This window comes from Echeneis naucrates, chromosome 7 (assembly GCF_900963305.1).
Source record: "Echeneis naucrates chromosome 7, fEcheNa1.1, whole genome shotgun sequence".
NCBI classification, from domain to species: domain Eukaryota; kingdom Metazoa; phylum Chordata; class Actinopteri; order Carangiformes; family Echeneidae; genus Echeneis; species Echeneis naucrates.
The window spans coordinates 5,073,921-5,218,099 of NC_042517.1; the positions used below are offsets into that span (position 1 = coordinate 5,073,921).

The 144,179-nt window shown below is 44.6% G+C and overlaps 1 protein-coding gene across 1 annotated transcript; it reads right to left on the minus strand.

The window, feature by feature from the left end:
- Window positions 1-682: 682 nt before the first annotated feature.
- On the minus strand, window positions 683-114,853 carry camta1a (calmodulin binding transcription activator 1a). Its single transcript, XM_029506279.1, has 22 exons — window positions 114,809-114,853; window positions 54,320-54,391; window positions 31,476-31,629; window positions 26,827-26,967; window positions 24,524-26,205; window positions 23,891-24,436; window positions 21,307-21,433; window positions 20,426-20,560; window positions 7,875-7,961; window positions 7,765-7,841; window positions 7,403-7,599; window positions 7,218-7,296; window positions 6,721-7,069; window positions 6,109-6,584; window positions 5,310-5,488; window positions 4,823-5,066; window positions 3,876-3,947; window positions 3,727-3,747; window positions 3,392-3,591; window positions 3,202-3,276; window positions 2,809-2,839; window positions 683-715 (listed from the first exon to the last, which is right to left on the minus strand). Exons 1-22 carry the CDS (start codon window positions 114,833-114,835, stop codon window positions 683-685), a joined length of 5,004 nt encoding a protein of 1,667 aa, XP_029362139.1. The 5' UTR covers window positions 114,836-114,853.
- Window positions 114,854-144,179: the final 29,326 nt, after the last annotated feature.

Consider the following 144,179-nt stretch of genomic DNA (forward strand, 5'->3'; position numbering starts at 1 on the left):
CCATGTGGGCAGACTGGTGGGGTAGACCACAGTGGAACAGGAGGAGCTTTTAAGCTAAATTGAATATTATATAATCTACAGCAGTGGAGAGAAGTGAGTGTGTGGGTTGCCAATATATTTGGTTAAAAAAAAAAAAAAAAAAAACTTTCTTCAGATGAATTGATTGGTCACTTAAAAAATTATGAAACACAATTAGAGCCCAGAGTGTTTCTGCATGTTCTCCCTATCCTCTGAGATCTTCTGCAGCAGCCTTAATGTACGTCTCTTCAGGTCCTCACGTGTGAATGACCTCCTCGGAGATGTCCTGTGTTCACTTCCTTGATCACCCAAAAACCTTTTCATATCCAAAAAAGACAAAGCAATCCATGAAAAAGTGCAAAAAATGCCATGAAGCAAATGTTCTGCACCCCCCCACCCCGACCCTCAGAGTTTATAATCCCGTAGAAGTTGCCACTCTCCGAACAAAATCAAGTCAGTGGAAAGAATAGATATGTGAAAAAATGCTGTTGTACATGTAATAGTAGTTGAACCTGTGACACTGCAGATGTAGTAATAATTGCAGTGCTTGCATTGATGTTTTTTTTTTCCCATTTCTCTTGTAAAATATCTCGGGTACAAACGAAAAAGAAAAGAGGAGTCAGGAGAGTGATGTCACATCGCGAGGGGGCTCTTCTGAGGGGTTTCATGTTCCCTGGCCCTTTTCAATTCTTTCACCCTGGAACACAGGAAAAGACGGGTGTCCGTGAGTACGGCAGCCGTGACTCACAAGCTCATCAAGACACACACACAGGCTTAACAGCATCACACTGCTCAGCCAGAACCATCAGAACAACAACAAGTCAGCCCAGATCATCAGGAACTACAGCTGGTCTGTGAAAGAAAATGTTGGTCAGGGTTGAGCTGAACTGGCACTTTGGAATGAACAAAATAGGATAATTATGGCACAATTACAATATCATTACTATATCAATAATTAATTACATTTGTGCACTTCTGTGACAAAATAAGTACAAGAAATCTCATTTTAAATGTTAAATGTTCCAAAACAATATGGTAATGATATAGCCATTATACTTCATTACCCTAAATTGATATAACTAATTTCAAAATGACACTTAGCCTGAAACCACGGCCCTGAAAAATGCAGCTGTATGACATTAACGCGCTGTCGTCTGATTATCTTCTAAATTTTTCAGTCTAGTTTGTGAATGAAGGAAGGAATCATTGGACTAAGTTTATTCTTCTAGAGGAGGCCACTTTGTCAACTAAAAACTAAAAGAACAAACTGGTGTCCAGAAATGCGTTGTCTGCTCTGCCACGAAGTAATACAGCCAGAGACTGGCGGTGTGTGTGAGCAACATGTGGTCAGCTTGTTGAGTACACAACAATTCTGACCTAAAAATTGATTTTAACACATCAACTACCATCCGTGTACTGAGTCCTACTCTAGCAGATCTTAGCAGAAGGTAAATACTGCACCATTTATGTATTGAAGAGAGGCACACGGAGGGGGGATGCATGGTTAGATATGGTGCGCGCATGTGTGTGTGTGTGTTTTTGTGAGTGCGCCGCATCCTCTTGTGCTGAGCTGGTGTACTCCCTGGAGGCATGAAACCATTAAAGCTCTGTGCTGTCGTCCCAGTGGGTGAATGAAGCTATTGTTTGTTTTTTCGCTGTGACCTATATGCCATCACAGCTTCTTAAACTATTATCACAGTGTAGCAGAGGAGCCTGCAACGGGCGCCGGATACATCGGCAATCGCCTGCTCTGAGAACAGGCGCCCTAATTTAGGACAGTATACAGCAAATAAGGAGCGGTTAAAGACATGTAACATGAATGTCAACAGCAAGGAGTTTTCAAAATTTGTGAAAAGAATCAAATGCTCAGACTTGTATACATGCTCTATGGTGTTCATAACCCCCCCCCACCCCCACTCAGCTGTTTCTTTTCGCACTGTATTTTTCTGTTTTGTTTTGATGAACCAATGGGAATATTCCATTAATCAGTTTGACACCGTTTTAATGAAGTGGAAATTAGACAGAATAAGTTCTCCTCTCAGTCTGTTGAGTGGCTAGAAACAGGACACACAGCCAATCAGAAAGACAGACAACTACTTGAGAAACAGCAGGCCCATAGCATGCCTGAAGGTAGAAGAGCAAGGCCCATAGTAGTCACCACTTGACATGCAGCAGAAGAAAACATGATTGAGTAAAAGCCTCCGGCTCTCTCAAACTGGCTATCTGCATAACCACACAAAACCAAAAATGACTTGGAAAAAAAAAAAAAAAACAAAAAAACTAAAACAAAACAAAAACCCAACAATAAAAAGGATAAAATAAAATAAAAAATCAAAACAATCATGAAACAAAAATTAATTTCCGAGGAGAGAAAGACAGAGATAAACAGAGTCAGAGAAGTGCCTGTTAAGTGTTGCGGTGACATTGTCATTCATAAGCACTTTGTTAGTTTAAGATAGGTTCTGCTCTAAATCTGAGCTTCTCAGTCCACCTGTGGCTCCAGTTGGCAGCCTTCATGCAAGCAGGCATCAAGCAACAGTGATGGAGAAGGAGGCAGAGTGGGTGGAGGGGTGGGAGAGAGAGAGCAAGAGCAAAAGAGAAAATCAGACTGAAGGGAGGAAGGAGAGAATGTGAAGGCTGAGACCTCAGGAGGAGATAATTGTATTATTAAAGAGTGAGAGTAAGAGATAGACTGGGAGATAAGAAGGGGGGAGAGGCATACAGAATAAACAGGGAAGGAGGGAGAGAGAGTGAGAGAGGCACGAACTGAGTTGCTGAGGCTGCACTCACCCGCTTGAACAGTCTATGGTCCATCAAGGGGCTTGGCATAAACAGCAAAACAATACCAGACAGCTATTAGCACACAGTAGGCACTGTGAAGGAGGGGGCGAGGACAGGTGGGGGCCAAATACAGTGAGAGAGGGGGAGGGGGGTGGGGCTTAGGTGTTGGAGACATTTCTAACCACCCAATTTTTCCAACAAAGGTATATCAAAAACATCAAACCGAGTCAAGAGAATAATCGAGAGATGGACAAAAATCATGAAATCAGTGGTAGTCTCTAGCATGTCTTACCAATTAGCTCAGACCACGAACCAACCACAAGTGATGTTTCACTTATGGAAAATGTTGTGCGTGTTTATATGTGTATGCTGGTATGTGCGTTTGTCAGTGTTGGGGTCTACCTGTGGCGACAACGACGTAGGAACCTCATGATCTTCCTGGCAGCTTGATCCTGCCTCTTTGTGAGAAGACTACCTCTGTAAAACACCATATAGACATCTATGTCATGTGTTTGTGGAGCAGCACTGGAGGATGCCACACAGGACTGTGAATATTCCGGTATTTGGCCTTAAGATATAGCTGGGAATCTACCTCAGTTTGTGCTGCACCAGCGCTGCAGCCGCCCCGCGGTGGTGGGGCTTCAGCCTGCCAAACTCCTTGTAGCTGCGGTAGTATTGCTGAATGAGCACAGCGGCTCTCCTGCTCTGCTGGAACTTCTTCTGCTCATGGTAGCTGCGAAATTTACTCTGGATAAGGATGGCGGCCTGCGTCATCTTCTTATAAAGTGCATACTGTTGACAAGAACAAAGCTATATGTCATGCCGTGTTTGCGTGTGAATGCTCCAGTGGCGCTATGGGATCACACTGTCGTAGAGGAGTGCAATCTGAAGTTCGGCAATGATTTCAGCTCAGTGAAAATGTTTTACCTTCAAGGCTATCCATGTTAGCTTGCAAAGAAAAGGAGAAAGATTGTGAATGACGTATTAACGTCAAAAAACGCTGAAAAGCTTGAGTAATGAGACAAATCTATAGTCCCGCCTTTAAAAAGATGCAACCAACATTTTGCGGCTCCTACCTGTTTGTATTTCTTGTAACAACGTTGAATAACGGCAGCAGCTACTTCCTGTTGTTCTCGGAGCGGCCGTCCCTGTTGGAGAGTAGAGTGGGATAGGTCAGAGGTGACAGTAGTACCTGCATTTCTCTACACAGGAAACTAGTTGATCTGTCAAGTCTCCCTGACGTCTCCTGGTGGCTGGCATCTGAATGCCACCCTGGCATGAATCCACCCATGGTGGACTGGCCTCCCATGAGGAGGTAAGCTGTGGAGCAACAGAGAGCCAAAGGTCCACCTTAGTATCAGCTGGTGCAACAGATGACTGTAAACAACAGGGGAAAACAGTTTGTCATAGGAAAACTCATATAGTTGGGAGGTAGGGTAGGAAGTTGGGGAGTGGGATCGGGCAGGGTGCTTGGGGGGGGGCGTTGGGGGCTGGTGTGTGGAGAGCTAGGTTAAAACAGGCAGTAGCAGGCTCCAAACACCTCACTGACAGAGAGAGAGAGAGAGAGGAGAACATAAACTTAATCATGTCTAATTGGAGTAGGGAATAAGAGGACAATGCATCGTTCCTCTATGCAAGGCCATGCTCTGCTCAAGCTACCTTGCCATGCTGAAACCACAGGGACATATTTGTTTATTTCTTTGTTTATGTTGTCATGTGCAGATGAGCAGAGAAACACAGGATGAGACAGAAACAGAAATACAGAATGTGAATAATGTTAAGGGTGATTAAAAAAACAGAGTATCTCCAGTTAAAAGATGTCTATAGGAAACACATCACAACCATGAACTTTACTGCAACAATCAGAGCTCTGGAGCTTGGAACCAAATAAACTTGTCAACATCTCCCCAAAAGCCCAAAACGAAGCTGTCTAATTACTCCAGTTCTAAGAGCACAGCCCTGCCACTGTGGGCCGCAGTACACACAGCACACAGCACACGGCACCTGAGAGCCAGGCCTGTACCTTGTACTTGCGGAAAGCAGTTTGGACTAGGCGGGCAGCCTCATAGAGCTCTCTCTGCTCTGGATCTGACAGAGTCAGCTGGGCCAGGTCTCGCTCCACCTTGCTGTTGGAAGCATTGATGAACTCGCTCCAGTCAGCTGGGGAGGGAAGGGTGGACCTCTCCAGGGACCCCTCTCTCAGCGGAGACCCACCAGGACTGAGGCTGGGGTTGGACGATGGGGTCAGGGGCTCGTTATAAAGAGATCTGTAGAAAGAATATGAGGTCCACTTCCTTATTATTGGCTTATTAAAATTGGTTAAAAAAAAAAACAAAAACATTTTTATGCACAGTCTATGCATTGCCAGAAACTGAAGTGTTTCAGACAATAATACAGTGAAAGGATTTTAAAAAAAAAGCAGTTAGCAGGACATGTATATGCTACATATACTCACATGTTGGCTATTTAAAATGCATCTCTGCTGTTTCCTGCCTGACAGCACTCCTTACCGTAAGTGTATGATGCTCGGCAGCTGTTCCACGTCTCCCAAGTAGTTGGCCAGCCAGTTCATGGTGTTGCTGACCCCTGATGTGTCCAAGGGGACCGAGTCGGCAGCAGTGAAGTTTTCCCTCTTGATTCTCTCTGGCGTTGCTTCGATGATGTGCTCTGCCAGAGTCATCATGTTGACCTGTTTTGTTCAGACAAACAGAGATGACCTTACCACGAAATGCATACATGTAATTCAGTGACTATACATGATCATGTATGTTCATGTTCATGTATGACTGTTTCCTTCTATTGCAAAAAAGTTGGACCTGATATCAATTTGAGTGATACTGCAATTTGCTAAAATGAATCCAGCATTTCCATCAGGGTTGGAAGAGTGCTTAGACACAGATGGATGGTTAGAAGGCTCTCATAACTGTAGAAGTAGATCAATAGAGAGAATTTATTATGCAGCGCTGGTCATTAACAGAGTGCCAGATTAGGCTGGTGAATATTGCCAAACAAATGGAGAGGGCAGGCATAAAAGAGGTTGTGTGGTACCGTTATGACCCGTTTAAATGCCATCTTGCTTTTTTCACTGGTGACTGCGTAGCTCTGTGTGGCATGGTACTTTAACAGGAAGCTTGACTATCCATCCTTCCATATCTGCTTAGTACATGTATTTGCATGAAGGCTTCATCTTTTGCAAAAAAATGTTTTAAAAATAGATTCGTTCGATGTAGTTGTCATTTCTGCTGTTCACGTGCCAGGTTCGGCACAGTTAGCAGACCTAGTTAGCGCTTGTTTATTTTTTAAAATCACCTGCAGGTCATCCATCTGTGTGAGGCAGTCCTGATTCTCCAGATCGTCCCGATAGGTTAGCAGCTCTGCATCAGCCATCTCTCTATCTGCCATGACGAGCATCCCTAGCTGTTCTCGCTGACGCAACCGGTTGACCAGTTTCTCCTTCCCCAAGCTGCCGCCTCCACTGACCCCCAGCGTTTTCCTTCCCAGGCCACTGCTGGAGAACATCTCTCTTGAGGTCCATCTGGCTGTCCCTGTGCTGCCTCCAGAAGACAGGCCCTTCTCTGAGCTGAGGCCTTCTGAGGACAGGCTCTTGGGGCTAGAGGACAGCTTGTGGAGCTGTTGCTGCTCCAGGCTCAGAGGAACAGACATGGCCTTGTCGGGCCGAGTCTGAAAGAGTTCTGGGTTGGGTTTGTGTTTTTTAGCTAGTGGGAGGTCTCTTTGGCCCTCGCTGCTGTAGTAGTTGGAGGGCTCTGATCTGGGCCGTCTCAAGTCTGCAAAAAAACAGAAAATGTAAGAATTGGCTCTCTAATACACTGACAGTTGCAGCCTAACAGAAGATACAGGCTATTTTTATTACTGATTTATCTTCCAAATGTAAGAGCCATGTGAGAACTGAACCTTCCTGACCTGGATTGAGGCTGGTGGTGGTGGATGTGGTTGTGGTGGTGGCAGGACCTCCTTTCTTGCCACTGGGTGCGACTACACTGTCGTTTGCCCAGCTGACCATCCAGCTGTCTGTGGTGGGGGCATCCGGACCTGGGGAGAAAGACATGCGAGTTGTGGGTGGTAGAGGGGCCGGTGGCTGCTGCTCTTCTCTCTGTAGCTGTTCCAGACATTCAGCCAGTTTGGTATGGCCACGAGAGCGGGCAATCGACAGGGGTAAGCGGCCTAGAGAATCTGGGATGGCTAGAGCACGTCTGTCCCATTTGTACAGCACCACCGCCGCTTCCAGGTGACCCAGAGCACACGCCCACATCTGGAGAGAGAGCAGATTTAAAGATGTTGAATCACGCGGCATCATTTCAACAGACTGTTTAATCTACATCAGCTACAGGTTTCTCTCACAACAGATCACACAAACTAGGATTTATTCCATTAGTGCTCATTAAGATGTTCATTCTTACCAGAGGTGTGCAGGAGAAGTGATCCACATTGAGAGGGTCCACTTCCAACTCCAAATCAATACTATCAGCATGTTTGGTGCTAAATGGAAGACAGAAAACAATCAACAACTGGCTGTCACTTAGCGTGGCGTACATCAATTACAAACCAAAGCAGCATTACAGTATCTTGAGTATTTTGTTCTCACCGCCACTTGATGAGTGTTTGGATGAGAGTGGCATAGCCCTGGCCTGCAGCCAGGTGAAGGAGTGTCATCCCTCTGAATGTCTTGGAGTGAATTAAATGTTTGGATTTAGCCCAGCAAGCTCTGCTCATCATCTTCTCACAGACCACCACAACCCGGCTCTCAAAGGAGCTGCTCGCTTGCATCTGGCCAGATACACACTCACATAAACAAAAGAGCAAGTCGTTATTTGTTGTTCTAAGCAACCAAACCAAAAGGGCTAATTTCTCAAGCAATTATCAAACAACGCTTTGCTTGCTCTGTACTGTCACATGCACACATATCTTAATGCACGGCGTATGAGTAGGGGGGATGTGGCCTTTTACCTGTGACTGGCTGTTGTTGCCGCCCCCTCCACCTCCTCCGCCTCCTCCGCCTCCCCCTCCTCCACCCCCAGTCCCCCCTGTTCCTCCCCCAGCTCCGCCACTCCCTGTACTGCTCGGCTGCTGGTGGCTGGCCATCTCTGCCATCCTCCTCTCCATCTGCTCCAAGCGCTCCAGGATAGACATTCTGAACTGGTTATCTGGGCAAAACAATGGGACACAGAAGAAGAACACTTCAGCACATAAGTAGAAGGGAAAAAAAAGTAAAGAAAAGCAAAGATGCTTGTCTTTGCTGTTAGCGACACAAACAACCCTGAGCCCTGACAAGACAAATTATCTCACAATTTGCACCACAAGCCACACTAAATATGTTGCTCTGAGCAGCATTAAGGCTGTCGCAGTGACTTTGGGGCTTAACATCATAAGGCGTACAAATCAAGACTCACGCAAATGTATCAAAGTCATTTCTGAGCTGCTGCAGCGCTGATGGTGAGTAAATTTCCTACTTTCACCTGTAAGACACAAACTCATGCTAATCATTATTAATCTCCCAAAAATGGTAGTTAAAATATATCAACCAACTTCATCAAAACAATTGGCTTCACTGAAATAATCTTTAAGGTCCATCAATCATCTGCTAATGGCTCCCATCAATTAACTCCTGCCGCCATCTTTCCTTCACCACTTGAACACGGCCACATCAGGCTATAATACAGCCTGAGTGATTAGCTGGTGAGTGGGTGCATGTTAAATGTGTCCATGCTTCTATACAGGGCTTCAGACACGCTCTGGGGGAGTGAGCAGCAGAGGCACTCTTCAGCTGATTAAGTACAGCCTATAATGGCCAAGGAGTCCCAGCCCACCTCCATTCCATGAGCCTGTTCGTTAGGAGGACCACAAAGCTGACAGTACTGAATCAATCACGTTAAACCTACCCAGAGTCCTTGAAATCCCAGATGGCTGCAGGTGCACAAGACTGGAGGTATTTTACGTACAGCTTAGGAGGCAACTACTGCATTGTAGCCAGTGTCAACGAAGTTTTATGGGTTGTCTCTGGTCACATTATCAACCTTGCAACAAGACAATCTATTTTCCATGTCAGAAATATAGAACATGCTGCATAATGCAAGACCTTAGTGAGCAGAGGGCAGAACAGTAAACATGTTTAAATTTAAATCAGCGCAAAATATAACTGGAGTCCAACTGGAAAATTAAGCAGACTGTGAAATTGCCAGCTTTTGCTCCTCGTACAAAATGTATCTGAGTGGCTAATATTAAAAAGTCCTAACACATATAAACCCTCCAATTTAAATAATGCAAAATTGTAAGACACAAGGCACACTGAGACCCCCTCGGCCCCCCACTTTCTCCAACCGCACACGGAAAAAACACTCACTTTCATGTTAAAAAGCAATACATGTGTGAGTATGTGTGGGTCCGCACACACACATTTACACATAAACACAAAGTATTCCGTGCACAGACAGTGGAATGGGATGGGCACAGAGAGCCCACTGCAGCAGGGAGTATAGAAGACTGCATTAGCATTCCCCATTTAGCCACTATGAGGCCGTTTCTGTGGCAACCTGCTGCCGAGCGGTAACTAGGCGACAGGAACATGGCTGTGTGTGTATGGTCTGCCTGCGTACTATTGGCTTATTGATGAAGGGGAGGAGAAGGACTCGGTACACCAGCAAAAAAAAAAAAAAAAAAAATTGTGAGCGAAAGGCAAACAATGAAAAAATGGAGTCCATAAATCTTCTTGGCTGTTCTTTTGTGTACTTTGCCCGCTCTTTTTTCTCAGTGTTGACGCCGTAGGTGAGGACCTAATGACTCTAAGTGGGGAACCTTCACAGCACGATCTGGTGACATTTGCGCCTTACGGTATCTTGACAGTCGGGGCTCAGGGCTCCGTGGAGAGCTAATGTCACAGTAAAACCTGCCATAAGCCACCATAAAAGAGGTCAAATAACTGCTATGATTGTAAAGGAAAACATAATGTCGCTGGCTGGTACGATGCTGCTGTCTGTGGCAACATGCTGCACTGTTTATATCGGAGACCTTTCAAACGAGGTCTCTGCCTTCCGTCCCCGTGTGAGCATGCTCTCAAATGAAGTAGGCTGAAATGTCTCTTCTGGTTCCTATCTATGTGGGAACCATCTTGAGACAGGTGTGGTGAGGAGTGGAGAGCCTGCTCCAGACTGTGTGCTCATGTCAAGAGGGGAGTCATGGGGTTGAGAAAGGTCACAAGACTACAGACTGCTGGGGTACAAGGCTGTGCTCTTCCTCTCCCTGCGGCTTACAGGTGGGGAAAGACGTAGACAGAGAGATGAGGAGAGAGAGAGAGGGAAGAGTTAGCGGTAGGCTGACATGTCTTTGTTCAGACCCAGTGCTGCAGTGTGCTGCAGTGCAGATGATGTCATCTCCACCTGCTGCCTGCTGCTCCAAATGCGATGCACGTCCACTGCAGAGGGAGGATGGGGGTAGAGACGAGTGGGAGGAGAGAGGGAGGAGACAGGAAAGGTGAGCAACCAAACAGAACCGGAACAACTTGGTGACGTTGTGAACGCCCTCCCACTCTCTGGTTTACTCCCTTGTGACGGTGTGTGGCAGCAGACGTGGTCACTCTCACACATTTAGAGTAGACTGTGATAAGCTATTTTAAACAAGGGTGCAAAAAACAGCACCGCCCATTGTGTTTTGAATCCTTGAACGAAAGGTGATTAGTTGAAAACGTTGAAATTACAGCTGCCATGACACAAGTGCGCCTTCTGAAGCCAGGCTAAGTGTGGATGAGCTAGATTCCCTCTTCAGTGGTGATTTAATAAAGATCCTCCTCATGCTTTTGTTATTGCATTCATCTGCAGGATCTGGACTCTTGCTAACTTCCAAATTGAATATGAAGAACAGAAAATTAGAGAGGATTTTTCCCTCTCCGGTAAAAAGACCTACCCTGATTTGAATGCTTTATTAATGCTCTCACGTCTATCTATCTGAAGTAATCTCTGGTGTGCGTTATCCTGTGGAGTGCAGAGTAGTGTCTACTTTGGGTTATTTTAATGAGCGCAGCAAACAGTTAAGAGTGAAGGATTTTTTTGGTACAGTCTGTTACATAACAATTATGTGCACCTTTTGAAAAAGCACCGACTATGTTGCTAAACGGTTTGTCTCTCCACAGAAGTGGGACCACCACCTCTCACTTTTGGCAAAATACTTAACAGTGTTTTAACACAGACCGATGAATACTATACATCGTGAAGAACTAAAACACTCCATATAACACTTTGTGACGAAGGTCTTGAACTTTTGGAACTGCTAACCCAAATGAGTAATTCTGTCATTTGCCTTGGGACCCAGGCTCATTACAGTAAATTTCTGCCGTTGTAATTGTGAAGCCACCAGACGCTGGTCGATGACCTGGTCATGTAAGATAGATGTAGAAGCTGCGCTCCGTAGGAAAAGTCATGAGCCATAGCAGAATACTGCAACTGTCTGCATGATGAAGCTGGTGCCTGATCTCCACAGAGTCAGTTGTGTGATTTCCCGTGCGATGACTCTCAGGTGTCACTATGGCACTGCTGCTGCTTAAAACTAGCTTCTGTCAAAGCACATGGGTGTCCTCCAGATTATAAGAAAGCAAAGAATCTGCAAGATGTGCACTGGGGTTCAACCCAGACAGCGTCACGGACCTGACCTGTGTGATCTACCTCATCTCTGGGACATGGCAGCACTTCTTCGTGCGACAGGTTGACATACAGAAGGATAAGGGGAGGAAGGACAGGGCTGTTTATTGACACACAGTGGAGCACAGTGGGAGTGAGAACAGGCTGAAGGGAGGAAGAAGACAGCAGGAGAGATTACAGGTAAGGACAGGACAAGGATGAGTTGAGATGAGACGAGAGGACAGGATGGAGGTGATGTAGAGGGGGAGAAAAAGGGAGCAGAAGAAAAAGGGCAGTCGAGAGAGGACATGTCGAGGCAGGAGTTGTTACTGAGACAGGTTGAAGAATTCAGTGGCTGGGTCAGGTTAGTGGGCAGAAAAAGGCAGCTTGTCTGTCCCTGCTTGAAAATGTCAAGGATGAGAGCAAGAGGAAAACTATTAATGGCGCCCTCTTATATTGGAAACATGTGGGCTCTGTGGGTACATAAAAATTCATTTTATTTTCATCCTTGGACCAGTCAAATACTGAGTTAAAGTAGCATTGTACATAATAGCAACACGAGACAGCAGTCTAGGTTTGAGCCAAACAGCAGAGACTGAGAGTTAGTTGTGTTAGAATCATTGTCTATGTTTCTGTCAGTTCCCCGGCCCTTAATCATCACACACTGCCTTCCTTATTGAAAAAGGCACGCTCATTTTATTCCAGTATGTTTTATAAACATATTCATAGAGTCAGCTCTCCAAGGATGTCGGAGGAAGAATTGAATCCTCACTTCTGAACCTATGGTTGTATTCATGCCAATCAATTTAGTGCCGGACGTCATTATCTCTCTGCTGCCAGTCAACTTCTCACATGCAGCCCAGCAGAAAGACCTAAGGCCAGCTTCTCTCTCGGTCTGTGTCTCGGTGTGTGAGCCGACTGACAGGGGCTGGTATTTGTGACCATGCCGAGGAAGGGGCCAGGCCATCTGGCAGCAGCTGGAACACATGGGCGTCTGTTGATTGGGCCAACTTTACTTGACCGTGTGTAATGACTGGCTGAGGTTTATTCTTGGTTCTCCCTTCCTCCTTATTCATGTAGGGAGAGTGGTAACAGCACAAAACAACAATATTGTACAAGATAAAGACATATTTGCTTTGTGATCTGTTCTTATGGCATCAAATCTATTTGAGGATTCTATCCATCCATTTGTCTTACTGCTTTTACTGTTCTGGGTTTCAGGGGGTGGCGCCGGAGGCAGGGTACACTCTGGACAAGTCGTCGGTCCATCACAAGGCAAAAACACACAAACACGCAAATTCATTGAACAACGGCTAAATGAGAGATCCTGTGCACTTATGCTAAGAGGCTCTGAAATGTCAGAGGAAATTGGTTCACCTGCAGGAAACTCCTTAGACACAGAAAAGCCATGCAAACCCCCTATATTTTTTAAAAAAGAAGAAAAAAAAAAAAAGGTTGATAAAACTACAGATTTTTTTGTTATAAAACATCGTGCCGACATCTCTGTCAGATGTTCAGGATGAGAATCACTTCATTAATCCCTGGAGGGAAACTGTGTTCTACCTTACACTGACTTTACTCGTGCTGCTTAGAAGAATTTGCCAACAGAAACTACAGAAATCCTTCCCATTAAAGAGCTGTGATGTGCTGTCAACATTTAGAATTTCAAGACTACCAACCAAAACCTAACAAGTTAAAGCAGCCACATGCCTGGAGCACAAATTTGCCCTACGTTCTTCTCAACAGCAACAGTTTATGCACCCTACGTGTTCCACAGGGAAATTATTTACTGTCAACCATATATTGAAGTTCAATAAGCACGAACAAAGGTCACAGTGCTTGAATGATACTCTTCTGTTCTGTCACGAAGGTGCAGCAGCTCTTAACCTACTGGCATTTGCCCAGATATATAGGTCAATATGAGCAGTCTGAACGCTGAATAGATACACATTGTGACGTTGTAGGTAAAATGCCAAGAGTGCACACTATTGGGATTTACTGTCATCTACTATCGCACTAATAGAGTGATGCAGTATTGGCTTTTTGTCTCAGAAAGCAGGACAGTTTGATTTTTTTTTTTTAAATAGGTGTTCAATTGATGCAGTAACAAGTACATATCATTAGCGTCCTGTTTGCATAAACAACTATATACTGCTTGACACATGAGCTACAGCCAAGAGTGCAAATGAGGGATGAGTAGAGAAATTATTTCAAAGATGAATCAATCTGATATAAAACGCCACGGCCCAAGGGACAGGATGTCTCCAAAGCTTTCCATTAATAGTAAGACAACACAGTTAGGTTGAAATGCATTCACAGGAATCTCAGCCTGTTCTGCTTTTTGCTTTTTGTCCTTTTTAATATGGTCCTTACATTCACATTTCAGTCTTTTACTCATGTGTTTGAATGCTATTTACAGAACACTGAAGAAAAAATTGTGATCTCCACCTGAAGAACGAGACAGAGACCTCAGACTCACATCCATCTGATCTCAAATGTAATATAAGTAATGTACATTATCCCTGCCCCTCTTCTTGAATTTGTTTTTATCTCATGACAAATGAGGGGAATACAACTGCACAGCATGAACGGGGCTCAGGCTGAATTTGATAAGCGTGTTAGCTGACTGTCCCACAAATGTAAAGCTAACTGGCACAACAAACGCACGTTCCCCAGATTATTGTTATGAATTTATGGCACAATTAGCTGATATAATGGAAAAACGCATTATCCCCCTATGTTTCACAGCAGACTGGGTCTTATTAGGAAAGAGGTGGGCAGCTAAATTCACATTTCAAATTACAGTGTGGGCATATTTTGATTGATGCGTAACATAATGGGACCAAACCACCGTTGACAGCTTCAAAACTGACCACAGGCTGAGCCAAACACCTCTTTGACAGTAGGTCCGACACTGCACACAACGGGATGCACAAAAGTAGCATCCATCGCAGTGACTATCACATGGGACGTGGTCTTTTTCTGTTCTCATCCATATCTCGGACTTAAATCAACTGTTACAGTGAGAAATGGATTGAATAAATAAATCAGTCACTTACAGTCGTGGATCTCGATTGAGGTCATTTGAACTTTAACGGGAATGAGGGACAGACACAGCAAGAAATGATGGGCTCCCTCCAGATGACTGTTTTGTTGTTTTGCAAATGCATCTGTCTCTTTAAAAGCTCTAGTGTGGGGTGATCCACCATGTCCAGGTGTAGGCATTCCCACATTGGTGCTGCTGCTGCTCCAACTACTACTATTGATATTTCTCCTGCTGTCAATATTATTGCCAAAGCAGCAACCTTGTATTAGAACAAGAGATTGCAATGCTGTTATTTTTTATTTTGGATATTATGAGAAGACTACATCTGCGATAATATAACCTCTCATATTAGTGACAACATCTCCACAGATGGTAAGATAGACATGAGATAAACTGTCTTTCTTGTCCCAGGAGGAAAATTAGTTTTCACAGCCACATGCTCCTGCTTATATCCTTCAATAAACTCAGATGGTACATATCCACAGATCTGTGTGCTCAGTGGGGTTTCTTTTATTTAGGGCTAAAGCAAAAGTGTTGCCACAAGTGAAAATATCAGTACAGGCACTGCTACCACACAACTACAAGTGCAACTGTAGAGCTGAAGACAACCACACAACGATTTTGTGAAGTTCAGCCAAGACTTAAAATGTTGCTATCAGCTGTTAGACATGCGGGTAGAGAGCTTTGTATGAAAGGGGCTTCAAAACAGCCTGACTTGGTCCTGCTGCGATGAATGCATGTGCGTTACACCTGTGTACAGCAAGCAAACGGAGTGTCGTGATTCAGCCAACGTTTGCAAAACACATCCTGGAGACTTTTGCAACTTTGGTGGGTTGAACTGGATCTCTCGCAGTAACGGCGATGCGTCTCCTTCTATGTTTGAATATAGGGAATCTCTAAACTTCACAAACGAGCAACAGGTAGACAAATGCATTGCCTTTCTGCAGCCGTCTGGCTTTAAATATTCTGGAAAGATCTGAACTAAAGCAACGTTGGAGGGCTGAACGAGGCTTTTTCATAAGATCCGTGCAGCTGGAAGCTGTCGGCGGCGGCAGGACTCTCAGGTCTGCTCTCATTTCTTTCATTGCGTCCTACAGTAATTGCTCCACGTTGTTGGCGAGTTCAGCCCCCCCAACCCCCCCATTCCCTGGTGCAAAACCCAACTATGAAACAACAGCACAAGTGGCCCCGATAACCCGATCAGCTCTCAGGGCTGCGACAGCCCTCTGAATGCGCTAAACAGGAACAACTAAACCGCACTTTGAACTACACGTGAAGCAGCGCTTACAGTTTAAAGGCAGCAGCCTGAGTAGACACATGAGCGTACAGTACAGACACACACACACAAAAAAAACTGTCAAGGAACAGCCACAAGTCCTTGAGCTGTGGAGTTAACTTCCTTCATCGATGAAAATGTCACGGAAAGCAAATATCATGTCCCTGAAGGCATCTTGAGGAGTCCCCAATTAGCCCGGGCGCCAGTCGTGAGTTAGGAGTTGGCTACTATCAGCTCCAAGTCTCCACTGTTCTGCAACGAGGCAGAATCACATGAAACACTCTGAGGAAGCATGTGGCCAAAACAGACTATTTATTTCTAACTCCTCTCCAGCACACACACACACACACACACACACACACACACAGCGTGATCACATTAAACCACAAGTATCACTCAGCATGCGGGCTATTCCAAGAAACGTGGCACTTAAAACTTCTTGTGGCACAAGAAAGGTACAAAACATATCCAGAAAAAAACAACAACAACAAAAAAAAACCCATACACAGACAAAAAACAAACAAACAAACAAACCCAAGAACAAAACAACACAAAACACAAACACAGCACTACAGCCATAGGTTGAACTTAACACTTCTAACCTTCTATTTTATTTTCCATTGGTAGAGTCCACCTCAAAGCCCAAAAATACTGCCTCTTTTGTCTTTTAGGAAATGCAGGTATCATTCACTGGCATCCTGACCCAGAGGAGTCCAACCAAAGCTGCATTTCACTCTATTTGCAGTTTAGCCCCCCTCAGTCTGACGGTAAGGCTACAGCATAGTCTTAAACGGAGAAGGGGGGTGGGGGTGGGGAATAATAACAATAATAATAATAATAAAAAAAAAATAGATATCCTTGGTGTAGAATGAATCTCAGTCTCAACAGAGCTACTCGTCAACAATAGAACAAAGTGAGGGAAGAGAGCGACGTGTGGAGAGGGAGAGAGAGAGAGAGAGAGAGGGAGAGAGGGAGAGAGAGAGCGAGAGAGAGAGAGAGAGAGGGAGAGAGAGGAAGAGCGCTCACTACTCTTCTTCCTCTAATAGCCCCCTCCTCCTCTTCACTTGTTTCACCTCACAAACATACACACTACTTTCCCAGTGTTTTCTAGTAGTCGCTGCTGTAACAGCCTGCAGTAAAATGACAAATACCGCTGCTAGGAGACGTTGTGCGCACGTGCCGCCGGTAAACAGACGCCCTAATTCCCGTTTGACGCCTCCTCCGCGAGCCGTGGTCCCGCTCCTTCTGTTGTTGTTATCACTATTATTATTATTATTATTATTATTATTATTGATTATTTGGCCTGGAACAATAAGTAGCCGATCGTGACTGTAATAGGTCGACTCGACGCGGCAGGCTGTTGATTCGGTTCACCGTGCGTCTCCCTCAGACCGGAGAAAGTCGGTGCAATCATTGAAAAAAAAAAAAAAAACAAAACAAAACAAACAAACAAACAAAAGAAAATACTACGACTGGATTCGCCTTCCCCTCGACCGTGTGAAACTAAATCTTTGCTCTGTTTGCGGTAGTTTACCGTGTTTACCCAAACACGCCCACTCCTCCGCTCCTGCATTGTGTGTACACGGGCTGCCGTTTGTCACGCCGGGCTGACTGCCTGGGCTCAGTCAGTACTGATCTCTATCATTCAGTGTTGCCGCTATGCGGGGCTGTAATGTGCCAGATCCCGGAGAACCTCTCCGGGCTCAGGTCGTGGGATTTGAGCTGGGGGACTTATTGGGGCGGACGGTGAGCGCTCTGCAGCTCCGACAGCTTTTCTGTCCTGCCCATGGCTCCGTACCTGCAGTGCTGCAGAGAAAAGCGCCCCTTCCCCCACTCTGCATTATGACAAATCAAGGCAGGCAGGCAGCTGTGCCATTAGCACATCATAGCACAGCGAGGCTTCCATTGGAGAACAAACTCACAGAGCTGTAGGCTGTAGCACACCGCTGCGGACTCACACAAAACAGCCCATCGCACGTATGCCACGTTATTATCGGCAGTTTATAGTTAATCGGGTGGCTGACTGTGGGGTTAGATGGAGTGAGGCGTCCAGCCGGGGTCTTTCCACACTCGTGATTTGGAGGTGGACGACTAGAGGGCTGACAGTTATTAGTAAAACTCTCTTTGCTCTTTGCTTCTTCAGGACCGTGGACGTTATAGACACATCAGTGGGACACGTCCTGTCCCACTTTTGAAATAAGTTGTAAGATCTAGATTCCACAGGGGAAATCTCACGTGTCACTGATTTCAAGGAGTAAACAATGTCACAAAAACAAATGTTTATTTTCCCCAGGAATAGAAATCCACCCATAATCCTTCACGGGTTTTTCACTGCGCCTTGCGCCTTTGTCGCTGTCCACTGAGCGCTGGTGCTGAAGCTGCACACGCGTGAGCGCGCACTCTTTAGCTACCAGTGACCCATCAGCTAAATCCTATTTTCTTTGTAGTGCTGTGTACGTGATTGGCACGCCTAAATATTTGAAAGCAAACAGTTGTTTCCCATTTCCACTCTCTCACAAGTACACACAGAAACTCACCTGGGCCCACATCAGCCTGATAAAATGTTACATCACTGGGACAAAGCAAACACACACAGACATTTAACGCCATATTTCTTTAAAGCATCGGCCAATCTCTGCTTTATGTTGTCTTCAACTTGTTAAAGTAAATGCCTTTTTTTTTCTCCATCACGTGTCAGACTGTGGATGTCCCTCTCTAATAAGTCATGAAACAACTGAATTAGCGGTAGCAACAGCGCTAAATGAAGCTGAAGTGGAAACACCAATGCAATCTAAAGGATCACTTCTGGTCCTTTAGCATCCTCAAACACAAGACTGCAGATTACCACAAAACAAATTGTGAAATAGCAGGCAAGGGGTTAATATAAGTAAGGTAATAGGGTGGGCTGTGTTCTCCCTGAGACAGTGAGCTCCTCCTTAACTGGTTCTGTGAATGGGCCAGTGAGGCAGTAGGGTATGAATGGCGGAGGGATCCACTGGTGCTGCCGTGTATGGGAGCCGCCAGCTCTCGATTACTCACTCCCACTCCCTCAAGGGCCGTCTGCAATGCAGCTGTCCTGTGAGCCTGTGCTTCACCGTGCCCTACTTTATCCTGTCAATGCTCAAGCACTGCAGCACCGCTTCTCCGGCTGCACAAACACGCGCATGCATAAACATTCAAAGCCTTACATACTCATTACATTCTGCTGAACATGTCTACAGTCGGTCTCCTGACTTGCAGACTTTACTTAAATTGAAGCAGAATGGATATTTGCCAGCCCTGCAGCATCTATTATTATCTGTAGAAGACCTCTAAAATGCTGATCCATAAAAGCTTTCGTACCCTGAAGTGGGGGGAAGGGGGTTTTCACAATACAAATATCCACAGACACCAAATGTCCAAATCTGCCATTGCATTTTCACCGCTGTATACACAAATATCAATTTATTGTCCGATCATAACAAAGACGAGGTAAGACAATGACCATTTCATTTTCTTAACTAATCTATGGAAAATTCCAATTTGAGTGTAAAACACTGATGTTGAAAATTACATACTTAACATATTAGCTCTCACATCAGTTTCTCTTGGTAAAAACCAAGTAGCATCGTTGAAATCTCTTTCAAAGTTTTATTAAGAAAATTGTTCTCATCATTGTGCTGTAGAATGTGGCAACAGTATGGAAAGTTAAATTTGTGATAGTTTGAATTCAGATGATATAGCAATCATACAGATAATAATTTTCAAAATCTATATTTATCTAGATAGACCCAGTAATGTTTTGTCTTCGGTCTCTACCCTTACTGCACAGAAGGAACTAATTAAAGACCCAGTCTAGTTCTATGACCTTTAAAACCCAAAGCCCAATACAACTCACTGCACAGATTTCTGTTGCTGTTCTTCACTCCTTTCTATCTGACATAAAAGATTAAATAACATCAATCCAAAACAACTGCCAATCCAATGGACAGCATTTAGTAGTGACCATGACTATACAATGTGCAAGTCTACAAAACATTATGTTCTTGCTATGTATGTGCATAATGTAGGTGTGAAAAATGAAAGATTGCAGGTTTTTCTTTGGCACTTTTTTAAACATTTAACATGCTGCAGACTTTGTTAGCCCCAGGGAGAGGTCATGCAGATGACTGCTTTGCAAAAGTTATTAAAAAAAATGGTTTCAAGCAAAGCAAGACAGAATTTACAGCATGTGGTGATTCAGCAGCTTGCCAATCAAAAATAAGAAAAGATACAACAGGTGATTACTTATTTACTTATTTGATTATTTACCAAAGTTGTGTTTTGTTTTACAGGCATGAACTTCTGTGTTTATGTATGCAAATTAGGAACTGTCAAATTAAATATGTGCTCATTTCACATTTCCAGGTCAAGAATCAAAACAGTGGTTGAAGCCAGCTTCAATTTCTAGTCAAAAAAATTGTGTGCACAGACGTGGGGGGGGGGGAGAAAATCTTTCCAGGCATAAAATTCTGTAAAAATAAGACAAATCCTTGTTCCCTTACTAGTCCGAAAGGAGACGATGGCGGCAAAATAATAGACGTCTCAAAATTGAGGAGTGCGTGAAAAAACAATGCAGCAACAGGAGATTTAAAGGGCAAAACAATGACAGATATCAGATCGAAGGAGTCAAGCCAATATAAAAGTGAGGAGCAGACGTACCATCCAGCGAGAGCCAGTCGTGCTGAGATGATGGCAGTGAAGGAAGAGCGCGAGCCTTGTACTCAAACACCACAGAGTTCGAGATGATCTGGTTACTGACAGCCACCTGCAGCGTCACCAGACCTGTGTCATGAGCTGGAATGAGGAAGGATAATGAGGATTTAGTGCATGTACCGTGCACACAATGTCACCGCTTTGTGGTAAGATTAATCTATCAGTGATAACGGCATTGATTTTAGACACACAGTTCTCAGTGTGACAGAAATACGATTCGGGGTATAACTGAGATAATTACATTTGAATTGAAATATTAGAAATAAAGTGGCTTGTCAGGTTTGAGCTGCTTTATTTCATAAGTGATTTCAGTAAAAGTACTTTTTTGATGATATGTAAATATTGTAAAGATTAATTTGTCAGAACCTTTCAAATTTATGTGCATAAATCCATCCACGACAAATCTCTCTGACCAAATCAGCTGCATATTATCTGTTTTTTTTCTTCCATAAGTTTGTATTTACTTTTGTTAGTCTCTGTTAAACATCTTTGAGTGTCTTGAAAAGCGCTATATAAATACAATTATATCAATTATATACAATTCTTATTCTAATTCTTCTTATCTCATTATTCTTAGTATCAGCCTCGACACTAAGAATTCAAAGGAATTAATTAAAGCTAATTATCTGTATGGCAGCTAGAAACATTTTACTAATAAACTAAAACTTAGAAACACATCCATCCACCCAAAACGCCGTAAAAGGTTATAAATGTATGCAAATTTTCAAAAACAGAAGCCCCAGTGAAAAATTGAACATGCTCAGCACGCCTCTTCATTAATGTCCCTGTCCTCTTTGATGCATTGTGTGAAATCTTTCCTGTTTTACCTGGGCAGTAGCAGCGCAGCACCCCAGGTTGGATGAGAGAGGCCGGGACGGAGATCTGGTCAAACAGGCAGCTGTAGTTTGAGCTGGCCTCTTGCCAGGGGCCAGTGATCAGGACCTTTACGCCACCCTGCAGAAACAGGACAAATGGATGAAACTAACTCAAACACACCTGCCAAGTCAGGTTTCACTGCCCCTGATTACGACTGACTTCACCACCACGCCATCTGGAGCTCGAAGATACGAATAGCACCAAGGTAAGAAAAACAACTCTCTTGTTCTGATCTCTGCTGCCATCAAGTGGACAACCACTGCTATTTTACTACACCGACATCACAGTCAACAAACGCTGACATTAAATTATCATACTTCCATCCAGTGTCTGAACGGGGGTATTACAACTGACAATTTTCAGTTATCACAGCTGTTAGACTGTTCATTTATCTTAAAGCGGAGCACTAAATCTACTCAATACACACTAAATCACTTATTTTCTGCCAAGCACAAATTTTATGTTTTCTTTACATTTCAAACATGCATTTAATACAAGACTAGCCCTGACGTTAACCCATCATGCTTCCCTCCAGTGACTGAATGGGAGTATTACAACTCACAGTAGTCAGTTAAATTTGTTGGAATTCATCTTTATGCAGAGCACTAAATCTACTCTTCTCTACAAGCACAAATCTTATGTTATTTTTACATTTCAAACATGGATTTAATACCAAATGTTCCCCCGTCACTACTAGCTGACTTAGTGACTGGTGGTATGTATTTTTAAAATGACAGTGGCTCTGCAGTAATGAGGATCCTTTCATCACAGCCATGACTGCAGAACCTTGACCTTAAAATTAATCTCATTTCACATATAAAGCTTCCCTCCACTTTTCAATTCCTATTTAATTTATGACCACTCCTTTAATTATTAACAATCATTATCGCACAGACATCATTATTGTCACTCTTGTGCTCATTATTCGCTACTTCCAATTTTGGGGATACATGAATTTACAGCCATAATCTATCTTTGCAGTATCACACTCTCACTCCACTCAGGCCTGATCGGCGACTCTAAACTGTATCAATCATTTGCTATCAAATTTCCTTTTTTTTTTTTTTTTTCCAAACTCTCTATTGGACCAAAAAGAGAAGAGTGCAGGTGGAGGGACACGATAAAACCAGCAACACATGAATAACATTGCCTGAATGTGCATTGATTTAGTACTAAATTAAATCTAATGATGAAATTGGCTGCCATGCTATAATTATGGTCTAAAAAAAGCGCAGTGCTAATCGCTGTGTTATTAATGCATTAACCCTAAATCCTATTTAGTTTCATGGACAGGACATATGCTTTATGCTAATCTTCTATTTGCATCCTTACTAGAAGGAGCAGCGCTCTTGACCACCTTATCTGTGGAGTAGTCAATATGATTTAGGAGAATCCTGCCAGTAATGATAACTAGTGTTAGAAAAATCAGTAGAGGCTAGAGAGAAACTATTTTTTCAAGGAGAGGCTCATGGCAGAGAATTCAGACCTGCATGTCTAACAAGCTGGCCTTAAGAAGCAAAAGCTGTTGCGAAAAACATCAAAGGCCACCTTCAACTATTGCCATGTGCAGTATGAGTTACTAACATTTTGTTAAGACATAGAGAAGGAAAAAAATTGTGAGGAAGTTATGTCATGACATCCTTGGTGGATATTATCCTCTATGACAGAGCTGTAGTTAAAAAGCAAAGTACAAAATGTTTGAAGCATCAATATAAAGTTATAACCAAAGAATATATTGATTAACCTTTGTATGTAACATTTTTAACACAACATTAGTTTTTTTTTTTTTTTCTTTTACATCAATGAAGATAGTAAATAGTTTTTCACTTGTGTGTGTACGTGTTTTATTTTGTCCTCAGCATCACCATGATTTCATGGGTCAAAGTTAATACAGAAATAATAATTTTTGTTCTATTAGGAGTACATCTAGACTGACAAAAGGAAGAAAAACGTCTCTAATTTTCACTTCATTTTCAAATTTTTAATCAAAACATTTTCAGAGCAAGCCCATAAAAGTAAAATGTTACACCAGCTAAAGCCTGGCTGTCATAGATCTGGGATAAGATAAGACAAGACTTTATCGCACTTACAGGAAATTCTGTCGTTACAGCAGCAACCACAGGTAAGGAATACAAAGTGCACAAAGTGCAAGAGATATAAAGTGGCAGAGGTAATAATGAAGTGACAAATTTAATAATGCAACATAAAATATAAAAAGTAGAAAAGAGGTTCAAAAACGATGTTAAAGAGTGCAGCACAGTACAGTGCAGTGCATGTGGATGAGTAGTGAAGAGAAAGCTGGATGATCATTATCAAAACCACTGTGGTGTGAAGTGAAAATGGTGATGATGGCTGAGTTTTTCATTAAACTTGAGAATTAAATTAATATTTACATTATTTAAAAACCATTAGACTGCTCTGGTTTAAAAATGAACAATGGACTCTTATCTTCTGAGTAGAGTCCCTGTGAGCAACATCTAAGCAAATAGGTTGCTACTTAAATGTTATAAACAAAAAGAGTGTCCTGTCACTCACCTCGGGGTAGGACCACTCTGGAGAGTAGTCAGTGACCATGAAGAGCCGGCCCGTGGCCTGAAGCATCCCCAGAGCCCCCTGGGCCACAGCTGCAGAAACCACCTCTGCTACATTCATGTAGGACAATGAGCTCGCCTCTCCTGTGTTGCCTCCTGCTCCGGCCCCTCCGCTCAGAGACTGGGGGCTGCAGCAGGGCTGAAGACAGAGCTCTGAGCTGCTGTAGCCCGAGCCCCGGGCCGCTCCATCTTCTTGGCCTTGCTGGGGGGGCCCACCAGCTGTGTTCTGACTATCTGAGCTGTGAGACGTGACCAGCTGGTGAGCATATAGCGCTCCCCCAGCTGACATAGCGGTTCCACTGCCGTCCACTGAGATGAAGTCGTTGATGAGGTCAGAGAACTGGTTTCCAAACGAGATGTCAAAGTGATCCAGGCTGATCTCCATGCCGGTTCCCCCTGCTCCTCCATTACTGGCTCCTCCACCGAGGCCTTGGTGGGTACTGACAGTGTTATAGAGTCCCTGGACCATGCTTGTGCCTTGAAGTAGAGGCTGCAGCTGCTGCTGCTGCTGGGAGCGGTTGCCACCATCACTGTTGTTGGTTCCATTATGAATTGCTACCCCTTCTGCTGTGCCCGCAGTCCCTCCTCCTCCACCATCTGCAGCCTGTTGCATGTAGTGTTCTGCGCCCGCTCCCTCTCCATTTCCGGCTCCACAGGCTTGAATGTGGTCTCCTGGCTTGAGTAGATTATCAGCTCCATTCTCCGTGGCTCCATTCTGAGCTGAATTCACGCTGCCTGGCTGCTCTAGACCCACCACCTCCTCGTGCTCAGCGCCAAGCCCAGGAAAGGTCCCCTGGTACTGCAGCAGCTGGAGAGAGCCAGCTTGGCCAGTTGCCTCTGTGGGTGAGCCCCCATTACAGTTGGCCCTGTGCTGGGTCTGGTGGGCCTGATGATGGTGGTGGAGGTGGCCGTTACTGCCAGGGGAGTCTGTCTTCACCACCTGTAGTCCCATAAAAGCTCCAGAGTCGTGGGAGTTGTGCTCCATCATGTGTGTTTTCTGGCCAATGTTGGGCCTCCCCTGCTGAGCCTGACCGGTCTGAGAGGCGTCCTGGAGGAAGAAGCTGGGTGAACGACTCTGGTGTTGCATGTGGGGGCTGGACATGGCCTGACCATAGTTTACTGCGGTTGCATTGGAAGTATAGTCCTGCTTGGCATCAATGGCACTGAAATCCATCTGCTCCAGGGTGGTGCTGGGACTCAGGCCCCCACCAGATGGAAGCAGGGAGCCTGCTGGGGTCAAGGTAAGGCTGCCCTGGCCTGAACCAGCACCAGATGAGGCAGACACCCCAGTGCCACAGTTTACTACTGCCCCCACCTGGTATCCGCTCTCCTTGGCCAGCTGCTGCTCAAATGATGTGTCCTCTGTCTTGATATTCTTTACCAAAGCTGAGCTGAAGGTATAACCATTGTCTGACATGGTCGGGGAGCGCTGCAGATTTCCATTGGTGCTACTGCTGCCACCGGAGGAAGATGAGGTCGAGGAAGAGTTGCCCTCTGTCTTCAGGGCGCTGCCTCCATAGGTTTGGCCTTGCTTGGGGTTGTTCAAGAAGCAGTCAGGGTCAAAGTTCATATTGGTCTCTGGGATCTTGATGGTTCCAGAGTCTAGACTGCTAGAGAGCACCAGTTCCTCAGCCACCCCTGCTGTAGACAACATGGACAGACTGTCTCCTGCTGCGGTGGTCCCGGGTTCCCCTACTCCGCCGCTGGGGAAGGCAAATTTGTGACGATCAGAGGTCACAGACAGCACCAAGCCCTGTGAGGTGGCATCTGCACCCATCAGGTGAGTGTTGGGACCCCCAGTAGGAGACATGCTGTAGACAGGGTCTCCTGTGACTTCCGACATAAAGACACTCTGGGACAGACCAGACATGACAGAGGCCACGTGGCTCATCCCCGTCACCACAGGGCTGTCAGCCATGTCTGGATCGCTGTTGAGGCCGCTGCTGATGGAGACGGGGGAGTTTTGCGTGGTGTCAGGAACCTCAACCTGGTTGGTGGATGACACCTCTGTGCTGTTCTGGTGCAGCAGGACAGGCTTGTGGACTTTGCCATTGCGTTTCTCCCTGGCACTGCCCCCTCCTCCTCCTCCAGAGCTTTTGCCTCCACCATGGGCACTGTGCTCAGTCTTCCCTTCCGATACGTCATTGTTTTGTACCTCAGAATGGGCGCTGCTGTAGCCGCCTGAGCGAGGATCCACTTTAGGGGAGATGATGCGGTGTTTGGCGCTGTTGCATTTGTGGTGCACACTGCTCCCTGCACCTATATGAGCACAAACAGAGCACACAGCATTGGCCATTTGGATACATGAGAAGAGCACAGGAAGTGGAAAAAAGACCAGGCCATGATGACTCAATCAATGACTTGTACTGCTGCTTAAGAAGAGGAAAGTCTATTTATTTTTATATTTAACACTATGTGAACAAAGACTTACGTGTCTTTATTGTTCATATGCAGGGATTGACCCATAAGGGAAGTTTTGCATGGCTTTTTACTTTTACTTATCAGCAATAAAAATGTAAATGGTCTTCACCAGAGCAATTGGGGTCATAAATCCGTACACACCTACTGTACATTGTTTTCCTGAGTTACAGCCTTGTGAAATTACGCAGATTACAACATTTGATTGACTAGCATGACATTCGAGAACAGCTGGGCTATTTCAGATATGGCCCTGACATGGTTATCAGGAGAGAAAGAATAACAAAGAGGCAATAACCGTGAAACTCAATTTCAGTATGAATCGCCCACCAATAAAGACCTCGACCACCTTGTCTGGACCGCCATATAACAAACAGTATCTTTATGGCCGTTTTTGCTTATCTTACTGGATTTTCAAATTCCCTCTTTAGAACAAACGCCATCCCACCCGCTAGCCCTTACCCAGGGTGCCCGTGCAGAGGCAGTTGTGAGTCCGGGGAGGTGGCTTAGTTTGGTGGCTGTCCAGAATCTGTTGCACTAGCTGCTCCACTGAGAAGCCAGAGCTGCTGTTCCCATTGCTGCAAGTCCACTTGATGCCATGAACTGCCGGGAGAGAGGAGGAGACAGAGATGTCAGCCAGCCCAACAGACCACCAGCCACGCCAACCCCCCGCCCCACCCACTGTCCTCTCTGTCTACCTGCCAGTATGCCTGCACACCTTAAAATGGTACAAAAATAACAAACAAAAAGCAGAGAACTCAAAACAAAGAACCCGCTCAGTAGAGTTTAAATGGCATTACCTGACTATTCTTTATGGCCATCCTTTCTACCCCGTCTTCTCCATCATATTGAAATAACTCTAAACTCCAATATGTGTCAGGTTTTCTTGGTCCAGAATCGAACAGCAGTCTCTCCTTGAGATGATGTCAAGTCTTTTGTAGTGCACAGTTGATTCTCCTTTGTGTCTCTTTACCTCCCACGTGTCAGTGTCTGTTGCTACTCTGTGGCCTCCTCTCTGTGAGTGCTGATGAAGGTGACAGCAAGCTCAATTCCTCCACCCTCTACTCTCACCCCGACCTATGACTCTGTTCTGACAGGGAAAGCCTCTCGGGAGGAACGTCACCCAGTCGCAGCCGGATCTGCTGCTTGCACCAAAGGAAAAAAGAGAGGCTCTCTCCAGCAAAGCTCCACTCCCTGCTTCAGTCACACCTCGCTAGCACCTAATACTTTTCTTCGCTCCACTTGCCAACCTGCCACCACTTCTGATGAGACAGATAGTGGTTTTAGTGGCTGTAAGGTGGTAGGAGACACAACTGAGTGCTGGCAGTGCTCAGGCTCTCAACCGGGAAAGAAGGTAATATTTCAGAAGTGAAGCATATTTAGACTATCAAACAAAATCAAGCCAGCTTTAATTCAAGCTCCCTATACTATACAGCACCTCCTCTGGTTAAATATTCAAGAGCAAGAGTTTTTACAGCATGTATGAAAAACACGAGGAACTTCTTTCGTGCATATCTGTTTGCATATGAGATAAAAGGAAATAGAAACAGCGTAAGAGGGTGAGCGTATTGCAGATTAAAGACAGAGCCGGTTAAAGCAAAGTGGAAAAAAACCCCAAATAACTAGGGAACATGATTGGATGACTGTGGACTGTGGATTGGGTTACAGGTTGGTCACCAGCAGATGTCAGCATCTGCTGCAGTCACGCTCAAGATCATATGAGCCACTGACAGATCACTGTGGGAGGTTACAGAAGCATAAGCAGAATTTATTTTGATGTATTGTAAACTCAGATTTATTCATCCATTAATCTAGAGTGGGGTAAAAAAAAAAAAAAAAAAAAAGCTTGGACACCAAGTGTGACAGGGAAGTTTCTACTAATGTCGTTATAATTACTGCACAAATAAGCAAATCATTCTGTCTGTCTGGAGATCTCATCAGACAGCACGGCTCGAAACACCATTCACCTCCTGACAGTGTGCAATGCAAACAATACAAATGAGATGACGCTAGTATTACTAATGCAAAGATGATAAGGCCAATGCAAAAGTAAAAACATCGTCACGATCTCCTTCCATGACAAATTCATTAGGGAAGCTACGTGTCAGATAAGGGTCTGCTCTACTTATCGCAACCAGGTAGAGTATTAAAGCACAAGCAAATAAAAAATCTTGTGCCTAATCTTTAAGATTTATCTATTAATCCCATTCGATTTATTGGTATGATCTAATTTATGTTTGACTAATGAACAAGAATGGCATTACATTTATTTGTTTGCTCATATAAATGGCTATCATCTTGTATAAATCTTAAATATCGGGCTGTATATTTATTTGAGGGAAAGAGGGAGAGTCTAATGTGACAGTTTAAAGCCACCATGCAGGGCCATATTCCTCTTTGTCCAAACAATCTCTGCTTCACCCTGATCCCTTATGCCAGAATTGCCATAGCTCTCTTCATCCAGATGGACATCACCCCCGGAGACTCTGGGCTGTTGACGTACAGTTACCACCGTGTCTGCCTGTCTGCTTTTCTCATTGAAGGTTATGTTCCAAAGCAGACATGACAGGAGCAGTGCCACTAGGCTTAATCCCAATGGCAGGGACAGCAGAGGCACCAAACAGTAACCCAGTCACATCATCACCCTGATGACTGCATCCTGTCATGAGCAGCCTCACATAGCCCTAATGACAAATACAGCTGATCTGTGGGACACACGCACACCCCATCTGGTTGTCCCTGCACCGCTGGGCGATATATGGGACAGTGGAATACAACCGTTTTCAGGATGGCCTGGCCTGTCTGTCTTGCCTTGGTCTTTTCTTATGCAGCTCTGTCTGTCCAGCCTAGAGACAGGCCTTCTGTCTATCTGAGTGTTTGTTAGAGCCACTCATGCACTATCTGTCAGCAGGCTTGGGGCATAGCTAGGGAGAGTGCTGCGTGTTTATAGCATTAGACCAAAGGAGTGAATCAAGCTGGCTGCCTTGTCTTTGGAACTGTAGCGTGACTGAGCAGTGATGCCACTCTCTTATCCCCCTTCTCACCCCTTTGCTTCTTCTCCTTCTCATCAAACACTGTGGTGTGTTAAAGAGGACAAGGTCAGACAAGGCCATGTTGCGCAGGGCTTAGATTTAAACTGCTGTGTGTGAGCATCCGTGCATGTGAAGGTTTGTGTGACTGAGAGCACGAGTGCATGTGTATATTTTTGTCATGGGGAGCCAGAATAAGCTCTACTGATCCATGAAATCCACATTTTTCCTTTGTTGTTTTTTCTTTTTTTTTTTTTTTTGTATAATAAGAGATGTCAAATGGCTTGTGTGCTGAAATGTTGTGAGGAGAATAACAAAAAGGAAGAGCAGGAAGGAAAAGGGCAATTATACTGCAAAAGTTGACACTGTTCAAGAAAAATATCAACTTGACATGAATCTAAGGGCTCGTTTGATGACAAAAATCGGCTTGAGGGATGGGATTATAAAAGAGAAATTCACTGAGACAGAGCCACACACATACCATGTACGACCCTGCGCCACACACGGTATGAGTTTTGTACTTTATACTTATGCATCCTTGCAACCTGCACTCAATACTCAGACAATGAAGTTTGACTTTTGGAATACCTTGCCTGCTGACTTAACTATACCTCTGAGGAATCGTGCTGCATACATATAATATTCCTGTGCAGTGCAAAAACATATCTACTAATAGATGCAAGTTGTATGGTAAGAGCTAATATATAATTTAACATTAAATAATGCATAGATAATACAGCATGACTTTATCAAGTCTTTGCTTCCTACATTCAGATGCTATTTTCGATCTTACAAGACCACTAGATGGCAATGTTGCTCTATCACAGAGGTTGTGTTGACATGCTGGCTGTTCCAAGAAAAAGAGACAGGGATAGAGAGGAAAGGAAAGATAGAAAGCAAAGACAGAAAGCACGAGAGTTTTTTTTTTTTCTTCTCTTTATGTAGCCCCCTTATGTAGCCTGGCAGCTAGAAGGCATCTCACATTCTCCCTCTTTGTCCCAACAACTCCCAAAGTTAATGACTTTACGCATTACTGCAAATTGTTCTTGGTTTTTACATTAAGCCACAGATGTAATGAATACAGTAGGCCGTTGTTGCTCAGTTGCTGTCCTGAGGTAAGACTTTATGTTAAATTATGTCTTGAAACTGATGGCAAGCAAAGCAGCGAGGAGGATCACAAAATGGCTAAGATCTCAGTGATGATGGTCTGTACTGCCTTGTCAGTATGCAGCCAGCATGCTTGTGTGCTTGTAAAGCTGCTGACACGTTCCTCTTTACCTGGCCACATCACGAATAATTGGCCATTGGAATATCAGTCACAGCCCTGCTGGCCCCTGCCAGACACACCCGAATCACAGGCTGGTTGTTAAAGCTATCTTAAGAGCTCTCTCAAAGATTCTCAATGCCCCACAAGCACCGTTTGGCTATTATCATCATCAGACAAACCCTGACTTTTTCCAAAACATTGCCTCATCCTTTGGGCAGGTCTAGAGACTCATAAAGAACACATAGTGCATTTCACAGAGCATTAGTAAAGCTGATAACAACAGGGATCAATCCATTGATGGGGTATAGAGACAAGGAGAGCTACAGAGAAGGTGGAGGGGGGATTTCTGGTGAGTCAAACATTCTTGCTCCCACGCACTAACATGAATCAATAACCAGCTTGCCGCCCTCCTCTGCAATGACTTCCTTCACGGGCCAGAGAGGAGATGCACTCTCAGCCGGGCCAGCAGTGCCAGAGGTCGGGGGGACAAGCTGAACTTTGACCCATAACTCAGAGATAGCTCCAGGAGGACACAGACTCATATAACAAAATGGAAACACTGAGCAAAGCTGCTCTCTGACTGAGGTGCTGAGGGCATTTAGTGCACCAGCTATCAGCTAATAGGACTGGACATTAAATCAAAAACAAACAGCCACTATATTTAATCTTTTTATGCATTAGACTTGTAAAAACTATTAAAGCCTCTAAAAAGGGGACAGGAACTGTTTATATTTAAGGCTATGAATAAACATTGGGAGTGCGATGGCTACAACTGGTGAATGCACAGTTCTGAATGGGATTATTCAAATACTCACACATGGGCTTGAGCTGGCCAATCAGCTCCTCCTTGGTCCACTTGGCCCACTCCTTCTTGTCTGTATTGATGGAGCAAAGGATCGGACCACATGGTTTCCCACAATCCTCAATGGCTGGAACATTCAAATAGTGGACGAGCACAATATCAGGGTTCTGTGGGTGGAAAAGAGAGAGGGAAGATGGGGGAGGTGGGGATTAGAGGATATCTTACACTGCATATGGTTTAAATAGGGAGGAGTTTTTTTTTTATATACATATATACATATATATATATATATATATATATATAATAGTTGAGTGGTAGTGACATTGAGATACTGTGGTTCAGCTGGAAGGACTCTTATGTGGAACATGCCAGCTGGTCAGAGAGAAGTTTAAAAAAAAAATAAATGTTGCTGGAGTGAAGATAACCCTCACACAGACAACAGAGCCTGAGAACAGGAGAGGAAATGCACAACTCAAAATACAACCAGGGAGCAGAACAAATCTGGGATCAGAAATCTGTAATAATCTCGCTCATTACTTGACTATCTGTATCTCCAAATGTGCGCGTGCACACTTGGGTGTGTGTATTTGTGTGTGCACATGTGTGATAATTACAATGTGTGCTCATGTAACACACTTATGGCATTTTGTCAAGTCCTCCCACATGGTGAGCTGATGCCCTCAATTAACTCTTCCTGTATTTACCAAGTCAAATCTCAACAATTTGCTGCCTGCAAATCGTTACTAGGTTACCTTCTACAAATTCCCTAAATTGACAGTTTACGGATAATAGGTAGCATTTAAAGGAGTGTTGGTGCCTCTATGAATAACAACAATCCACTTCTGCAATTATGGAAAGCTTTGATTAAGTAGCACGGCAAAAACTCACACAAGGAATGTTCCTGTTTTAGGTCTTATCGGTTCCAATTTATCATAAACATCCAACTGCCACTAAACTAGCACAAATGCAACACACAAATATAGCACAATATCCCCACAGTGACAAGTAGGGGAACAAGCAAACACTGCACCGATGACAACAGACCTGGAGGCATCCAAACATAAGCAGGTATACGCGGGTGTATGTACACGGTATATGGAAGAAAAATTGTAAGCAGATGGATGACTAAAGGAAGCGCAGGCACGCACACACATGCACACTTACACTTGCACACGTGCATAGACTTGCAGCTAATCAAGACACAGGAATCGACAAACCAACAAAGACCTTGATAGAGAAAAATGCTGTGACAACATGTGTGTGTGACTGCAGTTTGAAGCTTCATCAGTGCTAAGTGGCATATAAATCAAGGTGCTGCTACTGTAGGTCTGTGCTCCCTCTCAGTGTGTACCATTAATCTGGGAGAACACCCCCCCCCCCACCTCCTCCTCCTCCTCTCACTTTCTCCCCCTCTCTCCTCCTCCCCTTTCATCAGACAGGGGTGTGGTTAGGGGCAAACACATCCACATAAACAATTACTTCTCTTTAAAAAAAAAAAAGACAACATCCCCACATCTTCCAGCTTCTACAGTGTGACGTGTCTGGGCAGTCAGAGCTTTAATGGAGCAGCAGGAATGAGGAGGAGGCAGATCTTCTTCCAGGAGCTGGAGCCGGACTATCTCACTATCTTCCTTGTCCCCCGTCATTGGTATGGACGCTAGGTGATGACTGCCACACTGTTGTGGATGGAGAAGGCACGGGGCGGTGTGTGATACACCCAGATGGCACCACCAGCTGTGTCAATAACTAGGAGATGCCCTCAGTCTTCACCAGAAGAGCGCAGCATGTCGACCGCTTCATTCAATTATGAGCGTACATGAATGTGTGTGGATGTGCGGGCACAGTTGGGAGTGAATATGCATGCGCACGCGTGCAGTGGGTGCAAACACACAGGCACAGACACAAACATAAACAGACTTGGCATAGACAAACTCATTAGAATAATATAGCAGACACATACTGTATCAAACTACGTACATTGATAAAAGGTTGGTAGGCGAACACGCGTGGTAACAAACAGTCTCCTTCAGACATCCAGACGCCCAGCTGTGTCCTAGCTTTTCACATTTACTGTAGCTATTCAAAAAATGCACACACATATGTGCTAAACATAAAAGAAGAGACGATGTGGGATCCAACCAGTACCTCTGTGCTTTACTGTTAGGAATCTGCTTTCTGTTGCAAATCAAAGAAGGAACCAGAAGCATCTGAGGCTCTTGCTCCTGTTTTGCCTCTTTCTCTTGTCTCACTTTACAACATGTTTAACGGTTTTCTCCCAACTCAGGCTCGCCTCCACTTTGGGAGGGAAACAAAACAATGAAAATGTAAAGTGTCACATAAATCTATCAGGATGGTAATTTAATTTAATTTCCTGCTGGCTGCTTTCTTTTTCGACTGTGTAATATCAGGAGTTGGTTCTCCAGGAGCAGGGGAAAAAGGCTGAGGGGGAACTTTTTGCCTGGATACTATTTTCCCGAGAAAATGGGGTCTCATTAACTTATTGATTAATTGTGTAATGTACTCTTTTGGTTTGTTTTTTTCACTGGCTCCCCATGTGGGTCTTAGGGCAGTTTTCCAGACTCCCTTCCGCAGTGGGGGGTGGGGGATACAGCTGCAGGAGCCAGTGGTGAGCGTGAGCATGAGGATGAGCTGTTTATATCTACGTGTCTGTGTTTGCATGTCAGTAAGCTTAATTCTGTATGTGAGCTTGAGCCTATTAATACATGTCTGTATTACAGCATGTTACATGTAAGCATGTGCATGTGCGGTATTAACATACCGCGTGTGCATGAAGAAAATGTACAGCCAACATTTTGATGTTGCTGTGTTGTGTTAATGTTTACTGCGCCTCCCTAGAACAGATGGATAGATGTTGAGCTAATTACTAGCAGAGTCTTGGGGAGTCAGCCATGGGGGCGGAAGGCCTGCTGAGTGGGTGGTGGAGCGCCTTCCTGCCCCTCCTTTCACCACTCTCTAACAACCACACACACAAATACATCAGTACACAAAACCATGCATACGAATGGAAGAAGAGAACATCATGCAACACACACACACACACACACTCACAGTCTACACAGTGCAGGAGACATGCATGAAAAAGTTGGCGTGCCAGCACTCACACATACACACACGCACGCAGACATTTGCACACACATGCAAATGCGATATCCAAGACATCGCCATCGCAACCGGAGGATAAAGGTGCTGTTGTAGCCAGGCAACAGGTTTCTCTGGCACCCACGCACTTAGAGGCGGCCAGTGCTCCAACGATCTCTCAGTGACTGCCTACCTCATCCTGAAGTCATACACCCTGTTCTACTCCTAAAGACAAGGAGGGAGAGAAAGTGAGAGAGGCTCTAATGGAGCTCAAGACACACAAGGAGTTGGATGTCGATGGAGACAGTTACAATGACCTTCTATTGTGCGCTGAGTGTGAGGCAGTGAATGTGTATGTTGAGCTAGAGTCGAGATATAACTAACTGAGACTTCAGTACAAAGCACATATATTGATGGAATCTGGTATGAGTGGTCTAGTAATGTGTCCGCTGTCTTGTTAAGCCTCCGTGACCTCTGTCACTTTCTTGGAACACCTCCATACAGCTACAAAAGACACTTTTATATAGCCTGTTTGAGGTGAGAAACTCTGCCTCCCTATTCTGTATAAAAGGCACAAACCCTGAATGGGGGTGGGAAATAGTTGTTTTGCCATTAAGCCGACAGCGGAGGTTATCATAGAGCCGGATCAACGTCTGTGTGAAAGGCAACCGTTAACGTGGGACAGATGCTGACGTTATCCTGTTAAATGCCACCTAGATTGCACACTAGGGCAGCATTTGGTTTGGTGTGCAGACGCAGGACCAGTATAACGAGGGATCTTCTTAACGACAATTTAGTACAGTAGGATGTTTCTCTAAGAAAGACTAAACAGATCGAGGGAAAGGTAGAGAGATATGTGGAACAACAGAGAGGCAGTGGTGGTAAGAAAAGTGAGAGTAGCAGCTCTTATATTGTCAGGCAGCCAGCTCTGCTCGATGGTTGTACTCTAACATAGTAGGCCTCGCTTTCACAACCCGTGCACAAGAGCGATAAGAACACCATTAACATGAAAGGATCTTAATTGAGAGGGGATGCTTCATGGAACGTGGATGAGCCGAGGAGTGCAGGGGGAAACCTTCTTTCTTTCTGATAAAATAACCCCCACCAAGGAATGGGGGCTTCAAAGTCTGTCAAATGAAGGAAAGAGAAGAGCAGGCAGGGGCTCAGGTATGGGAAAAGCCCCCCTCCCCATTTCCGCTTTCGCTCTGAGGAAGGAATGGGGAAAATAAGCAGGGGAGGAAAAGAATGAGACAGCTCTTCATGGGAGAACTGAACTAGCACGCTACAGGGATATCCATTTCAATACAAAATATCATGAAAGCAGAAGCAGTCAATTGTTTTGTCACAAACATTCAGCATCAAGGCATAAATACAGAGGGGAGGTGCATGTGTTGGTATATTTTTGTTTGTGAATCTATCTGTGCCTTTGTATATTTGTGTCTGCCTACATTAAATTATAAATAGCGAGTGAATGAGTGTCTAGAGGCAGATTTCTGTATGTTGGTTGGCGTACATACATCAGTATGCATGCAGAATGAGTGCAATGAGCTGTGAGTGTGAGTCTGAGTGCATCTGCTATTGTGACTGCATATTCATGCTATTTGCGCGTGCAATGCATTTTAGAATTTATGGTGTGCATCTCTACAGACATCGATGCAGATTTGTATGCACATGCAATACCTTTGTGTCTGTGTGTGTGTGTGTGTGTGTGTGTATCATGTTGTGTGTTCTTGTCCACTCGATGGGTACGAGGCCCTGCTCTCGCGGCTATGCGGGGTCAGTCGCCCTGGCAGTGGCATGGTGATGGATGGCATGGGGTGCCAGTCATTAGGCAGCCTCCTGGCCTCTGGCACTGAGGTTGCACTGTTAAACACCGCCCTCCCCCGCCTGTCCCTAAACACCACTGCTCATTTCAAGGTCAGCTGCCTCTGTGGTGCTGTAAGTTCACCTCCACAAGGCAGAAGACTTCTTCCCTTTGTTTGGAACCTTTATCGCTCACTGCCAACGGGTGTGTTTTAGAGTGTGGGGGTGGCTGGCTGGTGCCTTGCCTCGTGCAGACACACAGAGGCACAGACACACACATTTAGTACATGAACACACACAGAGGTAAACAAAACTCTACGTCAAAACCTGCCCGAAAAGGCAGCAAGCAGCCTGAAGCTCCCGTCTAGGTGGCAGAGTAATCCCCTATCTGCACCCATTTCCCCCCCGCTCTTTCTCCGGGTCTTCTATGACGAACTCTTTGTTTAAATGTTCCCACTTTAGAATAAAGACATCTTAATTGAGATGTCTGGAGTTAATGCTCAACCCCACCTGCTACAGTTCACCCTCTGCTGCACCAGGTTCTCCACCAGCTACATCACCGCCTCAGCGCCAAGCTAAAATGTTTCCTGGGATGGTGCCAATCCAGGGATACAACTCAGTTTACGTGGGGTTTCTCATGGTGAACTGCCTCTGTCCAAACTCTGAGAGAGGGGTGGAAAGCATAGCAGGAGATCCTGATTCAGGCAAGATTCACGCTGCACCTCTTTACCTCCACTACCAAGTGCACAGACTGAGAGATATGAAAGGCATAACTTGGAACTTTTGAGGAACAGGAAGAGGCCAGCATGTTTGAGCGTGTTTCAGAGGAAGCCAGGGGCTGAGGCCTGTGATGTTTAATTCAGTAGCACATAATCACTCCGATGGAGTTGAGAGCGGGGCTTTAAATAACTCAGCTTAGAGGGGCAGAACTGCTTCACTCTGGGTGGGGGAATGCAAGACTGTGTGCGAGTGTGTGTGTGTGCACGTGCACTTTTGTGTGTAATTGTGCAGATACGTGAGTGCTTTGCACATTTCTACATGTTTGTGAGCGAGAATGCGAGAGAGTGCTCCTCTATTTTTGTGCGTGGCTCCTCCCTGCTTTGAAATATTTTATTTGTGCAGTGCACCACAGTAAAAAGGTGGAGTGTGTTTGTTGCTGTGCTAAGCGTCTGCATGCATTACAATAAAAGTGCAAAAGGCCAGTATTCACAGCCTGAATATGGAGGAGCGTTCTGGATGCCAAGCAGGCAGGCAGTAAGTCAGGCGGTAAGCCGGGCAGTGAGGCATTGAAGCCCCTTTAGCTGCCACAACTCAACTCACAGTTTACAGCCCACTTATTCTTCCTAAAGCCCTTACAGAGCACACTACCCTCTCCATTAGTTGTGGTGGTCCCAAGTGAGAGGCCACGCTGCCCAGGGGCAAACTGAGAAAGGGCCATCAGGAGCCCATCCGGCTGCCATAATGGCCTTGGCTGAGCCCATGGCACTGATCCTAATATTCAGTGGCCATCCAGGTGACACCGAGTCACGCTGGAATAAAGGAAGCGAGAGGAAGTTACTGAGCCCCCTCAGATGGAGGGAGGATTTAACCTTGTGCTCTCCCTTCATGGTTCTTTTCTTTTGTTTCCGCCTCACAATACCTTTCAACCTCTGGCTTTCTCTCAGTCTTTTCCACTTGCTTGCTCTCTCATTTTCATCTCTTTCTCTTGGACATTTGGAGGAGGAAAACACAGCTAATGCCATCTCTCCCTCTATTCTGCTCTCGTTTCCTTTCATATCACTGTTGAGTCTGATTTGTTTGTGTGCGTTGCCTTTCTCCCTGTGCCAGCCGACAAGGCGTGCTATTTATGTGTCTCTGCCCATGTCTGTAAGCGAATCAGGACTTCATAGGAGCAGCCAGGGGAAAGAGATGTGCTGGTGCATTTCTAAACAGGGAGTCACAGTGAGGACTGATGTTCGTCCAGCAGCAAGACAGTCCAACCTGGCCTCTATCTGCCTTTGCAATAGCCCACTGAACAATAATAGATAACATCGGTTGTCAGCATCGGAAACAACTGTTGATGTTGTGACAGCAAACAGACCCAGTCGAGCGCAATCTCTAAAAGCACAAATGCACATGTATGTAGATGTGTATTCACAACAGAGACAGATCAAGAGTCTTGCACACAATGACAGCAGCAACGGCTACAGGAGCACTGAAGTTGTACGCTCTGTCAGACATGGCGAGGGGCTCATTATTATTACTGGGCTGGATACTGGAGCGGCCCCAGAGCTGAGCTTGGCAAGACCTCTCTCTGGAGACATACACACCAGCCCTTTACACACAAGCAAGTACGTGCACACACAGACACGCACATTAACACACACACACATCCACACCATACAAATGGGTAATCAAACGTCTACCCCTGGGAAAAAAAATGCTCAAATGGTTTCCTAGCAACCAGTGGTGTGTATTGGGTCCACATGAAAAATGAAAAATAAAGACAGTGTGCGAGTGTGTGGTTGTGTGGTTGTGAGACAGAATGAAAGAATGACGTTCAGATAAACAGTGCATATTAGAGAGAGATAGAGGGGTTTATGGGGTGAAGTACGGAGTGGTCAGAGATAAGAAGTGGTGAATGGGATATGGAAAGGTAATGAAGAGAGAGAGAGAGAAAAGGCGCCATCAGAAGTCTGCCAATCTGATCCACAAACAAAAGCATTTCCCCTGCCTCTCCACGGGGGCAGTGTTGACTGCAAGTTGAGCAGGTTTACAGACAGTTACGGTCATGGAAATGTGTTATCAAACGGCTGAGCGAGAGATCATCATGGGAATAAATCAGTATCTTACACACTGTTACAAATGTGTACCAGCGCTGCAGGGCAAAGGATTACGCAAGAATCAAGAGCACAGGCTCTCATAAACGGCCCAAAAATGCAACACTGCATATCACGCCAGGTTCAAATGCAAATCAAAGGGGTTGTGCTGTACCGAAGTCACACAATCAGGTGAGAGTGGTGGTTTGTAGCATCACTGCAGAGCTGAAACTCTGGGGCTCTGGAGAGGATTTTGATCCTTGCTGAACATTATAACCAAAAACACCCACTTCCCTTTAAACATGATTTGACAAAAAGTTGCATTTTATTTGTTTATCTTTATGCAAGTGTTTGAAATGTGAGAAGCAAAACACCATGTAATAGGGTCAGTGTGTGCTTCCAGAGTATACTAGTATGTGTATAATTTTGTGTGTGCGCGTGCATGAAAGCGTGCATACTTGGTACTTTTGTCTGCAAAATTGTGTGCGTGAAGTAGTGAGAAGCATACTATCTCCATCCAGCAGCTGCCATAAAGAGGCTTCCCAAAACAAGCGCAGGGCCGTGACAGAGACAGAGCGACCGCAGCCTTCTGGTGGTGTAATAGGAAATTAATTGAGACCATCAATATGGTATTAATCATTAAAGCACAGGTGCTGAGGTGGCACTTTGCTGACTGCTCCACTGTTGGCAGCACTCGCACCCACACAAAGTTAAAGTTTGACCTGCTGTTGCAAAAATGGAGGTGGGGACATAAAGACAGAAGCAGAGACAAAGGAAAACGGGAAAAACAGGGAATTCTGGCTCCTCCATTTAGACGCATAGAGACAGTTTTAATACACAGTCATCCAAGGTCAATCAGGCTTTGCCCTGGAAGGTGTTAAGTATTCACCTTTTTTTTTTTTGAGCCCCGTGACAGTGACTAAATGGTGAGACAGAAATTGAATTAGATGCCGTAATTTGAGAGATGTTCAAATTGGAACACGTCAGGTAAATTCAGGAAAACGTCTCCAACAGAGCCGATGCTTCTCATAACAGCAATGCTGTGCTGAAGCAGTGTGCAGTGAGGACAGGAGTATTGGTCTTAATCAGCTGGTGCTGGGGCTGGTGTTAGCCAGCCTTAACTACATTAAGCTGTTAAGCACAAAGCATCTCCAAATTGTTGAAGGGGTCTACTGAGATGAATTCTTCTTCTTATGAATAATACATCACACACTGGCATACACACAGACAAAAGCAGACACATCCCTCAAATATGTGCATATGTGACTGCACATGATCACAAATGCAGGTACGACTGTGTGTGTGTGTGTGTGTGTGTGTGTGTCTGGGAGAGAGAGAGAGACAGCTGTGCATAATGGAGTTTGTAGCGCGGTGCTGCCGAGCTCGACGGGCCACTATTTTCAGCGCTTTCTTCGGACCCTGTGAAGTTCAGCATTAACTAGTCTCCACAGGCACTTTACACCGAATCCTCACCACCTCGTGTCTGTCAGTGTCAAGGCTGAGCCTATGAAATGTTTATGATTCAGGAGCTGTAGATAAGATGGAGATTGATCTGGATCGAAAGGCAAATAAGATTGCCAAAGCTCAGAGTCAGCTGAAAAGGAGGCAGAGGGAGAGGGGAGGCAAAAAAAAAAAAAAGAGTACGAGGAGAAAATGCATTAACACAGGTCTGGGCCAGAGAGAAGAGAGAGGGAAGGTGGAGTAATGAGTACTTCCTCTTCACGCACAAAATACTGGGGAGAGATATGGACACACCATCACCAGTTGAGGGATGCTGTATGTCTCTGTTTGGACTGTTTGATTGCTCTCATGGCTTGAGACTTGCAGCTCTTGAATACCTACATTATCTGCGTCTAAAGAACTGGGCACACTGAGTGGATCAAAAAAAAAATATAAATAAATAAATAAAAAAAACTGCAGCTACAATCAGACTGTTTGCTAGCAAAGATTTAAAATTCATAGCTTATGGAAGTTTTAAAGGTGAAAGCATGTTACAGAAAATGACACACTGACATCATTAAAAATCACTTACACTGTGAAAACCATCAAATGCGGCTTCATGGGTGAACAGAGAGCCCCGACTCTCTTTAACACGTTGGTGATAGCACATCAGCTTTGATTTACAATGTCTAACTGTGGAACAAAAGGGAAAATGATGTAATCAAATACAGCATTTTTCAAAGGCCAGAGGAAGGCGCGTGCTCGCATCAGTGTGTGTGTGTGTGTGTGTGTGTGTGTGTGTGTGTGTGCGAATGGGACGAATGGAAGGCTAAGACCCTTTGATGTATCTCGTGACAGCCAGAGCCAAATTGCTGGAGGAGTACAGAGCGGAGGCCACCAGAGAGTTGGGGCCCGAGCCCTGGGGCCTGCACCCCCACCCCCCTCCCCCTCAGCCTGCCTTCCCCTCCCCTCTTCTGATCAATACTGGGTGCTAATCACTGAGGACAGCGTGGTAGCCCTTGCTCACTCTCATCTCCTCGCTCACTTTTTCTTCTCGTCTTCTTCTACAACGACCACCACTTCCATTATACTTTTAGCTGGCTCGCACAAATCACGCACACTTGCTCGGTCTGCGTGTGTGTGTTCCTATGTGTTTGGATCCACATGTGTCCACACCTTTGTGTATGGTGCCCACACACATTCTGCCACTGTTCCTATGCATATTTGTGAAAGGGAGTCAGTTTGAGTCTCTGTAAATATGGGAATAGGCTTATACAAGGCTGTTAAAATGTGTGCATGTGTCTGTGTACAACAAGATAAGAGAATATCCTTGAAAAAGCAACAGCAACATAAACCCCAGTGAATTATGAGTAGCATACATAAACTTGAATAACAACACATCCCCTCATTTTGGTGGCTTTATCCAAGCTATCTAATTGCCCATGTCTTATTTTTCTTTAATAAACTAATGAATGTGGCTGGGCTGAGGCCTAGAATCATATAGGCTGCAATAAGTAGCACTGCTTTAAACCCCAAACTGCATCAGAACAGCTGAATAATTTGTAGAAGAAATAATTACGGGGCAGAAGAGCAGACATCAATCCTGGAACAACGACAGTGCCCTCGCTGGAAACTACCTCACCCATAAGCCAAGGCTCCATTAGGTATTGTCTGGGGCCTACAGGCTAATTTGTTTGCATCAATAATACATTCAAAGGATTTATCTAACTTGCAAATGAGTGTTCATTTACTGGCCCAGGAGGCAGGGAGGAGAGTAGGCAGCAGGAGAGAAGGTGCGAAAGGCTGAAACAGCTGTTTGGGGCTATCTGGGCCACAGTTAACCCTTTGCTTTGCAGACAGCGGACAGTGGTTCATATCTACCATTTAGTTAATGGTATCGAGAAATGGTTGCTTCTGACATGCTTGGACATCAGCCAGTGTTTATGTAGGGCAGAGATGGGCCAGGGTGCAGGTGACCAACCTTTGGAATGGCATCAAAAATAGAGAGCAGAGAGCCCCCTCGCTGCCACAACACATTACCTGCTGCATCACATATTCTCTGATCGTACGCCAAATGACAAAATGACAAAAGAGGAGAGAGTGTGTGCGTCTGTGACTGAGGGGTGGGGGGGGGGCGTGACAGTAGTGAGACATGGAGGGCTGTCCTTGGGGGACACCAGGGTCCCTGATGTCTCTTTGATCTCTGTACGAGCCTGTCTCCCACAGGTGATATGAGGACACTCTAAACCAAAAGAAGTGGAAATAAAATGAGGGGGGAGAGCAGACAAGGCTCATAAGGAGGGAGCTGGAGTGAGAGAGGGAGAGAGAAGGGGGGAGATGGGAGAGAGAGAAAGATGGGAGAGGAGGAAGGAAGCTGGCCATGAACATATGCTGCCTCTCTGTGCCAAGCCCCACTGGCTCAAGCAACCCACGCATACGCTGCACTGCTGCTGCTGTTGCCACTCCAGCCCTCTCCAACACCAACACCATGGCACTACTTAGTCAAACAAAGCTGGAGAGATGGAAAGAGAGGGGGTCTCCCCAGTCTCTGCACTGCCAGGTTAGGACTGCTTGGCCTGTGCAACACAGTCTGATTATAAATACACATGCATGCGCGCGCGCGCACACACACACACACACACACACACACACACACAGTGACGTTCAGCTGTTTTGCTGGCCAACCTCATAAATTGTGATACCAGATAGATTGTATAATCTTTTCATGGGCTAGAGTACTATTCACTTTGATTAATTATTGGTAGAAGCTGCAAAATATTAATTTATTAATGCCAGGCTTTTCAAACCAAACCACGGAGTGGCAGATGAAAAAAACATCTTTAGTATATTCTTAATAAATTAGAAGCACTTCCTTTCTAGGATTCAGGAGGTCCTAAATGTTCACATTGTTAACCAGCGGTTGATAGAAGTTAACAACGTGGCACGACACATGGTGGGTGTTTGGTCTTGGTCTCAACCTGCAGGACATACATGTCTTTCTTCAGTCTGCGCTGGTCTTGCTCATTACACATGATACATCAGAAGTGAAAAAATAAATAAATAAATGAATAAAAAATAAAAAAGTTATGTTGACTGAGGGGGTGTTGGCGAGGAAAAGTGAAACTGTAGCACAGAGTTTAATGGTTAGCAAAGCTGCATGTGTGTGTACGTCATGTGTCAGACAAGGACAAAGTACTGTGGTACAGGGATGTTTGATGAACTGTGCACCTAAAGGTATCATTAACTCTGACAGTCCACAGGGTTCAATTCCATTTTCATTGCTTATACATTTTATAAGCACCAGCTTTAAAATTCACAAAAAGGTCACACTAATATTTTTATAATATTCGTAATAAGATTTTTAAGTTATATCATTGACTTATGAATTTTATTTTTTTTTTTTAATGAGGTTCTTACATGACTTGACTGCTGCAGCGTTGCTGGGGTTCGGGGTGGGACTCCTCAAAAATGTTACACATAATGACTGACCATGTACTTGATTTTATCATGTTAAAGGGAAGGAGGGTGCGAGTGAAGGCAGAGAGTGGTGGGAGTGCTGAATCTGAACAGCTTTGGAACTGTACTGAATGCGGCTCCCCACTGGGATTCAAACCAAAGGCAAAAAAAAAAAATAAAGAATAAAGAGAAATAAAGAGAAAAAAAATCTGGCAAAGTTAAACTTGATTCAAATTTTCCAGCACGCACAGACACACACAAGTGAATGCCTCCACACGCACGCCTACAGTCTCATAAATCTATGCAATCCTCCACATGTAATAGGCCCACAGGAGAATGTAGACACAAACACCCTTTGACATCCAGAAATATAAAAACAAATGCTTGTATAACAGAGAAATCAAATTCAGGGTTCATCTTGCAATCTGAGCTTGGCAAATTCAATTCCCCTCCGCTGTCTAGCCACCTTACGCTCCACGCCTTTTCCATGTGAACGAATGGGGTCAGTATCGTCACATAAACATTATCCTCTGCTCTCCCCACCCCCCTCTCCCCTTTCTCAGTGAATGGATGCTGAGCGCTGGTGCATATCTACGCAGGGATAGCAAGGGCACCAAGGAGAGAAAATCAATACTATATCTCACCTCTAAGCACAATCCCAACCAAAAGCAGCTGGAGTTTGCAGGTTGCTCCATAAACTGGACGGCTTCATCTGGCTGGCCGCTGTGTCGGTGTATTGCTACAGTAATGCACTACAGCACAATGGCCTAAACCAGAGCCTGCCAGACACAGAGGTATACACACAAACACACAAAAACACACCTACACTGAGACAAACTGCACACTCCCGGGGGCTTGGGAATAGCAACAGCAATGAGAAAAACTCTCATGAGGCAGGAACAGGGTTGACAAACACACTTTCCCCTCCTTCACAAGCGAAGAAAAGTACCACCAGACCATTTAGTCCACCTTAACACAAGCACATGCACTCACACACACAAACATACACATATGCACACTTGCACAGAGGAGGGCCCTAAAAATACCCGCTCTAAAAATAGCAGGCGGGAAGCGGGAAACGGGACTGAGGCTATTATTATTGCGCACACGTTCTGCCTGGTCCCACCAAGGAAAGGGAAGAGACTAATGATTTTCCTGGTGCAAGCAATTAAAAAACTATTTGTCACCTGCCAGGCCGCATATGACGTTAGGGGCCTTGGCAGAGGACCACAGAGTAAATCCACATATTCAAACTGTACACACACAAAGTGGATAACACCATAGAAATTGGTCCAAAGGCAGAAATGGTGCATAAAAAGCAGATGAAGCTGTGGGGCACAAGAAAAAAAAATAAAAGAAAAAAAAAAGGGGGGGGGGGGGAACTAGGAAAATGAGGTAAGAAGGGAGGAAATGGTACTTTGGATAGAGGAGCAGAGTTGAGTAAACGGCTGATTTATCTGGACAGGTTAATACCAGGCCAGACAGCACCTCAGACAGCACACTGCCATCAGGAAGTCATGTAATATTTAGAATCCCGCCAATGAAAGTCATTCTCCTGCTGCTGGGCTTCTGGCTAAAATAGAAATGTATATTTCCCCCTTCTATCCCCACACCACCCAACCCCCACCTCCACCCCCCACGCCCCGAGAGCACAAGAATCGAGAGAGTCCAACTTTCCACCATCCATATCCCTGACTCTGTCTGTCTACCCCCCCTCGCTTGGGCTGCCTCCCCTGGAGAACAGTATGAAACATTCAGGTTTATACGCAGGCTCATTTCAGCTGAACTGCTGCAATCCCTGCTGAATTTGTCTAAATGGTTTAAGGAATTTAGGTAGAAGGAAAAAAGAAAAAGTAAAATCGCATTTCATTGAAAAAAAATAAAAATAAAAATTCAACATCTTAATATAATTTAATGACTCACTGTTCCTGCAGTTTCTGTATCCGGAGGTAAACACTGTAAACACTGCAGGGAGATGAGGACCAGCCTGTCAAATCTAGAGCTATCCAGGAGGGTCACTGGCAGGTCACTTTTTTTTTTTTTTTTAAATCCAGCTTTCCCCTGTTGGGATAACAGAGGGAGGGAAGTATCATTTGCAGATAGTATGAGGGTTAGGATACAGCATGGGGGAATTAATAAATAAAATCTCCAGCTATTTATAAGGAAACATCCTCAGATGCTGCCACAGGAGGCCAATTTTGGGCTCTGGGGCAATGGGAGAAACTATAACTATATAAATTGGGACGGGGTGGTAAATAACATCAAGACAAGCGTTATGCCTCCCTTGCACTACGTAGCTCTACCCAGATCCAGCTCCAAGCACACACTCGGCTGCAGTAATTTACGAGGCAGCTCGTTAATGTCGGGTGATTTGCACTGCTCGTTTGCTCCTGCTCATCTCTACCAAATGATATCATCTTCTACCTCTAATCATCTAACTCTAATCCCCCATTCTCAAAGCACCTCCACCCCACCCACCTCTTGTTTCCTCGACTCCTGCCATTCCTCCTCTCCTACCCATTCACATTTTGCTTTTCTCTCTCCTCCGCGTCTGCCCTCCTCCACTCAATCTCGGTGTCTTGTCAGGTTTGCGTGGGTGCATTTTGAGATGGGTGGGGTTGGGCGGATGGGGGGGGGGGTGGGCAGACATAGATATGAGAAGAGCCGTCCTTCAGAGGGTTGTGCATGTGATGCGCGTGTGTTCAATATGACGTCTATCCAGATTTAAAAAAAAAAAAAAAAAAAAAAAGACTAAAAGAAGTATGGTTTGACTCTGAAGGCTTTATGTGCCCTTGCAGTTACTTTTCCACTGCCCCCTACTGAGAGAGAATGAGAGCAAGCCAAAAAAAGAGAGAAAGATTTTCTCTCAAACCTTGCAGAGGGGAGAAACTCAGCAATCCTGGGGAGACACATTGGCAGAGAAAAATAAAGACAGAACGGTGTGATGGGAGGTGGGGGTTGAGACCATAACAGTAGGAATAGGGAAAGAAAGAAAAAGAGGACATGAGGGAAGACACAGATGAAAACAATGTTCATAACAGAGATTGTTATTGACAATTAAGGAAACAAATGGCATTGTTTTTATCCATAATGAAATACCTCTGAGGCTCCCACTACTTCACTATTCATGTCAACTACTAAACTGTTTCGACCACACTGGCCCAATACTTTATCTTTCTCTTATAACTCCTCCACCAATAGAGCAGTCCATAGTCTTTTCATCCCCAACCCACAGAGAAATCAAGCCCGTCTCAGACCAGATGCAGCTAACACCCTCAGATAGACAGATTTTCACAACGAAAATTGCCAATTATAGAAACTGCAATCAGAGCTGTTGTGTTGTATGTTGATGAGTGGTAGCTGGTTAAAGGGGAATTGAGATCAATATCTGAATGAATGCAGAGCGAATGACTCTGGCCTTATATTACTGGGGCTTTCATACTCATTCCCCTTTGCTCCCATCCTCTCTGTGTAGAGCGCATACTCTTCCTGTCTTTCCTCTCTCACCTCTATCCTTTCCCGCCCTGTCTCATCTTTCCCTCTATGACACGTCCAAGTGATCGTGTCGGGATGTCAGCCCTCATCCACGGCTAATTGGGGCTCAGAGGAGTAATCAGGGCAGGACAAATCGGACAGTTCTGGTCATTAGCTGTGACCAGTGTTCTCTGGGAAGCTGGGAGATGTGTGCACTCTTCTGCCATCACGCCTGAGCCTGCATAGCGACACAGGCAGAACCGTGCCTCAACATGAGCGGAGACGTGGAGAATGGCACAGCATAGCACAGACATAGTCTGAAGCCACTGATATCCTCCACTTTCTAAGACACAAAGCAAATACAAATGAGTCTGGCTGCTGACACTGTACACAAGGAGACTCTCTTATTATCTAATACGGGAGATGCAGCAAAATGCTGCTGGAAAAAAAAAAACAAAAGCTCATCCAGTACAACAAAGAGGGTGAAATCAAATCAAGATCATGGCTTTTTGCAATACTCCTCAACAGGCTTGTACTGTACACTATTTAAATACACAATATTTGCTTAGCATTACCTTTTATTTGACCAGAGGAAAGATAGCAGGAAGAGTAGAGTAACATGTAAAAAAAAAAAAAATATTGGTGTCAATAACAATCTTGGAAGCCACTAAAAAAGTAAACATATCGATAGCTGCTGGTTCTGAAAGTGGGGCGCCTGACTCCGGAGCACGATGAATGTCAATTTGTCGTACTGGCAGAGCCTTAACCTTTCAGGATAGCTGAATTATTTAAGCACCACATACCTGTTGTGGGCCTCTGTTTCTCCATTTGGGTTCAGGCCGGTTAGGAGGCTGCAGGAGTCTATGTCCACGCACGGCTTTTTGGCCGCAGAGTGAAAATGGCAAGACAAATGCGGCAGGGGATTTGTGATAATTGGCCGTGCTGGTGGGCTAGGCGACGGGCCTGGAGAAAAGGTCGCAAGCATTGAGGAGCAGATCAGTGTGCCAGAAGGAGAGGAGGCTCTGTGTGTCTCCGGGGGTTTAGGTTGACTTCTCTCTCTTTCATTGTATGGGGCGAGAGCGCCCCAGCAAGGGCCATTAATTAAGCACAAGAGTAACTTTCAATTTGTTTAGAGGTCAGGAGCCCCAGTGTCACTGTCTTTGGCACAGACCAAGTTCGAACTAAGTCTAAGAGAAGTGATAGAAGGCGGAGAGACATATGGGAATGTTTAGGAGAAGGGAGAATGGAGAGGCTTAATAGCAGATGCACTGTCTGTGTGACTGTGTGCACGGAGGAGATGTGAAGGAGATGAGGGGAGCCACAGGGACATGGCTCACACCCCAACATGCTCGTGAAGCAGCTGTTCTCCTCATGGCAGAGAGAGCGGGGGCCTGCCAGCAGCAGCATGCTGCCGAGAGCACCGTGGTCTCCCGCCATAGCACAGAAACAGAACGGCACGTTTACGCACCTGTACACAACGACAACCAGCTGCACACACTAGCAGACATTCAGACGTGCTCGTCAATGCATATACTGTCACCCATTCTCCAGCCAGTCCAGCGTTGAGATTTTCAAGTTGAACAGTAATGTCAGGTGTTACAGAGTCAAATTCATGTGCTACAAATCTGATCTCAGACTCCGCTGAGGTGCATTTCCATTTGATACAAACAACAGCCTGCATAGCTAAAGGCAATTATATTTCTACTGCCTCCGTTTGCCCTCAGGTTGTAGACAGCCAGTCAAAGCCTCACCAGGTTTTCCTGCCTCTCTACCCTCGCAGTGAAATCAACAGAACAGTGCCGAGACTCATCCATGATTTATCTCAGTGAAATATTCATTATGTAGCCTTACATAGTCTGGACGTATCTGATGTGAATCTGGACCTGACAGCTCTGCTCCGTCATCACACATCACCTGAGCCACTCTGAATCCGGCACCTGTCTCCCTGCTTGCAACACAGAGGCAACTAAACTGATCCGAATGAATAGAAGACTATGGTAGATATAAAGAATCCATCTGTCTGCCTTTTGCCTGCAGGCATGTCCAGTCTGGGTCTGTAGCTACTGTATTCTGCTTGCACACAGACCTGTGACGGATCACTACAGCAAAAGGAGCTACTCAACTTTTCCCATTCAATTAGCTAGAGGGAGAAAGGGAGAGAGAGAGGGAGAGGAGAGGAGGTCTTCCTGAGGAGTGAGTCATGATGAGTACATGTGTTGGGCCCTTCACATGAGCGGCTGACAGCATTGGTCAGATGTATTGATCTTTGGAGATTGGTGAGCTTGCTATGAGAGGTGAATAGCATGGGAGTTCAAAGCTACTGGGTGGTGTTTGATACGTCAACACAGCCGTCCAAAGAAATTTGAACATTTAGAAAAGGTTAGTGGGAAAAGTAGGTTTTCAGCAGCATGAACAGATTTCTTTTTAATCGAAGAGTTATCACTCTGCCTTTCCAATTAAGTTACATTTGAATTATTCCATAAATTCCATTATATTCCATAAAATTGCTGAAATACTGTTTAATAGCACTGGAATGATCACAGCGACAACAGTTACTACTCATTTTCCTATATAACCCTAATTCAAGCGGTTCCAAAGTCATTATACTCTGAAGGACTAATGTTATAAGAAAAATGTAACTGCAGTGAATGGTGATATTAATAATGTATTCATGTGAGACAGAGACTGTCGCACGGTGGCCCAGGCTGAGGAAGGTAAGAGGGAGAAAGTGATAGCTGTGAAGAAACAAGGTCGTCAGCATTCCCTCCTGCCTTACCAGTCATTTCATTATCTCATCCCTCTCTCTCGCCCTTTAAAGTAGGAAAAGCGGGAGAAGCTATTGACCCCTCTCTGTGTTTCGTGGCAGGCAGTGGGACAAATGAAGTTTCCCCTCAGACCCCCTCCGTATTAATATCATAATTATCCCCACCTCTGTGACACCGCCGGCCAGCACAAACTCCACTGTCTGATTTGATGGAGAGGCGCAAGCGGGGAATTACATTCGATTAGCACTAAACAAGAGAAGGGGACACGAAGAGATAGAATCAATCAGTGCCACCAGGACCGACGAGATCCTTCGTCTATCTGCGTGATGTGGTAGCTTGTGGCTGGAAAGACTGTGCCTAGTACCTACATAAGTCATACAGGTAAGCCTCTATGTATGAGGTTTGCAAACTCCAGATGTAATTTATGTTATGCAGAGGGGAGATACATGAAGTTAAGATGTTTGTGATGGCTTGGGGACTGTGAATATTAATATATCATACTAGGCCCTCCTCATTTTTTTCCTGGATATTCTGAATTGGGGCCTTTTTTTTTTTTTTTTTTGAGTGACAAACCACACAGTCTGCTCTGGGCAGCTCTCTGTCTCAGCAGCAATTTGGATTCATTGTTTGCAACCCCAGATAACTGCGGTGGTACTTTTCTTCAGTCTCAGCCATTTGCGGGGATGGGCCAGACATTTTAAAGCGGTCTAATGCCATAGAGAGGTGGAGGTAGTGTGGCGGGGAGGAGCAGATTGAGAGTGAGAGGTGAAAAGAACAAAGGAAAATGAATGGAGTGAGAGAGGACCCCCCTCACAGGTCTTCATTCCTGTCCCCTGTCTCATTACCCAGGCTTTGACTCAATAAAGAGTGGATAAAGAGTGGATAAAGAGGCACACACCCACAGGCTAACCACCCCACCCTTTCCCTAAAATACCTTTCACCAACCCCAATCTGTCTTTCTTTCTCACTTCTTGCTTTCCTTGCAGTGTCACACACATCCAAAACACACACACACACACACCTCTTCCTACCTATTCTGCTGTGTTTTTTTTTCTTCAAACCTTTAAATCTATCTTTCTTTCCAGCTCTGCTTTCACTTTTTTTTTTTTAGCCTAACTTTTTAAAAGTTGTGTCCATCGCATGCTTTCTCTCTCTCTCTCTCATTCACAGTCTGTCTCTACCCCTCTACCATCTCCGTCCTCTATGTTCCCTCCCTGTCAGTGCTGTGTAATAGGAGTTATTTTCATCCCTGTCTCTCCGTGACTGTGGCCGCTGGATGGCTGAATATTTACATTTTTCACTCACTGGTGACCTTTCCCTGTTGCCGCTCTGGGAGCTCCAGTCTCCTTGCTGCTCTGCTGTTGACAGACTACTGCCTGCAAATCTCATATGGACACAGCAAACGGTACACAGGGAGTCAGGGACAGAGGGTTCAGAGACTGGAAAAAGGTGGGAAGAGAGAGCGAGAGGGAGAGAACGGGAGAGAGACTGCTACAATAACTGACTGACTGGTTTGAAGGGACAGAAGTAGTGAAGGTCTATCTGCATCTGGTGCAGTACGGGCAGAAGTGGTGTAATCTTTTACCTCCAGTGTCATCGTGATTGTGGTTTCCTGTCACCACAGATGGTCTGCAATAAACAGCCTGAAAAGAGATGTAAATCTCGGGGCTCAGGAATGTTCATTGCCAAAGAAAATACTTGGTTGTAAACATTTTTTTTTTTTTTTTTGGCAGCAGAAGGTTTTTTTTTTTGAATGAGTGGATGTATTAGCTGCACACCAGGGCCTGTGAGTCATGCAAAGGGGATATCCTGAGTAGAGTGAGAGGAAGAGAGGTGAGGGCCAAGGACTCAGTAACCGGCTGTTCTTAGCTGATGGTCTGCAGCAACAGGAGTGGAAAGTTGAGTCACTAAACTTCTCAAAGTTTGATCAGTGTTTATGGGCATGAATCCTAAAACCGACAGAGACCTAGAGGGGGAGGTTTAGAAAGGTTTAAGATGAAGGCTGTGCTATGATTTTAAAAAGGAAGTGACCCAGTCCGACCCAACTGTGCTATTCTCTGGGCGGTGTGTACACATGTTTCTGAATGTCAGCATGTGTCTTTATGTTATCGTGTGTGTGTGTGTGTGTGGCTTGGCTCTCCTGAGAACTCTGGCTATGTTTCATCCACCAGCCGTGCTCCTTTTGGCCTGAATTCAACTTCAAGGATAAAGTCACATTTTTTAAAGTCTTTCTTAAAACAATACCCACAGGCCCAAAGTGTATGGTAAAATAGTTGTCACTCACTGAAAAATTTCTCCCTCTCACCACTGGTTCTGAAGAAACCCCTTCTCATTTCTTGAGACGTACTATAACTTTAGTTGACTCCCACTTGATCTGACTCATATTAATTCCAGCTGGAAACTGTTAGGATTTTGCGGAGCTAATTTCCTGACAGATGGAATAACTACAGCTACCGTTAACTATTTCAATGTATACATTTAACTGTGGGTGTTTATATTGAGAAGCGGTGCAGAGATTAAAACCAATATATAAATGTCTTGAGTCTTGCATAAATGATGACAGGAGAGCTGCAATTGAATATGCCATACGATTATTTTGGTAATCAAGTCTGTGACAAAAGTTAGCCCACTTTATGGTCATAATCTTAACAGGGTTAACAACCCACATACTACCCCCCCCCACCACCACCACCACCACCACCACCCCCCCCACTCCAGGCACATTTGAACTAATGGCGCCGCACAATGACTCCAGAAAATTAGCACTGACAGTTTGCAAAGGGGAGCAAACCAGGGACTATATCAATCCTTAGCAAACACAACAGCTTCTGTGTCTTGTGTTATTTCCAGAATCAGATTGATATATTCTATAAACAATTATTTCATTGTTTTGCTTGCCCTCATTGCTTAGGAATTCTGTTAATGTGCCATGCCTCTAATCATTTGGAAAATATATTTAAGTGAAAATAACCTGAGTGGCTTGGCTGATTGAGCTCAGAGGAGACAGGAGGAGACATGCTTTTAGTCTGCTGGTGTTGTCATTACTGCCTGTGACACACACAGTGCCAACAGAGAGCAAGCGTGAAATAAACAATTGTTGTTTGAAAGCTTTTGTTTGCTGTGGGAACACTCTAATTATTTTGATTAGTATTTAAGCATTGTTGAGGCCAGTTTTTCCTCTTTTGTCTTTTCCCTACCGGTCTGCTCTTCTCTTGTGCTAACAGACGTTGCAATGTGGTGGTTGGTTAGACTACAAATGGATTTGTCTTGTGGGTCTATTCAGCACTATAGAGATTTTGTGAATCGACAAATCTCCTGTTCAGAAAATACAACACAGAGAAACTGAACTTGCAGCACAGTATCCAAAATATATTTTTTCTTCATCTATTTTATAGACTGACAGACAGGTAGACAGACAACAATGGCAGCAGCTCCACACACACCTGTTCCCTGTGTGCTTTATGCTCCCTTAAAAATGTGAGTATGAATGGTTGGACATATCAGGCACCTTCCAACAATAATGGCAGCCACGCTAAACGAGAATGATGAGATGTATTGGGGAGGTGATCAAAGGACTACTATTTACAACCACTCTCAGCATGCGGACTTGATGACCCACTGTAAGCGCAATATACTGTACGGGGAACCTCTTCCATCATGCTTTTACTGCCCATCACTGCAGCTGTTAGACAGGGGAGATGGCAAAGCTTTTAGCGGACTGAGATACCGTCCTCTTGCTGGACGGCGTGTATGGGCTATGCCATCAGAAAAGTGAATGACTGAGAAAGATAAGGGAAATGGAGGCTGCGGAGAGAAAAGAGTAGAAAGAAAGAGAGGTGGCAGGAGGAGGTGGTTAGGGAGGGGAGGGGATAGGTTGATGTCTGCCTGCCGGCTGTCAAAGGAAAATGCTTTGGTTAAATGGAAACTGATATCATGCAACTCATTCAAGTTCTTTTGGATAGGCTGGGGGAGTTGGAGGGGAGTCTGGTGCACTGTAGAGGAGGAAAGAAAGGAGCTCTTACCTGGAGCAGCCAGTAGCACCTACGGTGGAAGGTGGGGATGATGGAGGAGTGGACGTAGCAGCCATACAGACACTGGAAGGAAGTGAGATAGTAGAGAAAGAGAGAAAAGGGGACAGGAAGAAGGAGCATTACTCTACAGTTCAGTACAGACAGTAGGCTGCCCTCTCTATTGACCATGACAGCTGTGACCTTGGAACCTCTGCCCTCATCCCTCCTTATGATAACTTCCACATGAACCTGCTGGCAGATGGTCAGACTGTTGTTTCCTGACACAGAGATGGTGACCTGGGGGGGGGAGGGGGCAGAGTGGGTGAGGTTAACCAGTGAACAGCTCAGCACTGTTTCAGTATGACCATATGAAATCCTCCTTTCTCTCTCCCACTTTCCCCCTGTCCTGTCTGGAGAGAGCCCCTAACAGACCCTAACGATTCAGGTGATCCGTACTCTACCAGACCCCCCACCCCCTGCCGCTCGCACCACACAGGACACCCCAGCACATAACTAGAGCACAATGTTATTAATATCCTTATCGTAAACAGATAATACTGTGCCTGGGGGCTTGTTACCGTGGAGAGAGCTAGGCAGGACTGATAACGCCTCCTGGTATCTGGCAAAGGGGCCAGGAGACATTTTTCACCTGTCGGCAGCAGAGGAAAAAAAAAAAAAATAAATAAAAAAAATCAGCAGAGAAAGGTGCAGGGAGGACCCTACTTAAGGCAGAACCTATCCTCCTCACATGCTCCCTCCTCCCCCAATCCTTCTCTGGAAGATCCACAGCCCTGGCTCCCAGGTCACCCAGGGGGATGGCTAGCCTGCTTTTGCTTGTTTAAACAAAACAACAAGAGCCAACAACACTCTTACACCCACCCATCCCTTTTCACCAGCTGGGAAATGTTCTGAAAAAGAAAATGCTCTTAAGTCATGAAACTTGGCTTTTACAGGAATAAATCAAACAAGCTGGTCAAGAGGGTTGAGCTTCACTCTGCTTTCACTTTGGCATAACTGTTTAGAAATCTGAAGAAAACACAGCTGGTGTGATACATAAACTCTGAACACACATGCAGATACACACACACACACACACACACAGATACAAACACATGCATGCACGCGCGCACACACAAAACGACACAGCATCAGTATTCAGGAGCTGTGTTCAATAAGTTAAGGCTGGGTTCCTTGGGCAGTGTAGAAGTAAAAGAAAAGTGAGGGTGATGGGTAAGGGGGCAGGAGCGAAGGAAGGGGACGGGGAAAGGGTGGGTCAGGCACAGGGGTGTTGGGTTCCATTGCTTGGAGGACCATGTGATAGACAGGCTCCTTGAAGTATGTTACCTTAAGTGCTCATCTACTTTAAGTAAAAGCTGGTTAAAAAAAGAGCAGGCTCTGCAGAAGAAGCCAGTCTGCATGAACACAAACTGTCTAATTAATTACACTAGAATAGCACAGCAAAGTACATTCTTGGGCGCATAGCAAGAGACGCATTACGTAGCTTAAAAAAAAAAAAAAAAAAGTCAAACATCACATGAATGAACAAACACCAGAATGTGGCTGTGTGCGCGACCCAACACATTCACATGCAGACACAGAGTTCCTATGACCGATTCACAAGCAACAAAAGTCACATCAGCCTCGACCACTTCTCCAGGTGTTCCATTGTTCCAATCTCATCTATTGTGGACTGATTTCAATACTACCGAACTCTGCCCGTGAGAGTTTGAGATAGTGAAGGCATGCAGACTTCCTTCTCTTATTTTCTGCTGTATGCTCATCCATTACAGCTGTCTGAAATAGGACGTGCGCCTCCTCCCACTCCCATAGCTCTGTTATCCATTACTCCACGCTGGCAACAGACAGACATTTCCTTCCACTCCCACAGTGCATTGAACATCACATTACTACAGTTGACTACAACCGCTAGCTTGCACATTTCTGCTGTACAGTTTTGTGAGTATTTATGTCATGAACATTATTTTGTGCTCTTTTCAGGGATTATACGGTCATGATGCAATCCGTCGCGTCGGCCTATAAGGCACTAAACTATGCATTTCATTACAGTCATGTGTTACAACACTTGTGCGAAAGGTGCTTACAAGCAGAAATGCTGGTATTCAGTCTGTTCAATATTTGACTTTGAATGTGAACACCAAACAGACTTTTTTTTAAAGCAGCTTGCACAAAAAAAATCCAAATAATAAAAAAAGAGAGAAGGAAAATAAAAACCTTGCTGTCTTGTTAATTCTGATTACGGAGAGTTTATTGATATATCATGTTTAATACTGCACTAGCCTAAAGCCAGTTGGCCAACTGACAGTGGGCTGTGGTGTGGCTGCATGCACTTGGATGAGGCTATGGCATGCCTCTCGCGATTGACAGGTGGGCTGGTGCAACAGGCCTCTGTGACTAAGGCGACTGGGGAGTGAATAAATTAGCCCCCAGGCTGCTTTCCTCTCCCTCTGTTTACTCCATTTCTCAACCACACAAAGCAGTGTGCCAGACAAACAAGCAGCTTAAAGCATAACACAACTGTTGCACCTGTCCGTGCCAATATACAGTAGGCTTCAAACACATCGCATAGCACTCCCACTAACCCAGTCTCATGCAGACACGCACAAATATACACCTGCAGAATCGGAAAATAAACACAGAGCTACACTGGCTCATAAATGCAGGCGTACACACATGCTGCTGCGCACATCGTTATGCACACTTACACAGACAATCACAAAGGACCACCGTTGAAAGGCAGGCCAAGATATTTTTGAGAGCGCAAGCACGCCCACATACACAAAGCTCATCATACTTGAGCGCTTATCAGTAATTCAAGACGCATATCAGTTACTGGTGTTTCTGCTGCTCTCTGCATGCTGAGCGTCTGGGTGACAAAGTGATGGCAGCACAACCATTATTTGCTGTCTTTGGGCTGTGACAGATGACAGCGCATCACAGGGAAAGCAATTAAACCATAATTATACACACATACACACACATCCTCTCATAAAAAGTGGAGTTTCCGAATGTGTAATTTTGAAGAGCGCTTTCCGCACTGACACAAACACTGTTAAGCAAACATGCAGGTACAGGTACACACACATTAACACGTGTTAATGTGCTATCGGCACACTGTTGTGTTAGGACGGGGAGGGGGTTGTGTTTGAGACACAATGGAAGAATGATACACAACAGTTAATAGAAGTATTCACAAGCAGGGTGTCCATAATGTATTCATGTGCTGTCACCGCGGACAGCAGGAATAAAGAGTTACAGCGACGTGTGTCCTCCAAAGTCAGACACTAATGCAGCAAATTCATTTGGAGGTGTCACTCAAGCAAGTGGCCAAGGCGATGAAACATTGGCATGGCCCAATGAGATGGTGTTATTGTCTGCCCCAAACCACCCGCCCCCCCCCACCCCTCTTGGGTTGCTTAACCGGGCCCGGGTTGAGCAGGATCGTGGTTCACGGAGGGCAAGCAGGCCAGACATCCAAGTGATAAACAGTTCGGCCTGAATAAAGCCTTCAGATATAAAGGCAGGGCCACCAGTGGTTACCTGTCCTGCCTCTGGAGGCTACCGCTGCCCGTGGCCTGCCTGTTGCCCTGGCGACACCTCACTTACATTCATCCATCAAGGCTGACAGGTGTCAGGCACAGCACGGGATGTGCTAGTAAAATGCAAAGTCTGTGTGGACAACACCGACAAGCAAACACAGTTATAGTGAGACTGAGAGAGAGGAGACTCTCATTACACCATAATAATGTGTGAAGACAGTCCTAATCAGAGCGTGGCACCTTATTTATGTTGGCAATTTGCTGTTTTCCTGCAGTGATGCAAACATCTTACTTTTATAGGCTATCTATCTGGTGGACGGTGGAAGCGCACACATGCACACTCACTCACAGTATCAAACCCAGAAATGGGCGCATCCATGAGCAACATGCTTGGCATTTTGTTGAAATCTGACTTTTTAAATTTGCACTCTCTTCTCTCCCCATCAATCACGGACGGCCAACTCTTTCAAGGATAGTTTTCCCGCTGACTTGTCTGTCCTCGATTACTCTCTTAGCTAACACTTGTTCACACACATCATCACTCTGGATGTGAATAATTTGCAGCTACAGCATATGAAGTATCTCAAGTCCGGCAGTATTCAGTGACTTGCTACACACACTATTATACATTTGTTGACATGGACATCCACCTGGTAAAGTCACTGCTTCATTAGGAGGAATGTATCATTTTGTGCGTGTGTACTTCTGTTTGTGTGCATCTTTGTTTATGTCTATTCACATGGATGCCTGGGGCAGGTGCCTCAGCCTTGGGCACAGCAGCAAACATAGAGCGCACGTAGCAGCCAATCAGGCAGTACTATCAAACCCCATCCGTGGAGGGAACGCAAAAATCCATACTCAATAGAGATTCATGGACCATGCAAGATTCAAGCTACCCCACCCATTGACAGCATCCATGATGAGTATTGATCAGCCAACGATTTCTGGCTCTATATAGACGTGATTAGATGACTTGCGGCTGAAAAGTGCCACTTCCAGTTTGGAGGATGAGCTCATTTTCAACTGATACCGTAATGCTCTGCATTTCACCTGCTGTCTTTACAGTCAGCTGCTCAGCTTTGCTCTCTCCCAATCGTTCAGCGGGAATCAAATTATCTGTAGTGTCTGTTAGGGTGGCATCATGCCCAGAATTCCCATAATATACAGTATCTCTTTTGCATTTTGAATTCAAGAGAGAAATACACATCTCCTGTATGTTACTGGCACAATGACTGTGCCTTTTATCTCAGCTACTGCTTTTTCTATTACGATTCCTCTCCTTCGTGATACGCCCTTAAATAAGTCAGTACTTGTAAAGTTGTAGCAGTATAATTCTTCAATGCATCTGAAGACTTAAGCAACGGTTGATGAGGCATTATACATAATAAATCAAACGAGGCTTAGATTTATCTCCCCGGTCCTCTCTGTTGGACCAGCTGTAGCCTCTAAATCAGTCAAAACTGAGCGGGCTACAAAATGAATTGGCAGGCTGCGCCCGAGTTGAAGGAAAAAGAAAGAAACAAACCTAAATTCCGCAACAAAGCAAAACAAATGATGCTGTGGAAAAATGCATGTGTTATGGAAATGATCGACTCTAAAAATAGCATACTCATTGTAAAATAAACACAAAGAGTTGATAAACAGGCCCCGAAGAGGAGAATTAATTAGCCACGCTGGACGCGTAAACACAGCTATACATCAAGTTCAAGAGGAAAACAATAACAGAGCTGAGGCAGTTAGCGAGAACCTTCTGACCACTTGCCACACTGAAAGCCCCGACTGTCTCTGGCCTCATTCCTCAAGCCGAAGAAGACCAGAACAAATTTGAGACAAAAGAAAGGACAGACATTTTAGGGAGGAAAACTTTGGTGATAAAGCTGCGTATAAGAAGTATACAAATGAGAGTGCGATAGAAGACAGACGGAATAGAGCAAGAAAAGAGAGACAGAGAGATAGACAAGGGAATTTAAGGTTTACAGCTGCACTTTTATATCTGCCAGAGGAAGCTCATGCACATGCCCATGCACGTCTGTCTCCCTGACTGAAGACACGGTGTCTGGCGATGCTAATGCTAGCCAGCTGGGCTCACCGCCAAAGGCATTAAGTAGAATCGAATTCCACCAAACTAGCTTTAATCAGCAGGTTTTTAAGGTTAGAATTACTCTCCCTCTCCTCCAGCCCCCTGGCCAAGGTCAAAGCAGACACAGGCAGAGGCTGGGCTCAGCTAATGGGATGGAAGGGTGGCACGGGGCCTACAGCATGCCACTATACAGCAACACATACACACCCAAACCAAACACAGCTCAGCACAAACACAGCCGTGCATGTTTAGAGTATGCCAAGTCACACCTGCAGATAACAATAATGTGCATACGCCTATGGAAAGAGAAGTACAGCTTTACCTATGTGTGTGCAGAGTGTGCACAGAACCATAAGTGCAGCGGCTTACAGTGACACATAAGCTGCATAAAAATTCTCAACAGGATAGGGACAGAGAGAGACCCCATGTAAAATTCATCATCATCATAGTTGGACAAGGAACGTCATTTTAATATGGCTTGGGGGAAATAAAATCTAAAATCAATCTGCTTATCGGATATTAATGCAGCCAACAAGCCTCGATCATTTATCCAACTGTAGCTACATGTGTCCTGAATGTAGCACTGCATAACGACCCATTCACTTGAAGCAATCCTAAGAAGAATATTGAAAATCTTAACACAAAAAGAATGGGGTGAGACATCTGGGCCAGTGAATAGACCAGGCTGTATTTTTATACTTTGCAAAGAGCTCGCGGAGGCCTTGCCTTGACCTCTGCCTACCACAGCAGCCAATGAATTGATGCCTGTCAACAAAGGAAAGCTCAGTAAACCTTGCAATGCTTCTGTCAAGTACCCACACTATTAGAAAAGCCCGACACAGCCATGCCAGCAAATGTTTTCTTTTCACTGTTTCACTCCCGCTTTTGTTTTCTTCCTCTTTCTCCTCCCCTTGACTCACTTAGCTTCACATATGAGAAAGTGGCCTCATATCGGAGATGTACCACAGATTAAATGAGCTCAAGTCAAGTCTTTGTTTCTGATATGCTAATAGGCTGACTTGCAAATTTGTGTTTGAACTCTCTGCATCTTGATAGAGCCAAAAAAGCTTTAGTGAAATGTCTATGTGAGGAGATCAGCGTATTATACTAATGTGATGGATGACAGGTTACAAATGGATGTTAAGTGTATGTGTAAGAGGTAAAATAGCAAATGGAAAGCAGTCATTATCTCAAGATGCCACTTCCTTATCAGCTAACCTTTGAGCTGACCTCCAGATTGGCTGTCGCGAACAGACATGTAAAATATGTCCTGCAGCAAAAAGAGTAATGAGCATCTGTTTGCATTACGACCCTGGAGCTGTCAAGTATGACAGGCACTTCATTCTATTAAAAATGGAGTAATGGATACGGCAATCATACTGCGCCACAGTTTAAAGGCACCATGTCAGAGGTCAGATTTCAGCCGCCACTTCCATTGGGTGGGAAACAGCTGAGTCAAAGAGGACTTTCCTCTACCTGGTCTTTCCATCACGCTCAACCAACCTGAATGCCTGAGCTGGAAAGGTGCCGATGGGATGTGGAGACTCAACATGGATACGTGATCACTTGTACATCCGATTGAGAGGGAATTCACAGGGTAGATGCTTGGTAGTAGGCAAGCACTTAGAGAAAAACACAGAACCCAAAAAAATAAAAACTTGCCTTTGGATTTTTTTTTTTTTTTCCCTGACATTGTCCTCAAAAGCTGTGTACATATGCAACCCTAAAGGCATGTCCTGTATTTGAAATTTAATAATTAATTAATAAAATTATCACACGGTGAAACTGCTGCTGCTTAATAAACATAGATGGCATTGTATGAGTCTGTACAACCGCCCATTAACCTTCCCTCGTGTTAGCTGAGGTAAGGATAAAAGTGCCACTGTGTGGAGAGGGGGAGCATGTCCTTTGCATTAATGAAGGCAAACCATCCAACTCTCTGTTTCCCCCCTAAAACACACACACACACACACACACACACACACACAGCGGAAACCTGCTGAAAATGACATCACAGGCTCAGCCTCCCTGCCATGGGTTATGCCAGGCAGACATGATGTCTAATTGTAAGAGAGAGCTCAGATTTGTAATGCTGCACAGTTCTGTTAAGGCTGATTAGCAGAAGCTCACGCCTTCTCCCCCTCCCATGATCTATAGGCACTCCAAATTTCCAATATCTCCGGTGTGAGCAAGGAAGAGCTGAGAGAGACTGTAAATCATGACAAGTCCCACTGAGCAGAGGAGAGAAAAAAGGATAGATGGATGGAGTGAGAGGCAGTGAACGACAGGGAGAGATATTCAGCTTGTATGGAAACATGAAGGAGGAGAGGAATGGTGAAAATTATTGAGGGAACGAGGTGATGGGGAGAGGGAGTAGTGCACATATAGAGCAGAGAGGAACACACATCAGGGAGACATGTGAGAGTTAGGGAGGAAAGAAGAGAGGAAGAGAGGAGAGGAGATATGATTACCAAGGAAACAGCATGAAAAAAATATTCCTGCCGGGGAGGAAGAGACAGAGAGTGTGGAGCAGACAAAGAGGAGAAAGAGCATGGGGGGAAGAAAGGGAGTGGGAGGACAGAGAGACACAGAGAGAGAGACAGAGGGAGGAGAGGATAGAATGAATGCTAACAGGGAGCCCAAACCCAGTACTGAGGCTTTATCCTTCACAGGCGGAGGAGCAACAATCGCAAACACATTTTCTCTCGCCCTGGCCCTAAGAGAGATAAAAAAGCAATTTGTATTCTATTCCTATTCAGCGTCGCTTGGCCTGTTTCTCTGCCTGCATATTTGTAAACACAGCTTTGTCAGAGCAGCTTAATCTTCCCAACACAAACACAGACTACAGGAAGGAGGGGCGAGAAAGGGTGTGGAGGGGGAGAACGGTGATGAGGGGGAGAGGAGAGCAAAGGATGGGTAAGAGAGAGAAAGAAAGAGGGGTGAGGAAGGGCAGGACGAGGGTTTGAGGAGCAACAGAGGTTCATATGAGAAGCCTGGCAGTCCATCAGGGGTCAGCAACTTTTCCCGTCTCTGCCGCGGGATGCTCCAATGTCAGACTGTAACCGCAACGCATAAACACAGACACACACGTTAACTTTACTGACCAAGTGACTGCCGTCATCTCAGACCGCTCGCTAAAAGTCCAACAGGGCCACTAACTGACAGAAGCAAAGGATCGTGCATCAAATCCTTCCTCAACATACGACCTGGACAAGACAGATGAAAGAGGTGGGCTCCTGTGCGTCCTTAGCTGTCACCGTGCCTCTGTTTCGTGCTTATTATGCACATTTAGTCTGTCATGGAGCTCACAGACATGCCTCTCCAGCTCTCAGGGAAACAGGCCAGATTCCTACAGCCATGTGAAAGCACCTACACATCACAATCACTGACTACACATTAAAGCAGAGGGAGTGAAAGAGAAGACTTGGAAGTGGCAATCGTCAGGGCACACATTCGCTCACAGGAGCGTGAAATTTGGCATAGCGACACCTGCCAATACGCATTGCATTAGAGCGCACAAGGTTCAACCAGCTCTCTGGCCTTCTGCATCGCTCTGTATCTCTCTTTCTGCTCCTTCGTACTCTGACATCTCTTCATTATGGCCCACAGTGCCCAATTAAAGACTGATAGTAGCGGCGAAGATGGTCCTCCACTTCATAGTGTGGCAGAAGCCTTCATCAGCTTCTGTGTACTTCTTTTCTACCAACCCTCAACCCTCCTTAGCCCCAGCAGCACCCAGCACACCCAATTTGGGCAGTCAGGCTCAGCGACAGGATTAGCAGGATTGAGAGCAATGAGAGTAATGACATTGATCATGTAGGTACTAGGGAAAAAGCAGCAATCTCCCCAGGACTGTATACGTTTCCTCCTTTCTCATATCTCCTGTGCAGAGCTGAGACCTCCAGCAACAAAAAAAAAAAACAGCGTTTCAAATAATAGCAGTCCTGGCCATGAAGTTGTTAACACGCACCCCTGTGGATGGGCCAATCAGCAAGTACAGGGCATCAGCATACCCTGAAAACTGTGCTGTGGGGCTGTCAGATAGATAGATTACCAGGCTGCACTACAATATTGTAAAAATGCTGCCAAACTAACTTTTATTTCTCATTTTCTGCTGCCATGGTACCAACAAGTGTTGACCCAAGACAGCATTTCCTTAGTGGAATATTAAGCTCTCTGTTTTCCACTTTAAACAAGCATATAGTCAACAAACTTTAACTTTCCTAATGCTCATACTTCTGACTGTCTGTGTGTGGGGAGACAGAGAGCCCTGCAGACAGACACGCAGCCAAACACACAAAAGAAAGATTTGGAGAGACGGGGATTGCCACAAACAGACAGCGAGACAAGCAAAGAAAGACAGGGAGAGCTGCAGACACACAGCAGGCAGATGGAGGAGCCTGAGAGCCCCCGGGCAGCCCTGTGATGAAGACAGTGGGGAAGGCAACTGAAGGAGTCCATGTTATGTTCAGATTGTGATGAAGGAAAGAAGGGGGGTGGTTTTTTTTTTTTTTAATGGGGGAGGGGTAGGCAGACAAGAGAAAGGGAGTACGAAAGAAAAAGAGAGGGGAGGAGGGAAAAAAAAAAAAATAAAAAAATCAGCTGGCGAGCCAAAAAGGGGGAAAGGAAAGCAAATGAAAAGTGACACTTTAATTCAGAGGGCTTCTTCTGCCTGAGTTATTATGAGATGTTTGTAAGCTGGCTTGTTCATGCATCTCCCCTGGCCTCATGCCTGGCTCCCTCTCACTGAGGAGACCTGTGGCGCTAACCTGTCTTTATCTGAGCCGCACAGCAGGGGACAGCACTCTGCCACCATCCTCTGCTTTGATCCTCCTACCACTACCATCGCTGCCTTGCTGTCTTCCTTCGTCTCCTTCCTCCCTTGTTCCCTCCTCCATGATCGCTCATATGTGAAGCGTCTCACTCTGTCCTGTTGCTTCTTTGACACGGTCAAAATCTTGCATACTCCTCCACTCTTCATTAATTGCAAATTCTCTAATATGCTAGGCGAAGCTTAGCTTTGGCTTCAAAGAAACACTTCTGCCGCTGAGAGGAGAGAGAGAGAGAGAGAGACAGACAGAGAAAAATGCATTAAACAGAGCGAACATGTGTGGAGGAGAAAGAGATGCACACAGAAACGAGGAATAGCAACAGAAAGACAGGGTGAGAGGTCTATAGAAATAAACACAAGGAGAAAGAAAAATGGGACTGAGGCTGAGATGATTTGACATTCTCGCTGGGCAAAGCTTGGTGTTACAAGATGGGAGCCTGACCAGGGTATGATATTTCAACTGTAGAAGAAGGAAGGCCATGAGGGCTGTTTTCGGCTAGCAGCTAGGGAGCAGACAGATAAAGGAGACGAACAGATAAAGAAGGCAGACAAATAGAGGAAGGGAATTATAGGCGCGCACAGATACATGGGCTGAGGTACCAGACAGGTACAACCTGACAACCAAAACAGACAAGTGCGGAGGAGAAAGGGAAAGGGCTGAATGTAACAAATTCAATCAGGTAGAGAGATGCGCGCACACACACACACACATACAAATACAAGTACAGCCAGACAGACAAGAACATGGATAGAAATGCTGTATGAATCTACAAAGGGGGTGTGATGAGAAATGTAACAGTCGAGCAGAAAGGGTAAAAGGACCCAGAGCAAAGTCAAAGTGAGAATAAGAGAGAGAGAGAGAGAGTAAGGAGGAGAGACAAAGACAGACACAGACGTGGTGCGGGGTGTGTGGAGGGGGGGCTAGTAAGTTGGAGACAGGCCTCCAGAGGTTGTAATATATAGCATCGTTTCAATCTCTCTACAGCAACTACAGCCCTCCTTTTTCATATCCTTCCACAGACTGAGGACAGAGAGATACTTCTGTCCTTCGGAGCCAAATCGGCATTCAAGATGATATAATGTGCTCATTTTTTGACATTATATCCGAAAATCTGGATGGTTATTTGTGGCAAGATGTGCCTGCGTTCCCGTCCTCTCCTGAAATTTCAAGGTTACTAATGGAAAAGGATGGATACAAAATGGTAGCGTCAAACACATTTCTATGTTTGTCTTGTAATGTTTCCCCTCTCCTGCAGAAGTTCGAGACCAGCGCTTGATTTATCTGCTGCACGCACCATTAATCCTGCGACCATGCATGCCTCAGCCGAATAATTGATCTCTGTGCTACTGTAACTAAATCCGTCAAAACAATGACAGCCCACCTCCTTTTCTATCCTCCAGCTTCCTCTTTATGCCTCCCCATACCTCCTTAAACCTCAGGTTGTTCTTAAAAAAATAAATCTGCTCTCGTCTCTTCAGTTTTCTGCCCAGCAGTCCTGGGGAAGGGAATGTTTTGTGTTAGTTGGAGTGGTATGTGACACCGGCGTTCAACCACCAGAGGGAGTTTCCTGCTGAGTCTGTGTACGACGATCCAGGGAGGGAGCCCGGCCGCTTGCCCAAATACACAAAACAAAATATAAAGATGTAGCTGACAGGGTACTCTGACAATGCCAACACTTCCACACTAGAATCCTGGCAGCCAAGTGAGTCAGGGCAGAGAGCAGCGGTGACCTCCTAAGGTGAGCAGCTCTCAGCACTCTGTCTAGACCTCAACAAACAGCTGCTCGGTCTGGAGCAGAAGGAGAACAATGACCCTTAATTTATGTCCACACCCCTCCCCTCCCCACTGCTTCTGCCCGTCTCTTTGACTTGTTTTTGCATACTGCATTTAAAGTAATAAGTACAGTATCTCCTTGAATGCCACAGTGCTATAAATCAGAGGAAAATAGACCTGTCATCTTAGTAAACAATGCATGGAACCAGTTATCATTAAAAACAAAAGACTTCTGCAAGAGGCAGGGCCGTGCATACAGATGAGGAGTGGACCAATCTACCAATCTCCTTGGTTTGCCCTGAGCTTCTGGCCTGCACAGTAGGTACACATACACATGTATGTGCACAAACACACCTGAGAAAACATTAAGAAGAGAGCACAACTGTCTGATTTTCTGTTGCCTTTGTTGCTTATACACAGCTATTTCAGAGGCTGCTGTGGATGAAGTCTTTGCTCAATGGTGGATGTGGACATGTGCTTACTGATCCGCACATTAAAAAAAAAACCAAACAAACAAACAACAAAAAAAAAAAACATATATCATTAAAAGCAACTGAAAATGAGCTGCTGTAACATACAACCTACTCCACAGAATACATTTACTTTTGGAAGGCAAGGAGAGAATTGTGTAATTGACTTTCCAAAGTGTAATACAATGTGCAGTTGTGCAGCAAAAACCGGATCCTGAAGACTGAAAGAAGTTGATTTCCTCAGACCTCAATGCACGGATAACGGCTTCACAAATAACAGTTTGATTATGATATTTACGCCACATAATGACTTCTTATGACAAATAGCGCACAATCACGTAGTCATTCAATCATAACATGTTTGTCGAAGTGACATTACTAAGATTTAGGTCAGTGCTTGGAAAATGAGCTCCGGATTCGATTGCAGAGACGACATTGTTCAATGTCACAACAGTGCCGTGAAAATTTTGCATCATTTGTTATGTAGTGCCATCAATGTTTATGACAGTCAATCCATCGTCAAGTAAGCTGTATGTCAACCTTTATGTCAGCTTTATGACACATGGATCGCATGAAATGTCATGGAATGTCATCACTATGTTCCCAGACGCCAGAGTACATGTGATGGATACAACGCACAGAAAGAAAATCGCAGTCTTTAACACGTGTTTGCAGAGCAGATTCGATACCCTTCATGTTAATCAGGCGCCAATGTTTCTGTGCCCCTGTGTAAAGTGGCGGGCGGATGGCTCCTGGCAGTGATTTGCATGCAAAGCTGCGTATCCTCCTTCCATAGCAGGGGCCCCTCAGGTGTAACCGAGTGGAGGTTCCTGGTGGCTCTCTGCCCTCTCCCTGCCTAAATGAGATTGGGCTGGAGTCCCCCACATCTCTGTGTGCACACCACCCCCTTGCTTTTCCAAGGGGAGCACAGACACAGACGCTGGAGCGAAATATAGAGGTCAGCAACACAGAGAGCGGAGAAAAGAACGACAGAAAAAGAAAGAGAGGGAGGGAGACAGATTGTCTAGTCTTTAGTCAAGAGACTAGACTAACATTTACCCAACTGCTGATTTCGTGGCTGAAGATGAACACTGCAGCCAGAGTTTTCTCGCTGCTGACGACAATAATGGAGACGGTCACCTCCTAGAGCAAGAAGTTGCTCTAAAGATACCATAATTTGAAAGCAATTGCTGCAGCCCATTAGCACTTTGAAAACAAGGTGTATCCCTAAGTGATACTTGATGAGAATGAAGATGGCCATACATCTGTCTGTACTGTACCTACAAACAGGCCTCTAGCGCTAGTTGTTCTGTACAGTAATGGGCTTCGGTCAGGCCTGCAAAATGCTGCGACTGCATTTTTAGAGTGCGCGAGAATTGCAGTGCTACAGAGTTTGTAAAGGGGGCTCTTTGAGGAGATGGGAAAAAAAAAAATCTGTGCAAAGTAGTCTCTGTCTCAAGTCTTCTTTAAGTCTACCACAGGTTGTTATCAGTCAGGGAAAGCTGAGAGATGCTCTCTTATCAACACACACACACAGACTATAGGCACATACAGACTTAATTAAAGTTCCGTTTCCATCTGATGAACATGGTTAGGCTGTGTTGTCTGTCTCTGCCTTCTGATAAATTCATTCTGCCTGCCAGATATGAACCAGTTGAGCTGTGTGTGTCGGCCTCAGTCTGCAGCTGCCATCCTTCAGATACACTCGGTGACAGAGGGGTCCAGCACGTCCTCTCTGGGCAACATGAGGACTGACATGTTGGAAATCTTCCTCCCGCCGACAGACCCCCCCCCCCCCCCCCCTTCTCCTCTCCTCAATAGGCCCTGGTGCTCCTGCCCTATCTCATTATGTGGGCGAGATGTTTGGGGGGGTCTCTCAGTGCCATCCTGTTGCACTGTCAGCAGCATAATGCCTCTCAGTGGGCGCCCGGCTACTGCAGCATGCAATTTGTTTGTTTCTTTTTGTGTGTCTGTCAGTGTGTGTGGATGGTCTGCTCATCCACAGAATTCCTTTTCTCTCACGGTGGATTAATTTTTATTTTTTATTTTTTCACAAAGCCCAAGAACAACAGAGGGAAGGGGATGGGGGGCTTTCATAGTCCAGAGTGTGTCCACACTAATGCAAAACTCAAATGCCACTCAATTTTCAGCTGACCGATGTAAACACAATACATAGATTTGTCTATGTGTCTTTTCAATTTGTGCCCACTCTGGAGGGTAAAATTTAATTTAGTAGGAATATTTACACAGATGACAGTGGGGCGGCGGGGAGCGCTAGTGAGAGTTGCCATCCCGCATGAAGATTATTAAAAGACTGTGCAAAAATCTGCAGGATGACAAACAGCGACAACCAGACGACAAAAAACAAAAGCAAAACAATCAACTTCCTGAAAAGGCTTAAATGACATTTAATATATTTACTGGCAAACATAAACATAAATTGACACCGAGAGGCTGAGGGGAGTGAATACAATATCTCTCATTGCTATTACTGGCATAAGCAATGACAACGTGCACTGGATTGGAGTGGTATATTGAATTTCATGTACTTTGAAATGGAGTCTGAAATGTGAGATTTGTCTTTTGCCTCTGAATAGCGCTCGCCATACACCCCCCTCATTCTCTCTCATTTGGAGACTGGCACATTCAGTTAACTAATGTGCAGTATATGGCAATGCTATACTATTACCCTGTTCTCTCAACTGCCTGTCGAAAAGGATGGAACATCAGATGTGATTTGGAGATGCTTTCTTCTTGTTTCCGTTTCACATCAGAAACATACCTGCTGGGAAGATTTTCTCTATATAAATTTCCCCTATCTGCTGCTGAAATGCTATTCATCTCATTATGGTTGATTGGGATCCTCATTACATTAGAGAGTGTGCACAGGCATGTGCGTGCATGTGTGTTTTCATGCATGTAAATAAAGACAAGAGATAATGAGCATAGAGAATGGGAGCGGGAGAGAGCTAGAGAAAGGGAGAGAGAGAAAGAGAATGAGGGAGGGAGGAGTGTGTTAATGAGTGTGAGATGTGCTGAGGTCGCTGTGTTTGTTCTGTAATAGTGTGTTGCCGCAGAGCACTGCCACCTCAGGTGGGTGATTAGCAGTAATTATATAATTACACAAAATGTGATAATAAACAGCACAGAGGGAATCAGTTCCATCATCTACTTTGCTACACCTCATATATACACATATATTTATTCTACCATGTACAAACAAGTAAATATAAAAATGCAGTTTTTGCTTTTTAACAAATTCGCACACTCTCCATTAACACATACTGACTACTGCGCCAACAGGGAGAGAGGGAAGGAGGGAGAGCGACAGACCCTTTCGTATCCAGATAATTCTAACCTGATACAAAAAGTAATGGAACACTCACACTTGTCCTCCACTCACACCTGTGAGCAAAAACCGATTTGCTCCCTGACACACAGTAACAGCCAATAAAACAAGCGCTGACTTGCTCCCAACGGCAGCCGAGGGGAGCGGGGGGACAAATGAACACAAACTGGGAGTAAAAAGCTGCTCCCAGGAGGATTTTTCCTTTTCTGTAGTCCTCATGCTCCTTCCTGCTTGAGTGAGAAACACTATCCGAAAGAGTCCACAATTGTCCATCTCATCTGAGCCAGCTGCAAAAGAAACAAGCGTGTAAAAAAAGAAAGAAAGATGGGAGATTGTCTGAATCATCTCTCAGCTCTAGAGAAACTGAAGTGGCCTTTTTATCCTTTGGTCCACTAAGAGTAAAAGTAAAGTGCATGTGTGTGTGTTTTGGCATGCGTGAGCTTCAGCAGCAACATCTGGGTTTAACTGTAGGTGCCGGTCAGAGAAAAAAGTGCAGAAAATATAAGCAATGGGTTAACCATTCAGACAGTTTGGGGGTGGGATGACAGTGATAATGCCAGTAGGGAAAGGCAAAAAAATAAAAAAATAAATAAAAAACAGCTGAAGTGGATGGAGGAAGGAGAGGGCAATGTCAGGATCCTGAGGAAAAATAAAGGATAAGGCAGTGAGAGAACAGTATGGGGTGGAAGCAGGGGATAATTACTGCTAATAAAGCCTAATGGAATTCAGGCCTCACGTCAGGTGCAAGATGATCTGATTACTGCTGGGCGGCTGGGGGAAATTGGGAACTGATCCGTTAATCCAGCCATCCCCTTTAGTTTCTCATTCAATGTGGGGATGTGTGCATCTGTGTGTGTGTGTGTGTTCGCAAAATATTGGAGAAGTATGCAAAGTTAGTTTAACTTAGCCATGTAAAACTGATGCACGCAGCACGGCAGAGCAATTCAAGTATTTGACATTCATAGTTTCAATTTCAAGACACAGTTACAACTCTACAGCGTAACTACAAATTGTATTGGAGCTCATAGTAGATTTGGTCATAATATGAATGTGTGCGTTGTTCAATCATTGAGAGTGAGTCACACAGCGTGCTCTTTGACAGCCACTCGTTGTGACCTGTAGTGTCCCTGATTCACAGCGCAGCCCATTATGCTCTCTGCCGAAGTGCATGGCAGCGTGTGAGCATGCCCATTACGTCTGTGTGTGTTTACGTGCTTGCTGTTTGAACTTTTCAACTGCCCCTTCCTCCCCAAGCATCCTGCTGATGACTGCTGACCTTGGCTGAGTATCACAGTCTGGTGACACAGAGGTCAATGGAAAACGCTGCCTTTCCACATTACGGCGCGGTACAGTGTGTATGTTATATGTCCATTAGTGTAGTGAGTGAGGGAGAGAATGGAATGGAGCGATACTGTACATATAAGAGTACCTCATATACACACACACACACACACACACACATATATATATGCATAAATATATATCTGTATGCCAGCAGAGTTGAGATGTGGGTGACAAGACAGGAGTCTGTGTTGGCAAATTATAAAGCCGATGACTTGGGAGATATGAGTACATACACACACGCACCTCTAGATCAGTGTGTGTATATACGTGGATTTGAGGGCAAGCATCTTATTATGGGAGTGCACACACTCGAAACAATCTCTTCCTCATCTGCAGGAGACCATCGCCAGTCCGCCTCGACTTGTGTGATGTTTCCCGCTCTCATCTGGCTTCAGGCCGGCTGCTGCAGAGAAACTGTTTCAGCAGAGTGAGCTCAGAAAGGAGCAGGCATCATTAGCCTGGGTGGAGATGCCTTTCTCAGCCTTCCTCTATCTCGCCATAGCACCTGCTCCGTCTCCAGATGAGATCAGGAAGGTGGGGCAGTGGAGGGCAAAGGAAGGGTGCAACACAGGCATGCTCGAAGCGGGAAGAGAGGCAGATGAGGGTGTAGAAGAGAGATGGGAAGGAGGAAGGCTGTGCATGGAAGATATCAGCCCAAGCCTTCAACCAGGCTTGAGGCACTTGTAATCATGGTTTGATTTCTTGCTATGCTGCTCCACATACTCAACTCATTGTAATGGCTGCTGGGTGTGAACATGGACGTGGCAGCTGCAAGTCAAAGAGATTAGCCATTTAAAGAAGGGGAGATGTTTATTTTCAAGTGCAGGGCTTTTAGCTTATTTATCAAAATGAACATCCAAGGCAACCAAGAAATAATATCAATCTAAGCCCTGGGAGAAAATCCACTTCCTATGTTAAAAAAAAAAAAAAAATGTAGGCACCGTATGGCCAAGTGCAGAGAAGCCTCTGCATGATGCATGTAAAGCCGCAGCCTCCACAACACGAAAAGCCACAATCAGTAAATCTGTAATTTAAACATTTTGAACAGCACGGATAATAACAGGAGTCATACAACTAGGCCTTTTCTTTAACCAAATACTGTTGCCTTTAAGTAGATAAATGAAGAAAGAACATTTTGTAGCTCCACCAATAAAATGAAAAGCCTCTATGAATCATTATGTTAAACAAAAACACATACTGACCTTGTGAGAGGGGAAAAGGGAAACAACTCATACCAGAGAATATGTATGAGAATGGTCTTTTTATTGCTGTTTATTTTCTGCATAGACGGCTGCTGTTCTTCTGAACCACCTATACTATAAGCTTTGTATTAGTTTTATCTCATTCTAACACAATAATGCTTGCTTGAATCAGTTTCCCACACAAGCTCTCACCTTCCTGATGGCTCTTTTTCCCACTGCAGCCCAATATTACCCTTAACACCTGGGGTCCCTATACAGCCGGTCAGGCTGTGTCTGCCATGCAAGATCTTTACAGGTTTACATAGTGTGTAAAAATGTTTTTATTGTCAGCCAATCTGAGGGCTTGTTGTGTTTTTACAGAGTATCATCTCTGTTTGTTGTGTGAGGGTGGGATAACATATTGGATGTTTATTAGACCTGGAGTCAATGCCCAGACCGGAGCACTGCTATAAAACTCGCCGCTATAGCTGGCCAGTAGAGGCAGTCAACTGGGCTGCTAGCCTGCTCAAGCCAGATGCCACTGGGCTGCTAGAAGCACTTCACTCCCTTAATCCCCATTACCACCAGGTTGTCCTGGAAAGTTCTACAAGTCATGCACATGGAAGGGATGTGTGCTTTGTTTGCTGTAGTATGTGACCTCTAACAGTACACACTAACAGCTCACTGAATGCTCGTACTGCAGCGCATATTATCAGAACATCTGTGCACACGTTACACAGCAAACAAAAGAATTTGGGCTTTTTGCTGCATCCACATTCAGAAGCACCCTACGGCGACAGTCCCCTTGCCTGGCAGTGTCAGGCTGAATCGTGGTGTCCTCTTGCCCATTTATTTTAAGCTTCTTCAATTTTTAAAAGGGAACCAAAGCACAGGCCAGAAGATCCCTGCAGCGACATGAAGGATGGGCCTGGCTCAAACACTCGTAAATGCAATTGTGCACACATGTCACGTCAAGACCTGGGCAGTGAGGTGAATTGCCGGGTGCTTAGGTTCTGATGGACGCAGCCAGTCCCTTTCTCATCAAGTTGTTTCCTCAGACCATTTAGCACCTCTGCCACTCTGAGGGAGGGAGGGGGGCGGGGGCAGGCCGCAGCTGTGTCTGTGTGGTCCTTCAGTACTAGCTTTAGCCTGGCATGCCTGGTGGGAGGATCATGAAAGACAAAATATCAGTCTGCATTTGAGCAGCGTCTGAGGCACTTTCAGGGAATTGTGGCAGCGTTATGGAGCCGAAGGGAACCAGCACCGTCTTTATTGCTCTTTAATCAAAGCGGTGCAGGCTGGGTAAAGATCAATGATCTCTGAGTGTTAGCATTGACTTGGGCCTACAGCTCCCAATCAAGGGCCCCTCTCCCACCTAATGTTACATTTAATGAGCCAATTAGTCCACAATGGCGTGGCCGGCATCTTAAACTGTTGTTTACTCGGCATTCATTATTAATATCTCATAGTTAGGTATGAATAAAATTAAAAGGAGCGGCGAGACCATTAGCTCCCCATGGTGGATGCTTATTAAGATAGGATGCTTTGTTATCTAAGCAAGGGGTGGGGTGGTAATAGTTCGTGGTGGGCAGGATATGCTGGTTCAGTAGCAAGAGCGGTGTGATTTATGCAACCTTGGAGATGTTGCATGCGTGTATGAGAGATGGAGTAGTGTGGTTTGTTGTAATGCCTTTGAGAGAAGAACAACAGCCTGCATCCAGTAGTGTCAGATGCTGCTTCAGCCCCTTGGAAACACTTTCTGTTCTGTCCCCCTTCTTCTCCTCTTCTCCTTCCCTTTAACAGGCGGGTGTATGCAAATTTGTTTTATCGCCACCTTTTCTCTTTCCATCTCTACTCTTAATTGTTTTGTTTGTTTAAGCTGTTCATATATATATATATATATGTATATATTTATATATATATATATATATATATATATGTATATATTTTTTTTTATTTAAATCTTTCCACTACTTCTCCAGTTCATGCAAAATGGGTAGTGAAAAGCTGCAAAGGGTGGGCTAGGGCAGGTGCACTTTAGACACCTGTTGTAATGTGGAGGCGGGCTCATTGATCATTGAAACTAGAGGTGAGTCAAAATCCCCTCCAGCTATCATCATTAGCACTCTTGTCCTGCACCGTTGTTTTTGGCAAAGCTGGATGTGGATACTCAGGGAGCAAGACCGAAACCTGCAAGACTTTTTTTTTTGTTTGTTTGTTTGTTTGTTTCCCCTCCCATTTTTGCCTGTTTGGCTGTTTCTCGTGACGAAGATAGAGTGAGAGTGTGTATATGGAGGCTGGAGAAGAAAAAAAAAAATAAATCAAAAAATCAATAAAACATTAAAATCGCTTCAGTCAACAGAGCAAGACCCAGCTGCATCCAGCAGCTCTTTCGCCCAGAAAGATTCTCTGCTGCTTCTGTTGATGGGAGTGACTCCACATATTCAGCAGGCAAAGCTTGGTGCACACCTCAGAGGATCTCATTTAGTGGAGAGGAGACAATATGCAATATGATCAGTAAGAGACAAATTACACACATTTTTTTAGATATAATGTAGAAGTTACTGGCCTGAGGCACAGCACTAATGACCAATCAGTACAATTCTTTGTAAGAATTCATGAAATTAAATGTTCAGCAGCCAATTTCAAAGTCCTTTTTACTGTCCCCCATGCAAGTGGGTTGACAGATACTGGCAGAAAGGAGTAGTCAGTAAATTATAGCAGAATCTGCTGTAAGGCTACATTATAAAGACTAACAAATGGCAACATTTGTGTTAAAGTCTCCTTCTTTCATTCTTCTCTTCATCTATGGGCTTCAGTCAGAAAGCAACAGGGTAAGCCTTTTTGGTTCCACTGCTCCTCGTCACTGAAGCAGTGCATAATAACTCATAGCCAACATCGTACTGGAGTGAGGCAGCAATTGCTTTCAAGCTCCCACTTAAAGTAGTCCCTGTGACAAGCCTGCTGCTTTAAATAAGCGCCTCAGCCTGTCTGGAGAGGCTCCTTAATCCCAGTGGTGAGAGACACTCCAACAGGAAGACACTGGGGTGAAAAAACACTCCTGCACCAGAGAGACTGGAACAATTTACAGCAGGTGACTATGGGAAGCAGGATTCACCGGCAGGTTGAGATAGAGGGAGCAGAGAGCATGTGGGGGCTGTGAAGATGTGGAAAAGGAATATACATGGGATGGAAATGAGACAGCTTAACTACAAATACCTCAGTGCCCGCACCCCCGAAAATACTTATTTTTGGCCACTCCGGCACAAATTTACATTTTGAAAATGGAGCTCGTCAACATGGGCATAGGCTGAAAATACCAGCCCCCAAAAATAAAATATACAAGTCCAGGAGGCAGCGTCGAGGCCTAAATATCAACAGCCAGTGCTATCTGCTCAGTTTCTGGACACCATTTGTACTCTCTGGCCCCAGTATCTCAGAAAGGCTGTGCTGTGAGCCAGGCTTATTCTCAGATTGGTGATGTAATCTTAGGCCAGAGAGGGAGACAAGGGGGCTATGATGTCACCAAGCACCTAACGGCACCTTGCTAACATCCACCCCCCCCCCCCCCCCCCCCCCCCCCACACACACACACGCAAGCTCTCCTCTGAGAACAGTGTGTCCAGCACACAGAGGAGCTCGTCCTCCCTCGCTCACACTTTCTTCCCCCCTCTCCTCACTCATCGCCTCAGTGTCCCAGCCTCTCACTCTTTTCCACACCCAGCTTGTGTTCCTTTTCTCCCCCAGTTTTCTCCCCCCTTTCTCTCTCTCTGCCACCCTATCACTTCCGTCCTCCTTCCCTCCCCTCCTCACACTGCTACCCTCACTCCCTCTATACCTGAGGCTCTTGTTCTTTTATAGCAAATTGAACCTTTCACTCTGAAAGAAATAATTACTCTCTGGAGAGAAAGGGGACTGCCGTGGAATGCTGATATGACACACAATGTCACCTTGCCACTCAGGAGCTGCCTGCACAACCGGCTCACAGAGAGAGGGGGTGGTGGGAGGGAAGGAGAGTGCGGGTCAGGGAGTAGGAAGGGTGAGGAGGGTTACAGAATAAAAGTAAGAGAAAAGTAACAGAGAGAAGAAAAAGCATGGGTGAAGGAAAGGTAGAGTGAGAGGAAACTGCCTGCCTCAGTAAAAGAAAACAGGAGATAGAGAGAGTGAAAGCACAAAGAGGACAGGAAGGTACAGCCAGTAATAAGTCTCAGGCAACGAGGGAGGGATTGACCAAAAAATATAATAGAGATGAAAATGAGAGGGAGGGGACTGACTGGGAGGACTGACAGTGCTATGTGAAACTGTAAAGTAAAAGTGAAAGAAGGCAGGAGATGATACGTGATAAGAAAGAGATAAGTAAGGTTACAGGGCAAAAGGAGGAGAGGGAACGAGGTGGTGGTTCAGGGTGAGAATAAGAGAGCGAGCAGTAAGAGATAAAGAGCGACAGACAGGGTCTGACAGCAAGACCCCTTAACCCGGGGAGGGATCCATCTTCATCCACTGGCATTTGTGATCAAGGGGAGGGTTGGGGGGCGGTGGAGCAGCAAGAGCCGTGAGCCGGATCACTGCCATTTCCACTCATTACCCATCATGCCTTTCAGCAGAGTGGCCATGCGGTTATGCTCTGGCCCTTGGGAAGCTAAACGGCCCTCTGTGGGCTGAAGGGCAGAGGGACAGAGCAGGAGGATGAAAGGAATGGAATGGGGACAAGCATAAGGGGTTCGGACCCTGCAGTGTTTCCAGAGGCTCTCATAATAAGCCACAGTTTGGATCCAGACTTATTGTGGGTAAGTCCTGCATGGATCAACTGCCAGAACATTCTGCCAATTTTAATTTTGTCGGCGAGAAATATCACAGAAATGTAGCTGCCAATAATATTTTCATTAGAATATGTATAATGATTTCAATCATCTCCCTTGGGAGGAAAAATTGAATAGACTGAACACTTGCCACATTTTCAATAAAGCACAGTAACAGGGATGAGAACAGTCTTTCATTAGGAGTCTCCTCCCTGGAAACCTATACGTTAATTATTCACTCTCTTTTAGCTCTTTTTATGGTCTCCACCAAATATCCAGATAAATATTTGGATATTCGGCTGCTAAATGTGTCACTTGGTTCACCAGCTGGTCACCAACTGTTCCTCTCTGCAGTTTGGTGCCGCTATGAAGTTTTGATAAGTTGAGCACAGCTGCAGATCCGTGTGGTATTTCTCTGTAAGTTCATCACCGCGAGCAACACCTTCACATTGTCACAGTATCATTTGATATGTGGCTATTATAAAATATCAATTATACCTGCTTTAAAGATAGATGGCCTTCAGTTGGTTTGACATTGCACGCACTCGCATATAAATGATTCAGTGTTCCTGGATATCACTGTATTATTAACTGTGCTGTCACATTTTGCTGGGGAAATTTTATATGAGTTTTTTTTTTTTTTTTAGGGTGATTTCCTTTTGAATTAAATGATATTCTAGACTTTACAGATAATAGTGTTGTGCAATTTGACAGCAAAGTGGTATTCCACAGATTTTAACATAAGGTCAGAAGAGCTTTGCTGTACGTCTTCTGAGGCCCCGGAGAGGGCTTTATAAGGCCAAGATGGTGTGATTATTTTAGGCTTAAGGCTTAAAAATATTTTTAGCTCAACTGTTTTGGATGTGTTTTAATTGATTGAATTTCGATTGAATATGATGCAATATTTACCTAGCACAACTAGAGTGGAGTCATCAATTAAAACTAGGATAAAGCTTGAAGCTAAAATGCCACAGAAGCTAATATGTCACTCACACTACTATTTTCCTGTATACAGACAAATTCTATGTTCAGAATCTCAAATAATTGGCTGATTGGCTCCACATTATCGTCAGTGGTATAGTAGGTGACTTTTGATAATACCTTTGCCGTATGGGAGTGTGATTGTTGCCTGCCTGCATGGTTTCTTCCGTCACTTAACTAAATTGGATGTTTCGCTTTCCTGTGCGCCCCCTGTGTCATGTGACGTGGAAATTACCACCATGTCCTCCTTCCTCAGTCATCATTTTCTCAAGTTTGAAAATGCATTGGTGTTCCCTCCCCTTCCACTATGTAGCTATACAGCGGAGCACTTAATAAACTCGGAGCAACATCCTTCCTTCTGCCTGATAGTGACATTGGATTTAGCTGGACTGGTACAGGCTTGCTAAAAGACCTTGGTTAATGGTGAATGGGAAAAAAATGCCTGCTAGGCATGTTACAGGATATATGGAAATGCAAATTTTGGCTGATATACAGAAACACCAAGCTGTATGTGAATAATTCAAATCATATTATATTGCTTTTGTAGTGGCTGTATGATATGCAGGAAATCAGTTTATAGAAACAAGAGGACAATTAATCCCATGAAAATTTATCTGTACATGTGGTTTTCTAAAATGCACAAAATGCAGCATATCTTTCAAGAACGGAAAAACAACATGTACATGTATATATACACAGCATATACCTGTGTGCAACTTTGATAATGGCCAACCTCCAGCACCTCTTCCACTATGGCTTGTGAAATGAGGGTTATTTTTAATATCTGCTCGGGTGCCTGCTGAATAATGGGCAAATATTACTCAAGGTCACAACTCATTTGTCAGACTGTGAGTTGAAGGTATGGCCCAGTGCACTAAGGCTAACATTCAGCTTTTATTCTGCTGATAAAACCCACAGCAGCTTTACAAGTACAAGCAGTTAAAAATGGAAGAATAACAGGCGTTGGTAAGACAGAGGTATGTGGCAAGAGAGTGGGGGACAGCTCAGCATGGAAGAGAATAATTTGCGGGGGAAGGACGGAAGGAAGAGGAGCTGGGCTTCGGCTCGGACCAAATTGGAGAAAATCCATCAGCTTATTGCGTAGTGATGTTATAACAGAATGCCAAAGGTGGCAGGAAGGAGTGGCTCTGAGGATAAATCACGTTGCTTCTGCCTCTATGACAGCTTTAGTCACAGTGACGTCCACAAAGGGGCTGCGGTGATCAAACAGGAGCTGTGATGACTTCATCCAAATGTCACACACGGAGTACTACAAAAACGCAGCGTCTCTGTGGGCAAGCTTTATGTGATCCTGGGAGACAGGCTCGTGACAGGCCATAACATGACAACTAGTTTCATATCTATGACGGTGAATGACAAGACACAGTTTGCCAAGTCCATCTATAATAAATAGAATAGTAAAACAGATGCAGAGGACCCCACCACCCTGTTATGCCTCACAGCTATATTATTAATCATAAAGGTTTGCAGTTTATTGTCACACAACTGCAAGCTATCACAGTGTTCTGCTACTGTGTGCTTGCAGCCACCACAACCTCTGGTCTTAGGTTATTAAATCCTACAGCCCCCAGCATGCATCTCCACCTAAGATGCTTCCAACCCTGGCCAAAGGCTTTTATCTTCCTCCCCAGCAGAGCCATGGCACCTCCGTGATGCTTTCAATTTTCTGCTCTGTGCTTCTGTGTTTTATGGGCCTGTGCAGAGGTTCCAGACAGACTGGCTGGGCTGACCTGGACTCCCTGTCCTTTGGTGTGTGCGCCGTGGTTGGGGTGACATCAAGGCCACTGGCCAACCAGGTACAGAGCCGTGTGGCATCATCAGCCAACCGCAGAACGCCCGGACACCCCATCCACAGGAAGACATCATGTTCTGCAGATGCTGGCATTGCATGCAGCCCTCTCATATACAAAGAGTTATCACAACACACAGTGCCGGGCTCGGGTGACAGTTGCTTTAGTCCAGAATATTATGGCTCTTTATAAGGTCCATCCTTTGCTCTGAACAAAAAGCAGATTTTCATTGGCACAGTCAAACAGTATGAGCTATTCTTTGTTTTTGTTCCAGTTGCTGTGAAAATGGGTTATGCAAATTTGAAATGGAAATGAAATTCCACTCTAAACCAAGCTCAAAAACCTAATTACCTGTACAGACAGATGGATGGAATAAGTACACCTTGGCTACTGTAAAGCCAGCGCATCTCGGCACAAGGAGGAGGCTGGCTTTTATATTAAAAAACCAAAAATGAACACCAAACGAATGCCTCATCTTTACCTCTGAATGTATTAACTAAGTTTAATCTATATGATTGTATCAGTGACTCATCAATAGTACTTGCCTGTACACTGTGAAATTGCGGACGGTAGTTTGCAGCCTCTACGGCATAAAGCACACTTGATTTATTGTGTCCTCCGAGCCATTTTGCAAAGAAACTACATTAGCAAATGGTTGGAATGGAGATATGGAATAGTGATGGGACGACCAAATAAATAACAGGTGTTCCCTCCTGTGAGCATCCATCATCCAATGAGCACTCATTTCCCATGACCCCCCATCTCCCTTGGCTGCACTCCACGGATCCAAATCAGATCATTACTTGGACTGAAAATCTCAGAGCACGTCTTTTTCTGGTGTAAATACAAGGTTGATGAGTAGGTAACTCAATAAGGAGGACTTAAAGCAACTGTTGGATTATGGCCCGATGGCCCAAACCCATACTCAAGGACCTGGTGTCCTCACGGATCTCTAGGTGTCTCCCTCCCCGGTGTGTGATTGGGTTCCGCTCCTCTTCATGCATTTGTATCTGGTCAGAGCAGGATGAGGGGGCAGGGTTCAGGACCCTGTCAAATCCCCCCTCAAACCCTGGGCTTCTCACACTATTAAATCTAAATCCCATGTTGAGTATGAGGCAAGGACGGAAGAACCTAGCTCCCCCTGAAAAGCCTTGAATAGTGAGCAGAGGTTTTTTTCCTGTGCAGGGGAATATGGTGTGATGCATTACATCCCTCTACCCAGCATCCATAGCCCACCGCTTAGCTGATCTTTGAAAGATATTGCTTATAAAAGAGATGACTCCAGGCGACGGCCAAGTTCTGTAGTTTTATTACACCTTGGGGCTACAGTGGCCTGTCTTTGGAGAGATAAGGTTGTACCCTTTTCATTTTGTATCCTCCGGCCGATATTTTAAGCTGGCTTGTTAAGGGCAGGCGAGCTGAGTGCTGGAACAGAGTTTGATGCATGGCTTTACAACAGGAGCTGGGCCCATAACGCTCAAAGGCCGATCATTACTGACCTTAATAGCCCAGTCTGCATCTGGGCTTGATTGATCGTGCCTAGCAGGTTGTGAAATGCGCCATCTGGAAGGAAAGAAGGTGAGATGGGCAAGCGGAGACGAGGGAGAAGGCAGGCAACACCAGCCGAGCACGGAAGAAGGGAGGAGAACACGAGAGAAGGGGGAGAGGGGGGAGAGAAAAAAAAAAAAAAAAAAAAAACACAAACCTCGGCGATGTTGTACTGAAATTGATGGCCATAGTGGGATGCTGTAGAAACTTAACTGTGCTAAGAGGCCCACCAAGCACCATAAACAGTGTCCCTGACATAAACAACAACACTTAGCCAGACTAGGTGTATACAATATTCATCTGAGGAGCGGCTGCTTGGTAACTCTTGTTTACTTGCTCTGTGCACTTGGATAAAGTCAGTATTGCTTAGGTGAGAAACCAGGATGCTACGAGTAAGTGTGATATGGGTTATGTGAACAAGTGTGATTTTTAATGCATGTGTGTTCACGAGGGATGTGTGAGGAACAGAAGGTGGTCAGAGCCGCAGAATGTCCAACTACCAGCCTTAGCATTATCAAGTCTGTATAATGCATGATCCAGCACTACACTGGTGCCACGCATTATCATAAGGCGATTAACACTCCTCAGCAGACCTGAAACCAAAAAGATTTTTAGGTCACAACGTTGCATGAATCCAACCAATAAAACGCGTATCTGCTCTGAATAACAAAAATAAAGAAATAAATAATTAAAAATAGTAATAATCATAAAAACTGGAATATCTTACCTCTCAGAAGTAGCTTTTATTCTTGTTTCAGATCTACTAAAGCCTGTCATCGAGGAAATAGAACACCGTGTCTGCACTCCATACGAAGTTCATGCATGGTAACTGTATCACTCAAACCATTCATGCGCAATGAAATTTCACTGCTATAAATATTTAAGTTGGCAGAACACCGTTAAGCAGCCCTGTCGTGTCAGCTGAAGCTCCAGAGAGCTCATCAAGCTCATGTTCTCCATTATCACACTCTCTTCTCAGTCAGTCAGCAGTGGTAGCTACAGTAGGGTGAACTAATATATGTCTGTTACAGAAAAAGGACTCCTGACAGACTCCTTCTTGCACTTCATTAGACCAATTATTTGGCTTCCCGAGTTATTTGACCGGGTAAAATTAAGTGAGTTACGACGGACGTGGAAAGCCTTGCACCGCATCGCAACTTCTGATATCAATGTCGGCGGAGCTGCATTCAGCTGAGACACGAGCACATTGCCAAACCTGACACTCGCCATCACTTGGGTGAATAAAAGTGTTCAACGGCAAATTAATGTATGCTGTAATCAGCACAGCCAAAAGTCTCTCGGGCCAGTTTTTGAGGTGGGGAGGATGAAACATCTGGTATCAGGTAGGTTAGAGAAGAAGGAGATGATAAAATAGCGTACACACATGCTGAGAGCACACAGTACACGTTTGTTGTAAGTGTACACTAAGTCTTTGTGTGTGAGAAAAAGGATCAAGACTTATTCACTCTCTGTAGGCTTGTGCTCGTGTGCGTAACATTTTCAGAAACAGTTTGTGCGAGCTCACTTGTGTGTGTGCATGCTCGAGTGGGTTTGTGTTTGTGTGTTTTTGTGTGTGTGTGTGTTTGTGTGTGTGTGGGAAAGGGGAAAGGGATGACAGAGGGCCAGGTGGAACGGAGACTTCTGTCGCTGACTCAACACCTTTCTCATTTTATTACCAAATCATCCATGACAAACAGCTCTGGCGTTTGGCAAAGGTGAGGCAGGAAGGATAAGAGCTGGGACGAGAGCAGTGGAGGTCACCTCAGTGCTGCAAACATTGCATTGGTAATGTAACATGCTTGTGTCACTTCAAATGTCACCTTTACATGATGCAGTCATCCATGTGTCATTTTTAGATATGACGGGGGTGACAGTGATGGCTCTTCCTTCCTATAGACCCGCAACCTTCGCGACACAAAAGGATGGAGATGGAGAAATCTTATCACCTGAGTGACTAGCAAAAGAAAATGCTTCTTGACAACACAATCAATAGAGCCTGTAAAATATGAAGCAATCACACTTTGTGAACATTCAAAATCAATTCAAGCGTGATGATGAAAAAAATATTTGAAATTACGCTAAAATGCTTTGTTTGAGATCTATTCTATTGAGCCATGATATCAACGTATCTGTTAGTCTTTATGAAATACCACCAACAGAAAAAAATTACGAATAAGTTACAGAAATCACATCTACCGTTGTTGTTTTTTCATTTTTTATTTTTTTTTACCCCTTCAGCTGACTCAGCCATACCTGCTTGTGAATTCTTGCTCTTGAAAAAACAAGCAAACAAACAAACAAAAAAAAAACAAAAACCAGCAGCATTGTTTCTGACCCTCATTTGGGGCCGGTGTTAGATTGAGCAGATGCTGTTTGGACTACTAGGTGTTGAGGCGTATGGTGAGCAGGCAGGCCTGCCATTCTTTGATGTCAATGGGAAAAGCCAAAGTCTTTTGCCGCTATGTGAGAGGGAGCAGATTAGCCTGATTGACGGATATAAGATGCTAAGGATGGAGTTTGAAGCGCAGCGAGCCAGGGCGTTGGAGTGGAATGGAGTTCATTCATGAGTTACGAGTCTGTTTCAGTGATGTAGTAAAAGACGAATAAATCCTCCCCAACAGCCTGTGAAAAAAATACAACCTCAGGCTTGTGATGGAGACTCATACAAGACAACAGGCAGAAGACTGAGACACTGGCAGCTGACACACATACAGTATGCCAGGGAATCTAACCACAAATCAACAGCAGATATAGTAAACGCCCAAAAATACACATCAAACTGCCATTCCAGTCCAAACAACATTTTCTTTTTTCCCCAACAGACTTTTATATTTTACCCACAGTCAAGACAGAGCGGAAAACAGGCAAAGGGTAGCCCTGACGACTGTCACAATCTCCTTTGTCAAGTTTATTTTTCAAGGATATATCCCCTACTTAGGAGGCTGTGGGAGCCTGTGTAAAGTCCTGGACAGACAAGGAGCGTGCTGATATAAATACCAACACAGCTAAGAGCTCTTCTCTGCCACACAAGGACCCAGACCTGCAAGGACAAATGACCGTCCCTCATGCTGTCCCTGAGTCCCTGCGCTAAAAGAGGCCAGGTTAAGGTTAGGAGGACCTCCGCCCACCAACCAGCACTAAGCTGCATTTACAAAGTCAAACTTTTCCTCTCATGAGAAACCTAAGCAAGGATGCAATTTTTTTTTATCCTGAGATAACCTACTTTACATACACTTTTATCATGCAGGTATTGTAATATTAAGTGGTTTTGACTGAGGCTGATAATATGACAAGAAATTAAATGTCTCAGAGAGGGGTTTGTGGGTGCACATGATGGAGCAGCTAAAAATCTAATTAGTTTTCAGGTGTCAGTAAAGGATGTTCCTTGACTTCCTGTTTATTATCAGAGTGACTGGTGTAGGGGCTCCCAGTGGAGACCAAGTGTTAGGGATTAACATGTCATCACAGAAGGGGGAACACAGACATTTTGACAGCTACATTTGTGAGCTGAAGCTTCATCTAACACCTGCCTCACACATCCTGTCCAGAAGCGCACCTGTTCTGACACAGTGTGGGGCTCAGAGCCATTCCTGGAGCAATGTTTACACCTGTCCCGGCCTCACAACAACACACCGCAACAGGGAGGAACGTGAGGGGCTTAGGATCGGAAATATCGGGGAAAGAGGACGATTCAAAAGCAGGAAATTGATGGAAATTTCCTGTGGAGAAGCCGGGGCGCAGTAATGGTGATGCCTGAGCATGCTCAGCAGCGCTGTGGTGTCGAGGTAACATTGATGCATGGTGTGACCTTACTTGTAATGCCAGCCTTAATCTACGCAAGTGGAATAAATGAAGTGGGGCCGCTACGGACATGTCACCCAGACTTATAAAGACAAATCCACCACCGCTCTGAGCTGTGTACATGTATTCATAAAAGTCAGAAAGACGTCTTGACAGAGTGGAGTGCCCAGCGTTGCTGGCTGGCTGGCGACGAACACATCCTACCTCATGGTTGTCATGGCCGCATGGAGCTGTCCATCATTAGGTGTAGCATGCAGACAAGGTGGGGGAAAAGGTGGAGATGAAAAATAGACAGGAAGAAAAAAAAAAGAAAGAAGGAAACAGAAAGCAAAAGGAATGAAGGGGAAACTGAATTTTTGCCCTGATGTGATAGAAACTCTCTAAACTATGTTTAGAAACTGTAACTGTGTACATTTGTAACATACAAAGCTATGAGGATTAGCAAAGATGCTAGAGTTAGCAATTTTAAAGAATACATAGGGTAGTTAAAAACTGTAGTCTTTAGGCACACAGAGGGGAGCTGTTACAAATTTAACTGCTGCAATCATAACATATACTTAGTCTAAAGATCTATGAGATCTGGTATTTTTGTGAGGCTCTTGGTCCCACAATACATAAATCTGTTTATGGCCTTTATATAAAAATGACCAGTGCAGAGGTATCTTCAGCGGCGCACCCTCACCCTAAACCTGAGGAAGTAATGAGACAAGATTTGTGAGGACAGCACTTGAACTTCACACTCAGTTACAATGAACTGCGCTCTGACGCTAAAGGAACTTGTCATAACCACTCATTACAGTTTCACAGCGGATGTTCTGACAAACAGTCTTTTCAGCTGGGTAGCCGGCTGACTGTCGAGTTAGCTCCACTCAATTCATACTTGGATGGTTTTATTGGCACGTAGTTGAAGTAAAGCGCCATCAATGATCGCGGGACGTTTAGTCAGTTTGTTTCAGCGCAGTGGGAGCCGGCCGGATTGACAACAGGTCTACCCTTGATAGATGATGGTCTGACAGTGGACATATGGATGCTGAGTGCAGCCACATGTGAGGGATGCTGAGGATAGGAGTTATGTCTAACATGCCAACAATCCAACGTCCACTACGAGGCCTGCTCACCCTCCCACTCTCCCCCTGCCCCCTGTCTGGTTCTCGATCTGACATGGCTGTGATTAATGCCCCTGGCCAAAATGATGATAATAATGATCATAATTAATCAAGGGTTCTTCCTGCACCTCTAGGAGCCCACGGTGACCTGGAAAAGACATCCAGACCTCTTTTCGTAGTTCTCCCCCTTCCTCTCTCTCCTCTTCCCCTCTTCCTCGTCTCACTGACAGGCCTGAACCTCGGCCCGGCAGAAAGAGCCATGCATTATCCTGCCATCACCACTTCTATTTATATCACACCGTCCATCACTATCACTTACTCTCCTCCACCCGCCTTTCCTCCACCCACTTCTCCAACGTAGAGTTTTCTTAAAGCTGCCCCATATTTCCTGGCGGAATAACGCTGCCTATGCAAATGGCTCAGAGTCAAAGAAGCCAGCCTAAGTGACAGTGAGAAACTAACATCATCATTTTTTCGACATCCAGAAACAATGTCCAAAACAAAAGCCAGCACCTCTTGCTGCCTGAGGCCTATTGGGAGTCTCTCTCCCCCCTCTGTAGTGTATTCCTGAGGGCTTGACATACTGTGTGCCTCTATGCGAGAAAGAGAGCGTTTCTGTGAGGAGTGTGTATGTGTGTCTCACAAAGATCTAGAATATATGCAATGGCAGAATAATATTTTAAATTCCTTAGCGGCTGCCAGGTAACAGTAGCCTGGAGCAATGGAAAAGTTTTTTTCTCTCACCTTCTCTTTATTTCCCCTGGTGAGGAGGATACAAAACTCCTTTGCTCGGCTGAGTCGTACGTGCCAGGCATGTGTTCAAAACACAACCCTCCTCCCCAAGCTACTCAAATGCACATTGTGTACTGCCTGTCTTATTTTTTTATTTATTTTTTATTTTACTGTCTCCTAATACACTTTGTCCAGGGGCACTAACGACCTGAACACAGATGCTGACAGCCCTTACACATCACATAAACACACAAACACACACACTGACCCCATAATTCAAAAGCACGAGGCTTCGTCACCATGTGCTGCTCTTATTTCAGAAATATAAACACTGCCATGGTGTGCTACTCAGTTTTGTCAATACAGTCACATCATTCTCTTATTCTCCTCCCTAAATGTCTTCCTGGCCCAAGATTTTTATCACTTTGCATTATGACAAATCACTATCTCACTCTGCATTCAGGGCTTCGCTGGAGCTCAGTGAAATCATGACACTTCCCAAATCCCCCCTGTACCTCTGTGCCAGGCCCAGCCGCCCACGGTGGATCCCGCTATAGAAACAACTGCACATGACATCATCAGAGCTCGACCCACACATGGCAGGAACAAAAGGAAGACCTACATTTATCCCTAAACCAACCAGGTGGCCTACATTTCCGAACTGCATTAGCTACAGGATCTTTTCTTGTTCCTTTGCTTATGCGGCGCTTGTCATGCATTTCAAAATGCCTCGCCAGGCGCCTCTGCCAAATTGAGTTCTTAAAACAAACAGATGAATGCATGGTACATTGCCTGTTGTTATCATTATCGTCATCGCTGATACTCAACCCAACCGCTAAACACATATGTACTAAAAAATTCACAATACATCTGACTCAATACATCACAGCCAGAAGTGCAATCTGCCGATTAACAGCACTGTTCCTCTCTGTATAAGTGCCATAATGCTTTATGATCTGATTCCAATTCCATGTTGACACCATGAAATTAAACTGTTACACCTCACCAATGGTCAAATACAAACCATATTTGCCCCACAACTCAACAGTCAAAGTGCCTGTGGATAGTTTGATAGCAGTGTCTACATCCATCACAGCAAAACTGATTTCATTTGAATTAATGGGTCTAAAAAGCAAATCATATTGACTCTGCTGATCAAAAATATAGCAGTGGCACACTGATCATTCATACTGGTGTAAAGCCCAGCTGCTTATAGTCCCTGAGTGGTCGAGGCAGCAGAAAATCCCCACAGATCTGTTTTTTGTGCCTTGATAATCTTCTCAGTGCTTTGAATTAGTTGTGGTCAGAGTTCAGAAGGCCAGCCCTCCTGCAAAGGCCCTCTCCAAAGTAGCCAGCAGAGACCTTGAGGATACTGCAAATAAATGATGAGGGGATTGATGTATGGCTAGAAAGAAAGAAGGTATTAAAGGGTGTTTGGTGGCAGAAAGGGAAGAGGGGAAAGTCTGTGGAGTCAAGGGAACAAGTAAGGCAGCTGTTGCTGGCAGCAGAGCAGTCATTTTCAGTCATTGGGGCCAAAGTGAAGACCCTAGAGGCAGCGACTGCACAACTGTTCTGCCAAGGCTGTGTCGAAGAAAGTCTAAAATAAGGCTTCTTATCACAAAAAAATACAGTGTGTCTCCAATGAACAGGAAGATACTGCTGATAACCTCACACTTGGGCTGAACATCATCTCACTCCAGGAAGCTGAAGGCAGGTTGGAAATATTGACAGAAATGTTTTCAGATTATATTCTCATGACTAAATCAATACACAGACAGGCCATCTCTTCAGAGTGGAGTTAGGATGGAGTCATCTTGAAGGTCAAACAGTTAGCCCATTAAAGAGGTAGCTAGGCGCACAATTTGGCAGCACATCTCCACCTCCTCCTGCATGGCACAGAGGTAGCAACCTTGAGGAGATGATTAGTGGTAGAGAAGGCTCCCACGACACAGGAGACCCCCGCCTCATAAAATCCTGGGCTCTGTAACAGAACAAGAGAGCCTGGGAGAGGGGAACTGGAGGGAATTCAAAGCAGAAGAACTGCCGGCTTGCCTCATCTTTTACAGGACAAATTAAAACCACAGCGGAACAAGTCATAAAACAGGAAATAATGAATTCAATTATACTTTTTAGTGTTTAGGGGCTGCTGGTGAGATGTGCTGAGTGGGCAATGCGAGGCGCGCGCGCAGGAGTGGGCACAGGCTGATGACTATGTTGGTGGCGCTGAGCTTTGCTGAGGGCTGTGTGTGTGCTGACTGCATGTCTGCATGCCCCTAGGAGCAGTTTAGACCTCGACAGGGCCTTCATTAGCAAATGAATGACTCTTAATTGGCCTGGCAAATACACAGGATGCTTGTTGATTATAGGGAGTTTTTTTTCTTGTGTGTGTGTGTGTGTGTGTGTGTGTGTGTGTGTGTGTGTGTGTGTGTGTGTGTGTGTGCGCGAGTGCTTGTACTTCACAGAGATGCAGAAATACACAAACTCTATACATAGTAAGATGCAACTAAACTAGCACAGAGGAATGCTGTAGCAGAAGCAATACTGACAATAATGTCATGTCATCAAAATGATAGACAATTCAAGGCTTTGCTGTGCCAGGTTCAAAAGCAGGACTCCAGCTGCCAACAAAAGACTGACAAAGAATTCTGGGACATATTCTCTTTCTTCAGCCTATCCATACGTCTCTCTATCTCTCTCTGCCTCCCACCACCTATTTTTCACTCTTTTTCAATCCTCTCTAGCTTGTCCCCTGGCATTACTAACACCTCAGCGGGAGGGAGAATCACAGACAAGAGTCCTGGTGTCCTAGATTCAGAAGCACTGGCAGGAGCACGGCACATACTGGCCTGTCCTACGAGCTGCCATACAGGACTCAAAAATCATCCGCACACAGCAGCAGCTCTTTTTAAGCATTGGAAAATGGACCCCGGTAATGCCATTAGCGTATGCTTTTTACCTATTTGTAAGTTACCAGACAATGCAAACATTTAGGATGAAAATGCAGCATACAGGGACAAATATACCAATTTCAGCTTCAATATTTGCAGAAAATATGACCAAAATTGAAGGGGAGAACAGGAAGGCGAGGAAAAATAGAAAGAATCGACCAATGATGGAATATAAAAACAGAGGGAATACAGGGGAAAGGAGAGGAGAAAAGACAAAGAAAAAGTACTAATGGTATCTTGGGAAAGTCAGTGTCCCCTCTATGCCCCAGCCTCTGGTGCCACTCACCCACTGCCAGCCTGCCAATTAAAGCCCTGATTAAAACCGACAAAGTGTCTCCAAATGAAGAAAGAGCTGTTGGAGGTCTTAACTGCTGAAGCCTGTCAATTACGCCGCCAGAGGAAAGTGGTGAGGGAAGAGCAAGAGGGTATAGCAATGACACGCAAAGCAGGGGGCATAGTTGAATTTTAGATCTCTCGTTCAGTGCTATATGACTCCCTGTGCTCCCCCAGAAACACAGATAATGTGTGAGGAGGAATCTTTTATTTGGAGAATTTTGGTTGGAGAGGTTGGCACTTTGTTCTTTCATCCGCACACTCTGATTTTTATCTTCTTCTGTCTGAGATGGGATTTGAAAAGGGGGAAAATAACATCGGCAAATTACACAAGGGCTCATATTTGTGCGAAAAAACATTTAACATGTGGGCATTATCAAGAGCTTGTTGCATGTTGCCACTGCAAGTCAGAGTATCCCCACAGTGACGGGCTCAACCAAAAGCCCCTCAATCCCAGATAAACCACCCATGGTGTACATCAGCTGCTAAAATATGATGGTATTCGTGAGGTCATAAATCTTGTTTTAGTGGAAGGGAAGAGAGAAGAAGCCCTGTATCGTTACAGCTGCATCCCCGTGGCCCATTCCACCTCCATTTAAGCTAAATGTCAACATTTCAGGGTTTTTTTTTTTTTTTTTGGCTTCCTGTAGTTGCCATTTGTTTTAACACAGGGGGAGAAAAGTAAGGAAATAAGTCAACAGGAAGAAAACCAGAAAGTGTTTGTTGTCAGCGGCTTTCAGGGCTGAGTGGATGGCTGAATGTTCTATAGTTTACGAAGAAAAAGAGTGGAGCAGAGAGTAAACTTGGAGATAAAATGGATTCCCGATCTGCCTGAATCTCTAACCCAGGAGCCAATGATATGAGTAATGAGGGCTGCTATTTGTTATAACAACATATCCAACTAAAACTCTAATACCCTAACACTTCATTAATGTTATTATTATTTAGACATTCATCATCATTAAGAACTCTAATGATAATCTTTCACTTTAATTAAATTGGAATGGGGTTTCTTTTGTACTCAGTTGTGCCATATGAATGTACCGAAAGATCCTCTGTAAAGACGCTCAATCATTTAGAGCCAGATGTCTGTGGATTAAGAAAAAAAACTGCTGTAGAAATTCATATTGGTTGGATGAAAAAGGGGAAGCACTTCAGTTGCCTCACTGTCAATGTCAGACTTCTCTAACATGGTGGAATACACTGTAGAAAGGACTGATGATACGGTGCCCTTCTTTGGAAAAAGAAGCAATGAACTACACAACAGCCCGAAACCCACCATAAAAAAAAAAAAGAAAAAAAAAAGTATATCCAAGCATCTGTTTAATTTATGCATGCATTCTGCTGTTTTTGTTACAGTCACCTTTTAAAGGTTGGCTTGCTGTGGGACGGAAAGGACCCGGATGGTGTCGGGTGAAAAACAACGAACAGATGAGAAAGCGCCTGCATGCCTCATAAAACAGAGATCGCCATAGAACAACCATTTCCTCTCAGCACATGGTGGAAAACACAGCTAGAGGACAGACAACAGGCTGAGATGGAGAAGCCAACGCACTGGCCATCTGATAACATTAAGCCCATTGAATCCTGCCACTCTCCATCTCTCTCTCTTCTTTCTCGCTCCCTTTCATTCACTCTCTCCTGCTTTCTGCCTTTCTCTTTCCTTGTAGCAGATAATAATAGAAAAGAGAAAAAATGAAAAAGCCGGACAGACAGGATGAAGGGAGAAAGAAAGTCAAAATAGAAAGACAAGATAAAAGAAAGAGGGGGGACGAGACTGAGGATAAGAGTGAGAGAAAAGACTGTATTTTTCAGACCAAGCTGAGGCCCTAAGGGGCATACATTAAACACTGTGTCAGTCAGACCTCACCCTTTACTACTCTATTGGCTTATTCTGAAGGGAAGCAGTCACTGTTAATATTTCATGGGCTAACCAACAGTAAAAAGAGGTGTAAGCTCACGGGAGCCTTCTATGCTGCCCCCCTTCCTCTGGCTGTCAGGTTTCAAAAGTGTCCTGTCGCATAAATAGTGTGTGTTGGTGATTGCAACATGTGCTGTACATATATTAGCATATGTGTGTGTGTGTGTGTGTGTAGACAGGCTCTTTCTACCTTTTTTCTGACAATGTAGTGCAAATGCATTGAAGAACAAGGCTGACTGGTCAACACACCCGCTCATTGAATTAGTGATTGAAGTTTAACAGAGGCGGTTTGGTGCTCCGCAGGGGGGCTGATTAATTCCAGCAATGAGATCTACCTGTCCACAACTAAACCACATGATGTATTGTAATGCCAATCCAGTTAGGATACCATATTTCCCTTCACAGTCCTCCATTATCGAGTTAGACAACAAATAGGGAGAGCTAACTATAAATAAAGTGGAGATCATTATGTCTTAATAGCCTCAATATCACAGGCCTGGCTTGGTCATTTCGCTTAAAAGAATCTTTTGTCCACTTTACCAAAATTAGACAATGGATTTTCTCATGAGCCAATCGCAAGCCTTAACTGGACAATTGAAGATGCTGTGTCAGACATCCAGAAAAGGGTGCCATCCTTCATTGGCACAGCTCAAAAGTCTATGAGTTGAACCAAATAAGAGAAAAAAAAAAAAAAAAAAAAGAAAGGAGGAAAAAGCAAAAGCGGGGCAAAGCTTCTAAGAGCACAAAAGACACACAATGAATCCAATGCTTTGGTCTCGGGTGTAAGAGGCACTTTGCTGACTGTGTCCCCTGTGTGCCAGAGCAGGAGGACAGTCCTTTGTGTTGCAGAAGTCTTGGGCCACTGAATTCCCTGTTTCAGCAATTCTTTCCCGGGGACAGATCCCGAGAGGTGCTGCTTCTCCCTGTGCTCCCCCACTGTGACTGACGTGCGCCTTCTGTTCTCATGTGGAGGGGCAAAAATGGGCCACTATCTGACCCATTTCAATGACTCAGTCCGCTTCTTGAACCCAACTGTCCTTAAAAGTCTGAAGTGATGATAGGAGAGGTCACCTGAAACCACTCAGAACATGAGCACGCCCGTATGGTCACAACACAGTCCAAGACAGCACAGGAGGGTAGCAGGAAAGGTTTGAGGTGGCAAAATGACACCACTAAGCTTTTTTTCATAAACATCCAAAGGCACCGGTCTGTTTTTTTTCCTCAACATCTCCTTTTTAGTGAAAGGGCCAGTCTCCTCATCAGCCACTCAGTCAGCTGTAAAGTTGTTCATCATATAATCCTTCAACTGGAAGCACACAAAAATTTGCAGAACAAGAATGGAGGCAAGTGCTGCAACTGGTTTAAGAGGCTGGCCTCAGGCTGAACACGGTGATGGAGATAGTTACTTTCCCGGGTAGTCCCTGCGTCACAGTTACAGCCTGTCTGGATGGAAACGATTCATAAGATGATCCGATTCATCAAGGGACTGCTTTATGGGGTCATAAAAACAAAGTGTGATAAATAAAGAGCCTCGGGTCAAAGAGCTGTTCTAGTGTTCGTGGTATGGCCAGAAATTGGGCTACACCAACTTACAGCAGAAAAATTAGTCCCCTCGAGAGTGATATCAGGCCTTGTGTGGCAAGTGTTAGAGCACAGCGCTCAAAATAAAGGTGGGAATTAAATGAAGCAGATTGTTGTCTCCCACACAGCCACAGAATACAACACCCACAGACTGTGTCGACTGACTGACTGACTGACTGACTGAGTGGAGGGAGGGAAAAAAAAAAAAAAAATGGCTGAGCTGGTGACAAATGAAAAAAAATGTTTGACACCCTTGCAGACGTCCAAGGTGCAAAAAAAAATAAAATAAAATAAAATAAAATAAAAAATAAAAAATATATATTTTAAATCAATCAAAGATAAAAACATTGCTCACCACCTGTGGTCAAGACAGGGGCTCTAAAGTCACTTTTGAGTTTGAAGCTGTGGCCACGTCTTCGCTAAAGTGTCACTCACAATGCCCTTCTGATATGTCCATCTGTTGGATGCGCCAGACAGGAAAAGGCTTAGGTGACGGTGCAGTAGCAGGGGTCAGATGAAGAGGTGGAAAGGGGGGTTGGTAGAGACACCAAGTTGCAAATGAATGCAGAAGCCTTAGAGCACCTTGACAGGCAGATATCTTGCTACGCACGAGATCCACCTCAGGGGACGTCTGGCTAATTTCCTGTGAAAACAGCAGACTACCAAGGCGGGAGGAGGTGGGTAGAGGTACAACAGGGAACTGGGAGTGGGTAAACTATTTTCAGGTCCCGGCACAGTCTCGTCAGAGTTTGTTCTGCTGGCAGTGCTGACGTGGGACAGGTGGACAGGGAGCTGTGGAAGGGATGAAGGGACAGCAGGGTTGTGTCTGGGCTGAAACAGCTGTGATGGAGACTCCTCCCTGTCTGTGGAATAGCACTGATGGAACATGATAATTCACCATGGCTCCTCATCTGCATCATGTTTGGGATGGTCTGTGTAAGGCCTCAGATCCAAACAACAAACAGTCACATTCATCATAAATACATAAACCTAATTCTAACCTTGACCCTGAAAACACGATTTCACCCATTTAAATCTGCAAGGTTCAGTATTTTATTTTCCCGAAAAAGCTCTCGGACCCCAAAAGTATAGCAGTCCCTTGATTTTCCCAAGCACAGTGTCTCAGTTTCCATAACAAACAGCACGGGGGAGAGGAGGGCATTGAATGGAAAATGACTAATTCACTTCCATATTCTCTGTAAGGGAAATATGACCCCCGTCCTCATGACGCATTTGATGTAAAGCCATTGCAAATTAGCCATGAGGCTGCAAGTGTGGACTGAATTGATATTCCAATCATCTGCATGATATAACTGCGCACACAGAACAGCAGCAAAGTCATCTGCGTCGCTTTGATTAGTGAAGTACACAAGCAAGAGAATACAATTGTCTGTCTACACTCAGAGCATACTTGTTTCCTAGTAAAGGCCTGTGTGTAATAGAGGCAGCCTCCAATAAATTTGTACAAATATTCCAACAGAAACGGGAAGGCTGCTTCATCAGTGGGATGTGTTGATAAACAATGGCGGTCTCTATTAGCAGGCGCTGCTGTCAAGGACGTGCAGCTTGAACAGAGTGAGACAGAGTGAGAGAGAGAGAGAGAGGAGAGAGAGAGGAGAGAAAGTGGGAGGAAATGAAAGAAAAGAATGGAGGATAGGAAACAAATAAAGGAAAAAAGAAAAGAAAAAAATTAGAACAGAAAAAAGGTGAAAGAGTGAAAACTGGGGTTGTTCTCAGAAAGGTCAGGCTGATTGTCTCTGCCCAAATATGCTGGCCTTTTCAAAATTAACTTGGCAAAGGCGATATTTTCCACAAAGCCGGCATCATGAATCAAAGAAGCATCTATAGTTCATCCCTGAAAGCAAAGCAACTTCTCTCCCTGTGCGCTCCACTCTCTCCACTGACACGCCACCCTCCTGCATAGAGCTGACATCTTCAGTAATTATGTAATTAACACCATGGCAGGCCTAATTTCAGAGATAGTGCGTTATAATTGCATTCAGTCGTTCATTAGTTAGGCCAAACATTCGATACTGTGCGCAGGTGCGGCAGCAGGCCAAAGGCTACTTGTTTTTTGGAATGCAATTGCAGTGTCAATAACTTGACTGGTTTCTGCTTGATACCGCTGACAGCACAGGTTTTTTTGTGATTTACCAATAATCGCCTTCACTCTCTTCATACAATAAAAAAGTCACCGCTCTCTGCTAAGATAAACCAATCAGGGTGTTTTCCCTCTGCTTGCTGCCTTACGGTCTGCTTGTCTGCTGTGAAAAATGTCCACTGGACTGTGTTAGATGGAAGAAAATATTACAAAGGAAGAAAAAAAAAAAATCAAATGTCACAAAATAACAGGACATTTTGTCTTCCTGGTGCAGGTGTAATAGTGTATTAAATGATACTAAAACAGTAATTACCCGAGTGATAAAGGCGTGTTAGGAAAACCAACAATACACGTGCTGTTCAACATGATGCATTGCATTAGTCAAAGCAGCGGTATGTCTCTGTGAGCTGCTTTTAATGGATTTTATAAACAACAACAGCCGGTGAGCTACAGTACATGAACGGATAAATAGCAGCTTCAGTCTGTAGCAAAGACACTGTTGGGTTTAGACTTTTAATGGGTACGAATGGTGATGGGCGGATTGTGGGGGGTCTACAAGCATGAACTTATGACTGAAATGAACCAATTCAAAGCGGGTGCAGTGCAATTAAAAGGAATTTGGTCCTGGTATGTTATCCTGAAATGAAACACTTTTACTTCTGATTAGTGGATGGATAGTATCACACTATTATGATGTTACAGCCTGGTTAGGCAGGCAGACAATTTGGTCCCAGCAACACCAGATCTGTCCCGGTCCCTGTGATGATTTCTTCAATTAAGCTTTCCTGGCAGAGGAGGCCAAATGCTTAACTAGGCAGAATTGGAGCCGCCACTAGCTAGAGGTAGCAATGGGCTCCACTTCAACAGCTCATTCATCAGGCCCAGCACTACCACTGGGCCACCTGTTCTGACACCACGCAGGGATGAAGTCATTTGCATTCTACTCTGACCGTCCTCTCTCCCTGTCCTCACCACCACCCCCCCCTCCCTCACCCCACTCCTCCTCTTTCTCTCTATCTCTGCCTATACAACTTTAAAGTTCCTCAGTGGCAGCTCTGGGAGATAATTGAATACCAGGGTTTGATTTAGTTTGAAATCAATTTGGGAAGGGGCTTTTCATTCATTATACTCCTTGGCTTTGGTACGATGTCTAAAATCCCTCAAACTTTGGCAGAGTCTTGAGTATCGTCAATTCAAAGTGAAATTAGGCAGCCCTGAGTTGGATTGACAGGCAAGGAAAACATGATGGGACAGGAAGGGTCTGTTGTCTAGGGAATGGGTGGACTCTCCTCTCTCATGTCCTCTCTTTTCTTCCTCTACTCTCCTCTCCTCCTTTCCTTTCCTCTCCTGGGGAGTTTCTCTCCTCTGTGCTCTTTGTCACCACCAGGTGCTGCTGTGAAATAAGGAGAGAGGCGTCAACGGGAGGCAGCCATGCACATAGCTTGACATTTTAGCCATCTCCCAGCAGACACATATGGCAACTGTGTGGGTGGATGTGTGTATGCCCTTATGTGTTACAATTTGCTTCCATGAGCATGCAAGCATGTGTGTGTGCATGACTGTATTTTTGGCTTGGACATACAAAGCCTTTTTTGTGCATATATATATATATAATATATTATATTTGCTTGTGTTGATCTACATTTTTTAGTATAAATACATTTTTGAGCTTCTTCGCAAGTAAAATAGAGTCTATTAGGGATAAAGTCAAAAGTCTGCACCCCTCTGATGGCTTTGAACTCTCCAACACTCTGACCATGGCAGGCACTAGGACTTGGACCAACTACACTCTCTCAAAGTTTGAATTACTTTCCCCTGAGGCCCTCAACAGCTTGGTAACTACTTCTAAATCTACAACCTGCACATTAGATCCTATACATCCAAACTCCTCAAGGAGTTGCTGCATGTTTTAAACAGCCCTATTCGTAAAATCATAAATGAGTTGCTCTCCTTGGGCTCCGTGCCCTCTGTCTTTGAAAGTGCCATTATTAAACTTCTACTTCGGAAACCTAACGTTGATCCATTTATCCTGAACAATTATAGGCTAATTTCCAATCTTCCCTTCTTGTCAAAGTTACTTGCAAGAGCTGGTGCTGATGAACTAACCACCTACCTAAACACCAATAATCTCTTTGACAAATTTCATTCTGGTTTTCGGTCCTGAAACTGCCTTGACCAGAGCAGTCAATTACATATTTATCAATGAAGACTCTGGCTCAACATCACTACTAATGCTTCTTGTGCTGAGTGCAGCTTTTGATAGTGCTGACCACAGTATACTGTCACCTGAAGAAGATGATTGGCATCCAGGGGACAGCATTGTCATGGTTTCACTCACACCTATCTAACAGAACCCAACGTGTCAGTTACAACAACACAATGCCCAAATTCTCAGATGTGAAGTTTGGTGTGCCTCAGGGATCAGTCCTCGGCCCTGTGCTTTTTTCCATCCACTTGCTTCCACTGGATGAGATAATTCTGAGATATGGTATTGATTTCCACTGCTACGCTGACGATACACGGCTTTATGTACCCATAAAACCAAATGACACCTCTCAAATTACAAATTTAGGAACATGCTTGTTTGATATTGAAAAATGGATTAACTTAATTTCCTACTGCTGAATGCGGATGAAGCAGAGCTGTTGGTTGAACGACCAGCAAATCATAGTCACCAGTGCGAGAACCCACGCATTAACATTGATGGTTGTTCTATTTCAGGACTTTACTTTTCACTTACATACTAAGGCCATCACCGAGTCAGCATTTTTTCATCTCAGGAATATATAGCCAAGATCTGTCCAATTTCATCACAAAATGATGCTGAAACTCTGGTCCATTCTTTCATACCCACAAGGCTGGACTACTGAAATGTCCTCTTCTCTGGTGTACCTAAATCTGCCACTTGAGGTCTCCAGCTCATTCAGAATGCGGCGGCTAGAGGACTGACTAAAACAAGAACATTTACACATAAAACACCGATTCTGGCCTCTCTCCACCGCCTACCTATACAAGCTAGAGCTGAATTCAAGGTACTCCTTTTAACTTTCAAAGCCCTGCATGGAATCGCTCCACCCTATATAACCGAGCTAGTCATACTGCACCCTTCACCCTGGATGCTGCTCTCTCCTGGTCATTCCTCTTGTGGAAAAAGACATCATTGGGCTATGTAATATTCAGCTATTGTGCCCCTTTTCTTTGGAATGGCCTCCCATCATATGAAGAAGAAGAAGGAGCTTGTTCGGGTAGACACTTTTAAAATTGTGGCTTACAACCTACTCTATCTGACCTTTCTTTCTTTTTATATGCATTCATATTAAAACATTGATGTTTTTACTATTATGGTTTGTTTCCTGTATATGTTTGTCATACAAGCCTATTCTAGGGCTTCTTATAATCCACTACGTTCTTAACATCCCTCTTTTTGATGTTATAATTATAGTTGTTTTAATTTGCGTTTTTATTTGATGTATTTATTTTATTTTTTACTCTGTATGTTTGTCCCATGCACTACTGTAAGGTGTCTATCCTGAGTCTATCCTACATTGTGAGTCTACACTTTAAATAAAATAAAATAAAAGTAATAAAAATAAAAGTTTGATTGACTGATTGATAATTGCGCTACAATTTTGTGCACACAGCCTGTCCTCTGTCTGTTCAATTTCCCTGCTTTATCTACATCTTTGTGATAACACCCACCTGAGAACAAGGCTGACACACTGACCACAGGCGGCTATAAATCAATGTAATGCATTATACAACATGTTCGCTGTATAATGGACACATTAAACCACACTGTATTTGAAAACAACTTGGTGCTGTTGAGAAGAAATATGGAAGTGCCTCAGCAGAGCACATTCGCCAAGCACTTTTCTGGGAAGGACTCTTTAGCACCGACTGCAGGGTTGAATACCAGCTTTCAATAAAGAAAAGGGATAACATTGTCGAGTGAACAACTGCAGGAGTGCCTTAACTGAAAGGGATGCACAAATGGACCCTTGGCATCACAGCCACTGTTGGGGACATCAGCGGCAGAGATCACTGCAGGTTTTCTCCACTTTAAAAGCAATTTCTTCCTTTGGAGCAAAACCCCCCACTCCAACCCTCCAACTCCCTTATCTTCTTGTGTGCTCGACTCAATTGTCATCCGACTGACTTGAGGCTGTGTTAGATTGTTAAAGCCCCCGGATATGGTAATCTGTGGGCTGCTCTGACCTTGGGAGAGTGTGTTTGCAGGGTGTCAGACCCCCTAATTCATCAGAGACAGGCCATTAGCCAGCTATCCAGCCACACAAACACACAATGGGACAGAGAGGAAAGTTCTCAGGGAAACAGCAGCAGCCCTCGTTCCTGAGATATCATTAGTTACTGCCTTTCAAAACTGCTGAATTGGGACACTTACCTGACTTGCCCCATTTTTTGCACTGCAAGAGCCAAGATGTTGATGAATGGTTGTATGAAACTGTCACTGCCAGAAAATGGAGAGAATAGGGTTAAGGACATAGCCAAGCCCAACTCTTCAACGTCAGTGTCCAATGTAGGAACACCGATGACAGGAGAACTAAACTAAACTAAGATTTGTCATTAGCATTTTTCACATTTCCTTCAGTAAGTGAATGACATGGCAGATGAAAACTAGAGACCTGTAGTGTCTAAGCACAATTACATTTGGAATCCCTCAAAAGAGGATTATTGAATGAAGGACAGGATATGTAAATTGAGCATTTTCAAACAATTTCAAAGATGGTGAAGGGTTGCCACGTGAGGTCAGTGGTTGTGAACAGCCTCATATATCTAGATGCCAAGAGAGATAGAATAGTAATTACTCCTGTGCTTCTCTGTGCAGAGACACAGCCTCTATCTTGTAAGCGGCAATGATTGACAGCTTCAATAAGAGACTTGCGCCGCGCCCCCTGCCTTCCGCCTACACGCCCCTGCAACGACTGGTCAAACCCATCGTCTGGTGCCCCTCAGGCGGGGCATGGGTGACACCCCCCGTTGATACGACTGCCCATCACATCCATCATGCCACCATGCTCACCCCACGAGAGGGCACAACCGAGGGAATCTAATCAGGCAATCTAATTGAGGAGCAGGGCTAGCCAATACCCGAGCTGGGAGGCTGGCTCTGCCTGGGCAGGCTCAGGGGACGTCAATAACACTCAGTGGGTGTCGATTCATCAGACCTCCTTAATGTCATTAGCCCTGAGAAGCTCGCTTCACCACTCTCTCCTTTCCCGCTCCCCTTTACATCTATCCATCTCATTCTCTCATGGCTCAAACTTTCGCTCACTCACTTTCTGTTGCTTTTCCCTGTGTCTCTATATCTATCCATCTCCCATTCTCATTATGCCTCTCCCACTAATCTTTCCATAGGCAATAATATGCTCACCTTGCATAACAAGTTCAGGACTTGCCTGGAGAACGTTATATCTGTGAGTCTGTGTTTGGGAAATTAGCATGTGTACATTCTCACCGCCTCCTTTTGAGACTCACCCACCTGACTCTTTTCAGTCCTCCTACTAATTTCTTTTCCAGTCTCCAGCCCTCCCCCTCTGCCCCAATATGTTCTTCCTCTTGCTCTCCAACAACATGTGGCGTATATTCCAGCTGTTTATTAAACAATGCCAGAGCTTCCTAGGAGCAGGTGATGCAGTCAATTACTCCACAATTACCTGGGTAATTATGCAAAGGAGGAGAGAGAAGAGAGGTAGCCGAGGGATGAGGAGGACCTTGGCAGAGGTGGATAGGCAGCGTTGGCAGTGGTCGGGGCCCAGAATGGCAAGTGATTGAGACCTTGAAGTGACAGTGCCAGAGAGAGTGCGGCTAGAAAGTATGATGTGCTCCCTCACCTGCCAAAAACATACACTGACACACAGATAAGCAACCACGAACACAACTTCTGCCCCAGTGCGTTGACACACTGATGCCTGTTTGCATGTGGCTCCTCTGAGTGCTCAAGCCTGCTGTTTCTGGTTTTGGACAATAACTATGCAATGTTTCTGTGTTTCTCACTCTGCAGTTTGCCTTTACTCCTGTGACAATTAGGTGTCTTATACCTGCGAGGCAACAAAAAAGGGGAGGGGAGGCGGCAGGAGAAGGAAGGAGAACATTGTGGCGTTGGTGGCAACGCCTGATGGGGGGGGAAAGAAAAAAAAACTGAACAAAAAGGGAGAAGAGGTGTAGTAAGATGAATGTGAAAATATGTGGGGAGTTGCAGCTTGTCCCCTGAGTCCTCATACTAATACTAATTAAATAAGTGGAGCTGCTTGTTTCCTTGTTTTTACTTTTAAGACATTTTTTGAGTGAATAAAACCAGGATTATTTAGTAATGGCCCATTTCCTTTCTCTCAAAACCCATTCAACTACCGCTAAAAACCAGTGCTGCTCTGCAATCATCCATGTAGGCCATTTTATGCTTTGACAAGGAAGCTCGTGTCAAGTGGGCCTGATAAGCATGTCTGGGGGTAAATTGAACCCAACAGTAGCTATACTGAAACAAAAAGTGTCAGACAGAAGAAGAGGGCTTGGCATATTACCTGCCATGGGAGCTTTATGCACTTGGATTGAAAATATTTTCACTGGCAGGGTGAATAATAAATTGCTTAGTGTCAGCTCATCACTTAAGGAGGATTGTTGGTGGGTATAATGCTTCCAAGCACACAGCTTCTGCAAATAGTCTCAAGCCAACCAACCCTTCTTAACTCTCCCCAAGTACGCCAACGAGATGCGGTGCCTGGTGTCTTGTCTGTGGAGGCTAAGCTTTCCCTCATGACTCCCCAAACTCATCACTTTTGCTCCTATTGGCCTCCGTGTTGCAGATTAATTTATAAACCCCCCCCCCCCTCATCAAGAGGGAGGTTGACTGACCAGTCAAAGTTAAGAGGAGCACATTTTACTAGGGCACACACAGCTGAAGGGGGAGTTTGACAGAAAATAACTGCTTTTGCAGCAGATGAGATGGTAAGTATTCCATAATCCCTGATCTTTTCCTGATCACCTGTTTAAAAAAGGCTCCATATATTTGTCCTCGACAGAGTTACGATAGTTTTTTTTGTCCGTCTGCCGACCTATCAGACTGCCGACCTGAGGGAGCAGTGTCAGGTTGTCACATGACTCTTCAGTGTTAGTGAAGATGGTCATGAGGGAATTACCTCACAGCTCCGTATCGCAAATCTGTGGGATTAAGCTCCATTAAACATGGAGCACTGCCGAGCTTTATCTCAGGATTTCACTCTGAGACAGTGCGGAGCACACAGGGAGGAGGGAGAAATAGCGATGAAACGTCCTTCACCTTTATCGACCAAATTTTATATATATATATATATATATATATATATATATATATATATATATATATATATATATATAAAAAAACAGGAGAAGGGATGAGAAAAATCGCTTGCCACACTACAATGGTGGTGGTGGTCTGTGTGTGTGTGTGTCTGTGGGGGGGGGGGGGGGGGGGGGGGGGGACTGGCCATTTTACACTTGTGTGCGTGGCATGCTTAAACATCCAGACAGCCATTTCAGCACTGGCCACTGCTTTTGTAGCTGCCTCCTGACGCGCGCACACACACACACACAAATTCAGAAAAAAAATAAATAAAAGAAAATAAAACAGGCCTTTCCCCAAGGCACACTGGTCACCTAATGAGAAATGACCACTACAGCCTTTGCACTCCCACCGCACTCAGAGAAAAACACACACTTATTATACATAAACGCACTTCCACAATCAAACAAGCTCAGTGACTTCAAGAGTACAGTGAGATGAATTAATCTCTTGGTACTTTCCTTTCAACTGACAATGTGGCAGAAGAATAATTCCACTGTAATGTTTTGAAATATATTTTGTCTCATCAGATAAAGTGCAGGTCAACTCTTTGCTGAAGAGACATTAGTAAAAGAATATCCTTGCAAAGGATGACCATGGACAGCCTCTGCATGGCTACATTTGAATAATCAATAAGTCATACTAACAAATTAGCACATTGTGTGTGTCCACCTATGTCTTCACCAAGAGAAGTAACCAGCTCTTTGCTCAATACATTAACTGTATGGCCTGAGAAAGGAAGAAAGAAAGAAAAAGTAGGTCTGCTGGGAGACAGGGTGGTCCAGTGATGAACACCTCCTGTGTCCTCCCTTCATCCTCTTTTTCTCTCTCTCGCGCTCGCTTGCTCCTCTCCCTCCTCTGGGCTGTTATTGATCTGATCTCCTCCTCTCTCAACTGGAGCCATGATTCATGTTGTTCTGACTGGCCCTCACTCACCGCACACAGACACAGCTCAGTCATGCCCTCCCCTATCTATCTGTCCATCTGTCTCTGCCTGCTCTTCCTTTCTCTGCCCTCAGGCAAGTCAGCCTGCTGTCCACACAGGGCCACCGCAGCCCCGTTTGCACCTGTGTGGGATTATTAGCATTATTATCATTGTTTATTGTGTTGTATGGAAGTCTAGCTTTTTTTTTCCCCCTCATTGTTTATCTTTCTGTAAATCTTCTTAAGAGCTGTTATCATTGGACTGTCTGGAATGTTGATGTGGCAGCTTTTTATTTTCATAAGAAGTTATGTAAAATCGCAGATGCATACGCAATTAACTGAAAATATAATTGAAGCTTTATATTATATTTCAAAGTTTGCATGTGTGTTCACAGGGTTACCGTCAATAATACTAATTAGGTTGAAGGATATTTCTTTTCCAACTAGAGAATCAGACAGTGGTTTTCGTCATTTGTTTGTGCGTCTGTGCAGTTTTTACAATGTTGAATATTTCCCTGTTTATTCATGTCCCATCTCTCAAAGTGTTGCAGTCCATTCCTATGCAGAACATTCACTCTCTGACGGAAACAAAGGACACAAGAGAAAAAGAGATAGAGAGAGAGAGAGAGATGTGTAAAGGCCTTGCAGCAGCAGGAGCACATAAAAGCTCAGCTTCAGCCAAGGCCCCTGCTCCAATGTGTAGAAATTAATTGAGTGAAAAAAATCTGCTGTTTAAGGTTGAAGTGGGTTATGGGAGGCAGTGTAACAATTGTTTTCTGTTTGCCAGCGGCTATATATCGTTCATTCCGGCTTTCTCTCTCCTCTCCGCTCAACGCTCGCCTCACCCTCCCTCCCTTCCCTCCTTTCTCCCTTGCCATCCATCCACCTTCTAAGCCTCTCTTGCTCCCTCCTCTCCTTTTCATCAGTCTTTTATTTTCCACAGTCCACAGTCTTTTTGATTAATTTTTATCTCTCCCATTTTCATCTATCACATGGGAGATTTTTTCTCTTTTTTTTTTTGGTGGTGGTGGTGGTGGGGGGGATCTTTAAACATAATTTTCTAGCAAAATCATATCCACTTTAGCAAATAAGGTTTTACTGTATGTGTTTTTGTGTACACAGTGTGTTAATTCACATGTACGTGTAACATGCACACTTTTTTTTCTGACCTGACAGTCTGTCAAAGAAACCACACGAATGTACATAGATGCAATTTTTGTCTGAGAGCACAAGAGTCAGTGTATCTGTCTGCATGCATGCATCATTATTTGGTGACAATGACATTAACAAGGGACCAGTGTCGACACACAATGCAGAACAAGCTAGATATCCCCTTGGGCTTAAACAAATTACTCATTCTCTCTCCACATTTAAATGTGTACAAGAGATCCACAGAAGGCTGTTGCTGGCGTTCATTGCAGCAATAGAAACAAAAAACCACATCAAAAGGGCTAAAAATCCAAATGAAAAAAAAAGAGACTCAACCACAGACAACACTGAAAATCAACAGAAATTGAAGAAGAGAAAAAAAAAAAAAAAAAAAAGGAAGAACAGATGCACGAGGAGCACAGGACAGAGAAGAGAACGTCTATTCAGATTACTGTGAAAAGAACAAGAGCAACACTGATGTATCAGCCAGGAATGGAAGAAGAGGTATAGAAAACAATACAAACATAAGAAGGGATGATAGAAGGCATAGAAGACAGGAAGAAACTGCGACAGGCGAGACAAGAGAAGACCATTAATGGAGAGACTCTGCATCAGTATTTCCTCTGTTGCCCAAAGCGCATGGTTTAAACCTCTTTCCTGTGTTAAACTCCTCTTTAGCAACCTTTCATGTAAAATATCAAATCTTTCAATATCACTCTGAGGAAGGCACAGTTGCACATGCTGTATAATTCCATACAAACACTTATCTATTCTCTTTGAACTTTGCTGCTCCACTCATTATATCTCGTTTGAAGAGTGAGCATTGGTACATTTTGATTTTGCAGTTATTAAATATAACACAGCAGCAAATGCATCTAAACCTCTGTGTTTCTGGTTAATAATACATAAGCCATGTTCAGTAGCCAGCGGAATAAATAGCCAAGCAAAAAAAAAAAAAAAGAAAGGTAAAGGTAGCTGAAGAGTGAAACACTTCAATCTAACAAATTCATTTTCCTGTAAATATTAATGCACAAATATTTTTGCAGATGAGGCAAAAAAGCTCCTGTGGAATTGAGGGGCCAGCTGTGCCGGCTTTTTGAATAAAGAGGAGATAATGCCGCCAGATGATTTCTTCTCAAAAACCCTTGCCCTTCTATGTATGGCAGCATCCTAAACACTGGTGCTGCACTCCCTATCCGAAGGATATTAAAATTACCAAGTGTTCCAGAGCCAGCAGGGAGAAGATGATGATTCTGCCAAGGCCTTACAGCATCTGAGGAAAACTGATGCTCTTGACACGGGGGTCTGCCTCTGCTACAGGAATGGCCTCATAATAATGGTGAGTATTAGAGTAAGCAGGCTTTTTCAAAGGGAAGAAGTGGATGGAGAGAAGAAATACAGAGAGGGAGAGAGAGGAAAGGGAACAAGATTAAGAGTGATGGGGTGAAAAGGAAACTCACTAATTCTGAAAAAAACATATCCTTAAGAGATATCCAAGGTATTTCCAGCAATCTATATTATGCATTTTACAGGATTTCAGGAATAGAAACCCTCTCTTTGATATCTACTCAATACTTAAAGCTCAGGTGACCCCTTTGGTTCTGGCCTGTGGACAGAAATGCCCCAGAAATTTGTGAAGCAGCCAAAATTGGGAGTACATTATTAAAGAAAGATTTTGCAAAAGACTTGCCCCCTGACATAAGAGAGGTGAGTGTGAGAGCAATGTTGAAACTTCTTGCTTTCCTTTGAACTGCTACCTTTAAATTTAAATGAATCAGCTGAATCCTGCAACGGTTTAAGGTCAGGACCAGAGTGAGCCTTTCAGTAGGTTTCACTTGGTATTGGTGTTTTCTGAGCATTACGCAGAGTATATCTGGCCTGGATAACAAATGGTAGAAGGCAGAAGCCTTGGCAAAAGTTGCACATTTACATAAAACCCAGGTCTAATGTTGCCCAGGGAGCTGTGTTTTGCTCACGAGACCAAACAAAAGGAGCATTCACACACGAGGAGCAAACCACAGAGTCATGCAAAGTCTGCTCACTGCCTGCAGGGCTCTGTTTTCCTCATCCTTCCTACAAACCTTTCGCCCTCTGATTTTCATATCTGTATATCCACTACTCCCAGCAGGATTACAAATATCAAAAATTGGCAAACTTGGCTGATGTGGTGCACCAACAGTAGTAAAAAGGATAATGAGCGACATATGAACAATTAGGAAGCATCTCTGCTTCTATCTCAAAAGGTTTTTGTTTCAAGTGTCCCCAAATCAACAGTCATGTGGATTCAAGTGGTTTTCTGTTTTGCATTGGTTCTTATTACAAGAGAAATGAAAAATGTGTGTGCAGATGCTGGACTTTTTTTTTTTTTTTTTTTTTTTTTTTTTTTAAACAGGGCCTTGAATGGAAGTTGGGAGCTACAGCGACAAGCCCTGATAAATGTTGGTCTGTAAGCAGGAATCAAAATACAACAAATTTCGTTTTCTTGGAGACATTTCCTCCTTCAACTTAGATAAATAAAGACGAGAGACCCTTGTGGAGATGCCATAGCACGACGACACTGGAACATGTGGCAACAAGTGGGAAATTAAATTATGGAAACTGTTGATAATGCCCAGCTTTCTGATAGGCCTCGTACACATTTACTCCCTATGCAACCTTTCCAAAATTAGTCCCTCAAATCCAGCTGCTGGATTGAAATGGTGATAGCAGGGTCAGCATGAAAGGCAGACTGAGCGCTTAACTGCCGCTGAGTGATTTGGCAATTGTAAGATGTAAAAGATGAAACCTAATTACTGTGGGCTTAAAGGAAAACCATGGGTAAAGTGGATGCTCCCAATGCTGAGGGTAAGGCGTTCATGTGGGAAGGCTTTGGTGTGGTCGCTAATAACAAGATAACAACCCCCATTAAGTCATTATATTGGGGAGAGGATCACTGCTTTAATCTACTGTGCTGGGTTTTTTTTTTTTTTTTTTTTTTTTTTTTTAAAAGAAGGAAAAATTCACACAATAATGAAAATGGATATCCGATTCTATCACCTGTCTGCTGGGTATGGAAAAAATACTAAAGCTAATAAAAGTGTTGTCATTGTTTTAATACCAATAAACTTTTTCTATTCTCTGCCTCAAGATTATTTATCTTTATAAATGTACTATTCTTTGTAAATTAGATGATTTGTAGTAACTAAACGTTGCAGTCAGTATTTCTTATGTCTATACAACCGCTCCATGACTATTGAGAGAAGAAGGTTAAGAGTTACATCCATGGTAGCCATTCTTTGAAATATCACTCACAGATATGACTGAACTCCTCCACAATTGGGCAATTCAAAAGTGAAGAGTTAGCTTTGTAAGCTCCAAGGCAAGGAAAAAAAATATTAAATACAAAGGAGGCTCCAGGAGAAGAGAGAAGACAATGGGATCAGTAATCAATATACTGTCTTTACAGAGCAAACAACCGACTGCTTTCCAGCAGACTGCCTATAAGTTTGAATAAAAATGGAAAATAAAAACTTTTTTGCTTTGGGCATTGCCTGTATCAGTAATCCAATCTTAATTTCACAGTTGACTTGGAGCAGGGACAGGAGGCAAAGCAAGCATGTTGTCAGCTCCTCTCAGAAACAGGGGTTTGTTTAGTGCCCTCTCACATCTGGCCTCGCAATCTGGTGATATCAGCTATTGCGTCTATAAATCAGTGATACCTCTGCTCCTGAAAACACACTACACAAAACACTATTCCATGGACACAAAGCTAGTTTGGTTATAATTTACCAATGCTACCCACCAAGGTGGCCATGAAACAGATTTTTTTCCCTACTGAGTTTAACAAGAGGACAAAAAGCTACACATATAAAGCTGTGCCACAGAGAGTTGTATGAACACACAAGTGCTTGGATGGACAAAAAAAAAAAAAAAAACCACACATAAAATATTTGATTATCTGCAAAAGATGAGATTTCTTGTAAAAAAAAAAAAAGGAGTTAAATGTTGAAGGTCATGTGATATTGAAAGCCAATGCAGTGTAGCATCCAGCATGCATCCACCAGCATCCACTCCATTACAACATTAGCAACTAATGTTTTGACATTTGTCTTCATTATTATCAATGAACAGAGGCGATTGAGCCACCAGCATGCTCCATTACCTTCCTTCATTGCACAGTTGCACAGTTGAAATCACACATTAGGGTGGATCCAACATGAAATGACAAGTTACGGGGGCTAAGGACGCACCAGATGATTATTTAGGTGGTGGAGGGTGAGAAGGTTGGCTTGATGGGATGGCGGGGTGGAGCTCAGGCAGAATTGGGAGTTAGGGAATTGGTAAAGAACTGTATTGGCATTAAAGTCTGGGGAGCGAGGGGGCACAGAGTAGCACAGCACACCTTAAGAAGAGAAGCTCATTTCAATCGGTATAATTAGCCTGTGGTAATGAAATAAGTCAGAAGCACTGCCACCTTCACTTAAGAGAAAATCGATCTGCGTTTGAGGGAGTTTATTAAAGCTTAGGAATAATGGGGAGATAGGATAGAAAGGGTGGATGAGATGGGGGTGGGGGGAGTGCACATCGTCAAGATACTTACATAAGAGGAGAGAGGAGGTGGTAGCATTGTGGTTGAAACTTGACAAGGAACAGATCAGAGACCAGTTTGAGTTTTTTTAAAGGAGATGTGTTCAAGGTCTCTGCTATTTCACAGGACAAAGCCAGGGGATGCTAGAGTTATGCACACTGCAAGAACTTCCAGCTCAAATCAAGGTGACATCACTCTGTGGGAGAATAAAGTCAATCAAAACTTGGCGTAACTGAGACTCCTCATTAATAGACCAGCCACTGGCCATCCTCATTAAAGGGGCTATAAAGATCCCCATGGAAGTTTGACCATGGCTTGAAACTGGTGAACAACTTGAGCTTTGTAAGAGCAGGGTGTGATGAGATAATCACTGATGGACATCTCTCCTCAAGTGCCCCAAATGCATGCTGGTTGCTGGGGGTTCTGCTCGCTCATTTATCCAGCCGTCTGGCCAACTCACCTGGAGTGATGGGGGAGACGTCAGGAAGGCAGGCTGCTATTTCACGGCCTGTTAAGCGCTAATGCCGCAACATGCCCTACGCTCCAATTTTAGGGAACAGGGAGCATTACCGCCAAACTCAAGGTTCTGTCCGTCTGGACTGTGGACTTGGAGGGTAGCGGAGGAACGAGGGGGTGGGGAAAGAAAGGGCAGAAAGGGGAAAAAGGTGGAAGCAGAATAGGACAATGAAAAATCGAGCAAAAGAATTCAAAGGGGGAAATGACAAACACGGAGAGGGAAGAAGAGCAGAAGAAACATATCGAGAGTAAAAGGTAGAGATGTGGGGTGGGGGGTGGGGTGGGGGGTGGGGTGGGGGGGGGGGGGGGGGGGGGGGGGGGGAGTAGAGCTTTGGTTTGCACGCGTTGCTGAGCCAGCACTGCAGAGCAGACAGGACAGCAGCAGCAGCACACGCTGACATCTACTCCTGCCACGCAAGGCTGCCTCTCGCAGGCCCCAGAAGGCCTCTTGCCCCCGGACTCACAGCCTCTCCCTCGTTGGAGCCACTAAACATCACAAGCCTGAACCACCCATAACACTTGTCCACTCTGTGCACTAAACGTGGCCCATGTAATAACCACAGAACCTCTATTAAGCACTGGATGGTTGGGGAATCAGAGCGGCTAAAGCACAGCACAACGTTCAGAATCTACCATCAAAAACAGGTTTATGCTCAAGTTATGATGATACTTCGTGTTCTGGCTTATGAAGGCTGACATGAATTATTAATTCAAATGGATCTCCCCTTTTTCTTTCTAAACAGAGTAGTAAGCAGAAATGATAGCTCTTTTCCTCTCCTGTGGCCTCATACTTCCAAAGGTCAAGTCAAAGGTCAAGCCATTTGTATGTGCTTACAACAAACATGTTGTGCATGATGGGAGTGTATCACAGGCTGGTTCCAGCAGTGATTGATCACTTCCATCTGTGAGTGTTCAGGGGCTCAGGCCTTTCAAAGCTGCACGATGTGGTTGTGAACACAACCACGCAGAAACACACAATCCATTCCGAGCAATGTACTTCAGCACAGACGATAAATGTGCGCACTATTTTGATGTACGTTATAGGAAATAACTGTTATGTTCCCGGTTTTTTCAAGTTCCCATGTGGCTTTGCAGCCCCACAACAGTTTCACTGAGCATTCTCCCTCTCAACTAAACTCACCTTCACACCTTGCTTCGGCACACTCAGCAGTTAGCTCTGGTAATTTAGACTAGCTACAACATAGAGGAGATCACAGACAAAATCACAGGATGAAGAGTTACACTTCATCACTTCCAAGTTACTGCTGACAGCTCAGTGAACAGCCATCAGTGTTTATGTGTGCGCGCACGTGAGCGTGTGTGCAACTCATAATGATTTTTGCTCTAGTACACCTTTTATGTTATGTTGTTGCATACTGTTCACTGCACACTGCAGGCTTAATGACCCGACAGCTGTGCTGTACCTGGCCCCTCCGACTGCGCTTTGCTCGTGACGGACATCAAATACTGCAATAATTGGCAGCGCGTTACTCAATGTTCATGTCATATGTCGGCTGGAAGGTAAAGAGTCAAGTATATATATTACAGAAAATCTGCAAACCTCTTTCCAGTATGGGTTGCCTCTATTTCACTTGGGCGAAAACTCAAGCAGTGCAGCATATAGTAGAAGACACCTCAGAAATGCCACGGAACGGCAAGTCATCATGATCACGTGGTATATACAGCATAGTCCGGTCCTTTTGTGATTTCCTTCACATGATTTGTCACCTGAGCAGCCAATCTTTTCAGTGCCAGGACACATCTTTGTTTAATATAATTTTTATAAAGCTGGGACTGTTGGTCACAGAGGTCTGGATATTTTTAGACTGCAACAGTATGTTTCTCCTTGTCCACTGTGACAGCTTCATGACCACAGAAGAACATGTGCCATCACCAGACAAGAGGAGTACTCACGATACAGTGGCTGTGATGTGTCAATTGAGGGTGACTCTGAAGAAATATGACTTGCTTCTCTGCAGCATTGACCAGCACTGATGCTGGAAAATAGGGCAGTGGCATTCAGTAAAGTACTCCGTTCAGCAGGGACAATGCATCAGCATGCATTAATGTGCTTCTCCACAATACAGCAGACAGCTGAAGCAAGTACACTCCTCATCTGAAATTGGTTGCCACTTTCCAGTAAAAGTTCTGCTTTAGATAATTTTCTTTCTTTTTTTTTTTTTTTTTAAATACACCCTGCAGGATTGTATTGGTTAAACTTGGAGAAATATCTGTAATATCTGTACATGCAATGTTTACCGCACAACATATCATACCACACAGTCTCAGTCCTTTTCTTGGAGGGATATGTACCGTAGAAGGGCAAACTGAATAGGGCTCAAGCTGGTCAAGCAGACCGAAACTAACATGGCTTGGTGTGACAGTCAAAAACAGCTGTCAGTGAAGTTAAACTCATCCTTAAACACAAGGTCACAGTTGCCAAGAGAAATTGGCAACTATGACCCTACCTTGTTGTTAAAACAAACAAAACAAAACAAAAAAAAAATATATATATACTTGGCTCTAATGGATTTGGAGGGTAAGCCAGTCACAAAAGATTTGAGCGAGAAATGCTAGTCCTGCCTTTTATTTAAGAAACCACACCAGAGAGGGTGGAATCTCGTCTAGATCCCTGTCTGTGCAGGTTTAAGCGCCTTCTGTGAGGAGTGACGCTTTCACACTAAACACTACTGTGCATAATGTGTATTCGCATTGCCATATTAAAGCAAGTTGGCTGAGTAAATTCTGCGGAAAGCCAGGACTGTCAGAAACTGGTAAAAAAATATGTAGCAGGCCAAAAGGTTGGATGTGCGTAGTCCCAACAGGTTATCAGACCACTGCAGGGCCAGAGATGACACTGAGCTGGCTTGGTGAAGGAAGAGGCCATTTTCTTGGAGTGACAAATATCTGAAGGAGTACAAACAGAGAGCAGAGCCCCTGTTGGGAGAATGCCTGAGCTTTGTCTTTGTCACACTGTGTGACACAGACTCACAGCACCACTCCCTGAGGTGTGTGGTTATGTGTACATGTGCCTGAATTGAGGAAATGTTTGTGTATGGGGGTGTGTGTGTGTGTGTGTGTGTGCGCGCGCGCACGTGTATGGGCACACACACAAATAGAAGACCACAATCTCCCACCTTCACATCTCTGCCTCTACTCTATCTCAGCTGCTGTGCTTCAGGCACTGGAGCTTATGGCTAAGCATGTGAAAAAGACCAGACCCCAAACTTTAACACAATTGAAAACACAGGAAGTGAAAGAGTGTGATGCTGAGACTTGCCTAGTCTCATATATGGAAGTGCTGATAAATCAGTTGGGGTGCCAACACCGCAGGTTGAACAAGATTGAGCCTGAGTGAGCCAAGGACAGATACAACTGGGCCTTTTATGGCGGCGGTTGGTATGGGGAGCGACTTGGAGTGAGGTGAGGGAACACTAGCTTCACAGTGCTGCTTTGAGCCAGCAAGATTAATGTAGGCTCTCTGGAGCAAAGGCAACATCCAGAGCCTTAATAAGGTACAAACAATCGGTTCCAGTCCACTGGCTTCCCAGGGAAAACTATTGTTGTGCCGCATTGTTTCTTGGTGAAGCCCCTTGGCGACACGGGACGAGTGCAGCATGTGACTGTCTCCATTACAGCCGGGGGAAAACTAACTGTAGACTTGTGTTTGTCTGTGTCAGGGTGAAGGCTGCCACTCGCCAGCCCCATGCCCGCCTGCCGATTCCATCCATTTAAATCCGAACTTTCATCAGCCCACTCACCTCAACTCCCTGCACTTTCAACTTCATGTGATCCTCCCGTGTGGTCTTCCCATCTTTCCTCTTCTTCCAGCAGTAGCCATCCTTCCTGTACTTCACCTTCTTCCTATTGTACAGTATCATCGACCCATTCTGTGGCCTGGATCCGTGAAGAGGGGACAGAGAGAGGGGGAGAGCAAAAGACAAAAAGATGAGATGAGATGAGAGGAATATTCAGGCAAAGCTGCAGCACAGCTCGGGGACTCATTTTAGAGATGTACAAAGAGGCCCAACACGAGTCTGCGCCAGGCAGAAAATGCACCAGTGACTTAGATGACAAGACTTCTTTATGGTGTTTTTCAGCATTGGTATGCACAGTTTGACAATGAACAAAGCACCCTTCAACATACATTTCTCCCAATGAGAAGCATGTGTGCTGTGACAATTCTTCTCACAGAATAAATTACATAAAGGCCAGTGTGGAGATATGTGCATGTGTGTAGTGGGGTGGGGTGGGGTGGGGGGGGGGGTTGTGGGTTCTTCCTTCCTTGTCTCTCATTCATCCAACTTAAATGAGTGGTGGTGTTGGAAGTCCCGAGAGGGGGAGAGAAGATCCTCCCTCACACTCCATTCATAATTCATTATCCCTCCACTAGACCACAGCCTGTAGGCTCATAATGATATAATGTAACTATTTGATGATAATCTGCCTTTCCACTTCGATTTGTAGCAGAGACATTTGGTGCTCAGTGTTCAACATTAACACAAAGTGTAGAATGAAACATTTATGATTAAACAATTAGTTAGCAGCTAAGCATAGTTCTGCGTATGTGTATTTTTGTTTTGTTTTTTGCTATGTATCGTCACACACATGCCACAGCACACATCAATTTTCTATGCACTATTTCAACACACACACACACACACACTGCACACATCTGCTATGATTTGGAGCTCTCCCAAATGAGAACAGGTTTGCCTCAGTGTTTGGTGGCTCACAGTGAATGAGTGGGAAAGCCACCTGCCCAAGCTGTTGAGCAGGCAGTGTAACCGTTGTTGAGGGCGGCTTAACCATCCAGTCAGTTGGTGAACCTCGTTAGCCCTGTGCTCACTGCTCACATGCACAGGCGCACAGCAAACACAATGACACAAACATGTAAAGCTAGAGACAGAAAAAGCTGGGGAAAAAAACCCCCAAAACCAAACATATCACATCAAAGCAAAAAACTAAAGTTGTGTTGATTTGAGTTTTCGGTGAGAATATCCGAAATAAGAAAAGCCAACAGTTGTTTTGCATTGTTTTGTTGTTTATTGTTAATTTTTTCCTTTCACAAGGTTTATTTATAACGCTGCATGCATCATTTTGCAGGGCTGCCTTTGGGGGCCAGGGCGCATGTTTATCTTGGTATCACTCATCAATCATTTTCCCGGCCAGATCTCAGGGGCCAGTGGGGGAGGGAGGGGGATGGGGGAGGTGTGGGGTCCCTGCAGTCCCCCCTCTGTGGCCCCTGACAGCACCTTCTAATGAGAGACGCCACTCACACACTTGACGCGTTCAATCCTCACCGAAATCCCCTCCTCCCTTCCTCTCTCTACAGCCCCCTCTTCTCGCCGTCAGTCAACTCAAGCTGTGCACCAGGGAACGTCTTTGTCTCCTCCCTCTCTCCAGCTCCTCTTCTTCTCTCTCTCTCTCTCTCTCTCTCTCTCTCTCTCTCCTCTCTCCCTCTCTTGTTTCATCTGTCTCAGGATCCCTCTTCACTCTTCCACGCCTCCCTCTCTCCTGCTGCCTTCTCTTCTCTTGCTGCCCCCTCTCTTGTTTCGCACTCAGCATACTTTGCAGAAAACAACTATTAAACAGACATTTTTATTGGTCAGTTTGAGAAGTGAAACTGCTCAATGGCTGCATGTGATATACACAAAGTATAAATTGTGGTTTAGTTTACAACACCCGTAATGTCACCCATCGTGGAGACGTGATCACAAATGGCCCTCATACTAAGAAGTTTGCAATTTCAACATGTACTTGCACCAATTTGCATCCCAAATGTCATTTGAAGGACACTCATTTTGACATGCCTGCATCAGCACTTGGTATCAATCAAACATGGGAATGGCCCTCTCCAGCACCATGATCCTATTATTTGTTTCGATATCATTCTGGGTTTTGTCCTTCAGAAGAAAGAGTGTGTGCTTCTTAAAATGTAGCCCCGCGTGAGACAAAAAGATGGGCGCGGATGAGATAAGGCAGAAAATCAAATGACACAGGGCTATCTGATCTCCTCCAGAGCACTGGAAATTGGGGTGAGCCTTCGGTGTCAGAGGCTCCACGCCGTATTTATCAGCTTGGCGCAAAAACTTATTCACTCAGCTATTTTTGAGAGACTGTTAGGTAGATGCTATTTTCAATTCAAGGCACTTTGGACCCAGAGGAGGGAGCCTAGGCACCCACTCTGGAGTAGGTCTGAAGCAGAGGCCAATCTAAAATGCAAGCTTAGGTAACATAATGTGTCTCCTTTCCCTCCCGCTGTCTCTCTCGCTCTTACACCCACTCATCTCCAACTACTGTATGCTTAGGCGTTTCAATTAATCTTATCAGAATTATACATATTTAGATATGAGGGGAAAAGCTAACTGCTCTGTTATCAAAGAAGCATGACAGGGGGCCCTCTGTCTCTGATGCCTAAATGTGGCAGATTAATATGGAAATGCAGGCTTCTGACAAAGTGCACACGTGCTCCAGAGCTGCCTTTCTCCTCTTTGGAGTTTGCCGCGATAATAAGCTTTACCCTTAGGGTGGTGTTAGGCCTTGTCCAGTCCTTTAGGAATCATTCATTTATCCAGGTAATGGCATTCGCTCAATCAGATTTGTTCATTTGAAAAAGTCAGGAGAGGGTGGAGGGTTTATGAGGCTGGTGACGTGTTCAGCATGGGTAACAAAGCCAAAGCAGGGCAGCCCTGGCCCACAGACAAGCAAACCACAGCTCACACGCTCAGCTACACCGTCTACATGCCTACAGGCACAAGCAGGGAGCGAGGAGGAAAAAGCTACAATGGGCAGACAGTGAGAGACAAATCTGAGAGAGTGTTAGAGAATTTCTTTTTCCAGCGGGGATCAGTGGGGAGAGTCTACAGCTCTGATGAATCATCTCTAAATCCTAAGATGTTCTGAGAAAACGCAGTGAGGGAACCTTGAAATGTCCTGACTGGAACAAACATCATATGCTTGAGGAACACAAACAGCCTTATTGCGTAAGTACATACACGTTTTTGGAATCCATTAGTGGAAGAGGGGAAAAAAAAAAAGAATCCAATATATGCTTAATACATTAGGTATGATACATGAAATAAACTATTACTGCCTTACCCCACTCAACACCACTCAAGTGCATCAAATCAAATCAGATCAAATTTATTTATAAGGCGCCAAATCATAACAAAGTTACATCAAGGCACTTTACACATAGAGCAGGTCTAGACCAAACTCTTTATGGAGTTGTTAAAGAGACCAAACATATCCCTGCACTCCACATATAAAGTGTACTCAAGTGTAGGATGAGCTATTATTTTGGTAGGACTTCTGTATCATTGGATATAATATTATCAAGAGGGTTGCACATATGGAAATATTTTAGTTTGGGTGAACCCGGTAATTGCAGCAGTAATTGCTGGGCTCCATTTCTCCCTCCTCTCCCCTCACTTCATCTGAGTTCCCATCATGCCCCGGGTTTGGTTAGTATCATACACACTGATATTCTACTCAGGAAGCTCAACTGACAACTGGTATTGCAGTGAAGGGGTAGAAAGGAGAGGGGAGGAGGGCAGAGGAAAGGAAAGGAGAGGAGAGGAAAGGAAAGGAAAGGAGAGGCTTTGAAGATCGGAGGGTGAGCTGGTTGGGGCCTGAAGTGGCACAGGAGGGAGGCAACACCTGCTGTTCTCAATTACCCATCAGAGCCTTCAGCCATCGCAGCCTTTACCCCACTGTGTCAACAACCACACTCACACCTACTACTCATCCAAACACATCCACACACACACTTAAATTTTGTGTCACACACACTGACCCTATTAAGTATAAATATGAGGCACAAATATGCCCCTGGGCACTCACACACAAGTATCACACACTTGTGCACATACACACCAAGTTTCTTGTAACCCTGTTGCTCCATCAAGGGATAACATTAATAGCAAGCGGTGTGACAGAACATCAATAACATACTGATGCAGGTCATTACTGCTTCTGTCAATCACAGGTAAAACATAGGTCACATGTGTTAAAACATGTGTGCACGCGTATACAAATACACGCACGCGTGCGCACACACACACATCTGGAACTGTCAACACTAATGTAATTGTAATGCAATTATACTTCAAGCCATGGTGGCTTTATTAGATGGTACACCATCTCCGAGCTGAGTGTGTGAGCAGAAAGGTGCTGGCTCCACGTTAGGAGCTCCGTATCTGAACACATCATGTGCAATTGATGACTCACCGATAAGCTGCTCCCATCAACCCTGCTAAAGAATGCATCAGGAAGAGGGGCGTTCGCTAAAACTACTTTAAATGTAAATCTGCCATGGCCTCACTATTGAGATTCATCGTCTGCACTGCTCTGAACCCCTCCAACTCCCCCGCTAGTGTTTGTATGTCGAGACGCTGCAGGTCACGCTCCTCTTTGACTGCCAATGAGCCCTCGGGTGCTTGGTCACTGTGATGCCCAGAACTCTTTCAACTGTAGTCCTGAGCTACAGCTTTCAACCAAGAATGCCTAATTATATATAATCATTATGGGAGTAAGAGTCATTGTTGAGGTTCAGTCAGGTGGAAGAACACGCACATCTTTTAAATCATAACGTTAACGTTTTTTTCTCTTTCCCCCCAAAACGTGTCAATCATTTCTTTCTGTCATGTGAGCTGTCTAAAATAGCTGAAAAGCCAAAACAGCATTAAGGGTAATTAAGAGAGAAAACAGTCAAAGCAGCTGACAGGAATTAGACTGAAGTGAATCATGAAGTTAAGTTTGCCAAACATGATATCATGTACTGATCTCCAAGGCTGTACAGATGGAGCACAATGTTTGTTTACCCAATGTGTTCAACTAAATACAACAGTAATGATGAAAGGCTAGCGAGGCCCCTGGAGTTGTAATTCAGGAAAGGGAGACAGATCGTGTGCCTCCCCTCTTTCTATCTATACTGCTGGTGATTGCCACAGAACCCAGGCCCTGGCCCACTGCCTTCCAGCACAAAACAGATGTTCACCCCGCACTTATCTCAATGAAAAAATCACAGACAATTTACAAAGAATATAAATTGCGGTTGTAGCGACACATCAGTGTCTCTGTCCCTATAAGACCTTGTAAAGAGGATAAGGGTGAATTGGTGTGGGAGGGTGGGTGGATTGTTGGGGGACAACATAAGGCGGATGGAAGCAGCAGGGTAGGAGGGTGGTGTTGCTCTTATCTGGTCCACAGCAGCCCGGCAGAATGAGAGGGAGGCTGGTGAGTGGCAGTGATGCTGCACTGATAGCACTAAGCCGGTTTCATGCACATTTCAGGGAGGCTGCCATCACTGCTCAGACTTAAAACTCTCAGCCTCTGCCAGTGGATGAGGTTGGGACATTATTTACAAATAGCCATGACATACACTGGTTAAACCGCTCCATTCCCTGTGTCAATACATACACACACGTGGCAGTGAGGGCTAATGTGCTGCTTTGATGTACAGCTTAGGTGACACGGAGTTTGAATTTCACTACTTGTAAGGTTTTGGCTGTCAAGACATTTCTCATTCATTTGAAATACTGTTGCTGTATTTTTGTGTTCGAGTCTGTGTAAAATGTTCAACTGGGCTGAAATGTGACTTTCAACTGTTTGCTCAAAAGGCTTCCACGTCATATTTGCGGTGATTGCTATTTTCAGCCCTTAGTCGGTGCGTGTATGTTTACTTGGGAATAGCAGCCACAGACACGGTGATTCAGATCGCACATCATTGCTGCTAATCTTCTCAAATCATTCACGCTGCGTCTCTGAACATTGTAAATAAAGGTGCCGTCAAAACGAAGTTCCTCTATAGCCTCGCTCCTGCTACATGCTGCCTCCACGTGTAGGCTTTAGTCCTGCAGCACTGCTTTATTATGACACTTTGTAAAGAGGATGCTTTTGTACTTTCAATAATGCATGGGCAGCAGGGAATTGCATACAGCCTTATTTTATGTCATGGGGTAGAATTGCTGCTTTAGCAGCTTACATTCTCCCATGGTGAGAAAATACTAATGCAATTAAATCTAAGTTGAAGTAGACTGCAGCAAGAAAAGGTCAGGTTTTCATTATTAGTAACTACAAGCTTGCTTTGTATTAAAAAAAGAGGCAAGAGAATTCAGCCACCGAGTTAATGATGTGGTCATGTATTTCCTAGAGCCCAATTCAGAGGATGAAAGATATTTATTTCTTTTTACTGGTGTCCTGTTAATGTCACATTCAACAAGTAATGTGTGACTTGTGTCACTGACGGTTTCTCAAATAAAAGTGCAAAAAGGCAGAAAAGAAATAAAAGAAAAGGACAGTTCAGAGGAAATATGCAAAACTGCATCGCAAAGAGTAAAACCTTGAAACCTAAGGCCTGTCTTTAATGCCAAAGGTTCACCGAATGGGCACTTTGTTATTATTATTAATATAATTCAGTATGAAAACACTACACATAAGGATATTTCCTTTAAACTTAGTTAAAGTGTGGTAGATCAAAAGAGGCTCATGGGAGGACTTTGAAGGCCACCAATAGTGGTCTCTTCAGAGACCAGGGCAAGGGCAGACTCTTCCCCCCTCATACCTGATGCCAAACTAAACTTATGGATCACCTGGACATGGCCCTCCTTGTCCCTCATCCAGAGCAGTGAGTGCCACCACAACACCACTGACCTTCCCCTATTGATCCTCCCCAGTGACAGAGCGCAGCTAAGGCCAGCTATTGAACCACTTATGATTAATTCACAAATCCTGCCTTGTCCACAAAAAAGGTAAAAGAACAAAGCGCAAGCAGTAGAAACAACAGAAAAGAGAGAAGGATAAAGAGCCAGAGAGGTCAAAAACAGACAGAACTACAGAGTTAGAAGTGCTGCTTTACAAGCTGACCAAGCTATAAAGCACTTCTCAGAGTCCCTGTCTGTCCCAGAAAACAGCGTGGTGATAGAGGTGGGCGGGGTGGGGTTTGAAAAAGCAGACTGATGGAAAAAAAAGAGAGTGAGAAAAGGGAGAGAGACAGACAGGAAAATTGAGAGAAATAAAAAAGAAGCTATTCTTCTTCTCCCTTCTCCTATTTCTTGGTCCTATTTTAGTCATGAGGATAGACCAGTCAGGGCGAGAGGTTGAAATTGAGCTGTAACTCTATCTGTGTGCTGGAGCGATTCAGAAAGTCTATCCCACCTTTCACCTGGGAATCACAGCTCTCTCTGTGCCCCGTCTCGTCACCATACCAACCACAGCCAGGCATCATGGGATTAATTGGAGCCCAGGGCTCAGCCGCAGCTCAGGCATAGATAGAAAGCAAGTGTGAAAAGGACGGACATCGGCCGTGGTCAAGCGATGGCGGCCATGCAGATCAAATCGAATTTCAGGCATTGCTTGCATTACAGAGCTTATACGGTCTCGAAGTATCACTAAATGCAGTGAAGACCAAGCCACCTCTGCAGTAATGCTCGAATTGGATTCCAGGATGAAGCTCACGGTATAGCACTGGCTTTCCTCTCTGATCCCTGTGTGTGTTGTGAGGATTTTAGACAAACAGTGACACATTGGTGATTCGCCTACATTAACACACCCCAAGCCAGAGTGTTGAGTGCACAGAGCATCAACAGGGCTTAAATTGTCATGTATAGACCTGATATGTGATAAAAGGGAGAATGACAGATGAATTACCATAGTCGCATCACCAAAAAAAAAAAATTCTGTGGTCACACTAAATGTTTACCAAAAATTGCTTTGTTTCTATTTTTAGATGCCTTTTCAACATCTAATTAGAGATTACTGTTGATTAATTGTGAAACATTCTCCACACGAAGTAAACCACATAACAATATATAAAGGATCTGTTTACTCGAAGAAAATGAAAACATCAGAAGGGCTGTAGCAGAAAAGGCTCAGGAGTGGTATGTTAGTAAAAATGTTAAGCCAATATCATGGAATTCCTTTTCAACAACAGTGGAAGCAAATAATAACGCACGCTGTTTGTGCCTGTTTCATTGTTGGCAATTAAAAGTAACACTCGCTGGAGGTATTTTCATAAATGCAGAAAATTCTCTGTAATAAGTTCATTTATTGATCATCAAACTGAGCTTTGACCAGCCTCTGCACCTCTGTGGCAGAGCAGTCTGTGGGACAATCAGTACGATCCAACTTTCTACAAAACAGATTAAAGCGGCTCAGCTGGCCAAAAGATCAGACTGCGGTGGTATTGGGAACCTTCCAGCTGTGAATGTGTGCAACTGTGTTAGTGCAGAGCAAGGCAGAATGAGTCTACTGTACCCTGGTTAAATTAAACGGAGAGAAATAGGCTGAAAAGAAACATTACAAACTGCTCACTTTGTTTCACAATTAAAAGTGGACTGTGATTTTCATTTTTTATTTTTTCACGCTGAAGTTACGCTGCTGACCACTGACCATAAAACTCTGCATTGTAAGCAGATCTGTCCCAGTAATTATGGCAATGGGTGTAGGAAGACCCATTCAGGCGTGGCCTAATACAGGGATAATCCTTATGGAGCTGCATGAATTTTGTAGATTCGACTGAACAGTGCTGAATATGAATCTCTACAGTTGGCTTTCTGAACTTGACAATATTTAGCACAAACAATACCGTTGTGCAAGTGAGGATTCGGCTTCAATAGTTTCATGTCAAGGGGTCAGGGTTCAAGGAAAACTTTATTATCCCCTCGGGGCGTTTTGTTTTGCAGCCAACAGTGAATAAAAACAGGATCAACAGTCACGTTTGTACAAAACAAAGTGGCAATCAACACAAACTGAAAGAGTTTAGAGACTGTAAGGATTACATGGTGTTAATCTCAATAGTTCTCATCTTTGTGGCATTTTGATTTCTTTTCCTTTCTACTATTAAGGCTACAGTAGATACCACTCTTTGACTGCGTGTATGCTGCAATCGTAAAGCTGTATTATACCTGACGCAGTTATTCCAAGCGTGAATAATCTGTAACCAATAACAGAACAGAGGAAAAAGGAGGAGGATGACTGACTGAAAGATGAGAATCAGTGAGTGTAGGCAGTGTATGATGTTATGGGTGAGGGTGTTGGTCAAGTGGTCTCACAGGTTCTAATGCTCCCTTACACTCTATTTCTCTGGGAATGTTTGTATATCACGACCTTTGACCTTGGCCCCTGGCATATGTCTGGATCATTCCCCTCCACCGCTGATGCATCAGATGGGGCCAGAACCTCACACACACGCTTCTTCTGGAAATGAATTGCAACACTGATCGACTTTACCCAGACAATGACAATGATTCACCACGTGCGTGGCACTGTGTTTGCTTACTACTGTCTATCTACAGACTCAAAGAGCCATCTACATGCACATGTACACACACCTCTGAATACACTCATAAAGTAGTCAGCAAGGCACACCTCTAATCACGGCCACCTCTGCCTTCTCATTTTCCAAGTTCAGTGGCCCATGGAGCTTCTGCACACTAAATCACATCAGCGCTCTCCTCCATAAATGATCCACACACAACCATTTTCTCTGTCTTTTCTTCCTTTCATTTCTTAAAAACATGCTTTGATGCGCATATGCGCACAAACAGACACACACACACACACACAAGCCCAGGCACACATATATTATAACACAGACAGAGACACACACACACACACACACACAAGCCGTGCCGGCATGTTAGTAGGCATAGCGTAATAAATCCCACACAGCTTGCGTTGGACTAAACACAGATGCATGGAGCATCTATCCATACCTTCCAGAAAGGGAAGAGGTGTAACCCTCCTATTCCAAAACCATAAAATGTTGATCCTCAGTCTGGCACTGAGTATTAGTTTTACACAATTCCTGCAGCAACATTTCCAAACTATGGCAGCATGCAGGCCTGTCACACCAGCCTAGCTGATTGACTAGTTCCCCCAGATTTGATGCACCAGTAAGTCTGCTCATCAGTCACCTCAGCAAGTGGTGGTGGTGAGGAGGGGGGGGGGGGTTGCTTCTGGCTTCATGCCGCATATAGGGCCTGGCAAAGAAAGATGCGCTCTAGAACAAAATCCATGTTTTATTCATCAATGTGGTATGTACAGTTAGCAGTATGAACAACTTTATAACTCATCAGTTGGTCGTGCTTCTTTCAAATGTCATATTCAGTAGGGATTTCTTCGAACAAATGATGTGTACAGAGGAAGGGAGGTTGAGGGAGATCCACTACTGCCACCCTGAGACCACAATAGATGTGTGTTATACAAAACTATGGCATGACACACATCCCTATTTCTGATCTAAGTCTCTGTCTGGTTTGTATACTTGCTCATTTTAGCATTGTGACAGGCTTGGATACAAACTAATCTCAGCTAGAAGCCACAATCTACATCACAGACGCTGCAGAAATATTATAGACACGCATACATCTATATACACAATGCGCTGTCAGTGTGTGAGTTTACAGTGCGTATTTCTCAGGGAACTGGGTCGTCGCTGATAAAACAGAGAGAGACAGTGGATCACCACCACCGGCACCACGGCCACACCTACACACATTATCTGCTCTGCACGGTTTTCTAGAGCCCCACTGTCCTGCTCTGCAAAATTCTTGGAGGACAATGAGACACTGATCGGGGCAGCACTGGCATTGTGATGAACTACTTCTGGAAGCAATCATGCGAATTTACATCATCCCTTGACATTTAGCCTCACACTCTACACACTATCAGTGCCGGGCGTCTTGTCTGTGTTGGGTTTTTGAGCCTGGCTCTATGCACATCTGTGTGCACATGGAATTAAATATCTTTCCCTGACATTTAGCCCTGCAGTCCACATGGCGCTCTGCAGGAAGAGGCAACGTGGGAATGCTAATCTTGAAGCCTGCAACAGATAATTTTTTTTGTGTATGTGCTGATGTGTTAGTGTACATGTATCTATGTGTATTTGTCACTGTGCAACTGTGTCAGAATTGGAATACACAGTTATTAACGGGGAAGGCCTGCCACTCCTGTGTCTCCAGAGATTGAAGACACCAGACACTATATAGGAGGGAGGGGGGGGGCAGATGGAAGGGAGAAACAGAGATAGACAACTAATGGAGAGGAAGGGAGTGGTGAAAGTGTCAAGGCACCCATTGTATTCCTGGCCAGGAGCAGTAAAGACAAGCTAGTGGCTGCTGCAACTTTAAGATTGCCATTAAACTCTCGCCTTACTCGTGTTTATGGTTGGCTTTGTGTGTCAGAGGAGAAGGGGATCGTAAAGCTGGGCTTTGTCTGTCTGCCATTGATTTATTTCCTTCGTTAGGGTGATGACACTGCCTGCTTATGATGTCCTAGCACAGACTGTAATTACAGAGCACTTCTGTCTTTATTGATGTCACTTTGTTAGTTTAATTACGCTATATTGGGTTTTAGAGTCGCAGCAAGAGCAAAGCTATGATGTAGGGCAAAAATCATCAATGGAACATCCTCTTTTGAAGATGTCGGGGGCAGTGTTGGGATATAATTATTTCATAGACAGACATCTAAAATAGACCCTGTGCATCTCAACATCTACAAAGGCAAAGAAAAGGTAATCTGAAATTTAATGACTATTCCGTCTGTGTTATGACCAAAGTCAGAGGGAGGAGGCTGTGAATGTGATGAGGGCCTTAATGGAAATGAAACACCTGGGTTCAACCTTGAGAGCTCCTGTTTACGTGCCCAGTCCCCAGGTGCCGGGGTTGACTGAGAGCAGTGCAGTGTGAGAACCAATGATGTGTGTGTGAGCACTGCTGTGTATATACAGTGTATATGATGGGATGGGACCCAGGGGGAAGCAGTGCCATGTGAAGGTGACCTTTGAGTGGAAGAGGAGGAGGGCGAGGCCACCTGCTTGCTGGCGATGGCGAAATGAGGGTGACAGCCATCCACCTGTCTGAGAACACTCTCATTCCAGACCCCATCTGCCCACCCCCTTGGGATATCTCCTCCCTAGGGGACCCTGTGACCCTCGCTGTCGTCCACTTGACCAGGCCTCCTGTCCACTGTCCCAACAGCCAGCTGAAACTGCCTCCACTCACCTCCGACCGGAGGGCATTCTGGGGCACTGTAATACAGTGCAATACATACGGGGCGATGCAATTTTACTCTCTTTCTCCTTTTCTTGTTTTAAACTGATACAAGGCTCCAGGCCTTAAGCATCACATTACGCTATAAGTTGGCTGGCTTGCCTCAGTCATCACATGTAGCCAAAAGGGAAGGCCTTTATTTGCTTCCTTTTTCCTGCTTGCCGATGTTCTCCAAACTGAAAATTCATCATGGTGTTCCCTAGCACAGATAATCGCTGGCCAACAACAGAGCAATTTGGCAACTCAAACAATGGTCACATATAGTACACTGTCTATTTGTCACTTCTTTCTCTCTCTCCCTCTGTGCATGCAGCTGCCTGTGTTTCTTGCCATTGTAGAGTGGAACACACACAGAATTACATTCTCTTGCCAACCAATCCACCCTGTGGATAGATCTCTTTATTTGAGCCTGTCTCTCTGACTGAAGTGAGGGCCATCCCTGTCTCCCATGGATGCAGACCTGTGGCCCAGACCTAGGGGTATGTTTGCTCTTCCTCTGTGGGCTTCAACCACGTAACTGAATAGGGTTTGTGTAGAAAAGACCCACCAGACTTCTGACATGTCTTCTGATCTCTCACAGTCCTCCAGGGCTGGCAGACCAACTGTACTCTATCTCGCTGCACAGCAAAGTCTGCTCTGCTACTGAAGAGTGGCAAAATAAACTGACACTGAAGCTGAGACGAAGTATGGTGTTTAGGCGGCTGGAAAGTAGAAGAGTATGAAATAAGGGGATTTGAAGGGGAAAGGGCCTGAAAAAGACAGATGACACTTAAGATAAAGATAAAGATCAGGTCTTTGCTCTTACAGAGGAAACTGACTTTCCAGAAAATAGTGTTCCAATAGTGAAGCGAAATCTAATTTAGGAAAGCTTGCAAAGGGTTGTAATTAACGCAAGGTGGAGCTTGGAGTAGCATCTAGGAGCTGGATTTCTCTCCTCTCAGGCCATCAAAGCTCTCTGAATGTTCTGCATGATTGCCTGTTGATTCACAGCATATTGGCATTACCCTAGCTGCCTCCCTGGAAAAAGACACAATGATATCTCTCATGGCGGACATCACGAGGAGAAGGTGATTAACTGCTCTATTGCTCCTCAGGTGGGTGGGTGGGTGGCTGGAGGGGGGATCTGTTCTTGATTTCTAAACTGTAGAAGGTTGAGGGAAATCTAGCTTCAGAGAGTAATCAGACACGTGCACTTTCCTGCTTTTTAGATTTCATTTTTAATGGCAAAAATGACCATTTTTTGCTTATAAAACTTATATTAATATTAACATAAAAAAAAAACTAAAATGTATAATTTTTCTGTATTCGGACTCTTGAGTCAGTATTTCATAGCAGCTCCTTTAGCAGTAATTACCTGATCAGTTTCCACAGGTTTGGTTTTGGAGTGTTTATCTAGTTCCACCTGACAGATCTTCTTAAACTATCAGACTGGATGAGAAGAGCCAGTGGACTGTCATCCTCAGGTCTTTCCAAAGATGCAGCTAAGTCTGGTGTTTGGCTGGGCCTCTCAAGGACAGTCAGAAACTTTGCCGTGAAACTGCTCCAGCATTGTCTTGGCTGAATGCTTCAGATGACTGTCATATTGTTTCCTATGTCTCATGTACTGCCGAGAAGATATTTGACTTGACCTATAGTGCAATCCTGCCACCACTATGCTTCACCAAAGAGATGGCATTAGCCAGCTGATGCGTAGTACATGATATTTACTATACATAGTGCAGGAAATCTTGCTTATCAGACCAGATAATCTTTTTCTTAATGCTCCCAGAGGCCTTTAAATACTGTTTAGCCAACTCTAAAGCAGGCTGTTGTAAGTCTTTTACTCAAAGCCTTTCTATAGATCAAGGTGTGATTGATATAGGGCTGCTGAGACGGTCATCCTGTTCCAGGATGCAGAAGACAGAGGTTCCGGTATTTCTTTAATGACAAACACTTTTCTCGCCTGGCTAGAGAATGGCCAAAGGAGGATTAACTAAACACGTATACATAGGTATGCGTATGTGAAGCCCATACAAACTTAGACTTGATATATATCCAATTCAAGTTGCCACAGATGGACTCCATAAAAGTTTTACGTATATCTCAAGTGTAATTCAATCAAACGAAAACAGTTCACCAGATTTTGACATGCTAGAGCATAGAGTTTGAGTTCTTAAACTATACGTAATGACAGAATAAAATGTTTTATTTAAAAACTTCAGTATATCATGATGGATTATTGAGGAGTATAAATTTATGGGAAAAGATTTGGACAGCAGACATTGTTTATGATTAATTAAACTTAACTGAAGTGCAGCAAAAAGAAGGGGTTTGAAACACTTCTGAAGCCACCACAGCTAAGAAGAGCCAGATAAACTACGGATGTAAAAACGAACATCAAATACATGGAAAACTAGTGGATGATGTACACTACATGGCCCGTCGTTAGATCCAGAGAATGAAAGTAGGTGGTGGAAGTGAACATGAGGGTTTAGCACACAAACACACGGCCCGCCACTCTTCTACACTGTGCTTTAAAGCCTACAGAGTGAATGCATCAGTGGTGCTGCTGCTGGCCATTAGCATGCTTCTGGCCATTAAACATGCCATGGGCGGACCTCATTATTGATAGATAGATAGATACACACACTTATGTTCTTGCAAGGAGAAGCATGCACTTGCATACACCAACAAAATTAGATATGCACACAACACAGAGGATGCCTGTAAGATTAGATTTGTGCATCAACAGCAATCCCATTCAAGTCAGGCAAGTGAAAACTGGGGGGGAGAAAAAAAAAAAAAAAAGAAAAAATCATATTTCAAGGTACTTTTACAGCTACCATTGCAGTCTGACCTCCAGCTATAAGAAAAAGTAACATTCTGTGCCATTGTGGGTGTCATTATGTGGCTAAAATGCTGCTCTATATCCCAGATGATTGTTGCCTGATATAAGAATCGGTGCTCCAACCAAATCTCAGCTCCATTATGAAAACTGAAGTCTGTGAATCTGCAACAGATGCCAGTATTATGTGGAGTTTTTGTTGCAGCTCAAGCTGTCTATTGCCATACATCTGCAGATCTACACATGAGACTATGATTAAAAAAGATAACCAAAGTACTCATAAATCTTTGCTTATCACTAAAAACTAGAGTGTTTCCCACAACAATAGCATTAGCGCATCCTTTGGCCAAAGGCAAGAGACAGTAATAGATAGTAGCAGGGTTTATTACAGAATGGCATGAGGCGCGGGTAGCAAGAGACACGCTGACAGACAGAAAAAAGGGGGAAATGTTCTAATCCAGAGCAGTAGGAGATGGAGCGAAATGGTTAGAGGAGAAAAACTGAATCTGAAAATAAGGGGTGGAGAGAGGGCGAGAGGAGGAGGACGGCGACGATGAGGAGAGAGAAGGTTGGTCTCATTACTATTAGACCTCTCTCCCTCCAGGCTCAGGTGACCCGAGCTCTCGAGCCCTCTGCCTTGCACACCACTAATCATTTGGTTTTAATCACAGGGATATTCTCCCTCTCTGTTCCTCCCCCACCTCTCTTCCCCCCTCTCATGCCCTACTGTGCACCCTAGCTCTTGCCAAGGTCCAGCTAATTTTATTCTAATTGGCCATAGCCTGGGCTGAGGCCGATCTGCCTCATTGTCCTCATCCATCCATCCATCCATCCTGTCTCTGGTCCACTCCCCGTCCTCTCTCCTTCACTGTTGCTGCCTTCAAAACTTCATGCCTGTGCTTGTAACTTCACCTCCTCCTCCTCTTTCTCTCCACCTCATCTCTCTTTCACCTCCACTTTTTTCTTTTTACCCTTATGCAGCCTTGGCCACTCCCTCCCTCTGCCTGTCTTTCATGCCGTTCATTGACATCACAGCTGTGCGAGCATTTTCCAATTTCTGTTCTTGCTCTCTTGTTGATCTTACATTCCACCAGACAAAGCAAATAGCCTCGGTGTTGTCTGCCAACAAAGAGTTTTGTGTGGCTGCCTTGATCCATACACAATGGCATGAAAGAGAAATGTGAATCTGTTCAATTAGGTAAACCTGATGGCTCTAGACTGATGTTCGCCCTTTTTTAAATTTAAGTCCAAGAATAACAGTGGAAATGGATAGCGTGCTTTATGAAGAACAGAGGATAATGATAAGATGCAACGATAACTTATTGATGATGGTGACAGCTAAAGAAACATGGAGAAATATGGGTGTGAAAGTTAAAACATTAGAATTCATGAATTCAGTGTACCCTAAAAAGAAGCCTTCTCATTAACAATCCACACATTTACAGCTGCAAGCTAATTGGCCTGTTGACAAAGCTTGAATATCGAAGCCAAATCTCACTACACTGGTCATTATGGCAACTTTACCTGTCACCGCGAGCTAAAAAGAAAAAACAAAAACAAAACACACACACAGAAAAACAAAAACAACAAAAAGGTAGGGGAGGGAGGCAGATGGAAAGCCTGCATTACAATCACACACTACAAATCCTCTACTTTTCTTTTTTCCTCCGGATCAACAGCTCCAATAAATTTTCATTACACCTGTGTGAAGCGCTTCAAATAGAGCCACAGAAGCAGAAACTAATTACTTTCTAATTTATTGACTAATGGCCACAGCCCTGGGAGACAGCTGCAATTGTTCTAACAGTCCTGCTGCTCTGACTGCACTCAGGTCCACTTTAGATTCATAACCAAAATAATTTATCATTACAAGCACATTAAATTGAACCGTATAGACCATAACAGTGGTAATTTATATCATTTTGTTGTTAGGGATGCTTTTCCCTCCCCTATCTTGAAAGCGTGGAATCTCTGCGATGGGATTCGTCTCCAGCCAGTCATTATATGTGGCAGGTTCACTTTGTTCTTCAAAGGACTCTTTGTTTTGTGCCTCATTCACCAATTGTTGGAGCTTAAAGTAGAGAAGAGACCGAGAAGAAAGTGTATCCTATTTTTAATTTAGGAAATCCGGAGCAGCAGTTTCTCTCTCACAAATAACAAACATGATAGCTAAGTCAGGCTACGGTCACCACCTGTGTATTTCAGGCAAAGGGCATGATCAAAACATCAATATGAAGGGTTGATGAGCTGACTCTGTGCTGACGTGGGATAAAGTTTATGTCATGATTCAGTTCCAGGATCCCTTCATGTGCCAGACAAACTCTATGCTGATAATATATTCATTTCCCGCAGTTGCTTTTATCCCACAATGCATCTCTTCCTTGATGGGAACAGTGCCTTCCAGGATGTCAATGTCCCCATCAACAAGACACAAATGGTCGTCCAGTGGTTTGAACAGTGTGATAACAACATTAGCCATGTGTCAAGGCTTTCTTAATCACTTACCAGGATGCCATTTGTGCATTGATGGGATATTCTGAAGCAAAGTATGAGATGGCATTTTCCACTGGTGTCATTAAGATGGAAGGCCCATATGATCATGCAAATTCATTATGTAAGCAGTGATTAGCATTAACCTTGCCCTCAATGAGGTGAGTAGCTGAAACAATGCCAGCAGAAACACTACATGTATAGAATAGAGTAGAATAGAAGCAAAGAATGCACCTATCGAAAGACATTTCCTTTTGTCTCATCAAGTGTACACAATGTACCCAGGCAACAATGGCATTTCCAGCAGCTTCATAGTGCTGTTTTTGTATTTTTCGTTCTACCTTTCACATAAAAGGAAAAAACATCTTCAAGGTTTAGGAGTTTAGCCAGATTTCAGCAGAAAGACCATCAGATCTATGGGTAGAATTCCAACTTCCCACAAGAACAACATGCGATCCAGCCATTGTTGATAGTACAGTACCAACACTGTTTGGTGGTGTACGACTGGAGACCTGAGGTGACAAAGATGGGGTCCTGAGGGACGGTCTGTACAGCGGCAGTCGGTCCCTGTGGGAGGCAACCACCATTCACACCTCCTTGAGCACAGACATGCCAACTTCTCAAAATTTCCCCTTCTACCAGGTTTTTTTCAACCTTAAAAAGAACCCCCCCCCCCCCCCCCCCTCCAAACACACACACACACGCTTTGCGCGGCAAAACTGTACGAATGGTGAAATCCTCTACTGTAGCCATCTGTGACAACAATGAAGTAGGTGACCTTTTGCCTCCAATTTCACCTGCGGTTTCTTGCACCTGTGCACTGTGTGCCTTTGTTACAATCTGATAGGTGATTGGAAAGTTTAGGAAAAAGGTCTGTAAATCTCCATTCACTGGTTCTATAAAAAGAGCAACACAGAGAAGCAGCTTACATGGGCTAAAGTGTCCAAAGCAACAATATTAGTGAGTCACCAATGAGACTAATAAATGCAAGAGCTAAAGTTCATACCTTGAGGGGATGTGGGGCCAGATACTTATTTCTGTTTTTATTTGATCACCAATCACACCAACAAACACACAAATTGAAAAACACATATGGGCGCACAAATACCACTCTCCACCCTCCCTTTCTTATACTCTCTCCCTGTGTCCTCCTCTTCAGACATTCAAGCTTTCACAGGCTGATCAATAGAATCCAGCAGGCCACAAATACAGAGAAGAGGGTGTATGTAGGGGGTGGTGGGGGGTCCCCTGGGAGAGACAATAAGGACATTGAGAATAAAACGAAGACCGGAGACACACAAACAAAGACAAACGCCAACACATACACACAACCCCGTCCTATATTCCCTGGCCAAGTGGTGACGTCAGCCTAACCCTTTAAGACACAGCCAACCTAATGGAGCATAGCCAAGGCACGATGTGTGTGTTTTTGTGTGTGCGTGTGTGTGTGTCTGTCTGTGTGTGTGCACATTCAGGTATGTGTAAAATAATGTTGGATTGAGAGAGTTTACCTCCATCAGCAGAGGCAAGGGAAGGACACACCACTACTGTGGAGCACACACAAAGTCAAGCACAATAGCCATTAATTCAAAAGCACTCTCTCCGCTTGTGGCAATTCATACACAGAGAAGTCTCAGATGCATATACCTGTGCATACACGTACACAAAACTGACAAATATCGCTATTCAATATGCTGCAATACTATTAGGTTACTTTAAAAGTGTGGAGAAAAAAAATGTGGGAGGAAATGAATGACATCTCAACAGTACATCCTCTCCAAACCTGAACAAAATGTGTCAGCAGTGGGAGTATAAAATCTCTGAATGAGAGTTTTTTGGCATAGGAGATATGGAGAGAAATCAATTTCAGGGCCAAGTATGGTGCCAAGGACGTCCAGAAGGGCATAGTTCTGTTGATCTGTTCATATCAATTTGCTCCCTCCTGCAGACGGAGAATGCCACAGTGTGCAGCGCTGCATCTTTAAGGAATATCGCCCTGATAACGGTGCCATAAAACACATCATTTTACAGTCAAACCATCTCTGCCTCAAATGCACTTGGAGCGGAATCCATTTTCAAGCAACATAAAGTTTAACATGGCGCTACATCTGCCGAACCGCTAGCTTCCACGCTACATGGGATTGGGCGATTTAATTAGGGGACATGGGATAACATTGTGTGGCACTGCAAAAGAGCCCCACCCTCTCCATCCCGACCTGATCTGCCCTGGCCCTGCGGTCAATTCTGGAGGAGTGGAGCGCATACTGAATTACAGTGCGCAATCCAACAGCAGCTGCAAAAGTTAGTGAAAACTGTATCATTAAACACAAAAAAATCGCATTATTGAGACAAAGTCCTCAGATGGATGCGATTATACAGATGGGCAGATAGATTGCATCAGCCTTCCGAATACTATTTCTAAATGGCAGAAAATGTTGAGATTTATACCATTTCACCCTCCAAGATTATGTGACACAGATATACGCATGGTCCATAATGACATTCTTATTATAACACAGAATATTTCTGCTGGTTGAAAAATATATTAATATTGAGGTATTTGTGACCATCAGACTATCTTGTCTCTGTGGAATACCTCATTTTATCCATCTCAAATAGACATTTTCTACATGAATACGTATTGAAAATGAACCCATTCAAAGGCTAGAGCAATTTTACAGAAAGGCACAGCCAAACAGCTTGAAAATAAAGTAGAGATTTAGATGAGCTGCTTTGATAGTCATTAGTCAACTGAGAAGACTTTCCCCCAGCTGAGATAACTTTCTGAGCAATTGTCTCCCTTGAAAAGTCATAAAGAAAATCTCTTTTAAAGTTTCTGCCTGGTTTCTAATGGAGCATCCCTTCAGTGAGCATTTGAACCACCTGGCTGAGAAGCAACCGGATCACTAATGCACTCTAATTCAGGCAGTATAGATTACAGATCGTCAGGGGCAAAAGTTAGATTTTTTTTTTTTTTTGCCTTGACCATCTGGAAGTGGCTCCCAATACAAATTGAATGGATCGATGGTGATGGAGGGATGAGAAGTGTCGGGGACCTCACCACTTTCTATTGTGATTTACTATGCACAACTGAGATCACTGTGCTCCGTGGAAGCCAAATAATTCATGCGCAAAAAAGAAAATGTTTCAGGTGTTTAAACTTGTGCAAACACAATTTCCGGACGCTTTAGCACACATGCACGAATTAGCTGTAGCCAGGAAAACAAGCACTGGGACAGGTTCTAAAATGCCACAAGACGAGGAAATCACATTCTTTTTAGATGTTACGTAGGCTCAGGTGGGCCACAACTTATGTTCTCTTTCACCTCTGTTTCTGGGAATCCAGATAAAGAGGTGCCTTGGTGGATAAAAATATTGAAAGAATCCATTTGATTGACTTAATTACATAGTTAATTTGTTTAAGCATTTACTTTGCAAAATCCTCCATCACATTTTCTGCTGCGATAATGGCACTACAAAGAGGGAGGGATGGTTGGTTGGGTTGAGTGCCTTCTAAATGGCTCACCCTCTGGTTCTAAACACAACGCTCAGTATGCCTGCTCGCCCTTTCCCTGAGTCTCTTTTGCAGGGTGTGTTGATAATGAGGCCCTCCTGTAGTGTCGCGCTCCACTCCTCTGTTGGTGCAGAGGAGCGCACCCCCACCACGTCCTGACATCCTGACAGATAGTAACCTCAGAAAGCATATGGGCAACATGGCAATGCCTCCGACGCCCTCCAAACTGTCGTAAGGTTCTGGCATAATGAGCGGGAGAGAGATGAGCCTGAGTCCTACACATACGAGACATTAGTCATCACATTTCTCCTCATCTGCCACAGATCAGCTACAAAAAAAAAAAAAAAAACACACCTTGTATGAAAGTCAAGAGATCCCATGAATTTGTGACTTTACAGAAGAAAGCCATGTAGTTTAGCATGGCAGACAGATAGTCTCTCAAAGAGTGCATATTCAGCATGACTGCAAGACATTTTCGAAAGAATGGGAGTTTTTGCATATTCATCCAACAATTAAAATTCGCTGGCTGATTGGTGCAGTGGTTGGTCTTCATTTTGCATGTCACAATATGAATGGAAAAGACAGACAGTCGGGGTAGAAACAGAGAGGGATGCCACTGAATCAGGAGTGAGTGAGTGCTTTGTTGGGCCAGGAAGCGGCCGCTTTCCCTGTCAACTGTCAATGCCGTTAGTGTCCAGAAGCTCAAGTCCACAGCGACTAGACGTGATTTTAGATAACTTGCCCATCCGCCATGCCCTCGACATGGCCTCCCTCTGGCCCAGACTCCTCTGCCAGTCTCCTTCCCCCTCTCTCTGTCTGGCCTGTTATCCCTGACCGTCTAGACACCTCCCAGCACGCCATCTCTCGCCCCAGCCAACCCGGGCTGCTCTTAGCTCTTCTGCTTTCTCTCCACTCAATGCTGTATCACAACACTGACTGGCTGGAGGGTTATGAAGGGCTACTGAAAAGGACAGAGCAGTGCCAGACAATTCTCTACCATCTCTCATTCAAGTCATTCACTGAAAGGCTCAGAAAATGATGCATAAAATTGCATTTCAATCCTCCTGCATGAGAAACCGAAATGATCACAATCCAAGACTAAGCTAAACCTTATCAGACAGTCTCAAGGGTTGACTGCTAAGTGTGAACAATTGTTATGAGGCAGCCTGAACCAATCACTTTATGATGTAGACACACCTTTGAAAAACAAAAATAACGATTTAAAGTACTTCAGCAGCTTTTTGTATGCGAAGGAACAATTGGATGAGAACAATAAGCAAGCCAAGAGGCAATTACAGAGCGGACGGCTCCGAGTACAGACTAATCTGGCGGCGGCAGCGAAACCACCCGAGTGCCTGTATTCTGTGCTGTAGCCCGGGCTGTGTTAAAAACCACTTGCGCGTGTGAGTAAAGCCACAGGATGTATGTCTACATTTCCTGACAACCTTAATTCAGCCTGTGTACCTTTCCTGCCCAACAGGTGGAGTATGGAGACCATACATTCATACGAGCCCTAACGAAAAGGCACTTTAACCCTGACCTGATGCAGCAGAACGTAGGGGTTGCAGTGCGTCAATATCACTTCTCTATGCACTAAGCCAGAGCCTCACAGCCATGACTGATCTCTATTAAATTACATGGATTGAATCAGAGATCCTTAATTAGGCCCCAATAAAAGCGTCATGTGGCTTTTGAAACCTCTGAGCATGCCATGATTGGATAAAAATGTGAAAACATACTAAATGAAATTGGTTTACCGCTGAGTGTGCGCCCCATGACTCTTGAGTGGAGCGGCAAAGCAGGGGGAAATAAAGTGAGGAGAAATAAGTAAGCGAGAGCGGGAAGAGAGACACAGATCCAAAGAAAGCGTGAGAGGGGAGTCTCAGGGCGAGTCACACCTCTTTGCCTCAGAAAAGCTCTTAAATTCCATGTGTGACCTGAGGGAGAGGGCTCTACACAGTCAGCCAAGATGCCATGATACAGAATTTGACTGTCGCGGAGCGGTGAGCTAATGCAGTCTGCCACAAGCCACACTGAAGAGTGCTACAAGCATGACGCAAGGCTCTTGGAGACAGGCCAATACTTGAATAGACGTATACGGAAACCTCTTAGCTTGATCATAGTTACACTGAAATGATCAATTCATCTCTCTACAAATGTTGTTTTATTAAATTGCTGATAGTAATCAAGTAGTTACTACTTGTCAGACACAACAGCGTACTTTCAGCCGTTATCCATCCTGCTTATCTTTGTAAGGTACCAGAGGGGGGAACAAGCTGAAATTGGGCAAAGGTATTGGACACCCTGGACAAGTCACCAGTCTGTGCCAGGGCTCACACCTTTCACTCATCTTCACAGCTATGGATAATTTAGAGTTGTCAATTTTCTGATTGTGGGGGAACATGTGAACTGCGCGTCAAAAGGTTTGAAAATCCAGAACATTCGTGCCCTTAGGTGACAGTGCTAACTACTGCGTCACCCTCACATGATGACAGTTGGACAAAAACAAAACAAAACAAACAAAAAAAAAAACAAGAGGAATAAAATACTGTTGCAGCCCAGAAATGCTCATCCCTGTGCACTCATGCGCCATGTGATATCTTCACTGCTGTGGCTCAATGAGTTATTTTACCCTCCCATTTGTGCTCTGCTCGCGTTTTGGAACTTTTACGGTGTGTAATTATTGTCCCCACTCTCTCACAGCAGCAGGTATGTTACGTGAGCGGACTGTAATACTTTCACCCTGAATGTTGGGACTATGGAAGTAGGAGCCGACCACAGCGCAGTTTTTCACTTCTTCAATCAGAATCAGTAAATTGTAAATCTGTTCGATGACTTTATTATCATCTTGTAAATCTGAATGGAAAATACATTTAGAAACACGATTTGGTGATAATAATTGGGCAGCGATCATTTTGACTCACACAGATGTGATCACTAAAAGCGGTCTCCTCTTATACATGTGCATACAGAACACAAACACTTATAAACACTCAAGCACTCACATCTGGGACTTGCTTCTCTGTAAAAACTGGAGCATGATGGCTCCCTCCTCCTCTGGACCCTTGCATCTCCTGGTATAAGGACGGCCAAAAGCTTTTAAGTGCTTTAAACTCATAATAACCCTAATGCTTAGTCCTCCCCTGTGAGCTCTGTGTTTGCCAGTTAGAAAATGAAATGCAATTGAAATAGATGCAAAGATGATGGATGTTCAGACATTTTTGGAATTGCTGGGGATTTGGCATCTGTAAAGGCATTATGAAAGGAACAGAGAGTAAACAGGCTCCTAGGATGGGTAACGTGGTGACAGGGAAAGTTGGAGGGTGGCAATGCAAAAAACTGCAAGCACAAACAGGAGCGCAGCACACAGTGGACTGCTTATTTTGCCCCCTTCTCTACTTGCACATTAGCTTGTTATGTTGTTTGTGATGTTTCTATTTTGGAGAACATGGGGATTGGAAAAATGAAAAAAGAAAAAAGAAAAATCAAGGATCCACAGCCACAATGCATAGCAGGGGAGAGGAAGCACACAAACAAAAAACAGCCCCCAACCACCTTCCCACTCGCCACTAATCCTCTCATGCCCTAATTGTGGGTGTCGTCACCCCAGATTCACTTCTTCGGGGAGAAGGAGAGTTAAGGCTCTGGCTTACAGACCACCCTGTCTTCCCCTCAAAATGATTCTCTCTGCCAAAAGACACCAGAACGGTAGGTGGTACTCTCTCTCCATTACATTTCACTTTTATCTCACGTCCCCTTTGCCTTTCCATCTTCCTGTCATTTCTGGCTCTCTCTTCTCTCACTCTCCCTTTTCCACTGTAAACTGCCTTAGGTGATTATGGATTCTGATGGTGGTGGGTGTGGAAGGCGAATCCCTTTCTTTGTTTCCTTAAAATAGGTTTAATATACTATTACACAACTCAGTTGAGAGCCTCTGCGAGATTGTTCGCATGAGTTGAAGTGCCAAAAGAAAAAAACAAAAAACCTCAGGTCAATACGGTGGTTTTTACTAACAACAGAGAAAGTGAGCAGGTGGCTCGGTACCTAGTGGTCGGCTAGTCTCCTTGGTAGTTAGCCTGTAGGTTGCATCAATCGTCCCAGGTCTGCACACCAGCAGGATACGCAAGAAATCAAACACACTCACTGGAGACACATTAAAACAGGCTATTAAACTCTTTGGCATTTGATTTCTTTTAATCAAAGAGGGCATCAGTCAAGTGAGCAGAATCCCACACACACACACACACACACACACACACACACACACACCACAGGCGTCAGAAGAAGATGCTAGAGATGAGCCAGCGACTGGCGGCTGGCTGTGTTTTGTCTGAACAGTGTTGCTACTGTTAGGAAGGCTGCACTGGAGCAGAGCCATGCCAACCTTTACAGCAGCCCTCTGTCCTGTCTGCTTTTCTCTCTTTCACAGGGTTTCTATATGTCTGTCTCACGCTCTCTCTCCCTCTTTCAGGCACAAAACCAAGGAGCACATTAGGTGCTGGTGCTGCACATTTTGATGCTTGGCTGTCACCGTATCATTGTCTGGTGACATAAAGCGCAGTAAAGCACTGAGCAGTGATGAAGTGGAGAGGTTTTAAACCTGCGCTCACTGGCACATTTCTTGCCTTTCAACCAATGTCATTTGGAGAGTGTCATTATCCCCCTGTGAAAGTAACCAACCCCCCATTCCGCACCCAAAACACTGACGGGTAAAAGAAAGAGAAAGAGAGCGAGAAAGACAGAGAGGCAGACTCCTCCTTGGCAGCACTTGCTCCATTATTCTGCTGGAGGCTTGATTAGACAGAGGGAGTAATTTACAGGCCACTTCATTGCCAATTCAACAGCCACATCACCTGTAAATAATTGAAACCCTTCATGTCCATTTCGACATAATCATATCGCTATCATGTTAATGTATCCAGCAGTGCTGTCCTTTCGGTCAGGAGCAGGACTACTTTAAATCTTGGCTGACCTGTCTCCATAACTCTCCTGAGCACCACCCTCTCGCAAACAGGAAAAAAATAAAGATGAAAGACTGCGCTGACAAATGATGAAAAATTTAAAATACCGTAAACAAATACAATGCTTCTCAGCGACGCAGAGGTTGCTTGCAGGTGGAGGGCACACGTTTCGCACTGGCTTGTTAATTATCTTTGCTCATGAAGTGGATAAGAAAGATTCATCACCTTCTCATATATTTATCTCCTTCAAAAGTTCTATCAGTCAAGCAGACTGCAGCTGTTAATTTATAATAGTCATCGCTATGATTTGAAGGAGACAAGGAGGAAAGCAGAAATCAAACCCTTTGCTTTTCATTGTAGGGAGTTGTACCATCATGGGAAATGTCTTAATTACACCACTGTTTAAAAGAAAACTTGATGTGGAATTGATAGCTATTTTCTTTACTTAATTAAAAACTCTGAAATGAGTCTCACCTTTCCTTCTGCATACTCCTTTAAAATGCACACGTCAGAAAAAAAGATGTGAATAATTTATCAATTGACTTATATTTGAATTCATTAATTCACTGATGCAAAATTAATAAATGGCTATCCTCCACATTCCACCCACTCTATCCTCTCCCATTTTTAATGAAGCAGTTTAAGTAGTAAGGGTTTTTGCCTTTGGGCAGGGCTTTGGAGGGCTAGAATGTCTGTCTAATACAAATCTGCTGTAATGAAGATGTCTGATCAGAATCAACAGGGTAACTATGTCCCTGTCTGAGCCAGCAAAGAAATACCCAGAGTGTTTCATGAGGAGTGAGTCAGTGCTCTTTGGGGGGCAGTTTCCTGAGCGACTTGGATTGCAACAAACCCAACCAGCCAGATTGGCAAAGGGCAAAGGCCGAGTAAATAACAGGAGCTATGATTCTTGAATGCTCTCTGCGTCCCAATGTGTGGGACCTCGGTATAGAAGCAAGCCAGGCGGCTATTCCTTCTTGATCAGTAAATGATGAAGAGGTACAAGAGGTCAGTCCTGCCATTTGCTGTTTTTACACATTGAATGGTGCCACGTGGCAACTTATCATCCACTGTACTTCCTGTGCTGTGAGGCTCAGCTGGGGCGAAGAAATGGGACAGAATGTGTGCCAGTGTGTGCATGTACGTGCACGCCCATGTCGTGCCTGTTCCTTGCTGGTGATTCACCCAGCACTCTGGCAGCCATCCAGGACCTATTTTCTCCTCCTCTTTACATAACAGCAAACGGTATCACTAAAGGCGTGTGTCCTGTCCTTTCTCTTCCTCCTCCACCTCCTCCACTTGTTCCGCTGCCACTTCCTGTCTTCCTTCCCCCATCCCCTACCTTTCTGTATGTATGGGATCCTTTGAGACCTGTTTCGCTCCCTGGTGCTGAATTACCTCCCATGGGACTGCAAAGTGACCAGTCAGGAACATACGTTCTAGGACCACACCCAAGGCACAGATTCTAGGTTACAGCATGGGGAGGTGCGTGGGATGGGAGGCTGTTTTTGACTGTGATACCCCCTAGAACTTTCTGAAGGCCCAGGATCCGGGATCCGCTACACCATATGCCTACAGGACAGCACCCAACTGGGCAGCGGGGCGTGACGGGCTGAAAATAGGGACACACAGTCACAATCCTCACCGTGCTGGCCAACATACGGCCACTCGGCACCAGCAGAGCGAAGTGACGAGGTGGAAGAGGAAGGTACAAGAGGGGGTGGAGAGAAGAGGGGGGTTGAAAATAGAAAATCTAGGAGGTGAACGAAAAGAAGCTGAAGAGAGTTTGTGGGGAGGGATGAGAGTGAGGAAGGAGGCAGTGTGTTTGTGTGTTGAGAGTTTCAGTGTGCGTTTGTATGTGTATATATGTGTGTAGGTGTGTGTAGGAGAGATGTGTAGGCAGGGTTTAGTGTCTGGACTGCTCAGTGAGTCAGGTGTAAATAATATGTTCGGTCTACTTTGTGGGTGTGGGTGTGTGTGTGTGTGTCCAAGAGAGAGAACGTAGTGATGTGCTGGGTCGGTGTGGGGCTGGTCAGTGTGTCGAGGTGGCTGAGGTGTGCGCTGCTGTGTCTATGGCCCACTCCATGACGGCCAGCCTGCACGTTGCTCACTGGTGCAGAAGCGCTAATTGAATTAAGTCTTTATTATCAGGCTGCAGAGGCAGCACTTCTCCCCATCTCGGCCCGCTTGGCTGACACTTTCTCCTTGAACACCTGCTTGACATCAACTTCCTCCTCTATTTATTTATCCCCTCTCTCCTGTGGCCAGCCACTGGCTGCCCTCCTTTCTCCCCTCCACCCCCTCCTCCATACGGGTGAACCAAGATGGCTTCGTCTGTCTGCGCACCGTAATACCTTAGCATCACAGAGAAAAGTATTTTTTACTTAAGCACTCTTGTTAAAAAAGGTACACAAAAGGCTACACCAGTAAAAACATGCGCGACACTTCAATGACTATTACCATACAAAATGGAACACAAATAGAATGGATTAGTTCCTAGATCTGATCCTGCCCTTCCAGGCCTTCAGCAGCAGTCCTGGTGAGTGTAGAGGCAATAAAGGCGATAAAACTGGATGATGTTCTATGTTCTATTGAAAAGTCTCCGGTGGGCAAGCTGGCCAGGGTAATATACAGCAGCTGGGATGAGAACTAACATACATTTAGTCCTCTGTCCATTTCCACTAGCCTCAGGCTCAGGCTGCTTCCCTGGGCTCTGCTTGGGCATTACTTTAGAGGACAGACAAACAAGAGACACTATTAAGTTGGCTAGGAGTCTGAGACCCAGGCACTCGGCCCAGCACTAGCCGTAATCTATTGACCGTTTGCATTCTCCTTCCCATGCCCCACAACCACAGGACTTTTCTCTCTCTGTCAGTTGAATCCATTGCTCACCTCTTTCCATCTCTATCTGCTGTTTACCCACTCTATTTCTCTATTTTTTCTCTTCCCTCGCCCTATGTCAGCTCAATCCCCCTCTATTCCATCTTTCTCCTGCTCTCTGGTATGTTTGTGTAAATCCTTTCCCCCCTCACCTCTTCTCCTCCTCCTCACCCCATCCATCACTATTCCTCCAATCTCTATCTCGTCCGTTAGCTTCTCTTATCGACATGTTTCCATTTTCTAAACTGCTCTCGCTCCATCATATTCACTCTTCTTTCATTGCCCATTTTTCATTTGCTCTCTTTCATTCACTCTTGCCTCGTACTCTGTGTGTTCACCTCACTCCTGTCCTCTCTGCTTTCCCCGGGGGGGTTCTATTTCACCCAGTCCTCGAGGCCCCAGGTGGAC

Coding starts and splice junctions, on each gene's coding strand:
- camta1a (XM_029506279.1), bottom strand. CDS start 114,835: ATGAAGTTGAAAGTGCAGGGAGTTGAG. Junction 7,070..7,217: donor ACTTCTCCTGCACACCTCTG/GTAAGAATGAAC, acceptor CTCTCTCTCCAG/ATGTGGGCGTGTGCTCTGGG. Junction 2,840..3,201: donor CTACGTCGTTGTCGCCACAG/GTAGACCCCAAC, acceptor GTTTATGCCAAG/CCCCTTGATGGACCATAGAC.